We start from the raw sequence: 144179 nt of genomic DNA, 5'->3' as shown, positions 1-144179 counted from the left end.
CGTTAAGTAAGTCATTCAAACGTATGACCATTTCCATGAGAGGTAGTCGTAACTGACTAATTTCTCATGATTTTTGAATAGTTCACTTAGCACTCATTGCATCGGGTGATGCTCACAGGGGTGAAGAAGTGGGATTGAAACTAGTGAAATGTGGAGAACGAATCACATAGCATCAATCATCACTTCCGGGGCTTGCACCCGGTAACCAGGACTTCCCAGGAGGTCACCCATCCCAGAACTCCTCTGGCTCAAGCGCGCTTAACTGTAGAGTTTTTCCCACAATCAAGCCCACTTAGCTTGCTACCCCATTTGCAAAACCTTAGCAAGTATTGTGCCTCATGAACCATTCAAGTAGAGATCCCTTGACTCTTTTTTTGAATTTAAGTATGGGGGATTTACGCAGTGCATTATATTAGATATCATTTTTGGGATTCAACTGCGTTAAGTAAGTCATTCAAACGTATGACCATTTCCATGAGAGGTAGTCGTAACTGACTAATTTCTCATGATTTTTGAATAGTTCACTTAGCACTCATTGCATCGGGTGATGCTCACAGGGGTGAAGAAGTGGGATTGAAACTAGTGAAATGTGGAGAACGAATCACATAGCATCAATCATCACTTCCGGGGCTTGCACCCGATAACCAGGACTTCCCAGGAGGTCACCCATCCCAGAACTCCTCTGGCTCAAGCGCGCTTAACTGTGGAGTTTTTCCCACAATCAAGCCCACTTAGCTTGCTACCCCATTTGCAAAACCTTAGCAAGTATTGTGCCTCATGAACCATTCAAGTAGAGATCCCTTGACTCTTTTTTTGAATTTAAGTATGGGGGATTTACGCAAGTATTGTGCCATCAAATGACCCTATTGTATGAGGTGTTATGGTTGGATTCTCTTTAGTGGTTGAAGATGATGGAGAATCAATGGTACTACTACCAAACTATAAAGTATGAAGGCCATAGAGTACAATAGTACCCTGTGTTTCCTCCCCTGGTGTGAAATCTACCTTGTCTTTGCTTTCTTGGAATAAATCCTGAACTCCTTTGCTAAGACTTCTATGACTGGAGAAGAATCCTCTTCTCTGTGTCTTTTCTCAGTTTTCTCTTTAGGGGTAGGAGTCTCTAAAGCAGTTCTGGACAACACTTGCTCCTCGACCTCCTACAATGTGTTCTCTACCCAATCCTGTTGATTCATATATTTCTCAATTTCTGGTCTTTGGGTATGTACATAAGGGGTTGTCTTCTGCTCCACCCTTAGCTTAGAAATTACCCCAAAGGGGTCATAAGACCATGTGAAGTTGAGGGGAAAATTCATATGTTTTAGAAGGAGGTCTGCTTCCTCTCTTGCTGCTCTATTATTACAGATAAATGGCCCTATCTGTGTTTTGATTCTGAACTGTGACTTCTTCTTGGCTGCCACAAAGTGAATGTTATCTGATTGGATTATTTGCCTGATGTATTCTAAGGAAAATATCCTCATAGGAAGGTATTTTGGTAGTTTATAGGGTGGCAGCTCGGAGCCATAAACCCTGATCTCTGTATAATTTTGGTATAAATACCAATCACCTGTTTTCACCTGCTCACTGAGATGCAACACCTTTTGAATGTCTTCACTAATCCTGGGAATTTGTTGGCTGCTCAGCAAACAAGTTGCTGGATATATGAACTGGTCAATAAAGTCTTTAAACATGTACTCCTGTGAATGATTTCTGATAATTGAAGTCCAAAAGATTATAGACTGAGGCTCACCTTGCTGACTGAGTTTCTGGACTGCAAAAGGAAACTTGTCTATTTGGAAGAAAAGAAACATATGCATGAGAATAGAAGAGTATATGAACATTCCTTTAGTTAGAAACTAAAGGAATTGTTCATGTATGATATCTGCAAGAAAGTGACCATAGTAAAAAATGACTGAATGTCCTTCTTTTGTGGAAAGGATGGATAGAAAGCCTAAAATAGGCTCATCTACCCATTCATCTGAGAAATATCCAAGTAGACAAGACAAGACAGAGATGATCTATCTGGTCCTTTGGGGGAAAATAGAAGAGGGATAAGGGGGGTTTTTCTTAGGCAATTGAGAATCTTCTGGCAGGAAGACTTCAAAAATTCTAGCTCTCTAGGGAAAAGTAAGTTTTTGGTAAATCTCTTTGAGAGCGTCAATTGAGAAGGGGGTGAGGGATTCAGTGTGTGGGATCTACAATATCTAGTTTATACTCTCAGGGGTAATGGTGAAAAGGATTTCACCATTAGGGGATATGACGACTCTTTTTCTTGAGAGATAAGAGGCCTGGCATTTGAGGAAAAACTCTGGGAAATAATAGGATTGAGGAAAAATGAATAGGGGTAATCTAGATTGCCAAAGCCCAATTTCATCTGACTGGTCTAGATGGTTATCTCGAAACCAACAGTGTAATTCAAAGAGGTCGAATTCACACTATGTTTCGGCAATTTTGTAGTCTCTGTCGGCTAAGGGAATGTGGTCTAAATCCACAGAGGGAGAAAGCATAAGGTTTATCACATTGGCATCAGTTTTGGTTTTGGGGGCCATTGTGATAACAGGGTAAAATTGCAGAGGATGACAATGCTAGTTGCTCGGGAAAAATAACTTGCAGGTTATTACTTTGTCAGCAATGGATTGTGGACGAGGGAAAACAAAGATCAAATTAATACTACTAAGAGAATGTGAGAATGAGGAAAGAAAGTGATCGAAGGCGAGTGCAGGGATTTATAAGTTGGCAATGGAGCAGGACCGTTAGATGAAATGACTGTTTAGGGGAGTAATTACTCTGCAACGGAAAGAAGCAGCAATGGGAATTTTGTAATAGTCAGTAGACATGGAGCCGAGTGATAGGTGGAAAAGGGCGTCAGACCGTTGGCAGGAATGGACGTAAGGGTTGAGTGGTTTTTGGAGGGGGGTATGAGCGGTAAGTGGAAAGTGAGGGGGGTTTGAAATAGTGTAAGAGGGACATGTAGCAAAGGGGCCCGATGAGGAAACCACTTTTTTCGGACCTCCCCCCCCCCCTTCACCAATAAAGGGAGACACGGCGGGGGAGTCAAAAAAGCTTTGGAGTCATCCGATGAAAAAATGATGTGATCGGGAGCGGGGAGAACTGCACCATTTAAATAGCAACGGAAAAATGTCTTGCCATGCACATAATTTTTTCAATAAAGTCCAGACTTTGGACAAATAATACCACATATTGGCACTTTTTTAATAAGTTCAATTTTCCTCCCTTAAGCTAACCTAACTAAAACCAATTAGGGTGCCTTTAGGAGTGCAAACCCTTATTTATTTTTGCAATTTAAAGGACTAAAACACCTATTCAAAATGTAAAACTAATCTAACAATTGTATTAATCCAGATTACACTGTTGGATTAATTTCTTCATCTAACTTACCTAACCTAATCTTAGCCAAGATTACACTATTTGGCTAAATTATTCATTCTAATCTAATTGACATAAATTGAAATTTGCTTGAACATGATTAAGTAGTATGTTTCAAACAAGAAAAAGGATTGTGGCATGTTGAACAAGTTGCACACAACCTTATGAATTTATTCTTCAAAAATTATTGTACTATCAGTGGCACTTCAACTAGCATCACTTTCACATTTTTTATGGGGTTATTTTCATCCTTTTTTTCTTTTTCTATTCCATTTTTTATATATATACCCTCTTTTCATTTTTTATTTTTATTTATATATATCTTTTTTTTGGAAATCATTTGCAATATACAATATTATTTACAATTGGAAATACTGAAAGAAAACATTCAATCATCATTTGATCCTATGAATCATAGGACCCTAACAAAGAGAAACCCAACTATCAAGTATACTTAAACAACTTAAGAATTTGGATGGATTAGCCTTTCAAATGTGAAATTTACCATTGTTATATCAGACTTATTATGCAAAAATATCAGTTACCAAAACTTCAAGATTCATGCCAATCTATGATTGCCCAACTTATGCAATTTATTCCTTAGTATGTCAAGCAACTTCTAAGATGAATTTCAAGGCAAATTAGGATGTTTTTACCATTGTTATGAGTTAATTTGCTTGCTGAAATGAAACAGTGAGGAGATAAGGGTTAGGAGATCAAACCCTTAGGCCCTAGGCCTTGAAGTTTACTAGCCCAACTTGTGCAAAATTTTGTTCAATGACTTGATACCTGAAACACAAGCTTTCGGCCAATTTTCTCTGCAAAATACACCCACAATCAGTCTAGAAAAATTTCAGAGATAAGCATATGTCAATTTAGGGTCAAGAGAGGGAAAAAGGCCAAAATGGAATGGAGAAGGCATCAATAGGCATGTGGCTAGGGTAAAAGGCCTTACGATAAGCCCAAATAGGCTATCGTTTGAGATAAGGAGGGCCAAAAAGGCCCTCAAGGGGCTGCGGCCTAGGGTTTTAAGGCCCTTAGGCTTGCGACACCCTTGGGAGGCCTCAAAAGAGGTAGCCGCAAGCCCTTCTAGGGATGTGGTTAAAGGAAAAGAGGGGTCGGAGGGGAGTAGAGTCCAAGAGGAGAGGAAACGAAGGAGGATGAAGGGAGAGAAGACCAAGGAGGGGATGGAGGGCCTGCGACAGGCCTAGGAGGGCCGAAGAGGAGGTTGCAAGACCTTTTGGGCCTGCAACTAGGGAGAAGAAGGGAGGATGCAATCCCTAAGGGTCACAACCATCCTTAGGAAGGTTGAATAGGCTTATGTAGGAGGCTAAAGAGGGGACGATGGGGGCTTGGAGGAGAAAAATGGGGCTAGGAGCTCTTAAAACCTTGAAACCCTTGCTCAATATTTTTATGATTCAGCTCTTTGATTTTCTGAAAATTCTTTCATGGAAACCCTACAAAAAATTCCAAGTGACTAGATCTTAGCCTCAAGGTCCTAGATTGTTGGGTTGTGTTATATTCTTTCCACAACTAGCCCACGTAGTTAACTGGGGGGTTAGAGGGGGGGCAAAGCCCCCCCTTCATTGCACTGATTGCATAGCGGGGGGGGCATTAGGGGTTTGAGTGGTGCAGGTAACCCCAATCACTGCCCCGGAAAATTTTGGTTTTGGAACCTATGTTAGGTTGGGCGGACCCACCTATGGTTTTGTGCATGATTTTCACACATGTTTTTGGACGTGATGGTTTTCGGTCCATGGTATTGGATGCTTCGGCATGTATAAATATGTATTATAGGAAGGCTAAAATCATTGGTCGCGAGAAAGTAAAGTTGAAGTTACAAGGTGGAAGGGTTAGAACACTTCTGGGTGTTCTGCATATTCCTGCATTGGCTAAAATTCTGATTTCTGTAAGCAAGTTGGATGATGCAGGTGTAAAAACAATGTTCGAGAAGGATACCTGCAAGATGGTTCGAGGAGCACTGGTATTGATGCAGGGAGTTCGGATTAGAACTCTCTACAAGCTGCAAGGTAGCACGGTTGTTGATGGGTGCAACAGTTTTGTCGTTCCCGAAAGTGGAGAAAAAAATCTAATGGTCTCTAGAGAGAAGACCACGCTGTGGCATCAAAGGCTTGGACATATTGGAGAGAAGGGCCTTCGAATACTTCATGGTAAAGGTATGGTAGAAGGTATGAGTAATAGCTCTCTGGATTTTCATTTCTGTGAAAATTGTGTATATGGGAAGCAAAATCAGGTGAGTTTCCCCTCTCGTGGTAAAAGGGCGAAACATATATTAGAGCTTGTGCATAGTGATGTGTTTGGACCTGTGAAGGTTCCATCACTAGGTAATTCTGTGTACCATGTATCATTTATAGATGACTTCTCAAGGAATACATGGATATATTTCCTCAAGAAGAAATCTAAAGTCTTCGACAGGTTTAAAGAATTCAAGGCTCTGGTGGAAAAACAGACAAAGAAGAAGATAAAGGTGCCGAGGACAGATAACGGTGGAGAGTTTTGCAGTAAGGAATTTGAAGAATTCTGTAAGAAGTGTGATATAGCATGGCAGAAGACTACTCCATATACACCTCAACAAAATGGAGTTGCAGAAAGAATGAACAAGATGTTGATGGAAAGGGAAAGAAGCATGCTCAGTGGTGTCGGGTTAGGATAGGAATGGGCAGAGGCGGTGGAGACAACATGTTACCTCGTCAACAAATCACCTTCATCAATGTTGGAGGATAAAACTCCACAAGAGGTATGGACTGGTAAGAAACTCTCTCTTTCACATCTGAGGGTATTTGGATGTGATTCATATGTACATGTTCCAAAGGAGAAACGAACCAAGTTGGATAGTAAATATGAAAAGTGCATCTTTACTAGGTTTAAGGATGGTTTAAAGGGTTATAAGCTTTGGAACCTAGTAACAAGGAAGGTTGTGTACAGCGGAGATGTGGTGTTCAGAGAGGTGAAAGATGTTATTAAACATGAAGTCCAACCAAAGGAACCTGAGAAGATAGAGTTTGACCTAAAGGATGAAGAATCAGACTCTACAGCAAAGGAGGAATCAGGAGATGAAGAGCCACAAACTCCGGGTGTGAGAAGATCAGTTCGAGAAAGAAGGCAGCCAGAAAGGTATAGTCCATCTACTTTCTGTTCAAATTTTGCTTTATCTATTACTGATGATGATCCCAGAACTGTGAAGGAAGCAGTAGATTCAGAGAATGGAAAACTCTGGAAAGAGGTTATGGTTGATGAAATGGCATCTTTGCACAAAAATGAGGCTTGGGATCTGGTGGAGTTTCTGGCTGGAAGGAACCCATTGGCAGCAATTGGGTGTTCAAGAAGAAGACAAATACAGAAGGAAAGGTGGAGAAATACAAAGCTTAGTTGGTAGCAAAAGGTTATTCCCAGGTGCCGGGAATTGATTTTGGTGATATTTTTTCTCCTGTTGCCAAGATAACTTCTATTAGATTACTTTTATCTGTTGCTGCTGCTTTTGATTTTGAGGTAGAACAGATGGGTGTGAAGACAACATTTCTTCATGTGGATCTGGAAGAGGAAATCTACATGAAGCAACCTGAAGGCTTTGCAGTGAAGGGTAAGAAAGAACTGGTATGCAAGTTAAAGAAGTCTCTGTATGGGTTAAAACAGTCACCAAGGATGTGGTATCAGAAATTTGATACATTTATACGAGGACTTGGCTTCACCAGAAGCAAAGCAGATCACTGTGTGTATTTTAAATTAATTGGTGACCGTGTTATTTATTTGGTCTTGTATGTGGATGATATGTTGCTGGTTGGAAATGACAAAGAAATTATCCAGGATTTGAAGAATCAATTGTCCTCCAAATTCGACATGAAAGATCTTGGTGCTGCAAACTATATTTTGGGCATGGAAATTAAAAGAGATCAGGCAAAGAGGAAGCTCTGGTTAAACTAGAGGAAGTATGTCGAGACAATACTGTAGAGATTTAATATGCAGGATAGTAAACCGATGAAGGTTCCTATTTCTATAGGTGTAAAGTTATCTGCTGAATAGTGTCCCAAGACACAAGAAGAGGAAGAGGACATGTCCCGTGTTCCATATGCAAGTGCAGTCGGTAGCTTGATGTATGCAATGGTTTGTACTAGCCCAGACATTGCACATGCAGTGGGAGTATTGAGCATGTTTATGCCAAAACCAGGAAAGGAGCATTGGACAACAGTGAAGCGGGTTTTCAGGTATTTGCGTGGCACTAGTGATTATGTTTTGTGCTGCCAAGGAAGACCAGGATTGGAGAGAGTGTTGGATATTCGTGGCTTTGTTGATGCAGACTGGGCTGGAGATCTGGATCAGAGAAGATCTACAAGTGGGTATGTGTTTAACCTATTTGGAGGTGCAGTCAGTCGGATGAGTAAGAAACAATATGTAGTGGCACTATCAACTACAGAGACAGAATACATGGTAGCCACTCATGCAAGCAAGGAAGCAGTTTGGTTGCAGAGATTATGTTCAAGTATGGGGTTAGTACATGGAGCTATAAGGATAGATTGTGATAGCCAAAGTGCAATTTTCTTGGCAAAGAACCCTGCATATCATTCAAAGACAAAGCACATTGATGTTCAGTATCACTTTGTGAGGGATATGATAGAAGACAAAAAGGTGTTGCTGGTAAAGGTGGACACTTTGAAGAATACTATAGTTGCATTGACAAAATCTGTGAGCTCTGAGAAGTTCTCTTGGTGTAGAGAAACAATGGGCATTGCAGGGCTGGATAAATGACTCTTGTGGCCCCCTGTGGAAAGAAAAAAACAAGTGGGAGAATGTTGGGTTGTGTTATATTCTTTCCACGACTAGCCCACGTAGTTAACCAGGGGGTTAGAGGGGGGGGGGGCGGAGCCCCCCCTTCGTTGCGCTGATTGCGTAGCAGGGGGTCATAGGGGGTTTGAGTGGTGCAGGTAACCCCACTCTTTTGGTTTTGGAACCTATGTTACGTTGGGCAGACCCACCTATGGTTTTGTGCATGATTTTCGCACATGTTTTTGGACGCGATGGTTTTCGGTCCATGGTATTGGATGCTTCGGCATGTATAAATATGTATTATAACATTGAAAAGAACATAATGAAAAATCAAGCTGGTAGTCCCGGTTTTGGGATCCAAGGGAGAATCTCTATGTAGATGTGTTTTATGTGTTATGCTCTCGCATTGTTTATTTTATGTGTTTTAGAATTCGTATGCAGGTAATTTCTATACGAGGTTAAAACCTACATAGATCTAGCTCTTCTCCCACTTGATTTCTTGATCCAACCTAGAAAAATGAAAATAACAAACACCCAAACCCCAAATATATACAAAATAGATCTAAAAAACCCCAACTCAAGTTAGAAAAACAATTTACCATTAATATTACAAAAATTATTTTACAAAATATACATGGGTTTTAAAATAGATTTTGAGAAAATATTTTTTTATGATATTTTTTCCTTGAAAGAATGGCTAAAACACTTCAGAAAATTTATGCTCACTATAGCCCTAGTGAAGATTCAATCCACCATATAAAAACTAAGGATCCAAGCAAAATAACCCTTGCCCACATTCTATGAACTTGGAGACCAAGGATTGAGTACCTGCAAACACTATGTATTATCTCAAAATAATAACATAAAACACCACATAGGAAGCCCGTAGTCAATACATACCACAGATCAACGAACAAGAACACCTCAACTTGCACCCCAAAGTCTTTTATTATAGTAGAAAAAATAGTTCCTAGCGGGACAATAGTTTACAAAATGCTTCAGCATCAATTCTAGTCAGAGATTAAGAAGACTAGAGACTCAACTCACTCTCTAATTTATAGATAAATCCTCCAAATGGAAAAATAATGGCTAGTTTATTTGATCCTTGTCAAAATAATTTTGGTCGTTGATAAACACTTCAAGATCTTTTAATCATGGCCCTTTATTTTTTATTTTTGAGGAATTTTCAAATTTATCATTTAATTTCATTTTAATTAGCTCAAAAATAATTATTTTGATCTAATTTCCTCAAAAAATTGACTTTGACTTAACCATCAAGGTCCAAGGGTCCAAATTATCTTAAAAGATATAATATTCCTTTGGTGGAAGACCTTTAAAAATTGACTCTTTTAAGACCCACAAATTTTCCCATTTGGAGAATTTATTTTACTAAGACAATTTAATTTGACTATAATTAATTAAATTTTTTTGCTTAGTATTTAATTTTATTTTTCCAAAAAAAAAATGATTTACATATGAGGGGATTTAATTATTTTTCCAACCCTATGATACATAAGATTTTTTTATTTATAAGGCTCAGAGAGGGAATATACATTTGGCTTAGACCCTCAAGACATGTAACCCATCTGCAACACAATATGATATGGTAAACCAAGCGATTTGTAATAGCATAATTAAGAAAATTAGCTTAAATTATTCTTAAACCATTTTTACATTAGACTCGACTAAAAGCACTAGGACTCACCTAATATTTTGACAATAAATTTCACCCTAGCTTTGGGGTTTAAGCTGGAGGGAAAAAATTCTTCTAATTAGCCATGTCTAAAAACACAAGTAATCGCGAGGTTAAAAAATCTCCGAGGATGGAATTCGTCATCAAATTATAGGCTTACCTAGGTTGTTACATAGACTCAAGGTTTTACTAAGATCATTTACATTACATAAATTGCAGAATAGGATAACAATGACACATGGACATATGATATGTGATCCGATCCTTGTTGAAAAAGTTGGTACTTTCGCTTCCCTAAAACTTTGAAAATTTGAGTGCAACAAGAACCATGACAAATCTACTAAAAAAGCAAGTACATGTGCTCATTAATCACATTAGTAAAATCACTCTTCATTACATATGCAAAATCTAACTAAGTCGGGGACTTCCACATACGACACGACCATAAATTGGCTTAACCAACCCTGTCTTTCAGCCAATCAACCCCATGCCATATTCCAAGCATGAATGTGGGATATCATGGGATAAACCAAGACATAACCAAATAGGGACTCTGGAGGTTAAACGACCTCCACCCTCAAGATACCTTGATCTCACCTAGACCGGCCTCGAGATCACAACACCACACCATGCTTGGATGCCTCAAAATTCCTTCACCAATCCTTGAGGATTTTTCCTATCTCCACCCACCTATCGAGGGCTTATAAGAGAAGACCAATTTTCCTGAGACCACCTCACATTGTTCCAAACACCTTTCCGACAATCTAATGCTCAACCAAGAATGAATCCCATCACACCATGGTTATCCAGGAAATGGAAAGGCAAGGCTAAAACAATTGTAAAACAAGAAAAAACCCATGCTAATGACAACAAATGAACAAATGCATGTGCTTGCATTCACACCTCAGCTAGGAAATCACACATGCAACCTATTACGTGCAAAATCCTCTTGCTGAAGCTACTAATCCAACTTGCTCCTTGCGCTCCCTTTCTTTCCTTTGCATGTCCTTTGCCTTCCTTTGCTTTCCTTTTGTCTTCCTTTGCTTTCTTACTCTTTCCTCTCAGAGCTCTTGCTATCTCTCTCAAACTGATCCAAATCAAAACTGACAAAAAGTTGTGAATTGTTTGTCTGATGCCTTTTTTTCATTGATGCCATTATTTTCTTCATTTTTCCTCAAATTTCCCTTGCATGAAAATTTGTGTCTCTTCATCTCCCTTTTCTCCTATTTTCCTTTATTTCCTATGACTAAATGCCACTTTTTAACTCTGTCTTTGCCAATTTCCATAGCCACTAATAAACCACAAGTGATCCCCACTTTAATGTTTGCCGAGCATTCAACATGTAATACGTACCCCATGACCTTGGTATTATTATTTTTGCTTTTAATATCCTTTATTACATGAAACTTTAACTCGAGGTTGTTACAATCTAATATCTGGTCCAAAGCTCCTGTCATCAACTTGTAACTTGTAACATTTATAATAGTACATGTAATTAATGCTGCTAAAGGAAATCTACAAGAATCTTCTTTAGCAAGCATCAACGTACAACTGTCATGTCTCTATATACTAAGTATCAATAAATACTTTCAATGCCAACTCAATCCACTATCAATTTGTTGGCCACGTCATGTTCAACTAGTCTAGGTTTAAAACAAAAGAAATAAAATCACCAAAGATTTGTCATATCACAAATTTTGTGAAGACTTTGATTCTTTGTCCTTATATAGAGGTTTGAGATAAGTGTAGTGATCTCTTTTAACTTTGTCATTGATTCATATGAAGTGATATACCTCGTGAAGAATATCCCTTTCTTAAACAAGTTGTGTGTTGAATATTGAAATGAAACATGATAAATCAAACAATTTCCTATAGCCTAAGATTGTTTAGAAAGAATGAAATTAGCCTAAAAAATTGATTTATGCCCCAAGAGTCGACCATTCCACAAAAATGTGTTTCTTTAGTGGACCTTGTTTCAATGACTTGTTTAGGATTAGTTGAATACTTGTTCCTATAGATGCACAACACTTTTTTTTATTCAACGCACAAAAAACATATGCACCAACATTTTGCTACAAGTATATTCGATCTCTTCTAACCTTAAGATCGCAAGAGCACAAAAGCACACACATTAAATGCAACGACTAGATTAACAAATTTCAACCCAAACACCAGTGTGATACTAGATCACTCAGCAAATTAGCATACACTATATTTCTACGTAACATATTGATGGGAGACAAACTTAAGCCAAAAAAAAAAAAAAACATTGCCCAAATCTTCATCGCACAAAGTCATTTACTCAAGAAAACCTCAACGAAATTAAAATAAAAAGAATCTTTCTTCAATCTTGACTGGTTGCCTCAGACTATCACAAAGATGATGATTTTGGAGCTCTCATTGGTTTAGAATATATAAAGTTTTCAATGTACCGAGGTTGACCATAAGATCGTGGGATGCGGAAGATGAATTTGTATAAAACCCAAGCCAACCACCAAACAGGACCAATGAAATTATTATTATTTATTTTTAAAATATTGAGGCACAGACATGCCTTGAAACAAGGTTTCAGTTTTGTATTATCACTATGATATGACCAACCTTACCCATTCAATTGGTGTGTATGACATGTCTTAGGGGTTCCGTGGACTTCCTTTGCATTATAAGTGTTTTATGTTGTTGGAGAGTCACATCATGGGTGGGGAATATAATTTTAATATTTTTACGCTAAAAGGCGTTTGCTTTGCTATCTTTGGGTGAGCAAACATTGTTCACCCTGCCCAATCAAAAGCGTCTATTTTCGCCATTACCTCCACTTAAAAGTTAACATATGTCTCAAGCACCCAAGGTTGGTATTAACATCTGAAGCAGTTACAATCCTACCATGTCTAGTACTTCATCATAGTTACCTAGACTAGCGATCTCCTTCACCTACCCACCCTCTAGAGAATGTCGACTCTCGGGGCAGAGTCTCGAAGTGGAGACTTCGGCTTGTAATCTCACTCTCAAAAACTTGCCTCTCTGAATGGGACGCCATTGAATTTGAAGTGGGTGTGGTGGTGTAGTAGTGTCAGGGATGCCCCGTGATCAAACCCTGAAACCAATTTTCCAAGTTGGAGGGCTCGAATAATTCTATTTCTCCTTGCTTTTCCATTATGCCTCGAGGCATTTTGCTCACCTCCTCCATCAGTCGAATGCAAAAACAATGGAAGAGGATGCCAGATCTTTAATTATCAAGGCATTTGGGATGATCGCAACATTTGCAGAGCTGCAAAGGCTGTGTAACCCAAAATTGAAGTTGACATCTTACATGTTGTATCTTGGGATGTGAAAAAGAAGCAAAAGATCAAAGTGGTAAGCACTCTGGCTCATAGCCTCTCAAGGCTAGTGTGTGTTGGAGACCATGGATTGATTATCTCAACTGAAAACTATGCATCTATTATTGGAGTCAACAAGAATTCAATGACAATTACAGTCCAAGGCGGCGCGAGGATGAGGGATGTTATGGAGGAAGATGTGATGTAAGGCCTCACTCTTCCTGCCATGATTTACTGGAACGATGTCTCTGCGGCGAGCATTGTTTCTATGGGAGCCTATGGCAGCGGTCTCATGGGTAGAGAATTTAATATGGAAAGAAGAATTCTAGGAGTCAATTCTTATACAAGATTTAGGCTTAGGTCATGAGCTCTTTCTGAGTAAAAGCTTCAAAACAATGTGTTTAAATGCCCTCCAACAGTTACAGGTATTGAATACACTACAATCTCTATGTCCCTCAGCCCATATGTTTATGATTTTGAATCTTGTTTTGCAGGTGACTGGTTCATATCCCACAGAGTTAGATAAGGGTGCAAGGCATGGTCGTATCCATCTAGCTTACAGGGGTATATAGGATGTGTTTGCAAAGGTTTATAGGGAGAGTGGCTTAAGTGATCTTTACCGTGGAGTAAGAAGGCAATGAGAATTGGTATCTTGGTATCTTTTTCTGGAATGAGCACATACACTTATGATTATTTATGTAAGCCTTTCATTAAGATTACTTGATAGGAAAAACCTTGAAGCTGAAGAATAATTTCAAATCTCTTTGGCTTGGTTTTGTATGCTATAGTAGCAGTATAAGTTATAACTTGTCACCTTAACATTCTTTAATGTATAACATATTTGGCAACGCTTATGTTGGTATTTGAACATTCCTTAACTTTTTAAATGAAATAGGATCATTCCTTATCTTTTGTCAGATTCACTGTAGCTGGATTGTTAAAGATTGGAAAGCAACCAAAAATGGTTTTGTCTCCTGAATGTCTTACATTTTGAATGGATTTTTGAATGCAAGAAGCATCCAAATAAAATTAGATATCAAATTCACTACCAAACATCATGAGTGAACAATGATGGATTCAACCCTATCATTTGTTGTTGTTATACCTTTACCAACCATCATGGTTTCAAGACTTTCAGTTAGTCCTACAGAACATCTCGACTGGTTGAGTTAGTCAATTTTCCAAGTTGTTATGAATGCTAGTAAATATATTTTTTGCAAACTCATTTCATTTCATGATGGTGACTACAAAAAGTGCTAGGAATTGAAGCTCAAATGTATGATTCAATTTATGGGAAACGATTGCATAGATTTTTTGACAGCTAAATTTTCATATTGTTGGATATGATCAAAATGATTTTTAACTGAGTGCAAAATGTGGCTGCAATAGGTCTATAGAAAATTTGTATCAACATAATGTAAATTGTTGCACATAATCCTTCTTTTGTTGCCATTGTTACTGTGTAGAGATGGTTCCTTTCGTGGTTAACAGAAGATGTATGTATGTTTTGGTATGATGTTCTTGAAGTTGATTATAGCTGAGATTTGTTGTTATGTTGAAAATATATTTGTTGAAACATCTTAAAAAAACTCGGGCCTATTATAATAAGAAAGAAATGTGGAAATATATGCAAGTCAAAACATAGATAGTAAAATATTCAAAAATCTGAAATTCATCATGAAATTTGTCATATTTGACAACAAAGAACGACACTAAAATTGTGGTGGAGAAATAAACGAAATTATATTCATATTAAATGAGTTTAAACAACACATAAGATGAAAACTAACTTTATGGAGTCATGGTTGATAATTCAGCCCTAAGAGTCTCCAAGAGCAGTATGAACACTATGCACATGGCCAAGGATTCTGTTTCTCACAGACTGCCTCTCACAAACTACCTCTCTACTATAGGGCTTAAAGCTCTGCTCAAATCTTTTATTCCATTTCTATCTATTTATCTGTTGCATGCTGGTGAAAGATTTTACATCTTAAACTTTTAAAATCAAATTTTTACAGTTCTGCCCATAAGTTCTCTTAGGATTGCCATACATCCTTCAGTTCGTTCTAATCCCTATGCTATCCCTTCTAAACATCAAACTGGGCTTCCCTGACTCATTTTCTTCATCGTTGAGCATGAATGTTATCATTCTCTTCAACTGGGACATGGTAGTTTTTTCATTCCAGCACCGAACGCTGAAATGTCCTTTTTACGACATTATAATTGCTAAACACACATGGGCAACAAGAATAATCTGAAGGATAAAACATGAGAGTGCATTTTTATTAACAAGAGATATACATTTATAGTATATGATTTGACCGTTGGGCTTCACATCCCAAGGTCTCTTGGACTTCCTTTTGTCTATTCGGCTTCCACACTAACCCATTGAGGATTACGTGTCCAACATACCCCCCCTTAATCCAAAGGGTTATGTATGAGTCCAAGAAGAGAGCTATAATACAAAATGTGCAAAAATGAATGGCAGCACTAGGCTGAATGTGCTCTCTAAAATGTTGGTATAAAGGGCGGTGGTTTAAGGATGACCACCAACACTGGAATGCTTAGTGCAATTCCCAGAACTCTTCCAAAACTGGAAAGAAGCTGAAGTCTTCTGCTAGAGGAAATGCTCCTATTGTTTTGAAGAGGGAAACCTTCAACCATGAAAGGGAGGTCTCACCCTGCATAAAAGGGATAAATTCAACCTGAAAAGGGAAGTCTCAACCTGTGATGGTTTAAGGATGACCAACAACTCTGGAATGCTTAATGCAATTCTTAGAACTCTTCCAAAATTGGCAAGAAGCTGAAGTCTTCTGCTAGAGGAAGTGTCCTCAATTTCGTTCCTGGAATTCTTCCGAAGCTGGCAAGATGTTGAAGTCTTCTGCTAGAGGAAGTGTCCCAGATTACCAACTGAAGGCATGCTTAGGGGCATCTTTGTCTCTGGCTACAACTCTGAAACTGGTGTGACAGGTTGTGGCTTAGGCTCGCTTGATGTGACTTTGAAGCTTGTAGATGATCATCATTCCCCCCCATCAGATACAAGGTGAGATGATAGAGAAAACTCAACTGCAAGACTGTTCAATACTCTGGAACAAGTTCTGACATGTGATTGGAATATCTTCTTGGCTGTTGATGCCCATTTCCAAGAAGCGATCCATCCCAGATGAATCTTTGTTTTTGCAGGAGACTTGTTTTTGAAGCATCTGTTTGAAGAATGACTGGTTTTATGACAGTGCTTACATGGATGAAGATCAAAACAATGATCTTTCAAATGGCCAACTCGGTCACAGTGTTGGCATTTCACAATCTGTTGTTGTTGTTGTTGCTGTGGAAGAGGGGCAGAATCTGGAACAGCTGGAGGTGAACTGTCATGAAGAATAGGTGGAGATGAATCATCCTCAAGAAATCCAGCAGTTTGAAATTGAATTGGCTTTGAGTAGTCTGGAATATGAAAGGACAAGTCCTTGTCATATCCAAGACCAGTTCTGTGCTTGTTGTGGACAAGCTGTTCCCAAGGTCTGATGATGGGCTTGGGAAGTGCAAACTGAGTTTTTGCATCTGTATGTACAACTGCTACTTTATTGGGTACTAAATCTAAATGAACTGTAACATTATTGTCTTGCTGTTTATGGGAGTCTGTTTCAATCTTCTAAACAGAAACAGGTTCAGAATGATGATTCCACTGTTGTAATTCTTCCTGTTGTAGTTGAGATTCAAGCTGCAAGAATTCAATCTGTTCTTGTGCATATTGTAGACATGTCTGAATTTCTGAGAGAGAGCCTTTGTTGATTTGTAATGTGTCATCAACAGTAGATTGTATAAGAGTTTTCATGAACTCTAATACTTCAGTAATTGTAGCCATTTTTCTCAACAGAAATGCCCACTAGAAACTTGTTTTAGTATGAGTTGAAGTGAAAATGTACCCTAAATAATCACAATGCTTGCAACAAACAGCAGACAATCTAGTGCATATAATGCTGATATCACCCCAACAATTAAAGCAACCTTCTCATTAGAATCTGTTGAGAAAAACAAATTTGTTTGTTGCACATAAATTTATGCCCAAACTGCACAATAGGAACAAGTAAATTGAACAAGCAGCAACTTTAAATTGAATTGGATCTTTCAAATACTCCTTCACTTTCTCGGCTAGTGGAAAAGAATAGTCAAGTTCAATAGCGACTACTAATACATTCTTGTAACCATTGATGATAGCATGTGGAACCGCTGCAATTGTGGGATTACAAATCGCTAGAGAAAGAGTTGTACATAATCTCATAAACTACAAATTGCTTGCTGTGGTGTGAAATGATGGTCTTCCAGAACTATTCAGACACACACATATGCCCAGTAGTTAATTCATGCATCATATGATACTCTGTCTTCAAAATACAAATACCAAATATAGCCCAAAACAACCAACTCACAGTATATGGAGCCACACTAAAATGACCAATGCACATATATAAACCAACTCAATATTGCAATTTACAAGGGTTTCACAGTATAAATTCACCAACCGCTGATATGACTACCAATTAATCACCAATCGCTGATATGACACATGACTCACTACTCAACGCACATACCAGAAAACAAACTCCTCTTGTGGCAATGATATTAAAAGCTCTCGGTCGCTTTGCCTTCAGTATAAGATGAGAAATGCCACCAAAAATCATTAAAAAGACTTTGATATCCAATGCACCACATAAAATTCAATGCGCCATGGTAGATTCAAACTTCATTGTTAATATAGGTGGACTCTGCAAATTGTTACTTCTCTCCCCTTACAAATAACAAATATTTTCAGCGGGCAGCGATGGGTCCAAAGAACAGTACAAAGGCTTACGAGGAGGTTTTCTTGCAACGCCTAGAAGAGAACAAGTTTGAAATGCCCAAATATTTTTGACTCTACTATTTGTGCTGCATACATGATAGCACTGGCTCTCGCAGGTCGTGGCATCACTATACACACCCCGTAGCATCACCGAAAAATGCAGTGAATCATCAAACAACACATCGTATCACCAATCTATACGGCATTTGGAGGAGCGTAATATGAGCGGACAGGGACGTTCAAAACTTTTTGAATTCCTTTGACAACGTCGTTTTGAATTCCTTTGACAACAACAGATTGGGCAACAACACGAGTAAGTAAGCTTTCGAGTGGTGGAGGCGTTTCTGAGTGTCCAAACACGCGCAGAGTTTCAGCGTTCAAATAAGTATGGGACAACGCATATGGGACAACACTCCACTAAATAGCGCATTCAATTGAGATTTAACATAAAATTCCAACCAGATGCAGTGAACGGTGTTATATAATTTCATTACACAACACGACGATGTGAATCAGGGCAAAGAGCATCACGCGGCGATGTGTCTAATCAGCAGAATTATCCAAACACATTGTTCAACGATATTCACAAGATAGGCAATGGCTTCAACGCATTTTACATGCCAAAAAATTTCAACGCATACAATAATACCAGTGTTATAATGATAGCAGCGTAATCACAAAGGCAACGTAAGTACAATGTAATACCAGCGTTATATAATACCAGCGACCAGAAAGGCAAACACAAAGGCAGCGCTTCCAGCGTACATACAATGTAATGATATCAGCGTTATAATGATACCAGCGTTATATAATACCTGTGATGGCTACCAACATTTCCATTCCAGGTCACATGACACTCTTTTACTTCACTTTCAGAATACCAGTTCTTCCACCAAGCCCTCAAACTTCGAATAAAATTAACCTGTTCGCAACAGCTAAATCCACCAGAGCAGTTTGATGCGCTGTTTCATACAAGGAGAGGAGCGAGCACAGTAGAAAACGACGAGAACAATTTCAGAAACAATATGGCATCGATCCTTCCGATTGGGATCTGTGAACTTCAAAGTCCAGTAAACTGTCAAAGCAAGAGCAGGAGGAAAGGAAAGGACCTCAACATCAGCTCAGGTGGTTGCCCAGCATCATTGCGTCCAGGATGATGGCTAGACTTATATAGTGGGACAGGTTCTGTTGGTATTGAAGCTATCAGTAGAGGTTATGCAGAGGTGCATTTTGTTGAGATGGACCCTTGGGTCGTGGACAAAGTCTGGAAGCCAAATATAAAACACACAGGATTCGAGGAACAGTCAACTATACATATGGTGATGGCACGGGATAAAAGACATTAAGCCTTGTTACAAGAGAAATGGAGACGATATTCCGCCCAATTCTGCAGGTTTTGCAAATACACTGAAGACGTCCCTCTCTCAACACAGCAACATTCCTTCATGCAGGTATGGGAATGTTTTTTTTTTTTTTGAATTTAGGTAGTGGACAGACAAACGTTATGCAGAGATGAGCAGCGCAGAGGAAAATACAAGAATATTAATGAACAACGTCAGGGGCAGCGCAGCGTTACATGCAGGTGATTATAAAAAACGGTCAGCAGCGTTATTATATGTCAGAGCAAAGCAGGAGCAGTGCATAAAAATGGTGCTGGAGAAATGACAGGTTGCAACTAAAATTTAGCTGATAAAATATTCATGAGATGTAGAATTGATGGCAGAAATGATCTGCGCATAAAGGCCATAAAACAAGTGGCTCAAAATAATTATGCAGGGCAGGAATACGCCTGCTCTGATACCATGTTAAACACACATGGGCAACAAGAATAATCTAAAGGATAAAACATGAGAGTGCATTTTTATTAACAAGAGCTATACATTTATAGTACATGGTTTGACCGTTGGGCTTCACATCCCAAAGTCTCTTGGACTTCCTTTTGTCTATTCGGCTTCCACACTAACCCATTGAGGATTACCTTGCGCTGGTATTGTGCACTTGTTGGTTGATCCTTGGGATATGCACTATTTTGTTAAAAAAATGTTATATCATGTTTCATAGATAAAAGTATCCTTTTTTTCTTCTCCCCATCTTAAATACATTGGAAATTTTCCATTGAGATCTATTTTGCATATTTGGGATTTTATAGGGGTTAATATGACTTGAACATATTCTAGTTACATTGAATAACATAACTTAGCCATTGAGACAGATCTTAGATATTTTATAACTATCCTTTAGTTGGCAAAAATATCTACAACCTGTTTGTTTAATATTCCCATGGTGATTAATGCTATTTCTAGGTCAGTGAGTTCATTGTGCTTAATTATTAGGTGCAAGGTGCAACATATGTCTATTGCTTGCAATGGTGTTTTGCCTATTATATTATAGGTTCTTTAGCATTAGCAAAAGAGCATCTTGCTAGCATAACATAGCCATCGAGGAGGACCTTAGATGTCTTCCAACTATCCTTCAGAAAGTGAAAATACCTACAACATGTTTGTTTAATATTGCCATGGTGATTAATGCTCTTGCTAAGTAAGTGCATTCTTTATTATTGCCATGCTAAGTAAGTGGATTCTTGGTGCTTAATTATTAGGTGCAACACATGTCTTTTTCTTGTAGTGGTTTTTTTTCCTATTATATGAAAGGTGTTTCAGCATTAGCAGAAGAGTAGCTTGTTCCAAAGTTATCAAAAAACAACACCGCATTTGTCACGTGTACACTTACAAGTTTAATCTGAATTACATCATTGCCAATGAACTCTCCTAACAAATGTGCCCATTTTGATTGTAGTTCTGAGTCCTAATAAGCTTATAGTTGAGACAATCTTAAGTGGGGATAAAATGCAACGAATCAATTTTTGTGATGCCAATATTAAATATGTTGTGTCCATTGAGAAAGGGTCCCGACTTTAATAATTTGAATCCTATGTAGTTTGGCTGGTGAGGTTAGTATAGATAAATACAGACTATTGTAACACATCTAAGGTAGAAATGTGTTCATTGTTTTTATTTGAAGAGATCTTTTTAGTCAATTTGTTTGATTTTGAAACTTTTGTATCTATCTGTGCTACAATTGTTATTGTCAACCAAGTAGATGTTGTTTGTGTTCTCTCTCTTTGATTGGCACAAAGTGCTTCGAGGTATCTGTTCTTAGGCCTATGAGTCATTTCTTATTCAATGCTAAGACATCTTGCTTCTCTCCCAATACAAAGAATTCATAAAATTTCATTCATTCATTGGAACTTTTGTTATGTGGCTAATACATGCATAGTGCAAATGGTAGACGTGAAATTATGAAGCTACGCTCTACAAAATATGGAATATAGGTTTGTGTTGATATATCTATGTTTAAATTTCCTATTTAGATGATATAGGGAAAATGGGTGTTGCGACTGTGATCGAACACTCACATATGAAGTTTTTTATTAATTTGACTATAAATACATTCAATATCTACTGGTTTAAATGTTTCAATTCCGATTATATAATGTAGCTCAAGCTAGCTAGAGATGCTTGTGAGGCTAGTGTTATATTCAAATGAGCGTCTCTTCCTCAAGTTTCCTTTTTTCCAATTTTCTTTTCTTTGTCATTATTGGCAAGGAGCTCAATTATTTTTTACTTGATCTAGTGTAAGAGGGAGTTCATCTTCTTGAGTGCAAAGGGTTTCCTTTCCTTTATTTTCTCTCTTCATATTTTCCATTGATTGATTCATATCCCACCTTGGTACTTCCTCCATTTCTCAAATGTCATATAGTAAAGCTTAGGATGTGGAGGGAGTGAGAAGGGGAAGAATACCATCATTACTATGCCATTGTTCTAGGACATTTATGTTAATGCAACTTTTTTCTTAAATTTAATCTTATGCTACTATAGAAACTCAAATTTTGATTGCATTTAATTGTCCATATATTTTGCTTGATTATTTCCTTCCAAAATTCCCTACTCCTCGTATCGACGTTCATTTGCACCTCTTGGTGCAATTGCTAGTTCTTAGCATTGGGTGAATTGGCCCATCATAATTTAATTTAATTAAAATACAATTAAACTAATCCATTTTAGGGATTTTAGATCAAAAGTGGGGCGTTGATCTTTAAAGAGGTGTATTTCCTCAATTACGAAGACTTAGGAGATGTACCACATACCATCAGAATCATCATGACGAGAAGAATCAGATGACGCCCATTTTAAATCCAAATACAATGAATTGTTTATCCAAATTCTCATCAGTTGTGGAGCATCTAGGGTTTCCCAATGCTTCCTCGCAATTGGAGATTCAATCAATACAATCCAGACAAGTATTAGAAGCGTTCAACAACCAACGTTGACATCAATGACAACACCATTCAACAAATATTATTCTATTTAAATTTAATTACATGGATAATTGGAATAGGATTTAAAGAATTTTAATTTAATTATCAATAATTATTAGGTAGATAGTAGGGATTTAACCTCCATAGAATATTAAAGAATATTCATAATATTATACACAAATGAAAGATTGAGATTTTCTCCAAAGTAATAACAAACTTATTTAAAAATTAAGAATATCCATATTAAAGTAGGAGCAAGTGTTTTGTTGCTTATTATGGATTTATGTCTATCAACATTTACCAACCATTTAATTTATATGGTTATGCTAGTTTATTAACTAAAAAAAATGTGAAAAAAACATATTATAGTAAATTGTTAATTTACTACTTTTATAGCGAAGTTCAAATTTATGTGTTAATATTAACAAAAATTATTATCAATCATAATATAAGTTCGATTTTTTGATCTTTTATCAATTATTAAATTTAATAATTTTAAAAATAAATACAAAAATAATAATAAATTATGATAAAATAAAAAATAAAAAAATATTAATATTTCAAAATTTTAAACATATTGATTTTACATAAAAGTTGTTAAATCTTATAACACATCAAAATTTTAAATAAGATTATAGTACTAAAATTTACCTTTTTTACAATATTTTGTTTTCTCTTCCCATTTTCATGTTTGAGGTATTAATAATTTATGGATTTAGTATTTTGTGATTCATATTGTATTTAAGAAATTGTTTTTGGTAGAAATTACATTCAAATTATTGGGTTGACAATGTGGTTTATTGTTAAGATAATAATTTTAATCAAAATTTAAATTAAATTAATTGTTATATATATTTATTTAGACTAGCTTTATCTAAAATTCATAAAGCAATAATTCTTAATCGTTATGTTGCCATTATAATATTTATAATGATAATGTAATGGTTAGGACGTGTTGGTGTGGGATTTTTGCGAGGTGCTTTAAAACCTCGTATGGAAGCGATGTTGTAAAACATTATGTAATGTAATGTAAAGTTATGTTGACTAGTCAAATTATTTAAAATAAAATTAAAATTAAAAAATAACAATTAATATGTGATATAGTGAGATGTTGGCTCTACCGACTTCAACAAAATTATTGAGACTTAAACTTTACTAGGCATATAATGAATTTACCATTAGCAATTTATGGGCTCAAGTTCTGAGAACCCATGCTTTTGCCCCTAGTATTTTAATGTGACTTAGCCTATTTAAAGACATGAAGATTCCATTGTAATTTGTCTTTGAGTTGGGTATAATAGATCTATTATTGATAACAACAAAGTTTCTAAGGTAAAATATTTTGTCCAATAAAAAATGCTATTATATATTTATTTTGTATTATTTATTATGTATTTGTTTCTTTATATCTTTTCTAACAAAATGTCCCACATAATTCAAGCAACCATTTTGTTGAGCTGAAGTAATCATTTTCCTAAGGTGATAGCCACGCAGAAAATGGTCTCCTACTAAATTTGGTCTCCACAGTGGAGCTTTTACCCACTCATTTGCTAGTGCGAAAGGATACGCATCTGCGGCTCCCAACCCTACGTTTGAGTGTTAAATCGTGGTTAAATCCCTCGAGAAGGAGTTCTTAGGCATCGTCCAAGTACTGTATGTTAAAGAATGATAACAATCATTGTTATTGATGTAATTAACTAAGTACATTTAGTTTTACGATTCAGACAGTTTTGTAAATATAGGAACTTACAAGACAAATTTGTTCATATTAAAATGGTGATTTCACGAGAGACTGAATGTACATTAGAGAGTCATTTTTGACCTGAAGTAATAAGAATTCTAATCCCTTGCCCCGTGGAGGTTTCCTTGATACACTATTAGGGTTTTACCATGTAAATTCTTTGTGTTTCTTGTTGTGTGATTAGTTTCTATATTTTGTGCATTTCTTTCTTATTTGAATGTTAACGGGCTCAAAGACCAACAAGTGGTATCAGAGCCAAGAACGAGAAGAGCTTGAGTTATGAGAGGTCGGCGTTTTGAACATTGTGATTATTGTACAAGTAGATCGTCGTTCTGAACAATGTGATTAGAGAACAAGCAGCGGATTGAGACCAAAGTAGCTCATATGAGAGTCGACGTAATAGAGCCTTTTTTGCCGCACAAACCTCCAATTGAAGAACCATTTCCTTTTTAATGATCGCCTGTCATCATGCATTAAAGTCTTCAGAGCTGTCATTTTGTTTAGAAACTGCTAGTCGAATTTGAGAGAGAAGAGTCAGTCAAGAAGTGATTGGGAGTTTATGTCCGACCTTGAGCCGCCAACTGAAGATCCTGGAGCCCACAATCAAGCAGTCGATCTTTCCTACCACCGAAAATTTTGAGGGCCGACTGCAAAGGAGTAGTCCAATGAATAAAAGAAAGAGCTAAAGAAAGCTGTCAATCTGCTAGTGAAATCGCTGAATATGTTTTGAGGGTCGACTGCAAAGAAGTAGTCCAATGCATAAAAGAAAGAGCCAAAGAAAGCCATCAATCTACTGCTAAAAAAATGGCTGAAGATATTTTGAGGGTCGAATGCAAAGGAGCAATCCAACGCATAAAAGAAAGAGCCAAAGAAAGCTGCCAAACACAAGAGCAACCGCAATGGATTTCTCTTTTTTTTTTTTTTTTTTTTTTTTTTGAAGCAGCTAGAGGAGTTAGAACTTAACTTTTTTTAGGAAGCGGAGCGAACAGAGCGGGTATTTTTTTTACCTGCTAGAGTTTTTCTTTGCTAAACTGATATCTTTGATGAAGGTTTTTTAAAGATTCCCTGTTGGGTTTCTTCCAAAAAAAAATTGGAAACCGTCTCTGTTTGTGGAAGAAGAATTTGTTTTGGTGGAAATTTGTTGTTAGGGTCTTGTGTGCAGAAGAGAATTAAGTTTTTATTTGGTATTCTTAAAGAAAAGAAAAAAGGGAAACAATTTTTTGGTTAGATTTTTTTAAAACCCTGGTTGAAAAACACAAGAAATTTAATAAAGGAAAACCCTAGCCGAAAATTCCAAAAAATTAAAATTCAAACAAGGCAGAAAGTTTAGAAAGGAAAAACCTTGAGTACTAAAATTTGAAAGAGCCCAGTAGGGAGAAATGGAAAAAATGACTAATGTTAAGTTTGACTTTGAGGAGTTCACTGGTAAGAATAATTTTGCATTGTGGAAACTGAAAGTAAGGGATTTGTTGGTGCAACAAGGGTTGCACAAAGCATTAGATGGGGTTAAAAAGAAACCTGTTGGCATGACAAATTTGGATTGGGAGGACTTGGATGCCCGAGCTCTCAGTACCATTAGGTTGTGCCTGGCAGATGAAGTTCTCTTCAACATTGTTGAAGAAACCTCAGCATTAGGTTTGTGGGTAAAATTGGAAACATTATATATGACCAAATCTTTAACCAACATAATTTATTTGAAGAGGCAACTGTATAGCCTTCGGATGAAGGAGGGTACTAAAATTGCAGAACACTTAATTTTTTTTTAAACACTTATTTGCCAATTGTCAAATATGGAAGTTAAATTTCAAGAAGAAGACAAAGCCATTACCTTATTATATTCCTTGCTCGGGTCTTGGGATCACTTTGTGAATTCTATCAGTTTGAGCACAACTGAATCTTTGGAATTTGATTATGTTGTGGGAGCTCTATTATCTGAAGAAGTACAAAGAAAGTCCAACATTGAAACTTCCACACCAGAAGCCATGGTAGCCAAAGGCCGGTCCAAGGAAAGAGGGGAGAAAGCAAGAAGTTCTTCCAGATCAAAATCAAAAGGCAAGAAGTGTAAAGCCAAATGTTGGTACTGCAACAAAATAGGACACCTCAAGAAAGATTGTTGGAAAAGAAAGGAGTCCATTGAAAACCCAAAGAAGGAAGCAAATCAAGTTGAGTCAGGTATGATTGATGAAGTTTTATCTGTTGAATTAGGTATGGTAGATGAAGCTTTACCAATTTGCAATGTCTCTCAGAATTATGAAAATTGGTTGTTAGATTTTGGTGCTTCTCATCACATGAGTCCGAACATAAATTAATTCACTTCATATGAAGCTGTGAATCGTATTTCTGTATTTATGGGTAATAATATATCTTTTCAGACTGTTGGGATGGGAAATGTCAAAATTAAACTGTATGACGATACAGTTAGAACATTGACTTATGTTAGACATGTACCTTATTTGAGAAAGAATTTGCTTTATTTGGGAGTATTGGACTTAGAAGGTTACAAGTTTACAGGTCAAAATGGAGTGTTGAAAGTTTCAGAGGGCGCTTCGATTGTTATGAAGGCAGAGAAGATCTAAAACCTTTACAGACTCCAAGGAAGTACTCAAGTCAATGAGGCAACGAATGTATCTGAGAAGGCAGAAGAAGATACTTGCTTATGGCATCAACGACTGGGTCACATGAGCGAGAAGGGTCTTCAGGTACTGATGAATCACAAATTGCTTCCTAATTTGAAATCCTTGAGGTTGGATTTTTGTAAACATTGTGTATATGGAAAATAATGTAAACAAAAATTTAAAGCTGGAAGTCATAATAGTAAATAAATTTTGGACTATATTCATTATGATCTTTGGGGACCATCTCCTACTGTATCTTATGGAGGTGCATTATACTTCAGAACATTTATTGATGATTTCTCCAGGAAAGTCTCGGTCTTTATGTTGAAAAGAAAAGATGTTGTATTTAATGGTTATAAACAATTTAAAGCTATGTTGGAAAAGAAAACAGGCAAATCAATTAAATATTTAAGGACTGACAATGGCGGTGAATTTACTTCATTACAATTTGAACAATATTGCAAGGATGAAGGGATTGTTAGACATAAAATTGTTGTCTATACTCAGAAAAATGGCGTTGCTGAACGTATGAATCAGAGTCTTATGGAGAGAGTCAGAAGCATGATCAACAATACTAACCTACAGAAGGAGTTATGGGCAAAAGAAATATCTACTGCTTGTTATCTGGTAAACAGATCACCTTTAATTGCCATTAATTGTAAAATTCCTAAAGAAGTTTGGTCATGTCAGTGTTTTGATTATTCACGTTTAAGGATTTTTAGTTGTGATGTCTATGCTCTTATTCCAAAGAGTTAATGTTCAAAGTTAAACCAAAAAGCAAAATGTTATGTCTTTGTTGGGTATGAATATGCGGTGAAAGGATACAGGTTGTGGAATCCTTCTTCACGAAGAATAGTCATTAGTAGAGATGTAACATTTGATGAATCCTCTCTTTTAAAACTAGATGCTGTAAAATTTGAACAGGAACAAGTATCGCCGATCAACAAATTCGGTTGGAGGCTAAAACTTTTTCAGAAAGTCAAAAGGAAGGAGAGACTTCTGAAGAAAAAGGTGAAGAAGATCCAAATGAAACTATAGAAGTTTAGGAACTAGTTCAACAATCAGTCACTCTAAGGAGGTTTATAAGGGAGAGAAGAACACCCAAAAGGTATGAAGGTTCTACTTCATTTATTGCATTAATTATTGAAGATGGGGAACTGTTTTGTTAGCAGGAAGCAATGGATGATGTAGATAACGAAAAGTGGAAAAGCACTATGGATGAAGAAATGGATTCCTTAGCCAAGAACAAAACCTGGGATCTTGTGGAACTTCTTGAAGGGAGAAGTGTTGTCGGATGCAAATGGGTCTTCAAATTGAAGCGAAATTTTGATGGAAGTATCGAAAGGTATAAGGTGAGGCTAGTAGCAAAAGGGTATTCTTAGGTTGAAGGTATTGACTTTCATGAGATTTTTTCACCAGTTGTAAAACTTGTTTCTATTTGAATTGTGTTAGCACTAACTGCATTACTTGATCTTGAGTTAGAACAGTTAGATGTTAAAACAACTTTTCTTCATGGATCAAGGTCTCAACAGAAGATTAGTTCGCAAGCTCAGGAAATCATTGTATGGCTTGAGGCAATCTCCCGGGCAATGGTACAAGAAGTTTGACTCCTTCATGGTGAGCCAAAACTTTACTAGAAGTGAGTATGATCATTGTATGTACTTTAAAAGTTTCAATGGAATATTCATTTTCTTGGTCTTGTATGTTGACGATATGCTTATTGCGAGCAAAAGGATGGAAGAGATCAACAAGTTTAAGGTTCAACTTTCTAGGACGTTTGATATGAAGGATCTTGGAGTGGAAAAACATATCTTGGGCATGGAGGTACACAAAGACATAAAAAATGGAAAGCTTTGGTTATTACAATAGAATTATGTGGAGAAAGTACTTGAAAAGTTCGGTATGGACAATGTGAACCTTGTTAATGTTCCATTAGCTTCGCATTTTGAGCTTTGTTTGGTTTTGAGTCCTAGAACTAATGAAGAAAAGAAGTATATGTCTCGTGTACCATATGCAAATGGAGTAGGAAACTTAATGTATGCAATGGTATCTACAAGATCTGACATTTCACATGCAGTTGGAGTTGTCAGCAGGTTCATGGCAAATCCAGGAGAAGAACATTGGCGAGCAGTGAAATGGGTGCTTCAGTATTTGAGAGGCACAAGTGACCATTATATCATCTTTAATGGTAGTGAAGGTTCAATTTACGGATATGTGGATGTTGATTATGCAAGTGATTTGGACAAGAGGAGATCTACTACAAGATATGTCTTTACTCTTGCAGGTGGAGCAATTAGCTGGATGTCAAAGCTTCAAGAAACAATTGCTTTGTCTACTACTGAAGCAGAGTATATAGCTGCTTCAGATGCCTGTAAAGAGGCAATCTGGTTGAAAGGTCTACTTGATGAGATTGGAAGGACACAGGAGAAAGTGAATGTATTATGTGACAATCAAAGTGTTATTCATTTGGCTACAAATCCAACTTATCACAACAAGACTAAGCACATTGATGTAAGGTATCATTTTGTAAGACATGTGATTGATGGTGGTAAAGTAGCTCTCAAGAAGGTCCATACACAGGATAATCGTGTAGACATAATCACGAAGCCAATTTTAGTAGAGACGCTGCGATGGTGTTTGGCTTCTCTTGGCTTGTAGAAAAAATTATGAATGGGCATGGGAAAGGGATTAGGAAAATTGTTGGCATGGTGGAGATTGTTAAAGAATGAAAACAATCATTGTTATTAATGTAGTTAACTGAGTAAATTTAGTTTTACGGTTTAGTGATTTTTGTAACTATAGGAAGTTACCGAATGAATTTGTTCATATTAAATTGGTGATTGCTTGAGAGGCTGAATGTACAATGGAGAGTCATTTTTTACTTGGAGTAATAAGAATTCTAATCCCTTGCCCCGTGGAGGTTTCCTTGACACAATGTCAAGGTTTTACCGCATAAATTCTTTGCATTTCTTGTTGTGTGATTCAAATTTCTATATTTTGTGCATTTCTTTCTTATTTGAAAGTTAACGGGCTCAAAGACCAACATTGTAAAGTGCACAACTACCATACGAAATTTTTCGATGCACACTTTTCGATTAATAAATTCTTGGATTTGACATAATGGCCATTGGCCTCCTCTATCTCTGAACCTTAATTTAGGGCAACTTAAATGCTTGCATGCCAAATCTACAAATTTACGGTTTCAATAATTATTCTTTTTAAAACGATTATTGCATAATTTTTATTTGCCATCTAAAGAATGTCAAATTCTAGGCTTGATGGAATCCCTTGTTGTTGCCACCAACAGGCAACACGATAGGCATGAGAAGGACAATTGAGAATACCATAACATGCAACGATAATGGGCAAGAACACGATCAGTAAAAAATCACACAAAATCAATGGTTATAATGTGATTTAGCTGGCATTGCCAAATATAAGATGCAAGAAGAGAATGCTTTACGACTTAACTAACAAATGAATTTGTGCACTCACACAATCAAATTGTGCTTGCAAAATAGAGAAATCTAGGAAACCACATTGCATGAGAGGACTATGCACGAAGGCATGAAATTGTGGTTTGAAATGGAGGAAGCATCAAAGGACTCCTGAATATTGAGAATTTCCAAATGGATAGTCAAACCCTATTTGCACTTTCAAAAGCTCTTAGTTTATATTGATTTTGACCCTTGAATGAAACACAAATCCAATGAAATAGACCCATTACAATCATGCGATCGTTAGGTTTCCATATGTTCAGTTTTATGATTCATATTTAGGTGGGCTCTAATGAGTATTTGGCTTACTGCTTTGTAGGAGAGCAACAAAAATCACTATTTACTTATGTAGAATAGTAGATTTAGAGTTAGTTTATATATTATATTTTGATTATCACCTTAAAAGAAAGTAAAAAAATAATGTTTTTGAGCTCATGTATAGAGTTTAGATGAGAAAATAATGTTATTTAAAAGAGAAGTAGATTATTTATATTTATATTTAAATAATTAAGTAATATGGTTAAAAAAAACCTAAAAACAGTTAAAATATAATACAATTTAGTTGAGCATACTATTTATTTCTTCCTATAAATTAAATATAATTTTAAACATTTAAATAACCTATATATTTAAATGATTAAAATTATATTTAATTTATATGAAGAAATAAATAATATGCTCAACTAAATTGCGGTATATTTTATTTGTTTTTAGTTTTTTTTTTTAAACCATATAGATAAATCTTTCTACCAATGTAAATTAATTTAAATATAAATATAAAATTATTTATTTATTTAACTATTTTTTATAATTAAGGTATTTTATTAAAATATTTTATAATTGAGGTATTTTATTAAAATATTTTAAAAGTAATTTAAAAGCAACCTAAATTTATCTTAAATCTGTGTAAAGAGATTAAATATAAAATTGTGATTTTCATTACTCTCCTACGAAAATCTCTAAAAATGCGATTTTCATTACTCCTCTACAAACCATTAAGCCAAATACTATTAAAGTGTGCCTAAATATGAATTATAAAATTTAACATGAGTAAACCCAACGATCTGACAATTGTAATGGGTTGAGTTCATTAGATTTGTGTTGCATTGAAGGGTCAACATCAAATAGTCTGAGAGCTTGTGAAAGTGGAAATAGGGTGGGAGTATGAGTTTGAAAATTCTCAATATTCAAGAGTCTTCTTATGTTTCCTCTTTCATTTTAATATTATTTTTATTACGATGTTTCCTTTTCCATTTTAATATTATTTTTATTATGAATTTTTTTAGGATACAAAGTATAATGTAATTTGTTTGCTATAAGTTATTTATTCTAAGTTTTGGAAGTATTTAATTTGTCTAAAATGAGATTAAAAAAATTTGGAATCACTATAAACTATTCACTAGTTATCCAAAAACTTCTTAAAAAGCAACTTCCAAAGACTTTCCAAAGAGTGTCCAAAAACTTCTTAAAAAGCAACTTCCAAAGACTTCTCAAAGAGTGCCCAAAAACTTCTCAACCAGCGCCATTCATATATGTATTCAAAAATTCATTTTAAATAACAAAAAATTAAAATTTGACTTTTTCCACATTTAATCCAAAAAGTCTAAAACCTAGCATGTTGACAGAAGTGGCACATGAACAGTTATGGTATCAAATAGCAAAATATTGACCAGAGTAGTTTACGAGAGATGTCATACGTTAATGTGGACAAGGGTTTGAATAAACCACGGTCATAATAAGAATATATGAAATGAAATGATATTTTAACATCCACGAGACTAAAAATAGTGTATGAGACCATTAGATCCTTGTTTTTCACTTTTTGCAATTCAATTCTTTTTTGATTCAACTTGATGATGAGCTGGCCCAAACTTCCAACAATCCCCTCGCTAAAAAGACAATAGAAACTGATGCTAACATGTTCTCATATTTTTTTCTGATTCTTTGAATGCATCACATTCCAAAATTAAATGTTTTTTCGATTCCACAGTCCCAAACGTACAAAATGTACACACTCGTTCTTCTTAAGTTTCTTTAGGCCTTTTCCACCATCCTGCTTCACACTGAAATTGATGTGAGTTGGTCCTTAATTAACCAAAAAGAACTTTTGCCCTCCACGAAATGCTAGCTCCAATGAACTCTTTTTGTTGTAGATCACATGTAGGGTTGAATTCCTCAATGTAATATTTCTTCTTTCTATCAAACTCTTTTCCCCATACTTTTTTATGAAATTTCTCCATAACAAAATCCTTTAGCTCCTTGATATTTGTGGGAGAGGCATTGAGATAGATATTCCATTTTTGCATGCATGTGTAGTTTTGTTTTATCCATATTTTCTTTCTTTCACTCATACTTTCACTGAAGATAACATTAAGCTATCTACCTACTCTCATTTGCTCGATTCTTTTTAAATATCTTATGAACTGCACCATAGCAATTGTCTCATAATATGGTGAACATTTTATTTGATTTAAAAAATAGAGAATTAAAAAAATTATGTGAATGATGTTGTGAAATGTCGAAACGTGGATAGTTTCATCATGGCTAACATATGTAACGCAGGACGCAGCGCTGATTGCAATGCTCGACAAGTGGACTGTAGTGAAGTTTCTTCTTTGGTCTGTTCTGTTTTCATTTTTCCAAATTTGGGGACACTTCTACCACCCTCCATTTAATTAGCGTATCCACACGCCATTTTCTTGGATCATAATAGAGAAGCCATTTCCACTCTAGGCCTTCTCACACAATAGATTCCGAACTCACATAACTGTGAGAAATTGGGCCGCTGCAAAAATCTTTTCACAGCTGTGATTGGCGTTCTTGGCATGGGGTAAAGGGCACATATGACAGGTCTCGAGCTTTGTTAATTCATTTATTTATACTTATCCATGCATTTTCAACTTCATTGGCTTTGATAGCTACGGTAGGGCCTCATTTTAGCTCCATGTAGTAATGTATTTAATGTGTATGCTGCACCTGAAGGTTTAATGCACTAGCTGCTAATTGGAGCACATTTTGTAACAGAAGGCGTAGTAACGGCTTTGAGAGCAAGAGGGCCGCCCCTCTACAGGGTCTGACATCCGGAGATAATTTTTCCTCTGAGCAGGGAAGCATTATCGTTGTCATTTCTCTGAATTTGGTGAGTTTTTCAGTGCTATGGGGATGGGATACTCTGTGAATAATTTTCTCCGTCAGAAAAGGAAGTTTCATTCGCAAATATTAGTAGCGATTCAGTGCTATGGGGATGGGATACTCTGTGAATAATTTTCTCCGTCAGCAATGGATGTTTCTTTCGCAAATATTAGTAGCGATTCTATTGTTTTCTCAATGATAATTATACAAGAGCAGGGGGGTTTGAAATCCCATGTTTAACAGGTCCTTTCACTTCACTTTCATTTCACAGTATCTTAGGTTATTTCCTCCAATTCATATTAAATTTGCTTCCATTGAAATACGGTGGAAGGCTATGTTATCAGAGATGGGACAGGAGCTTTTAAAAAACAACCGAACGGGGTGAAAATATCATTTTCTACCGTCGCTTCCTTTACTAGTGCCCACGAAACTATTTTTCGACAAACAGTATCCCATTTCTCGTTTAAAAAAAAATTACCAGTTTTGTCCGTTTTTAAAATAGAACATAAAGAAATAACCCTAAGCCTATTTATCTTGCATGTCACGAGGTTAAATGTCAATAATGATTTGTTGTCTCCTACACCTGGTTTTGATTCTTGAAATGGACATTTTAGCCCATTGTGACGAGGCTTAAATAGCAGGCGACCCTTGGGATAGAGCTTCTTTGTGTTGTTTGGGACATCTCAATTCTTGCTAAGTCATAAGTTATTGGTATATCTTGCTTGGGGTTGTTGGATATATCCTTGGTGTTATAGTGGCAGCCAATAGGTTTTATCCCAGGTCTCGCCCTACTTACTCCAAAAAGTTACTGATTTACAATCGTTAAAAAGAAACCCTGCAACCAGTAGTATTATGCTAACACAAATGTAATGTGCTTTTTGGGATTATTTGTTTTGATTAAGTGATTAACTTATGACACATGCCAATGCGTAGAAAATACAAGTAATCAATTTTTCATGATTTTGAATACTTCACTTAACATTCATTGCATTAGATGATGCTCACAAGGGTGAAGATGTGGAATTGAAACTAGTGAAATGAATTACATTAATATCAATCATCACATCTAGGATTTTCACTTGGTAACCAAAACTTCTTAGGAGTGCACCCATCCCAAAACTCCTCTAGCTTGAGTGTGCTTAACTGTGGAGTTTTTCCCACAATCAAGCCCACTTAGCTCACTGCCCCATTTGCAAAATTTTAACAAGTATTGTGCCTTATGGGCTCTTTAGTTAAATCTCCCTTGACTCTTTTGTCTTGACTCTTTTGTTATAGTATTGAGAGGTTTCTGCAATTCAAAATATGAGATATCATTTTTGAAATCGTTTGTGTAGAGTATGTCATTAATTCATGACCCATATCCATGAGTATTATTTGCAACATGTATGCAATGGGCTAGCTGTTTTTGGTAAGCACATGGCTCCTCTAATTGTAGCCACAACAATGATTGCTATGGGATATTGGCTTAGTTGGGGGGATACTATCTAGGCCGAAACTACCATTTCCTCTTGGAGTAAGAGTTGAAACTATAATCTAGGCTGAAATTGCCTTTTCCTCCTATAGTAAGAGGTGAAAGTGCTTTAGGTTAGTTGATTGCAACTCGAATGACTGGATCATAAGAGGTATCCTTGGAGAGGCCTTCTATGGCATCCAGTAGGAGTAGAAGTCTGCTCCCTTCTGCTCCCTTACCTCCTCAATGGGTCATTAAAGATGATAGTTTTTGTTATAATAAGGTGATTTGATTGCCTGCTAGTGTTAACATTTTTCACTTGGTTGATGATTATTGTGCACTTTTTTCCTTGCACATAAAAAAACAAAACTATAAGCCTATTTTGAGTGAATATTTCAACCATGTGCTTCCATAAAGATTTCATACTCCCCCGTAAATCACTGGTGTTCTGGTTATTTGCTTTGCCTCCAATTTTTGAATCATAGGATTGTAATGGTCATTTTGTTGAAGATTAACAAGTTTGTTTTGGAGATTGAATGTCAAGTGGTCAATTGAGGAGTTTGACAGAGGAAAGTAGTGAGTTTGTGGCTTAGTTGGTTAGTTGAGGAGATTGATGAAGGGAAATTGCCTAGAATGCTTTGTCCATATTTTGATTTAGTTGTTGGCTTCACACTGCTTGGTTGGTGCTCCGATTCCCTAGTAAGTCTGTGGGCCGTATCCCTAGTTTGAATTGGGTAATTCAATGCGCCCTTTGGAGTGGGAAATATAACTCTAATTCCATAAATATCTTCTCAATTTTTGCCATGGGTGATTCCAAATCTGCAACCTTAGCTAGTCACTTCAAACTATGCAGCATCCGTGTCCTTAATGCCCATTAGCATGCATAAGTTGTTCTTTTGTTAGGGGCTAGTTGTCGAATCTTTGGTAGAGTACTTGAAAGAATAACGAGGGGCTCATTTGAGTCTCTATATAAACTGACATTATGGAGTCTATTGACCAAAGTAGTGGTTTTGTAATTGGCTCAAGCTTAGCAACCTTTCTAGGAAATGAACCTAGTGATCTAGATTTATATTATTTTTATTTGCATTTTGCATAGAATTTGTCAGAAGATCAGAGCATTTGAGATATATCTATTGTTAGAAGAATATATATTACCATAATTCTCTTATTTTGATAAGTTAGCCTCTTTTTTGGGATATATATATATATATATATATATATACAAGTTACTATGTTAATTCACTTGACCAAATTTGTTTATTTTGTTGAAACTAATTCTATCCTTAATTGTCTATTTATTTTCTTCAAACTAATTCTGTCTCTCCTTGTCTTTAGATTACAACATTTAAATGTTTGAATTGTGCTATCTAGAATGGTGGGTTCATTTTTTTTAGCGAGGCAAAATTTCACCTTGATCTACTCTTTTTTTTTTTTTTCAAAATTCCAACAATTTGGTTGTTTTAAAATGGGCCAAAACCTCTATGAGCAAAGTTTCATGGTCAAATTTCCCACCAGTCAGGGGGAACTATAAATTCTAGCACAATTCCTATTAGATTTGGGGACAAATTTCAATGAAAAATAGGTTAAATTTGTTCACTAATTAACCTACTCATACTCAGAATATACAATCTTCCAACCTCCTCTGTTTGTACTTTTGTACATACACTTCTAGATATGAACATTTTTTTTTATATACAATATTTATGTTTCTTATATGAAAAACTTTCTGATTGTGTTCTTCATTTCTCATTTCTAGAAACATTATTGGAAGGGTGTGGTGAGTAAAATAATGCATATCCATTTCAAGGAAGATTTGATATGAACCTCAATGTTTAATAACTTGAGTCTCAATATTTGATAAGTTTGCCGATTTCTATGAGCTCGAGATATACATTGTCCAAATTTGTAATCTTGAGGTGGATATTATAGTTTGATTTAAATGGGATTGTGTTAATGTCTATATGAAATGCAATGAGCTCTCTTAGATTCAATGCATGGTCACATAGACATAAACATGTCCTTTCACTTGACTTCCATTTCACGTCTTGGGATGTTTCCTTTAATCCATATTAAAATTGTTTCCATTGAAAAATGCTAGAAGGATGTGGTGAGTAAAAGAGGACATATCCATTTAAAGCAAGATTTTATATGCACCTCAATCTTTAATATCTTTGAGTCACAATATGCACTGCAATTTTTAATGTCTCGAGTCTAAATTTTTGATATGTTTACACATTTTTGTGAGCTCGAAATATACATTTGTCCAACTTTGTAAACTTGATGTATATATTTTATTTCACAAAAAATGGGATCATGTTAATATCCATATGAAATGCACCCAAAGCACTCTCTAGATTCAATGCACGATCACATGGACATATATAGAGTCTAGACATATAGATTGTTGTTGAGTGATAAAATGTGTCTTTTTAACCCTTATTTACCCTACATTAATTATCAATACAGGTACGATTTTTTATCTCAAGAGTGTACTCAGTCTGAGGTGGTCACTTGATTCAAGAGTAATGTTTTCTAGTTTGCAGTATAGTGTTAAATACAAGAGTAAATGGATGTTGGAAATAGAATCTACTTGTAATTAAAAGAAACTTTAATGCTCTGAAATTTAAATCATTCATTTAGAAAACCATAGCAATTTATTAGTCAAGGATGCAGTGGTGATAACTCTTTCCTCTGTCAACTGATATAAATGAAATCAATCATAAACAGGACCTCCAATCTGAGAACTTAGACAACGATAGTCAATGTTCTTTACAGTTGTAGATCTTTCAATCCACACTAAAGCAAATAATAACAATTCGATTGGAAATGCTTACTAAAACACACTTGCTGCACTATCAATTAAAAGGTGAAAGCAAATCCTTGCAGAAAAGGAACAACAACTAAGTCTGTTGAAAAGATTGAACAACAAAGCTTAATCTACAGAAATGAATCGAACAACACTCTTTACTGAAATGAACCGAACAACAATCTTTAACTGAAATGAACTGAACAACAATCTTCAGATAATAAAGGAACAACAAATCTCATTAAGTGTAAACACACAGTGACTATAAAGTAATAGAATCAGTAATCTTATTCTGGCAGAGTGAACATTAATCGCAGGTATAAAGGAACGACAATCGTGATTATAATTGAACAACAATTAAATGAACAACAGTTGCAGTTGTGAGTGAACAACAGAATCTAGACTAGACAACGCAGTATTGTTTCAAAAGGAACAACACGACATTGAGTTATGAATAACAATCGTGTTATCAACGTAGTCTAATTACGATCTTGATGTAACAGAGTAATTCAGCGAGATGTTTAGAAACAAAAGATTACCGAATAAAGCGAATTAAGGAAATGCAAAGGAAATCAAACCACACACGACTGTAATTGTAAAATAGTGATACAAGAAGCAAGTGGATCCACCAGGGCCGGGCCCTTAGCCACCAGGGAAGCACTGCTGCGTTTACTCCAGGATTAGATAATGGAACAACAACTGAGTTATATATTAATCATATATGGCAGAGTTACAGCTATCGCTCCTCAAAGAGAGTCGATGATCAAAGTTGAAATTACAACAGTAATTTTGAAAAATCAATCCTCCTTTTGTCTTACAATCGCTGCCCCATTTATAATGGGCAGGCGGATACATCAAGGTTATAGATAACTTTTAAAGTAGCAATCCCTCAGGATCAAAAGATCCTGAGGGCTTTGCTTAATCTTCCATCTTCAGTTGTCTTCTTGTCCTCTTGCGCAACCACTCTGTTTTCTTTGTCTTTTCCTGAGCTGCGCGCTCCAGTCTCGTTCTTCTTGTCTGGACACAGTTTCCTAATGGAGGAACAATAGTTGCCTTGCTTTTGTCTTTACCTGCCGAATAGTGATTTTCTATTCCCTTCACTTTCTGTGTAGAAAAAGACAATAATTTGTTATTTTGTATTAATCACAAATCTCCTTAATTCTATCATAATTCTTTAACATATTACCATTTTAGAATGTAAAGGAGTTATGATCCAAAGGAAAAGATAAAGAAATAAATGGCAAATGCATACCTTTTCCATCGCTCAACACACCCCCCTGCTTACCCTTTTTCATGTCCTCATGAAAACCATGTAATTTACATGCAAGGCAGTTAGGGAATAGGCTAGAGAGGGATTTTCATGAAGTGGTCTAAAACCATGATTTGCAGCTAAAACTTCAAAAATGGCTCCTGTCTGCCCCTCAGGCAATTCGTATATAGCCTTATATCCTGCTGCAGGATACCAGATAATGGGGCTTCGAAATCTACAACCTAGCCAAAGTGGACCTTCTCTCAAGATGAGGTTACTATAGGTAACCAGGCGATTGACAACTAATTTAAAATTTTTATAATTGAAGGGTTCTCTGTCCTGGATATTTCGATTGGAAGTCTTCCATCGGAGTTTAGCTGCTGCTATGGCAGGGTCTTTGATGGATAGGAAGTATTCTACCCCTTGCTGGACAACTGCTTTATGAATGGGTCCCAATGTCTGGATCACACCCTTCTTTCTCATTAAGCTTCTATGCTTATCCCACAACTGTAATGGGTTTTCCGATTCACCCCTTACCCAAAGGTCTAACCCGTTTTCTTGTCTCTGAAAGGTGTTATGGGCCTTGAGCCATTTTAACTGGTTAACAGCAAACGAAATGAATGCTTGAAACTGGATATCACCCACAAAAGGACTGGGATTCTTTTCCATTTCCTCCTCCAACACAAAATTATGCAAATAAAATTCACATAGCAATCATTGGACTTTCACTCCATAATGTTTACAGCAGTTTATGAAATCATCAATAGTTTTTAACTCTATAGGTACCCCTGCCTTGACAGCCTTAATTTTTAACTGTAAATACCTTTCTAACAAAAACAAAGCATAATTTTTGGCAGGTGCCCTACAGGCTAGAACATCAGTATATAGAGAACAGAGGGTATCCATTCGGCTTATGACTGAGTTTAGCTTATTTGTTACCTTTTCAACTTTTTCCTCTGCCTTCCGACATTTATCAAAGGCCTCACTCTCTGATGCATTGATGTTCTTAAATTGTTGTTGTAACTTTTGGTATTTCTCCAGAGGAACGGTCTCTTCTGTGAGTTTTCCTATCGTCTACTGAGCCTGTGCTAGATCCTCTTGGAGTTTCACTATCCTAGGATCATTGTCCGTCGAAACACTTTTGGGCTGAAGATCTACCTGGATCTTCTTATTGTGACATCTGGTTCCTACAGTCTGTGTCCCTTTTGTCTGGTCAGTCATGATGCTAGAGGATAGTGCCTCTGTTTGGACATCCTTATTACAGACTGGTGTATCTTCTGTTTGGGCCGCTGCATCTGTAATAGCCGCATGCTGTCCTGAATGGATATGGGCTCCGTTTGAGTCCCCGTGGCCTTTATTTTATGGGGTTTCATTCGGGTGGCTGCATTTCTTGTTCTTGTGGTTCTTTTTGAGATTTTCCCCATTTTTAGGGCCCTTATCTGCTGTCTGAGTTGTTTTATTACATTCAGTACACTTTGCGGTTCCTTTCGTAGCCTCTTGATTTCATTCGTCTTCTTCTTCGAAGGAACAACTGTTTCTTTTCTTGGAACTGGGCTTTGTTTTTCAGGGATTGTACCTTTGCCCTGGCTTATTTCCATATTTTAGGTTTGGAACACTTTTTCAGTGTTCTCGTCCTCTTGATTAGGTTTCTTAGGGGAGGTAACCCTAGTTTGATCTGCTATTTCCCGGGTGGCTTCTGCTTCTACTTCTTCTTCGTTATTCATCTCCTCAGATGCACTCTTGCTGTGAGCAGAGTGTTCCTGTGATTGTGCTTCTTCTTCTTCCTCATCATTCATCTCCTTGGATGCACTCTCACTGTGAGCAGAGTGTTCTTGTGATTGTGCTGCCTCAATATTGAGGTTGAGCGGGCTCTGTGGTTGAATATACTCACCCATATTGGCCAAAATTTGGGCCAATTTGTCTTCCTGCAATGGACTTTGTAGTGGACTTGCACCAGAGCGCTCCGTTTCTTCCTCCAATTCTTCTTCCAATTCTTCTTCCCATTCTTCTTCCACATTTTCCCCTCCTTCGAGTTGTGGGGGTTGCTCATCCTCGGAGTCCAGTATTTCTAAGGGTTGGCTACTGTTATCTTGGAGATTTCCCAACATTCCCCTGCTTTTCCTCAATCTAAGGGACTGTCTGTGTTTCTGCGGTCTAGTTGATGTGCTGGTGGTTCTTTTTCTTTTCGGGGCTGGTAAGGCCAATCCCCTGTCTATTGAAAATACCAATTCTTCCCAACTAGACTGCTGCTGAGCAAGACTATGATTGACTATTAATCGAATTAAACCATGATGACTTACTACCATTTCTGTATGACGTGATTTCCTTATACTCCGAGCGGCGTCATGCAATAAAGAAATTAAATATGCAGGCAAATTTACAGCACATTTCTGTCTTAATACTGCTAATAATTTGAGATGGTGTGGTCTTACCACATCCTTTCTCCCATCGCATGTGATGTAGCTTTGCACTATTCTAGCTAATTCTGCCCATGGTTCTCCTAGGGTTGCAGGCAGGACTCCTTTTCCTTTGATGGTAAGGTTTTGTCCTTTGTCCCGGAAGATGGCTATGGCGTCTCGAAGTCTTACTTTTTTCTTGGTCCATATTGGTCCAACTGCTGGTAGTCCAGATATTTCGGCAATTACCGCCTCTGTTACTGTTATTCGCCTTCCCCTCACCATGGAATAATCTTCCTGCAAATTCTGTAGAAATTCAATGGCCACAGTTTCATGGGACTGTTGTAGCTGTGTAAGGTAATTGATCCATCCTGCTCTTTCCAGAATTGCTCGTGCAGCGTCAGAAATTATCAACACTTGTGGTTCGCTGCGTATTGCTCTACCTCCCATTTTGTTCAAGCTTAGCACACTGTTAATTTTTACAGAGCAAAAACAAACACAGAAATGACAATGGAACAACAAGCTGTGCATATTGGAAAATGTCAATATTGTTAAACTTGCTATTTCCGAGATCTGATGGAGTCGTAGTACCTCCAAATAAGGAATTGACACGTCTGCCAGTGTATTTTGGAGATCAACCGCGCCCCCCTCAAATGTTATAGGTCGTCCTTGACCAATAAATGGAGGAGCGACATACTGAACGACAATCGTACAAAAAAAAAGGAACGACGTATATATTCATGGCATGATTGCAAAAGTAGCGAATTACTGAAATTGAGGCTTATGATGAAAATCGCAAATAGATATAGAAATGCTATGAAATGATGCGAAAAATAGGGGAGAGGACAGCTGACGTAAGTAAAAATGCTTATGCGGTCATTATCCACTTTAACCATTATGATTGATTTATAACCGATATTTCATGTGTAAGAGGTTCGAAAGGGTTATATAACATAATCTCATTTGAAATCAAGATAAAGATATAAGAAAAGGGTTTATAATGACTATTGGTGTATGAAAAGTATGACTTCAATACCACCAGCAGAGCTCTGTTGCCCACAGGTGTTCATAACCTTGACAAAGTTGCTTGTTTCAACCTTGGAACCATAATCCTTTATGTATGCCTAGGAAAGTGCCGTGTGATGTCAGAATGGAGGCCATTTTGCTGGCTTGGTAACCAGATGAATCATAATGCCATTCACTAGGAAGGAGTGAAAGGTGGGCAGGCTGGCTCATGATGAGACCTCTTGTTCCAAGGACTTTTTTATTTTTCTGATATGCCTCTTGGATCATATCCCTGGTGTGGTGGCCATAGTGGGAATGCCACTTCACTGTTTCCTTATGATCATGGTAGGCTGGCGCTTGATGAGACCCTCTATCCTTCATCTGACAAATCATGTTAGTAATCATATAGATATATATTTTTCTCTCTTTTTTTCTTTTTCTTTTCTTTTCTTTTATATAGCACTTTCCTATTTATATACAGAGGATGGCTCAACACTCCTTAAGAGTAGGGATGGTGGAGAAAGTCTGGACATCTCAATAGAGGAAAAATATGCCCTTATTATTATCTAATAATAATAATAATCAAAGAGAATTATGAAGATTAAGGAAGAACCAACATGATAAAAATAATCAATCAAATTAGTTTTAGTGAAAATAAAGACAACAAAGTGATATAAATAGTTGTGTCCTTTCCTCTTTTTTTCTTATCGATACAAAGCAATTTCTCTAAAGATAATGATTTTTCTTTGGTTTGCTGATTTCAGTATCCTCTAGTTTTTGTGTTCTTGCATGAATGTATGCCTGTGCCTTAAAGGGATCATGAACAGTGAACCATCATTCACAAAAATCCTCTAAATGATGTTCTTTAAGAAACACACACAAAAAAATGCACTCAAAAAGTGTTGTTCCTTAAGAGGGACAACAAAAAGAATATCTGCATGCAAAACTGTGGTTCCTTTAAGAGGAACAGCAAACAAAAGAAAAAAATACACTCGAAACTGCTGTTCCTTAAGAGGGACAACAGTTGTTCCTTAAACGGAACAACAAATAAAGCAAGCACGAAATAAAATACGGATCCTTCGAAAATACGGATCATTCGAAATCGAAACTGCTGTTCCTTCGGAAAGAACGACAGAAAGAAAAATGCGAAGGAGGGTTGTTCCTTTAAAAGGAACGGCAAAACAATCTGGCGGAAGTGCGGTTCGTTTAAGAGGAACAGAAAAAGCAATCGGGCAGAAGTGTTGTTCCTTTAAGAGGAACAACAAAAATGCAATCTAGCGGAAATGCTGTTCCTTTGAAAAGGAACAGCAAAATGCGAAAGTGCTGTCCCTTCGGAAAGAAACAACAAAAATGCGGAAATGCTGTTCCTTCGGAAAGGAACAGCAAAAATGCGGAAGTGTGTTCTTTCGGAAAGGAACAACAGAAATTTGGGAGTGCTGTTCCTTCGGAAAGGAACAACAAAAATGCAAAAGTGCCGTTCCTTCGGACATGAACAACAAAAATGTGGAAATGCTGTTCCTTCGGAAAGGAACATCAAAAAATGCAGAAACGTAAAAGTCTGTACAAAAAGTAGTTTATACAAGCAGAAAAGAAAAACTTATGTACAAAGTTTGAGAACAATGGGATTATTTAGTGAACCAATGCCGAGGAAGGATTATTTTCCTCAGCAAGAATTTGCATATCAGAATCTTCCCGTAGCTGCTGGTAAAAGGATTCCCGAGTAAGCGGTTTATGGTATAGTCGCACTCGGTGACCATTTGCTTTAAAGGCATGTCCAGATCCGTCAATAGTAGTTAAAGTAATGGTGCCATTGTCATGCACTTTCTGTATTTCATATGGTCCAAGCCATCGAGTCTGGAGTTTTCCCGGAAAATCCTGAAACCTAGAATCATATAGGAGTGCCCAATCTCCTTCGTGGAAGATTTTCGTTTTGATCAGGGCGTTGTGCCATTTTGCTCTCTGCTGTTGAATTAATGCAGTGCGTTGAAGAGCCAAGAGCCTGATTTCATCTAGCTCGTTAATTTGCTGTAATTTGTTAGTCTGGGCCTCATTTAAATTCAGACCGATCTCTTGTGCTGTTCTTAATGTTCGTATTTCGAACTCTATTAGAAAGATGGGCTCTTTTCCAAGTACTAGCTGATATGGTGAATGGGCGGTGGTATTTCTCCACGTTGTTCGGTATGCCCACAAGGCTTCGGGCAATCTTGACGCCCAGTCGCGTCTGTGCGATGCAACTGTTTTTGGAAGTATTGCCTCTATCACTTTATTAGTGCTCTCCACTTGGCCATTTGCTTGTGGGTGATACCGAATGGTACTTTTGTGCTGAATGTGATAATTTTTTAATGTTGCAGCGATTTTATTACCTACAAACTGCAGTCCTCTGTTCGTAATTATGTCCCTCAAGAGGCCATATCGCACAAATATTTGGAAAAGGAAATGTATTACAGAATCCTCTGTAGCTCTTGGAAGTGCCTCCGCTTCAACCCATTTGGTAACATACTTTGTTGCTACTAGAATATATGTTTTCTGATTTGATGATGGGTTGATTGGACCAAAAAAATCGAGTGCCCAACGCTCAAATGGTTCAATTACTAACTGTGAGTTTAAAGGCATTTTGTCAGACTGTCTAAGGCGTTTTGCTCTTTGGCAACTGTCACAGGCTTGAACAAATTTCCTAGCGTCTTTAAAGATTGTGGGCCAGTAATAGCCTGTTTGCAAAACTTTGTGACCAGTCCTGCGATTTGCGAAATGTCTGCCACATGGTCCGTCATGACAAGCTTTTAGAATGTCAAATATTTTGTCTTCGCGGACGCATCTTCTGATGTGCATATCTGCCCTTGTATGAAATAGGTAGCCCCCAATCCAAGAAAATCGGGTACTTCATTGCGCAATTTGTTTTCGTTCATTGGGGCTTAGATGCTTTGGTAATTTACCTACCGCTAAATAATTTGCAACATTAGCGTACTAGGGTGTCTTGACAGTAACAGCAAACAAATGTTCATCTGGGAATTGATCTTTGGCCGCTGCTGCGTCCGTTGGCTTTAGCATTCGTGAGAGAAAATCAACTACAGGATTCTCTTTCCTAGGTCGATCTTTTATTGTGATGTCAAATTCTTGCAATAAAATCAACCATCTTGTTACTCTACCGTTTGTAACAGGTTTATTTGCTAAGTATTTTATCGTAGAGTGATCTGTATATAAAACAACAGAGTATCCAGTGATGTAATGCCTAAATTTATTTACAGCATGTATTACAGCTAAAAACTCTTTTTCAGTTATGGTATAGTTCAGTTCAGTAGGAGATAAATTCTTGCTAATATAATAAATTGCATATGGCTTTTTATCTTCTTCCTATCCAAGGATTGCTCCAATAGTTGTGTCTGAAGCATTAGATGAAATTTGAAATGGCAGATCCCAATTTGGGCCTCTGAGCACTGGGGCTGTTGACACAAGCTTTTTCAGATCCTCAAAAGCACGGTCGCATTTATCTGTCCAAATAAAATCAACATTCCCTGTCAGTGCGTATAGAGGTGCAGCTATTTGAGAAAAATGTTCTATGAATCTCCTATAATAACCAGAAAATCCTAGAAAACTGCGTACCTCTGTCTGTGTGGTAGGAGTAGGTATTAACAAAATTATTTGAATTTTGGCCAGATCTACCTGTATTCCGGTTGTTGAGATATAATGACCTAGGATGAGTCCCTCGGTCATCATCATATGGCACTTTTCATGGCTCAAGCAGACCCTGGTGGCAATACATCGTTGTAGCACCTTTTCCAATGTTTCTAGTGTTGGCTCAAAATCATCACCATGCGGTGTGAAATCATCCATATATATTTTGAGCCCTTCATTTATTAAATTTGAAAAGATGCTGAGGATGACCCTCTGAAATGTGGCAGGTGCATTGCATAGGCCAAAAGGTAGGACTCTGTAGGCAAATGTTCCCTAAGGACAGGTAAAAGTAGTTTTATCCTGGTCTTCAGGGGCAATCTGAATCTGATTGTACCCACTAAAGCCATCTAGGAAAGAAAATAATTTCTTTCCTGCTAATGAATCTAATACCTGATCAATGAATGGAAGGGGAAAGTGATCTTTTTGAGTTGCTTTGTTCAATTCTCTGTAGTCTACACAAATCCTCCATTTTCCATTCTTCTTTGGCACCACTACTAGTGGAGAGACCCACTTGCTATCGGAGATTGGATAAATAAAGTTTAAAAGTTTTTGTAACTCAGCTTTCACAATATCTTTCAGGTGAGGGTTGAGTCTCCGTTGGGGTTGGCGAACGGGTCTAACATCCTTTTCTGTATAAATGTGGTGCGTACACAGTTGGGGATCAATTCCCTTCATGTCCGGATAATCCCAGGCAAAAGCTTCCTTGTATTTTCTCAGTAGTTGGACCAGCTTTTCTTCTTGTTCAGGAGTCAGGTTTTTGTTAATGTTCAAGGTTTTTCTTGGCTCAATCTCTATAGTTTTGCTGTTTGAAACAGAGGTAGTGGGTATTGATTGATCATAAGTGTCTTTGAGGGGATCTTCTTCTAGTTCATTGTCAAATGCTGCCTCTATCATGTGACATTGTACATGGGATTTGGATTCGGATTGGTTAATGAAGTTGTTAATAATGTCATTCTCTGTTTGGTCTTTAAAATCGAGGGCATTTTCTATGGTTAATGGGGACCTAATGTTTTCTGTGAGATATGATATAGGTTGTTTGTTAGTTTTCATTATTGTTAAACTTGGCTGGGCTGGAGGGTATAGAGCTAGATTCTTGATATTACTCCTTCTAGTTATAGTCATACTGCCTTGCCGACAGCCAATGTAAGCATCAACAGTCGCTAGCCAAGGTCTACCTAAGATTAAAGGGTGTCCATCGAGTTGGTTTTTGGGGTTGATTATCAGAAAGTCGGTAGGGTATTCCCAGGAATCTACAGATACCATGACATCGTGTAGTGTACCTTCTGGCCTGACTACCGATCGGTCAGCCAGTTCCAATAGGGTGGTAGTTGGTTCTACTAATGTAATGCCAAGTTTTTGACAAGTGGTGGTTGTTAAAATATTAATTGCAGCCCCTAAATCAACTAGGGCATTTGAAAAGGTTTGTCCATTGATTTGCACCGTCACTATAGGATTCCCTGGGTCTTCATATTTGACAGGTGCTTCTCTTCCTGATAGTAGATCAGATAGGGTGCCGACTACTTGGACGGTTGGATTAGTTGTTATTCTCCTCTTTGGCTTTTTTATACATAGCTCTTTGATGGTTTTTGCATAGATCGGGATATCTTGGATAGCCTGGAGGAGTGGAATCTTTATACACAAATTTCTTAGTTCTCCCAGAAGATCAAAGTCAGGATGTTCTATTGGGCGCGGTATGATTAGTCATTCTGGGAATGGGGGAGAAGACGTGGTTGCCTGGTTGTGAGTTTGTTGTCTGACCACATCCTCTTCTTGTAGTAGTTGTTCTATAGGTAACGAATTTTCAACTTGAGCATTTTTATCTCCCTCAGTTTCTATTATGCGCCCAGACCTTAATTGAAGGTTGTTGCACTCCCTTACGTCGGTTTCAAGTTCTGGTGTTTCGATTATTTGAACAGATTGAACCGGTCTATTATTAGGGTTCGGGTTGGGTTGGGCTGGGAGTTGCGGTCTTAAGTTGGACTGGGGATTTTGTTGTAGTGTATATGGCGTTGGCAGTGTGGGTTGAGGGAGGGGGATGGTTCCAGCTGGCTGATTCATCAGTCTTTGCCAGTTTGACTGCCAGGCTTGACTCTGCGAAGTGGAAGGGGACCATTGTGTTGGATATGCATTGTTTTGCCAACATGGTGGAGAGTAGGGAAAGTTTGGCTTGTTTGATTTGGCCATGGTGATGAAGGAAATGGTTGTTGTGACCAGCTTGGGAAGGGTGGCTGATTTTGCCACACTGTATTATATTGCTGAGCATGATATTGCGGAGGTTGGAAAGAAGAAGATGGATCGGAGGGCATACCTGGTTGTCGTGGCTGCCATTGACGGCGCTGATTGAGTAGGTACATTGGTTCTAATTCTTCTTCCGCTTCTTTGTACACTGCTTTCAAACCCGGGAGTGAGGGGCAGTTCTCTGTGGAGTGATCTTTTGTACAAATAGCGCAGACTTGAACTACATCCAGTGGGCACTCTTTATGGCTGTGTTTCTTTTTGCATCTAGGGCAGAATATTGCCAGGTTTTGCTCTGCTTCTGCTTGTTTCTGTTTAGCTTGCATAATATCGAGTTGCGTTGTCAGAGTCCCTAATATATCAGTTTTGAAATCCTCTAGTAAATTACCGATTTCTGCGCGGGTTACTCCTCCACCAGAGATCTTGTTGTCCCTTGTGAGCATGTCACGTTCCGCTGGTTTTAGCCTTGTACTGCCTCTTGAACTCCTAATACACAAATCAATAATGTCAGCAAAATTTTCTTGATAGATGTCACCTTTTCCCATAATATTTAGTGTTTCAACCCATTGTTCCTTCATTCCTTTAATTAATGTAGTTTTTAACACATTGTCAGGTAAGGGTAATGATGCATAAGGAGATCTCTGAAGATTATATTGAAAACGTTCAACATACTCTTCTAGTGTCTCATTAGGTCTGGCTACCATCTGAAATATTTCATCCTTTAATTCTCTAGACCTACAATAATCCTGATATTTCTTTAGAAAAACACCTTTCATCTGATCCCAGTCGTTTATAACACCTCCACCTAATCCCATAAACCATTGTAAAGCTGCTCCTTTTAATGTGGAGGGAAATAGTTTTAGCTTTTGGGGATCGGTGGTATAGTCATACCCTCGGCATAATACATTGAATTCAAACAAAAATGCATCTGGGTCTTCCGATGTTAGGCCATGGAATGTAGGGATATGCTGCAGCGGTATGGCTTTCGTAGGTGCATTTACTGCAGTGTCTACAATGGGATATTGCAGTGTGGAGGTCTGAGGTGTTTGCTGACAATCAAATATGTACCAATATCCTTTTGGGATTTCTAGGGAGTTATTCCTAGGCTGACTAAAAGGAGTAGGAATGGTCTTCACAACACTTCCTTGGTCTGGGATGATGAGAGTTCCTTGTTGAACTAATATCTGGGGGGATCTTGGCTCTTCAGGTTCTTCAACTTTGTTCTGGATGATTTTGACAGCACTTCCCTTATCTGGGCTGCTTAGTGGCTGAACTATTCCAAGAGGAGATCTTGGTTCTTCTGTTTCCATTGTTTCTCCTCCTCCTTTGCAGAGATTACTAAGGTTCCCTTCTTGTAAAGATTTTGGGCTAGAATTCTTAATTTCTTGAAAATCTTACTCTTCTGTTTGGCTATGCACCTCAGCAAAGGCTACAGATGGTGATTCTGTGGCCCGAAGGGAGTTAGTAGGTTGTCTAGAAGCAACTTTTCTAGGACCTACTGATGGCTGAGATTCTACTTTTTTAATGATATCGTCTATAAAGGTTGATCGACCAAGGGTCACTGGTCCCTTAGCTTTATCAGGTTTGGGTAGTGGTTTTGGATTCTTTTCAGGCTTTTTCTGCTTAGTCATGCACACAACTCAAATACTTATTTCTACCCAATGTAATCAACAAATTTACAGGAAAGCGGGCGGGGGAGCAGGGCTGTTACATGCTCCATACGCAGGTTCTTACCTTTCGTTTTTAATACCCAATTCTCTCCTAGCAGGTACTTATCAAATGCACACTACTCTTCTTAAAACAAATGGCTACACTCTCCCCGGCAACGGCGCCAAAATGTTGAGTGATAAAAGGTGTCTTTTTAACCTCTATTTACCCTACATTAATTATCAATCCAGGTACAAATTTTTATCTCAAGAGTGTACTCAGTTTGAGGCAGTCATTTGATTCAAGAGTAATGTTTTCTAGTTTGCAGTATAGTGCTAAATACAAGAGTAAATGGATGCTAGAAATAGAATATACTTGTAATTAAAAGAAACCTTAATGCTCTAAAACTTAAATCATTCGTTCAGAAAACTCTAGCAATTTATCAGTCAAGGATGCAGTAGTGATAACTCTTTCCTCTGTCAACTCATATAAATGAAATCAATCTTAAACAAGACCTCCAATCTGAGAACTTAGACAACGATAGTTAATGTTCTTTACAGTTGTAGATCTTTCAATCCACACTAAAGCAAATAATAACAATTCGATTGGAAATGCTTACTAAAACACACTTGCTGCACTATCAATTAAAAGGTGAAAGCAAATTCTTGCAGAAAAGGAACAACAACTAAGTCTGTTGAAAAGATTGAACAACAAAGCTTAATCTACATAAATGAACCGAACATCACTCTTTACCGAAATGAACCGAACAACAATCTTTAACTGAAATGAACTGAACAACAATCTTCAGATAATAACGGAACAAAAAATCTCATTAAGTGTAAACACACAACGACTCTAAAGTAATAGAATCAGTAATCTTATTCTGGCAGAGTGAACATTAATCGCAAGTATAAAGGAACGACAATCGTGATTATAATTGAACAACAATTAAATGAACAACAGTTGCAGTTGTGAGTGAACAACAGAATCTAGACTAGGTAGCGCAATATTGTTTCAAAAGGAACAACACGACATTGAGTGTTGAATAACAATTGTATCATCAACGCAGTCTAATTACGATCTTGATGTAACAGAGTAATTCAACGAGATGTTCAGAAAAAGAAGATTACCAAATAAAGCGAATTAAGGAAATGCAAAGGAAATCAAACCACACACGACTGTAATTGTAAAATAGTGATACAAGAAGCAAGTGGATCCACCAGGGTCGGGCCCTTAGCCACCAGGGAAGCACTGCTGCATTTACTCCAAGATCAGATAATGGAACAACAACTGAGTTATATATTAATCATATATGGCAGAGTTACAGCCATCGCTCCTCAAAGAGTCGATGATCAAAGTTGAAATTACAACAGTGATTCTGAAAAATCAATCCTCTTTTTGTCTTACAATCGCTGCCCCATTTATAATGGGTAGGCGGATACATCAAGGTTATAGATAACTTTTAAAGTAGCGATCCCTTAGGATCAAAAGATCTTGAGGGCTTCACTTAATCTTCCATCTTCAGTTGTCTTCTTGTCCTCTTGCGCAGCCACTCTGTTTTCTCCGTCTTTTCCCGAGTTACACGATCTAGTCTCGTTCTTCTTGTCTGGACACGATTTCCTAACGGAGGAACAACGGTTGCCTTGCTTTTGTCTTTACCTTCCGAATAGTGATTTTCTATTCCCTTCACTTTCTGTATAGAAAAAGACAATAATTAGTTATTTTGTATTAATCACAAATCTCCTTAATTCCATCATAATTCTTTAACATATTACCATTTTAGAATGTAAAGGAGTTATGATCCAAAGGAAAAGATAAAGAAATAAATTGCAAATGCATACCTTTTCCATTGCTCAACAATTGTGTTGAGAAATCTAGGGAAGCTAGATAAGTTGTGATTTCTCTTAACTTTGATAACTGCTTGTGATGTTCTTTTACTTTAACTTGATGTATTTAGAATGAGTTTCTTCTTGTCTTGATTATTATAGTGTTCCTGTCATCAAGCAACTACCAAAATATGAAGATCAATAGAATAAGTGGACACAAGATGTAGGCTGCTAGCTAGGGCCAAAACCTCTCCTTAGAGAGGAAAACCCATAAGAAATTCTTCTCTTCTTATAGAATGTTCAAATGATGAATTCCTAGACCCTTCAGATTCAACACTGAGACCCTTCCAAGACCAAGTCAACCTTTCTTCAACAACTTCCAACAACAAATTTCTGCCCACCAACGATTGCTGCAACTTCAACCTTCCAGAAACTGCTGCAACTTTAACCTTTCAGAAATTGCTGCAACTTTGACCTTCCAGAAACTGCTACAACTTTAACCTTTCAGAAATTGCTGCAACTTTGACCTTCCAGAAACTGCTGCTACTTCGACCTTCCAGAAACTGTTGCAACTTCGACCTTCCAGAAACTGTTGCTACTTCAACATTTTGGAAACTACTGTTGCTTGGACCCCCAGTAACCGCCTCTACCTTGACCCCTAGTAATTGTTGCAACTTCGCATATGTGGGTGGTTAGGGCTTTCTTTTAGTCTCCTCATCTTCTTCGCTTGAGATGCTTTTTCCTTCTAGGCTAGTAGATTATCATATAAGCTTCCTTAGGATTTTGATCCTTCTTGAGAAATATTTTTTTTTGTCCTTGTAGTTGCAAAATCCCTAGCTTCTTCTTCACATGAGTGAGAGAAATAGACACAAAAACTTCTAGATTTCAACTTTACTTCTTGTCTTCTAGATTTCAACTTTACTTGTTATCTTCTAGCTTTTCTTTGACCTTCGCTTGCCTTTTGACTTCTTTCTTCTTGTGATAGAACTTCCTTTTATTTTCTCCTTCAAATGCGGTCGAATGCTTCTTACAAGATGCCCAATAGGGTCTATTACATATGACACCTCTTTTGACTCTATACAATGATGACAAATCCTAGAAGCACATAATGGGTGCTTTGAACAAATTGAATTTGGGTATGAAACCCCGTGCTTTATAAAATGATAATAATATTTTTTCTTTCTCTTTTGCATCAAATACATAAAATCAAGAATACATAAAATATTATGAAGACCGAACCTAGTTACAAATTTCAACACTCCCTCTTAACTAGGGAGGTATTCGTAATACTTGAAGGTACATGGACATTCTCATACTGAAGAGTTATTTAGATTGCTCATAGTTATATACATAAGGGAGTGACTCTTGAGTTTTATCTCCTGATGACTCTTCTTTTTCCATTATTTATTATTTACACTATTTTACATCTGCTCACCCAATCCCCATGATTAGGTTTCAACATTCCCCCCCTTAATCTGAAGGGATGTTGGTGAGTCCAAGTATTGTTCTGAATCTTTCAAGCTTTTCTCTTCCAAGTGCTTTGGTGAAGATGTCTGCAATCTGCTCATTAGTGGAACAATGGCATAGATGGATTGTTTTGGCCTCAACATGATGTCGAATCAGATGGTATTTTTGTATTGATGTGCTTCATTCGATCATGGAACTTTGGGTTCTTGGCCAACTTTATTGCAGAGGTGTTGTCAATCACGGGTGGAGTCGAATGTACTTGTTTTACTTGCAAATCTTCCAAGATTTTCCTGAGCCACACAATTTCTTTTGTTGCCTCAACTGCTGCCACATATTCTGCCTCTGTATTGGAATATGCTGGAATTGATTGTTTGCGTGATCTCCAGGAGACAACTCCTGATCCAGACTCATAGCATAACCATAAGTAGATACCCCAGTTTCTTTGTCTCCATCAAAGTCTGAATCAGAGTATCCAATCAAGCTGAATTCGTCCACCTGTATATACTTGAGTCCAACGTCTTGAGTTCCCTTCAAGTAGTTTAGAACTCTTTTTGCAGTAGACCAATGTCCCTCACAAGACTTTTGCATAAACCTAGAGAGGATTCCAACATCAAACAAAATGTCTGGTTTGGTAGTAGTCAGGTAGTTGAGACTTCCTACAAGCTGTCTATACTTTGTTGCATCCTCAAATTATTTTCCTTCAATGGATGTGAGCTTTAAGTTTTGTTCCATTGGAGTAGTTAGAGGATTGCATTTAGTGATGCCAAACCTGTTCAACAGATCTCCAATGTACTTCTTTTGAGAAAGGAATATTTCTTTTTTATGGATGCAATGTAGCTCTCATTGTTCCCTGTCATCAAAATATCATCTACATATACCACAAGATATACAACTGTTTTGCCAACTTTCTTGACAAACAAGTTGCATCATCAAGATCATAATGTTTGAAATTGAGTTTCAGAAGATGCTCAGTTAATTTTTCATACCAGGCTTGCGGTGCTTGCTTGAGGCCATACAAGGATTTCACAAGTTTGCATACTTTATGTTCATGTCCTTTCACAACAAATCCTTCAGACTGGGACATAAAAACATTCTCTTTTAGATCTCCATTTAAGAAAACAGTTTTTACATCCATTTGATGGACTTTCCAACCGTTCTGAGCTGCTAAGGCAAAGAGTGTTTGGATGGTAGCCAATTTTGCTATGGGGGCAAAAGTCTCCTCATAATCGACCCCTTCATTATGTGCAAAACCTTTTGCCACAAGCCTGCCTTTGTGCTTGTCAAGTGAGCCATTAGCTTTATACTTGTTCTTGTAGACTCACTTGCAGCCAATTGGTTTGGTTCCCAATGGAGGATCAACCAGCTTCCAAGTGCCATTCTTTATCAAGGCATCATACTCCTTTTGCATCGCTTCTTTCCACTCATAATGAGAAGCAATTTCTTTGAAGGAAGTTGGTTCGAAATCTGTAGACAAATTCTATTCACAATCACAAGAAACATTCATATTAACAGGTGAATCAGAGTCATCTACATCAGCTCTATTTTGCCGGGTTGAATTTCTTGTTCTTGTCTTTCCAATCTCATTAGGATGAACACTTTCAAGTGTCTTTGTTAGCCACTTTGGGGGATCTTTTTGAGATGGTCCAGGATGCTTAGTTGATTGAGTTGGGATTGAATCAAGATTGAGTCTTCCAATTCTATCAATCACATCACTCAAAGTATCATCAGTGGTTGGAGTTTCATGTGGGGGGGAGAGTGCTTCAGAAGAAGATCCACAGATTGACCCAGTATAGGAATTCCCCCTTCAAGATGTGGAATCTGATTATCAAATTCTTGAAATGATTTGGCATTTGCGAATCTATCCAAGCGATCAAGTTGCTGCTCAATGTTAGAGAGTGCTTCAGAAGAAGATTCCACAGATTGACCCAATATAGGAATCCCCCCTTCAAGATGTGGAATCTGATTATCAAATTCTTGAAATGATTTGGAATTTGCGAATCTATCCAAGTGATCAAGTTGCTGCTCAAATAACATTGTCAGCTTTGGATGATTCAAGAAATATTACATCTCTAGATACAACAAACTTTTCATTAACTTCATCATAGAGATGGTATGCTTTGGAAGTGTTTGAATACTGTGAAAATTCTATCATTGCAGCCACTGATTTACTTTTCCTACTTATTCCACCATAATTTATTTATGAAATCACTTAAATAAACATTAAAATAAATACTGTTGTAGATATCACACCGTAATACAGAAACACACATATGCACAAGAATCAACACATTGACACAGATATTTTGAACTAATGTCCCCGTAAAAACCCAATGTGGGAAAACCGACACAGCAAGGGAGGATTTTATTATTCAACGATTTTATAGTACAACAGGGTGCCAAATTGGCTTACCCATAGATAGACAAATTCTCCAACACTTCTTCCTCTATGTGGCCTGAAACCCTCTGCGTTAGCCTGTTGAGACTCTGCGCAGCCTCTCCGGCCTTCTGCGTCACTACTGTAGCCTCTGCGTGGATGACGCAGGCCCTGCTGCGCAGTCTTTGCTGCCTCTGCATGGCTCCCTCTGGCCCTGCGTCTGCCTCTTCTACCTCTCTGTGCTGATCTACTGTCTCTCTGTTCCGTACTCGCTACCTCCTGACTGCTCACCAGACCATTGGTTCAATTTATCAGCTAACCCCACTCCAAAAATTGAACTGACTAGTCCCCTCTGTATATTCTCCAAGTGACCCTCAAACCTCCTCTTATACTTTTCTCGTTGACAAATTAACGACCGAGATTAAGTCCCTAATCAATGGCTAAGATTAGATCTGGCTTGATCCATGACTTTTGGACCATTCTAACACGATTTCATATTAATTCACATTAATATTTTATTTTCTCTAAGTTTGGACTTGGGGATTTCATTAAAAATATTAATTGTTTTAATATCTCCCAAACTGTTTAGAATCTACCCAAACCCTTTCTGGGTATTGGAGATCTCATGTGCCGTAGCCTCTCCACGAAGTTCGTGCCTAGAGCACATCTGATGCTACCCCAAATCAACACTCCTTAGCGAGGACTATGCTCTGGCAATACTCCTCACTAAGCATCACCCTGATCATTCGACATTGGTTCTTGTGTTGATGCTATGCCTTCCTGCCCAACATCCTCTGCACTGCTGTATCTTGTACAACTGGCCATGGCTCTGCCACTGCTACTGCCACCGTTGCATCTGTACGACAACTCCCTCTACATCTGTGCTGTTGCTGGTCCTTTCTCCCAACACTGCATCTGCACTGCAACTCCCTCTTCACGCTCATTTCTACTTCTGAAAGGGGTTCTTTACCATCCCCATCTTTTCCCTGAAGTAGTCATATTTTGACTTTCCAAGGGCCTTGGTGAGGATATCTGCCACTTGTTCTCCTGTAGGAGTGTAACTCAACTGTATAGCTCCTTGTTGGACATGTTGTAGATTTTAACCCCGTACAAAAATTACCTGCATACGAATTCTAAAACATAAAATAAACAATGCGAGAGCATAACACATACAACACATATACACAAAGATTTTCCCCTGGATCCCAAAACCGGGACTACCAACTTGATTTTTTCATTATGTTCTTTTCAATGTTACAATACATATTTATACATGTCGAAGCATCCAATACCATGGACCGAAAACCATCGCGTCCAAAACCATGTGCGAAAAACCATGCACAAAACCATAGCTAGGTTCGCCCAACCTAATATAGGGTCCAAAAAATTTTTCCCCGAGGCGTTGCTCTGGACCACGTAGAGGGGGGCTAACCACGTCCCTCAAACCCCCCGTAGGTGACTCCCCCGCTGCGCAATTGGCGCAACGAAGGGGGGGCTCCGTCCCCTCTTTAACCCCCTGGTTAATTAGGGAGGCTAGTTGTGGAAAGAATATAACACAACCCAACATTCTCCCACTTTTTGTTTTCTTTACACAGGGTCCACATGAGAGCCTAGTCATTATCCAGGCCTGAAACATCCATTGTTTCTCTACACCAACAGAACTTCTCAGAGCTCACAGATTTTGTCAATGCATTTGCAGTATTCTTCAAAGTGTCCACTTTTACCAGCAACACTTTTTTATCTTCTATCATATCCCTTACAAAGTGATACTGAACATCAATGTGCTTTGTCTTTGAATGGTAAGCAGGGTTCTTTGCTAAGAAAATTTCACTTTGGCTGTCACAGTGTATCCTTATAGCTCCTTGTACTAACCCATACATGAACACAATCTCTGCAACCAAACTGCTTCCTTGCTTGCATGAGTGGCTGCCATGTATTCTGCCTCTGTAGTTGATAGTGCAACTACAACTTGTTTCTTACTCATCCAACTGACTGCACCTCCAAATAGGTTAAACACATACCCACTTGTAGATCTTCTCTGATCCAGATCTCCAGCCCAGTCTACATCAACAAAGCCACAAATATCCAACACTCTGTCCAATCTTGGTCTTCCTTGATAGCACAAACCATAATCACTAGTGCCATTTAAATACCTGAAAACCCGCTTCACTGCTGTCTAGTGCTCCTTCCTTGGTTTTGACATAAACCTGCTCAATACTCCCACTGCATGTGCAATGTCTGCTCTAGTACAGACCATTGCATACATCAGGCTACCGATTGCATTTGCATATGGAACACGGGAGATGTCCTCTTCCTCTTCTTGTGTCTTGGGACAATGTTCAGCAGATAACTTTACACCAATCGGAATAGGAACCTTCACCGATTTACTATCCTGCATATGAAACCTCTGTAGTATTGTCTCGACATACTTCCTCTGGTTTAACCAGAGCTTCCTCTTTGCCTGATCTCTTTTAATTTCCATGCCCAAAATATAGTTTGTAGCACCAAGATCTTTCATGTCAAATTTGAAGGAGAATTGGGTCTTCAAATCCTGGATAACTTCTTTCTCATTTCCAATCAACAACATATCATCCACGTACAAGACCAGATAAATAACACGGTCACCAATTAATTTAAAATACACACAGTGATCTGCTTTGCTTCTGGTGAAGCCAAGTCCCCGTATAAATGTATCAAATTTCTGATACCACATCCTTGGTGACTGTTTTAACCCATACAGAGACTTCTTTAACTTGCATACCAGTGTTTTCTTACCCTTCACCGCAAAGTCTTCAGGTTGCTTCATGTAGATCTCTTCTTCCAGATCCTTGTGAAGAAATGCTGTCTTCACATCCATCTGTTCTACCTCAAAATCAAAAGCAGCAGCAACAGATAAAAGTAATCTAATAGAAGCTACCTTGGCAACAGGAGAAAAAATATCACCAAAATCAATTCCCGGCATTTGGGAATAACCTTGTGCTACCAATCGAGCTTTGTATTTCTCCACTTTTCCTTCTGCATTTGTCTTCTTCTTGAACACCTATTTGCTGCAATGGGTTTCCTTCCAGCCGACAACTCCACCAAATCCCAAGCCTCATTTTTGTGCAAAGATGCCATTTCATCAACCATGGCCTCTTTCCAGAGTTTTCCATCCTCTGAATCTACTGCTTCCTTCACAGTTCTGGGATCATCATCAGTAACAAATAAAGCAAAATTTGAACAGAAAGCAGATGGACTATACCTTTCTGGTTGTCTTCTTTCTCGAACTGATCTTCTCACACCCGGAGTTTGTGGCTCTTCATCTTTTGATTCCTCCTCTGCTGTAGAGTCTGATTCTTCTTCCTTAAGCTCAAACTCTATCTTCTCAGGTTCCTTTGATGGGATTTCATGTTTAATAACATCTTTCACCTCTTTGAACACCACAGCTCGGCTATACACAACCTTCTTTGTTACTGGGTTCCAAAGCTTATAACCCTTTAAACCATCCTTATACCCAATAAAGATGCACTTTTCAGATTTACTCTCCAACTTAGTTCGTTTCTCCTTTGGAACATGTACATATGCATCATATCCAAATACCCTCAGATGTGGAAGAGAGGGTTTCTTACTAGTCCATACCTCTTGTGGAGTCTTATCCTCCAACGCTGATGAAGGTGATCTGTTCACCAGGTAACAAGCTGTCTCCACTGCTTCTGCCCAGAATTCCTGTCCTAACCCGGCACCACTGAGCATGCTTCTTGCCCTTTCCATCAACTTCTTGTTTATTCTTTCTACAACTCCATTTTGCTCAGGTGTGTATGGAGTAGTCTTCTGCCGTGCTATACCACACTTCTTACAGAATTTTTCAAATTCCTTGCTGCAAAACTCTCCACCGTTATCTGATCTCAACACCTTCATCTTTTTCTTTGTTTGGTTTTCCACCAAAGCCTTAAATTCTTTAAACGTGTCAAAGACTTCAGATTTCTTCTTAAGGAAATATATCCAGTATTCCTTGAGAAGTCATCTATAAATGATACATAGTACACAGACTTACTTAGTGATGGAACCTTCACAGGTCCAAACACATCATTGTGCACAAGCTCTAATATCTGTTTTGCCCTCTTACCACCAGAGGGGAAACTCACTCGATTCTGCTTCCCATATACACAATTTTCATAGAAATCAAAATCCAGAGAGCAATTACTCATACCTTCTACCATACCTTTACCATGAAGTATTCAAAGGCCCTTCTCTTCAATATGTTCAAGCTTTTGATGCCACAGCATGGTTTTCTCTCCAGAGACCACTAGATTTTCTGCTGCACTTTCAGGAACCATAGAACTGTTGCACCCATCACAACAATGCTACCTTGCAGCTTGTATAGAGTTCCAATCCGAACTCAACGCATCAATACTAGTGCTCCTCGAACCATCTTGTAGGTATCCTTCTCGAACACTGTTTTTACACCTGCATCATCCAGCTTGCTTATAGAAATCAGATTTCTGGCCAATGCAGGAATATGCAGAATGCCGGAAGTGTTCTAACCCTTCCACCTTGCAACTTCAACTTTATTTTTCCGCGACCAACGATTCTAGCTTTTCTATCATCCCCTAAAAAGACATCACCATTATCGTATTTCTCATACTCGCAGAACCACTCTTTATGGGGAGTGAAGTGAAAGGATGCACCTGAGTCAATCAACCACGCCTCATGATCTACATGTGTACTTGAAGAAGCCAAGTATACATCCCCATCTTCATTTGAGGTGGTTTTCTCCTCTGCAGAAGGAGTATCATTAGATCCCTTTCTTTTTTCAGGAGCTTTAGATTTACAGTCCTTTTTGTAGTGCCCTTCTTTTCCGCATTTCCATCAAACCACCTTTACTGGTTTTCCTGGAGATTTAGATCTCCCTCTATATTTAGATCTCCCACTTGATGACTTATTTTTGTTTATGTTCTGGGACCGTCCTCGTACAGACAAGGCATCACCATTCTTTCTCTCCATATTTTTCTGTCTCATCTCCTTCGTTAGCAAGGATGAGACTATTTCATCAAACTGCAAGGCAGTTGCATTGCTACCTATTGCAATAACCAGACTATCCCATGAATCTATTAGAGAACACAACAAATTGATGCACTTATCTTCATGTGAAATTTTAACATCAACAGATAATAACCGACTTACCACAGTACTAAATGCGTTCAGATGCTCTGTCACCGAGTCTCCATCTTTCATCTTCAGGTTATACAACTTTTTCCGTCGGAACAGTTTATTCACGAGAGACTTAGATTGGTACAAAGTCCCTACTTGTCCCACAAAGCTTTCGCCGTAGCTTCCCCTAATACATTTAGCAATATTGAATCTGAGACACACAATCGTATTGCGCTCTTTTCCTTCTGATCCAACTTCTTCCATTCTTCATCGGACACTCTCGTTGGTTTAGTACCTGGATCTATCACAATCCACTGATCTTTATCCACCAACAGATCCTCCATCTTGAGTTTCCATAACTCAAAACTCTGACTATTAAATTTCTTGATCTCTATCTTTCCACTGCTCGTCATCTTCTTTCACCACTAGAATTGATCTAGCAGATCTCCCATTGAACAAGGTCTACCACAGGCCCGAGCGAAACCCCTCAGCAACAAAGGCGTCCCCTTGAAGCCAAAACAACTTTGATACCAAATGTAGGTTTTAACCCCGTACATAAATTACCTGCATACGAATTCTAAAACACAGAAAATAAACAATGCGAGAGCATAACACATACAACACATATACACAAAGATTTTCCCCTGTATCCCAAAACCGGGACTGCCAGCTTGATTTTTTCATTATGTTCCTTTCAATGTTACAATACATATTTATACATGTCGAAGCATCCAATACCATGGACCGAAAACCATTGCGTCCAAAACCATGTGCGAAAAACCACGCACAAAACCATAGGTATTTCCGCCCAACCTATTATAGGGTCTAAATTTTTTTTCCCCGGGGCGCTACCCCGGACCACGTAGAGGGGGGCTAACTGCCCCCCCTAAACTCCCCATACAGGGGGGGCTGTCGCCCCCCCCTGCGAACCCCTGTTGTGCAGTTGGCGCAACGAAGGGGGGGCTCCGCCCGCCCTCTAACTAGGGAGGCTAGTCGTGGAAAGATTATAACACAACCCAACACACAATCCTTGACAAAGTGACACCGGATATCAATATGCTTCGACCTATCATGAAACACTGGATTCTCAAAGAGTTTGATGCAACTTTGATTATCGCACATGATCTTGGTCGCCTCCATATTCCTTCTAAATATGTTCACCAATAGTTTTCTAAGCCATATGGCCTCACACGAAGCTGTGCTTGCTGCCATATATTTTGCCTCAGGTGAGCTCAGAGCCATAGAATTTTGTTTCCTATTGCACCAGGAGGTCATTCCTGATCCAATGTTGAAACAATACCCAGAGGTACTTTTCCGATCCACTGAACTTCTTGCCCAATTTGCATCAGTAAATCCACTCAACATGATATCCTTCCCCTTGGTGTACAAGAGCCCATAATCAACTGTTCCCTGTAAATACTTGAGAACGTGTTTGGCTGCTGCCCAATGTTCCCTCTTTGGTTCCACCATGAACTGACTAAGGGTGTTGACAACGTAGCAAATATTTGGCCTGGTATTGACCGGATACATCACGGACCCTATGAGTTGTCGGTATAGGGTGGGATCGACATCCTTGTCTTCTGATGCATTAATCTTCTTCTAGTCAGTGATCATTGGCATAGCAATAGGTCTATATTCTCCCATCCCGAATCTTTTCAGGATTTTTGTAGCATACCTCCCTTGCCCAAGGAAGATTTCTCCTTTCTGCTGCCAAACTTCCAACCCTAGGAAGTAGTGCATTCATCCCAGATCCTTCATATCGAACTTTGTGGCTAGATTCTTCTTGCAGTCCTCAATGAGTCTGGATGATCTTGTCAGAAAGAGATCATCCACATATAATACTAAGATAAGCGACTCGTTCTCTACGACCAGATAGTAGAGATTTAGATCCATGTCACTCTTGACAAACCCCATTTTTTGCAAGTAGCCATCTATTCGACCATACCATGCTTTCGGTGTCTACTTCAGCCCATACAAGGCTTTCTTCAGTCTGCATACATGAGACTTCTTCTCATGAGTTTCAAAGCCCTTTGGTTGTTCAATGTATATCTATTCTTCTATTAACCCGTTCAGAAATGTCGTCTTGACATCCATCTGATGGATCTCCCATCCCATTTGGGCTGCAAGAGATATCACGGTCCTAATAAAAGTGTCAGGGCGAAGGTTTCCTCATAGTCAATCCCTTCCTTTTGAGCATACCCCTTAGCCACAAACTTGGCCTTGTATTTCTCAATACTGTCGTGCACAACATATTTGATCTTGTAGATCCATCTTGAACCTACCACAGGTCTGTCTTGAGGTCTTGACACCACCTCTTAGACATCGTTCACCATTATGGAGTTATACTCCTATACCATCACATCTAGCCAGACCAGCTTTTGAGCTGCCTCCTTGAAACTGGCAGGCTCTCCATCCTGAGCTACTAATGCCTGATATCTGTCTCGCTGTTTTCTCTCCCTCTTATTGTTCCTTGGCTCACCGATGAAGTTCTCTGCATCACGCTGAATCTGACAAAGTTCCCTGCTAGTTCTTCTTCTGCCAGCAGGTGCTTCTGTTCGCTCCTCCTCATCTTGAGAATCTTCCTGACCTGAGGAAGAATTATTCACTTCTGTTGGTTGAAGAGGCATGACCAACGGATCCTCTTTCGACTGCTCCTCGGAAGGCATTTCGCGAGATCTTCTGAAAGCTCTGTCTTCCATGAACTTTACATCTCGTCGTACTACTACCTTCTTGCTCCCTAGAAGATACATTCTGTATGCCTTAGCGTTCTCGCTATATCCCACCAGATATCGCTTTTTCCGCAGTCTGATCCAACTTCTTCCTCCTTTCTTCGGGTATGCGGAAATATGCTAAACTCCCAAATATCCTGAAATGATTGACTTCAGGCGTCTTCCCAGTGAAGACTTTCTTTGGAGTAATCTTGCCCAATGCTCGATGAGGGAGGTCCTGTTCTGAACATACACAGCTGTGTTGCATGCTTCCGCCCATAGGAATTTTGGCATATCTTGATCATACATCATGGTCCTAGCTGCTTCTACAATAGTCTTGTTCTTTCTTTTTGCTACCCCATTTTGCTATGGATTGTAGGGAGCTGTCCACTCTCTTCTAGTGCCCTCCTTAGCGCAATAATCAATGAAGTCCTTATCTACATACTCTCCACCATTATCTGAGCGCAAAACTTTTATTTCTTCCCTTTCAGATTCTCCACCAGAGCCTTGAACTTCTTGAATCGACAGAAAATCTCATCCTTGGTTTTTAGAAAATAAATCCAAGTTTTTCTCAAGTGGTCATCAATGAAGGTAAGGAAATACTCGGCACCACTGAGAGCTTTGACGGACATAGGTTCGTAGATACCTGAGTGTATCAATCCTAGTACACTCTTGGCCCTATGTTTGCTCCTAGGAAATGCTGCCTTGGCATAATTTCCTAGAATGCATCCCCTACATACATCATCTCGTTCCATACTCAGATCTGGAACTCCTGTCACAGTGCTCCTGAGAATTCTCAAAGCTCCATAGTTCAGGTGACCGATCCTACTGTGCCATAGTTCGTTCAAGTCCTTATCTCCATGACTGCCTATTAGTGCCATTGGTGATTCTAGTTGTAATCTATACAACCGATTACTTTTGATCCCAATCTATACTTTCTTTTTCCAGCTCGGGTGTTTGACGTATACCTTTTCCTTGATGAAGTAGACGTCATAGCCCTTGCTTTGTAGTTGTGACACGGAAAGTAAGTTCATCCCCAATCCTAGTACATGTAGCACATTTGTGGCACGAAACCGCTCTCCTGTTTCTGTCTGAAAAACTATGGTACCCTTCCCTAATGGAGTACACTTTGCCTTGTTCCCCATGGTGATCTGAAAGTTCATCTTCTTTTCTCGATATTCTTAGAAACACTCTCTGATTCCCGTCATATGCCATGAGGCTTCACTGTCTATATACCATACTTCTGATGGTGCAACACTAGTCATGCACGCCACTTCCTCTTCCAGCCTGGAAGCCCACATAGAGAAATCGAAATCTCTTTCTCTTGTGCAATCTTTTGAAAATCCGCGTGAGTCCCCTGAGGTGGATGCCTCTGCATCGTGGTCTCGACCCATAACTGATTTTCCCTTTCTGTCTCTGATTACTTGCTCTGATACCATGTGAAAATTCTATCATTGCAGCAACTGATTTACTTTTCCTACTTATTCCACCATAAGTTATTTATAAAATCACTTCAATAAACATTAAAATAAACACTGCTGCAGATATCACACCGTAATACAGAAACACACATATGCACAAGAATCAACACATTGACACAGATATTTGGGACTAATGTCCCTGGAAAGACCCAATGTGGGAAAACTGGCACAGCAAGGGAGAATTTTATTATTCAACTATTTTCTAGTACAACAGGGTGCCAAACTGGCTTACCCACAGATAGACAAATTCTTCAGCACTTCTTCTGAACCCAGCATCAACCCTGTTGGCCTCTACGTGGCCTGAAACCCTCTGCATCAGCCTTTTGAGACTCCGCGCAACCTCTTTGGCCTTCTGCGTCACTCCTGCAGCCTTTGCGTGGATGACGCAGGCCCTGTTGGCTTTGTGCAGTCTCTGCTGCCTCTGCGTGGCTCCCTCTGGCCCCACGTCTACCTCTTTTGCCTCTCTGCGCTGATCTACCGTCTCTCTGTTCTGTACTTGCTGCCGCTTGATTGCTCACTAGACCACTGGTTCAATTTCTCAGCTAACCCTGTTCCAGAAATTGAACTGACTGGTCTCCCTCTGTATATTTTTCAAGTGACCCTCAAGCCTCCTCTTATACTTTTCTCGTTGACAAATCAACGACCGAAATTAAGTCCTTAATCAACGACTAAGATTAGATTTGGCTTGATCCATGACTTTTGGACCATTCTAACACAGTGTCATATTAATTCACATTAATATTTTATTTTCTTTAAGTTTGGATTTAGGGATTACATTAAAAATATTAATTATTTTAATATCTCCCAAATTGTTTAGAATCTGCCCAAACCCTTTCTGGGTATTGGAGATCTCATGTGCTTTAGCCTCTCCACCAAGTTTCATGGCTAGAGCACATCCGATGCTACCCCAAATCAACAAATACTCCAAGAAGATACACTTATGACACCTTGCACCAAGTTTGTTTCTATGTACCTTTGGTATCAAGGCATAATAGGTGGAACCAAAGACTTTGAGATGCTTTATCAAAAGAATGTGGCCATACCACATTTCATAAGGAGTCTTGTTTCTAATAGCATTAGATAGACATTTATTCCTTACATATACAACACATAGAACTGCATCAACGCCAAACATCAATTTTACATTTTTGAAAAACATCATGGAGCACATCATATTTAAGATTGTTCTATTCATTCTTTTAGCTACTCCGTTCTGTTGGGGATTATAAGGCACAATTGTTTGATGTTTGATCCCATGTTGGCGAAGATAGTTTTCAAATTCATTTGACGTGTATTCTTTTCCATTATCAATGCGAATAGAGCCAATATGAGATTGTGCATCATTTTCAATCCATGTATGAAAGTTCTTGAATGTTTGAAAAGCATCAGATTTGTTCTTCAATAAATAAACTCAACACATTCTGGTGTAGTCATCAATAAATGTCATCATATATTTATTTCCATTTGCAGAAGGAATAGGAATTGGACCACATAAATCTGAATGAATGAGTTCAAGTTTTCTATGTGCTCTGGAATGTGAATCATGAAAAAACTGTTTGCTATGCTTTCCTAGAATGCAAGCATCACATTGCTTAAGTTTCTTAGGAATTGTAGGCAAACCAGTAACACCATTTTTCTTCAACAAGCGAAGGCTAGGCTGTCATAGTTCAAGTGTCCAAATCTAGCATGCCATAATAAACAAAATGGAAATGTACCTTCATCATGATGGAAATGTACCTTCATCATAATGAAAATTGTATGAGAAATTTTGTGCACAAGCAGAGGTACCTTGCAGCTTGAGTAGACTTTCTTCTTCTATCCTCGTCATGACAAGTGAGTAATCTAATGCTTTTCTCACCTCAACTTTGCCATCACACATATGAATGGAGTGTCCTTGCTAGCGGATGTGGACCAAGGACAGCAAGTTCCTCCTCAGCGGTGGGAGATATCAAAATATCATGCATAAGAAACTCTGGAAGACAAGGCAATTTAAGCCTGATTGTGCCAAGTCCCGATGGCTTGAGTTTTAATTTTTCTGCAAAGTATATTGCTCCATCAACATTGTCAGTGAATTCTTCAAAAAAATATTTTCTAAAGGTCATGTGGCAAGTTGCTCCTGAATCAAGCAACCAATCATTTTTCCAAGAAGCAAGTGAAACATTAAATAAGTCTTCATTTACTCCAATATTACAATGTGCCACAACATAGTGAGCAGATTCAAGTGCTTTACCTTTCTCTTTGTCATTAGTTTTACCTTTGGGTTGATTTCTTTCCTACTCAATTTTGTCCCAAGGCAACTTGCATGTGGATGCATCATGTGATCCATCTCTATTGCAACGTATGCAATGCAAATCTGAATTTTCTCCTTGAGAGTGTCTGCCCCCCCTGCCTCTGAAATTTCTTCTTCCTCTTCCTCTTCGACCACCTCTTCCTCTGGAAGAATCTTGAGCAAGATTCTTTTCTCTATGTGCAAGACACACAGCCTCTTCAGAAGACTGAGGAGCTGTCTTCTTCCCAAAAGCTTTCTCTCTCTCAGCAAATTTATTCACAAGGGAGTCAAAGGTAATTTCTTTGAGGTTTCCATTTGCTTGCAATGACTCAAGATAATTTGAATAAGTGGGATAAAGTGCCTTGACAAAAGCTATCAGAGGAATGTCAAGTTCAAGATTAGCGACTTTGATATCATGCATAATAGATTTTACTTTTGATGCAAGAGCAAGACGATCATCAGTTTGTAATTCAAGGTTGAACAATTTAATCATCAATTGAACAACTTCAAGCGCAGAGTGTGAGTCATAGAGTTCCTTCAATTTTTGCAAGGCTTCAAAAGCATTTGAAAATGGCGAATCACCACTTCATTTACAGATGCTGCAATCAAGGCATAAGCTTTGCTGTTCTTATTTTCCCAAATGGTGAATTTCTTGTCTGAGGTAGGCTGTTGTGGCTCTCTGTCTCCTTCTCCAACACACACTCCTTTCCACAACTCATTAACAATTAGAGTGTGTTTGATTTTCCATGACCATTCTGGATAGTTCTCCTTCTCGGTGAGAACCACTCCCATAATAGATATCAATGAATGCATTGTAAAATCTGTGTATTGTAAAAAAAAATGTACTTTTGCTGCCAATGTGTTGTAAGAAATAACACTTCCCGCAGTAGTTTTGTAAAAAAAAATAACAAATCTAATATAAATATAGCAGAGGTATTATATGGGGAGGGGCTTATATGAGGGAGGTGGTGGGAGCCACATAGTGATATATAAAACACAGTATTAAAAAGCGGTGGGAGCGAATATGGAATAAACTCGAGTATGGTGGTATGGGGAGATATTGACCTGGACTGTGCAGAGTTGTTGACTAGGGGAGCGGTGTTTATATGTTATGGGTTTGGGCCCCACGGTGGGCGCCTCGACAACGGAGGGTGGTGCAATGGGGAGCCACGGAGGGTGGTGCAACGGGGAGCCATGGAGGGTAGTGCAACGACGGAGTCAAATGAACTTACAGTGGGGAGGCACAGCAAACGGTGGGAACCAAACTGCTCGCAGCGCTAACAAAACAGTGCGCAAGAACTTATGGAGGGGTGGCCGCTGCAAAACTCTCTCGCGCGGGCCTCCAAATACCCCAAGCACCCATTTTCATTGTGGAACTTCCAGCTCTGAGCAGAGCGTATAAGATGTAGCGTGGGGTGTGAGTAAGATGCAGTGTGGGGTGTGAGGGTGCCGACTGTGCAGGAGGGAGTTCGACTGTGCAACGGAGGGTCGAGGGAGCAGCATTTGGATGCTGTGTTTGGGAGCAGGTGGATTGGAAGGAAATCACACCTCCTTGCAGCGTTTCCACAGCAGATTCAAAACCACAACATTCAACGTAACTGGAGTTCTATGGTGGTGTCGATATTCTACCACAATCATTCAATGTTACAACATTCATTCGCCATACAAAAAAATCGACATATACCAAACCTCAATGCTATCAATGCCGTCCACAGCACCACGCTTCCGCTGTGTACCTCTAGGAAATGCACAGTCCACGCTCACCGCACCAAGTTGCCTCAGTAATGCATGAAACCCAACGTTTAACGCACTAGTGCATTCAATAATGCATGAAATTTCGCAGGGATTTGACAAAGATGTCAGTCTGCAAAGGATGTAGAACATAGGCAGAATAGGTAGAATGGGAGTTACAAAGTAGAGAGGGAAGCCAAAAATGGCGTTGGCTCTGATACCATGTCAGGCCAGGAGGTAACTCCTCAAATGAAATCTGTTTATTCATTTAGATTGCTCATAGTTATATACATAAGGGAGTGACTCTTGACTTTGATCTACCGATGACTCTTCCTTTTTCATTATTTATTATTTACACTATTTTACAACTGTTCACCCAATCCCCATGATTAGGTGTCAACACCGTCTCATAAGCTATCTTTTTAGCTTATGTTAGTGCATCTCATCATGTCAACCAACATTTTTATATAGCAATGCCTTGACTAACAACTTTATCTCTCCACTAGATTAGAGCACAATGTCGAGGAGACAATGATTTATAGACATCTCCATCATTGCCTCTCAAGGCACATACCCCGTCTGGATGTTCACAAGGTATGTCCTTTTAAAACCATTCTCTTCTTCGATTTACACTTCCTCAAGGAATCTCCTCTTTGACTTCTCTTTCCTATTGGATGCCCTACCTCATCCTCAAAGAGTATTAGTTTTCAAGACTACCCAATCCTCCATTCTTTCTTCATGATGTGAAGACAAGAATGATGTGTCTATCTCTCCCTCTCAACTAGGAAGGATCTAATCATTACTTTACATAAAAGGAATATACCTAAGCTCCCTCTTAACTATGGATTTGTTTCCAACAACAACTATTTGTTCTTCCGTGGAGATCATGTTACTATCAGTTGCTTGTAGGGCTCCTCTTTTTGCATCATCATGTCATGAATAAATTTCAACTTCTACATCATGGAGCCATCTCCTTTCATAACTTCTTCGTAGGGCTTCGACCATCTTCTACACTGTTGCACTCAGATTGTCAAAGTTTTCGGGAAGCGGAAGTACCAACTTTTTCAACAAGGACCGGATCACATATCAGCAGTCCATGTGTCATGGTCATCCCATTCTACAAGTTATATATTGTAAATGATCTTAGTAAAACCTTGTGTCTATGTAACAACCTAGGTAAGCCTATAATTTGATGATAAATTTCATCCTAAGAGGTTTTTTAATTTCACTGATTACCTGTGTTTTTCGACACGGCTAATCAGAGTAGTTTTTTTCCCTCTAGCTTAAACCCCAAAGCCAGGGTGAAATTTATTGTCAAATTATTAGGTGAGTCCTAGTGTTTTAGTCGAGTCTGATGTAAAAGTGGTTTGGGAATAATTTAAGCTAGTTGACTTAATTATTTTATTACTAGATCATATTGTGTCGTAGATGGGTTATGTGTCTTGAGGGTCTAAGCCAAATGTGTATTCCCTCTTTGAGTCTTGTAAATGAAAAATCTTATGTATTAGAGGGTTGGAAAAATAATTAATCCCCTCATGTGTAAATTAATTAATTTTCTGGCAAAATAAAATTAAATTCTAAGCCAAAAAAACTAATTAATTAGAGTCAAATTAAATTGTCTTAGGAAAATAAATTTTCCAAATGGAAAAATTCGTGGGTTTTAAAAGAGTCAACTTTAAAGGTCCTCCACCAAGGGAATATTATATATTTCAAGAAAATTTGGATCCTCAGACCCTTGGTGGTTAAGTCAGAGTCAAATTTTTGTGGAAATTAGCTCAAAATTAATTAAAAATGAATTAAATGATAAATTCGAAAATTCTTCAAAAATAAAAAATCAAGGGCCAAGATTAAAAGATCTTGAAGTGTTTATCAATGAACAAGATTATTTTGACAAGGATCAAAGAAACTAGCCATTATTTTTCCATTTGAGGATTTATCTATAAATTAGAGAGTCAGTGGAGTCTCTAATCATCTTGATCTTTGGTTAGAATCGCTGCTGAAGCATTTTGTAAATTATTTTTCCGTTTGGAACTATTTTTTCTACTATAATAAAAGACTTTGGGGTGCAACTCGAGGTGTTCTTGTTTGTTGAGCTATGGTATGTATTGACTACAGACTTCCTATGTGGTGCTTTATATCATTATTTTGAGATAATACACAGTGTGTGCACCTCAATCCTTGGTCTCCAGGTTCACAGACTATGGGCAAGGGTTACTTTGATTGGATCTCTAGTTTTTATGTGGTGGATTGAATCTTCGCTTGGGCTATAGTGAGCATTAATTTTTCTGAAGCGTTCTAGCCATTCTTTTAAGGAAAAAATATCATAAAAATATTTTCTCAAAATCTATTTTAAAACCCATGTATATTTTGTAATTTTAATTGTAAATTATTTTTCTAACTTGGGTTGGGGTTTTTAGATTCATTTTGTATATATTTGTAATTTGGGTGTTGTAAATTTTATTTTTGCAGGTTAGATCAAGGAGTCAAGTGGAAGAAGAGCTAGATCTAGGCCCTTGAGGGTAAGATCTAGCCTCTTGGATTTTTTTGCAGGGTTTCCACAGAAGAATTTTCAGAAAATCAAAGAGTTGGAGCATAATTTTTTTTGGAGCAAGAGTTTCAAGATTTTCAGTGTTTCTAGCTTCAGTTTTGCCTTCCTAGGCCTCAGCGTCAACCTTTCTCCCTCCAACGTCTTGGTTTCTAGCCCTCCTAGGGCTAGCTGTGACCCTTAGGGGCTGCAACTTCCCTTCTTTACCCTAGCCACAGGCCCAAAAGGCCTTGCGGCCTCCTCTTTTTCCTCTGCACTGTTGCCTCCTGTACTGCTACCCATGGTTCTGCCACTGCCACTGCTGCATCTGTACGACAACTCCCTCTGCATCTGTGCTGCTGCTGGTCCTTCCTCCTAGAATTGCATCTGCACTGCAACTCCTCTGCATCTGTGCTGCTGCTGGTCCATTTTCCCAACACTGTATCTGCATTGCACCTCCTCTCATCATGTTGCATCGTGCTGCTCATTGCTGCACTGCAACTCAGTTACTGAGAAGTAAGTAACTGATCTCCCAACTGACCTCCTTGTTGGGCTAGAAACACCCACTAATTTTGAAGCTCCCTCTGCCGCTGACAAGTGCTCCCTCTCTCTGACCTCTACGCTGTTGCAACAACTCCCTGCATCGCGCACTGTTGCACACCTCTCTGTGCCTTCCTGCACTGGTGCAACACCCCTGTGCCTCTCACACTGCTGCAGCCTGCTAGCTCTGCGCTGTCTTGGGACTCCTACACTGTAGTTCTCACTGCCGCTCCATCTGCATCTGTCTCTACCCACTCAACTAGTCCTGCTACTCCTCGTCGGGGCTCCTGTAGCAAGGTCTAATCCAAGAGGCTGGGTACCTCAAGGATCCTGCCCCTCATTGCCTATAGTTCGCTTGACTACAGCTCGATGTCTCCCCACTTCTGCTCAAGTGGCGTGTGTGCACTCATGGCACAATCATTGTTTGTCAAAACTTCCTTCTCTGCCCATGCTGGCGCTGCCTTAGTCTCGAAAGACTCTCCCTTACTCTTCTTCCTTGGGCACTAAGTCGCATAATGACCCATCTCCCCACCGTGGAAGCACTTGATCTTGGAGAGATATTTCTTCTTCCGCTTCTCCTGCCTTTCCTCAGATACTAGGGCCACTTCCTCTTCCTCCTGCTGAACTTTGATCCCTTTGCTGCTGCTACCTTTCTTCAATTGCCGTCTGATCTCTTCCTGGCGAAGAGTTGCCCACATCTCGTCCCAAGGTAGGAGAGTCCCTCTGCCCAGGATACTCTAGACAAACACTTCCCAATCTTCTGAGACAGCATTCAGGGCTGTCCTCACCATAAGCTCCTGATCCGGTGTCACTTCTATAGCAATCAACTGGTCTCGGATCTCATTCAGTTCTCCGAAGAAGGTGTCAATTGATTGACCCTTATTCATCTGATACGACCTCATCTGGTTCTTGAGCAACATTCTTCTCTGCACAAAAGTATGCTAGTACAGGTTCTTGAGAGCCTCCCACATCTCCACTGTCGTTTCCTTCTCGGCTATATGTGTTACCACATGATCTTTGACCCCGTCAAGGATAATGCACTTGGCCCTCGCCATTGCCTCTTCATACTTGTCATTATCATTTGGGTCGACTGGGATAGCTATTGTCTTCAAGGCGAAGTTCTTGACACGATTCCTGTCAAGCACTGATAAGATTCTGGCCTTCCAGACTGCGAAGTTCAATGCTCCGTCCAGTCTATCCTAGTCTCTTACCCCGTGTAGTGCCATGATGCTCCTCTACTTCTCTCCTGGAAGTTCTCTGTTCGACTCCTCTGAGCCTCTACTTCCCGTCTGAAAGTTCTCTTTTGGACTCCTTCTGAGTCCTGATTTCCCTCCTGGAAATCCTCTTGCCGCTTGTCGAGATGCCCCCTACTTTGATCATCTTGTGCAACTGCACTACTGATTCGGGTTCCTCGGCTAGAAACCTTGGGTAACAACTCCTCTGGCCCTGCTCTATTAGGTATTGTTCTAACTATAGTACCTCACCAGCTCCACTCTGCAATATTCCTACAGCCTTCTAGACCTCAACAACTGCCTTTCTGTGAACTGCGTCAACCCCTCTCTGCCCCACACTGGCTCTGCGTTACTCCGGATGGGTCTGCGTCAGCCCTGGGATGCCATGTGTCAGCCCTCTGGCCCTCTGCGTTAGCTCGCTGGCCTCTTTGAGGCTTTGCATAGTTCTCAACTTCTTCTGCGTGGCTATGGCTAGCTTTGTGTCACACTTCCTTGGCTTCTGCGTTGCTAGAAACAACTTTTGTCACCTCGGGGCCACTAGTTTCTGCTGCTATTGCTCCGCTCAGCTGATGTCTTTTAGTCCTCCTGTGATCTGCAATCACCCTCTGATACCATTTTGAAGTTTCTAAGTTTACTTAGTTTAGAAATCCTTCATGCACTTTTTCTTATTTATTAATACCTACTTGTTATTTTTCTTTAACAAGTTATTTACAAAGTAAATACTGAAAATAAACACCAGTGCACGCTCAACATATTACAGCTCAGCAACTTAAAGAAACAAGAACAAACACACCACATGACACCATTATTTTTGGACCAATGTCCTCGGAAAAACTCAATGTGGGAAAAGCGGTGCAACTATCTAAGGGTTTTATTATTAAGCAATATCAGAGTACAACTTGGGTGCTGAAACTGGCCAACCCAACAAAGAATTTCCTTAGCAGCTATACCTCACAGTTTGAGAGAAATCTCCTGGCTGAAACCCCGGAAAACCCTTGCGGCAGCTCCTTAGCACAACACTGCTCTTGCAACCCCATTGTCTGCCCAATCTGGATTGCGTCAGCCCCTCTTTGTCTCACGCTAGCCCTGCATCAGCCTTTCTAGGTGCTCTGCGCAACACTTGGCTGCCTCTACGTGGCCGTGCGTGAGCCCTTATTGGCTCTGCGTCACCCTCCTTCGCTGCTGCACTGCTCTCCCGACACAATCTCTGCCTTCTCTGTTTCTTTGTACTCAATGCCCCTCAGTGGCTCTCTCGATCACTGATTCTATCTCTCTTAGCAAACCCCGCTCTAGAAAATAGAATGACTGATCATCTGGTGTGCTGTCCAAGTGACCCTCAAGCCTCCTCTTATACTTTTCCTGTTGACATCTCAACAGCCGAGATTAAGTCCCTAATCAACGGCTAAGATTAGATCTAGCTTGATCCATGTCTTTTGGACCACTCTAACACAGATTCATATTAATACACATTAATATTTTATTTTCCCTAAGTTTAGACTTAGGGACTCCATTAAAATATTAATTATTTTAATATCTTCTGATCTGTTTAGAATCTGCCCAAACCCTTTTTGGGTATTGGAGATCTCATGTGCCCCAACCTCCCCACTAAATTTCGTGGCTAGAGCACATCCGATGCTACCCCAAATCAACATGTAGAGGCTGAAGGAGGCAAAGACAGGCTCACGCAGAGGCCAAGAGAGCTAACGCAGTTGGCTGAGGGAGCTAGTTTGCTGGTGTCGGGACTGTGCAGAGCCTAGTAGCTCTCACATTCAGGTTGCTGGGGTTTAGGAGGCTGTGGGTAAGTTGCAGAGTGGAGCTGGGGGGGTACTGTAGTCAGAACAGTACCTAACAGGGCAAGGCCAAGGAGGAGGGAGTTGCTATCGAGGGTTTCTAGCCGAGAAATCTGGATCAATGGTGCAGTTGCATAGACGATTAGAGTAGGGGGCATCTCAACATCGGCAGAAGGGTTTCCAGGAGGGAAATCAAGGCTCAGAGGGAGTCACATCGAGAACTTCCAGGGGGAAAGTAGAAGAGCAACATGGCACTACACGGAGTAAGAGACTAGGACAGATTGGACGGAGCCTCAAACTTCGCAGTCTGTAAGGCCATAATCTTATCCGTACTTGATAGAAGTCGTGTCAAGCACTTCGCCTTGAGGACGATAACGATCCCAGTTGACCCAGTTGATAACAACAAGTACGAGGAGGCAATGGCGAGGGCCAAGAGCATCATCCTTAACGGGGTCAAGGACCATGTAGTACCACACATTGCCGAGAAGGAAACGACAAATGAGATGTGGGAGGCCCTAAACAAATTGTACCATCATACTTCTATGCAGAGAAGGATGTTACTAGAAAATCAGTTGCAGTCATACCAGATGAAGAAGGGAGAACCGATCGACACCTTCTTTGGTCGACTGAATGAGATCTGGGATTAGCTGACTTCCATAGGGGCCACGCCGGATCAGGAATTGATAGTGAGAACAACCCTAAACGCAGTCTCAGAAGACTAGGAGGTATTTGTCTAGAGTATACTAGGCAGAGTGACCCTTCCACACTGGGAGGAAATGTGGGCAGCTCTTCGCTAAGAGAGATTAACAAGCTAAGAAAGGTGGGAAGCAGCGGCAAGGGGATCAAAGTCAAGGAGGAGGAGGATGTTGCCCTAACATCTGAGGGAAAGCAAGAGAAACATAAGAAGAAGGACCTCTCCAAGGTTAAATGCTTCCACTGTGGGAGCTGGGTCAGTATGCGACCTAGTGTCCAAGGAAGAAGAGTAAGGGAGAGGCCTCCGAGACTAAGGCTGCGCCAGCAAGGGCAGAGAAAGAAGTGGACACAGATGATGACTGTGCCATGAGCACACACATGCCACTTGAGCAGAAGTGGGGAGACATCGAGCTGTAGTTAGACAGACTACAAGCGATGAGGGGCAGGATCCTCGAGGTACCCAGCCTCTTGGATTAGACCATGCTACGGGAGCCCCAAAGAGGAGTAGTAGGACTGGCAGATGTGGGTAGAGACGGATGCAGATGAAGCGGCAGAGAGCTACAATGGAGAATTCCAAGGACAGCGCAAGGCTAGCAGGCTGCAACAGTGTGAGAGTCGCGGGAGTGTTGCACTAGTGCATGATGGCACAGAGAGGTGTGCAACGATGCGAGATGCAGGGAGTTGTTGCAGTAGTGCAGAGGTCAGGAAGGGAGCACTTGTTAGCGGCAGGGAGAGCTTCAACATTAGGAGTACTCTAGCCTGACAGAGAGGTCAGAGTTGGGAGATAAATTACTTACTTCTCAGTAATTGAGTTGCAATGCAACAGCTAGCAGTGGTAGTGCTATGGGTAGCACGATGCAGCATGATGAGAGGCGATGCAGTGCAGACGCAGCAGTGGCAGTAGCAGGGCCATGGGCAGCAACACGGATGCAGAGGGAGCTGCAGTACGGATGCGACAGTGGCAGTTGCACGGCCATGGGTAGCAGTACAAGATGAAACAGTGTAGAGGATGTTGGGCAGCAGGCCTAGCATTAGCACAAGGACCGATGCTGGATGATCAGGGTAATACTCAGTGAGGAGTATTGCTAGAGCACAATGCTCGCTAAGAGGGAGTGTTGATTTGGGGTAGCATCGGATGTGTTCTAGCCACGAAAATTGGTGGAGAGGCTAAGGCACATGAGATCTCCAATACCCAGAAGGGTTTAGGCAGATTCTAAACAGTTAGGGAGATATTAAAATAATTAATATTTTTAATGGAGTCCCTAAGTCTAAACTTAGGGAAATGAAAATATTAATGTGAATTAATATAAAACTGTGTTAGAATGGACCAAAAGACATGGATCAAGCCAGATCTAATCTTAGCCGTTGATTAGGGACTTAATCTCGGCTGTTGATATGTAACGAGAAAAGTATAAGAGGAGGCTTGAGGGTCACTTGGAGAGGACACCAAAGTGATTAGTCATTCTATTCTCTAGAGCGGGGTTTGCTAAGAGAGATAGAATCAGTGATCAGTTGCAGCAAGGGGCAGTGAGTACGAGGCAGAGAGGCAGGGACAGTGCCGAGAGACTAGTGCAGAAGCAGAGAGAGGCAGACACAGAGCCAGAGGGAGCCATGCAGAGGTAGTAGAGACTGCGTAGAGCTAGAAGGGCCCGCATCATCCATGCGGAGGCTGTAGGAGTGACGCAGAGAGCCAGAGAGGCTGCGCAGAGCCTCAGTAGGCTGACGCAGAGGCCAGCAGGGCTGACGCTAAGCTTCAAAGTGTGCTGGAGAGAGATTTCGTGGAGCAGGCTTTCCGAATACCTGTTTTCAGAGAGAGGTTGCTGCCATATTTTTATCTCTGTCGGGTTAGCCAGTTTGGCACCTAGTGTACTAAAAAAAGAGCTGCTTAATAATAAAACCCTCAAATCGCTGCTCCGATTTTTTTGCATTGGGTTTTTCCAGGGACATTAGTCCAAAAATAACGGTGTCATTTGTGTGCTTGTTTCTGTTTCCTTCAATTGATGATTTGTAATGTGTTGAGCATGCACTTGTATTTATTTTTAGTATTTACATTGCAAATAACTTGTTAATTAACAGAACAAGTAGGTAGGAATAAATTAGTAAAGTGCATGGAGGATTTCTAACTGTTAGACTTAGAAACTTCAACAATTCGTTGAATATCTGGGCATATATAAGCCCTCATACACTTACACGAAATGCAAGACTGTGGTGTTATGGCCTGCGACCTAAGACATAGTCTTCAGGCAGCATATTCATTTTGCAATGTTCCTGCAATAATACCACATCGGGTCTGATGGTATGCTCCTTTAACTCGGTCCCCTTTCAAGAAGAAACCAACCTTATACAGTCCCAAACCATATCACTTCATGCTGAAAACTAGCTGTGATTAGGGCATATGAGGGCATCTCTAAACAACAGATTAGAGTTCCCTTTTGGGCTGCGGATTTGGATCACTTAGAACAGTGAATTACCTTGCCTCGTGTCACACCAAAATGAAGTCACCTTTGACTGTGTATGGCAGCATCTATTGACTGCGGCTAGCTGAAGATAGGAGCATCTTGAACTGTAGATCAGGGCTGCCTAATTACTGCGTATAGGGCTACTGAAGTGCCTTCACAACTGCATCTAAAACTCCCTTTTAGACCTGCAGGTGATAGTCTTCTAGGACAACGGATTAGTGTCATTACTGGACCTGTGTTAAGGGCTTTAGAACAACAGCATAAGACACTTGTTTGGACTGCGGCTAGGGCTTGTTAAGGGCCTCCCCTTGCTGCATACAAACCCTTAATGACTGCGGCCTAGGACAACGTATTAGGGCTAATGCTTTGCTGTAGTTAGATCTCCTTTAGGGCTGAGATTAGGGTGCCTTCTTGCCTGCGTTAAAGCCTCTCCTAGGACTGTGTAGGAGAGCCTCCTTTAGGGCAGTGTAGGTGCTTCTCCTTAATGAGAGAATCCTCTTCCAAGACAACGTCCATAGGCCCTGCATCTAGAAGTCTGATGACAGTAATTTAGGGCAACGTATAGGTCTCTTTTAGACAATGTCTAGGTCTTTTCCTTCATGACTGCATTAAGCCTTTTCCATGACAACGTTAAGGTCATCTCCATGACAACGTTAAGGGTTCTTCCATGGCTGCGTTAAGGCTTCTTCATTAGGGCAGCGTGAAGCATCAAAACTGGTAGCTTGTTGACTTAAATGTTAAAAATACACGAGAGGTGTTTTAATAATAATTTATTAATATATAAAATTATATAAGTGATGTAGAATGTTACAATGAGGACCCGCATATATACCTAAGCAGGTGTCCTTTCGTGACTGGGCATGTCTTTTAGACATGCCTTTTCACTTAACTAATGACTATTTAACATAATCCTCATTTCGTTATTTATTTATATTTATTTATGTTTATTTTTATTTTATCGAATTTTATGTTCGTAACATTGCCCCTTCCTTCAGAAGCTTTGTCCTCAAAGCTTATTGTTGGCAATTTCCTTCATCTTAGCCCTGAACAAATTCTTCACCTTGCGTTTTATCATCCTGGGATATGTAACTTGACGTCACTGGTAGCTCAGCTTGTATAATTCGTTTTTTTTTTTAATATATATATATATATTGACTTTTCTTTTTAAAATAATATATATATATATATATATATTTTTTTTAAAATATATATATATATATATATATATTTTTAAATATATATATATATATATTTTAATAATTTTTTTATAGCCCTATTTTTTTAAATTAATTATATATATATATATATATTATGTAACTATTATGGTTTAACGTGCAACTTATATCCGTATAGGCATCTGAGCGTTACGACGTATCGGATTTGATCGTATGTAATCACGTTGGTTGGATATGGATGACACAACGGTTCGTATGTAATCACGTTGACTGGACATGGATGACACAATGGTCCACTCGAAGTGACATAGTGGACGAGGTCGGGGTTGTCACGAGGGCGTGGACGGGGCGTTGACATAGATGACCAATGCTGGACGAAGGCGCGGAGAACAACGAGGAAGTGTGTAGACAGCGGGAGCTGAACACTGAAGCGGACCAGTACGGGCGCATGTGGAGTGGAAACCGAGAGCACGAGAATGAACACAGTGGGGGTGGTGATTGATGCAGTGCAGGGTAGCAGAGGTAGTTGGGCTGGAACAAGGGGTGGACGTGGCTGCGATCCGCTGCAGGAAATGATCGAACACGCTAGACAAGGGAAGGTCACGGTAACAGGAGTGTCTAGCATGGGGACAACACATGTAATAGGTTCAACGAATTTTTGGTGTAAGGGACGACATCGGGGAGCTCGGGACAGTTTGACGGTGGGGGCAGTGTAAAACCGGTGGCATGTCATGGCTCCATTGTGTACCATTAGCAGCTCTAGTAGCCATGCCAACCATGCACAACTCTGCAGCTTTATAGAAAAATGAATGTATTTTCTTTTGCAAATCAAATTCTCGAAAAGGATAATTTCTTTCAAAAATATTGTTGGGAAGCTTCTGTAAAGTATTTTGTAGATTAAAATGAAATGTGGTTCCATTTGAGCGGCAGGGAGCAAGGGACCAAACTATTGCTGCATTGCATAGTGAAACAGTTAACACATTCATCAGAGCTAAGTCCCATTCCTGTTTTATCCTATCCTTCCGATGGTTTAATTCCCACCAAGCACTACAACAATTATTTGTGGCTTGCTCCAAAAACATTTTATGAAGGAAGGCTGGATTCGCAATCATTCGTCCAATAAATGCCCTTGAAACAGCTTGAGGTAAAGCCCGTGAAACAAACTTGGCCACAGTTGGCCTTGCATTCATTGATAAATACCTGACCATCTGAGCTGAGCTTATCAACCCCATTTCAAAAGCTTGAAGAAGTCCAGCTGACAAGTCACTCATGGTCCTGTACCACTCTTGCATGACAACCTCTACATTATTTCTATCAAAAACCTCTTGGAAAACTACCATTGTTTGTGCTACAACAGATTCACTACCATCTATAACGACTACACTTGCTATTGTTTCAGACGCTAGGGGAGCTTCATTGCTTGGGGTAAATTGTTTTACCTCCCTTGTTGGTTCTGGAACATCAGAAGCAATGGGCAAAGAGGAATCTTGGTTAATGCCAACATCTGTAGGAATTATGGGTTCGAGCACTGTACTATCACTGGGAAAGGCATTATCAGAAATAGCAGAAATAGTTGGATCTTTTTCCATGAAACTCTCTCCTACCTCCAATCTCGGTTCAACATTCTGTGACTTGGTATGTAAATACATTGAACCAGACTCTGAAACAGTTGAAACTGCAGAGGTTTCCACCTCTACATTTGGAAATGTGGAAGAAATATCCCTTTCGGTGATCTCATCTACAGATGTTGAAACTCCTGATATCCTTAAGGAGGGAGTATCCACAACATTAACCATGCTTCTTGATGACTTCTTTGGCAATAGTATCTTTTCACATTTTGTGGGATTGCTAAATGAACCACAAGGATGGGTAGCAGAATCAGGATCTGGCAATGAAGAATGCAGAACTGTTTCTATAGCTAGCTCAGAATTAGCCCCTCCATCAACAACTTTAACTGTCTTCTGTAGGGCTTCCACTAAAGGAGCTGTTGAGGTAGATAATGAAGTCTGACTCAAAAATAACTCCTCCGCCTGCCTGTGAGAACCAGTAAGTTTAGATTCCTCTGCAACCACCTCTCCTTTATCAGGATTAGCCATTTTCACTTCCCTTTTATTATCAGAATCAGAATCAGTAATCTTCACATCTTCAAAAACCTGTTTTTTCTCAAGAGCCACCGATGGCAGATTTTCATTGACATCTTCTTTCAACAAGGATAAATCTAATATCCTTTCATTGTCAATATCTACAACAGCCTGCTCTTGCTCCGGGGTCACGGATGACAGTTTTTCATTGACAACATCTTCTTTGGGCATGGCTGAATCTTCTGGCTTTTCTTTCTCAATATCTACAATAGCCTGCTCTTTCTCCAGAATCACAGATGGCAGTTTTTCATTGACAACATCTTCTTCATTATTATGATATTGTACATCTCCTTGTTTCTCAAGATAATCCTCATCTTGATTTATATCAACTTCATCGGAATCATTATCTTGATCATTTTCTGCAACATCTTCATTTTCCTTATCATCATTCTGGTCAAAATCTTCTTCTCCTGCTTCACCTTGTTTCGTTTCTTCACCATCGCTATCATCTTCCTCTGCATAACTTTTCTTTAGACATGTTGTAACTTCTACACATGATTTTTCTAATCGTTGAAATGCTTCTTGAATTTTACTACACTGCTCGATCAATCAGGACGTGAACGCAATGGCACATTGTGCGGTGAACAACGTTCAAAGACCCGCATGATTATATTGTGTGCCATAGCTTTGATACCACTGAAGCATCAAAATTGATAGCTTGTTGACTTAAATGTTAAAAATACACGAGAGGTATTTTAATAATAATTTATTAATATATAAAATTGTACAAGTGATGTAGAATGTTACAATGAGGACCCACATATTGATATATACCTAAGCAGGTGTCCTTTCGTGACTGGGCATGTCTTTTAGACATGCCTTTTCACTTAACTAATGACTATTTAACATAATCCTCATTTCGTTATTTATTTATATTTATTTATGTTTATTTTTATTTTATCAAATTTTATGTTCGTAACACAGGGTAGAGCCTTCTCTTCCATGACTGCATCTAGATTTAGGGCATCTCCTCTAGGGCAGCGTTAGACCTTCTCCCAAGGACAACATATTCTCTTAGAGACTCCTCCTTCCACCAACACCCAAACAAGTGGAGAGGAAGAGATCACAAGGGATGAGTGACCAAATGACTAGAATACCACCTCTATTTATAATAAAACTTGAGGACAAGTGGGGGCAATTTGGTTGCTCGCCGACTTTGACGAATTGTCACATAACACAAATAAATTCATATCTCCATGAATACATGTCGGAATCGGATGATCTTTAGATCAATCCTACACCTCTCGATAAGAGGAATCCAAGAAAAATATCAGCTACCATAAATAAGTAGACCCACATGGAGTTTGTCCCTAGTTGCCAAATTTAACAATAAACAACAAAAGGGAAGGTGACGTCAACGCTAATTAGGAGGGTATTAACCAGTGTTGCAAACATCTCGATAACATCTCAATTTTATCTCGAAATCACGATTTTTTGGCTTAGTCAATGTTTGTTGATTTTTACCGATATTTTGATGGTATCTTATTTTGCCATTGTTTGGCAATTTTTACCAATATTTCCCGATTTTTACTAGTTTTTGGTTTTCTGGACCCTTGCCAATTTTATCCCGATGTCGATGTTCGCAACATTGGTGTTAACCATGCACCATGTTAAATTTTTCCTTTAAACAATTTATAGATGCATTTCTTAATTTATGAGTCCCATTCATCCACACAAAATTCACTTTAATGCATAAATCAACCCTATAAACCCTATCGGCTACCCTAGATGTCTAGGAGAGAGAAAAGAAGGATGAAATTTAAGAACTTTTCTAGGAAGGGCATTTACTTTCAAGACCCTAACTATTTTTCTTGTGAGGGGAGAAATTAAATATAGGGGCTGCACATTAAGAGTTACCCTATAGGCATTTAAGAGAACAATTTTACATGCAATAATGTAGCAAGATTCCAATAATAATCAAGCATTTAATCATGGAACAAAAGCAACCCTACTTCATACATTCAACATGCAACATATCAATGATAAGATATTAAACTTACAAGATTCTCCACAAAAGGTACTTCTTTCAATCTCATAATAACATCTCCATGCAAAAATCAAATCCTCAAGAAAGTCGCTGTTGTGAAGGCAAATCCCCTCTGCGGACAGAGGTGATCCCTCTAGCCCAATGAGTGGGTCTAGCAACAAACCAAACAATCTAATACTCACTTTCCTAGCTTATGCTTGACAAATGCAATAAGAAAGAGGAACCTACCTCATTCTGATGCTAATCGCTCATTCTTCAGAGATGGCTTTGAATCTTTCACTCCAGGCCTCGCTCCTAAGTCGTTCTTCACATCCGAAAACTTGCAAGGAAGATCAAAGTACTATACAAGACACAAGATCATATATAACATATATATATATATATATATATATATATATCAAGCATTAACTACTTAACAGATCAAGGAACATTAAGCTAATTGCATAAATATTTACACAATTATGGAAAGTGAACATTAGATGTATATATTAAGAAACTGAAAAGGGAAGCATACAACCTATGCCTTGATGTTGAGGCCTTCCTTTGGGTGGATGTCCAAGTCCAAGCAAAGACTCTTCAAGCACTCCTTCTCCAAGCTAGAATGGGAAGCATGTAAGCATAATCTCAGCATAGAGATGCAGCAATCAATGACCAACCATTTAGGAATGGAAGGGGGTGAATTTATAGGAAGTTAGAGGGAGTTAGGGATCCATAAATGTAATATTCCTAATTAGCCATGGCTAATTGGAATATTCGATTTTGCCCAATTTTTGCCTTCTATAGTTATTTATAAATAAAAAAAGTGAGGACGAGGAACATAACTCACTTTAAGAATAAAAAGTCACTTCCTAGTAGCACAACGTTGTGACTTAAGGAGGAGCCAAGGGGGCCAAAGGGAGACACAGAAATGGGACCCACGCAGACACATGGAGGGACTGCGCAGGAGGGAAGAACACATGGCAAGAGGAGAATTACGTAGGAGGAGGTGAGCCTAGTGATTGTGAGAGGCAGAGGCTATAAAATAGAGAGAAGCCCCCTCATTTTGGATCATTTAGTTATGTGCATTTTGAGCTAGTCATTTCGACTTCTGAGCACGCTAGCTGTTTAGCTGGTCTGCAACGCTGTTTAGTGCATTGAGTGTCTCCGTTCGGAGATCTCACCCTTAGCCCCGGGGGACTTCGAGTGCCTGCTCGGGCTAGGTATTTTCATCGGTATTTTTGCAATAGTTTTATCAGCAGTTTCATCAGCATTTTGGAGGACTACGCAACACTTGGAGAGGGACGCAGTTCTTTTTGGTTGTAGTGCTGGATTGGGGTTTTGCAGGTGGAGTTATGCTGGGAGATTGAGCAGGGGTCCAGCTCTTATCTCATTGGAGGATTTTTGGCAGGGTTTCAGGCAGTGTTTCAGGCAGAGTTTAGAGGGGTTTTCTTTAGTGGCAGCGCAGGGCATTGAGGAACTGCGCAGAACCCCAAGAGGGTGTTTTTCGGGGGTCGGCCATTCCAAGAAAGCTTTCTGGGTTTTTCTGGGTTTCTTGAGTAGAGCCCGAATCTAGAGTTTCAGCTTTTTCCGAGGAGGGGAGCAGCCCCAAATCATCATTTGTTTTCTAGCAGCAGCAGCAGCATCCACGCAGAGAGGCCATTCTTGTCATTCTGAGAGTATTTCTTCACTTGCCTTGTGCAAGTTGAGGTGCCATTTGTCTAATCACCTCTTGTACTCATTTTATTGCTCAGTATAATAAAATGGCTTAGCATTTCTCATTGCATTTCTTGTGTATCTGCTTATATTTCTGGTTTACATTATTATATGTTGTTCCACTGTTATTTTATCACTTCTGGGTTATTATATCATTTGCACATATTTGGTTGGAGTTTTCGCTGGGGTTTGAGGAATATTCTGGGTTAGGAATATTACAGTGGTATCAGAGCATAGATCTGGCTCAGCCTGTGGAGCTAGCAATCTATGACACCAGGGGAAAAACCCTACATTTGTTACAGAGGTAGGAGGTACAGAGACACTGGACGTAGGTTGGAGAATACCTACGGGGAGGGAGATTGTGTTCCTGTGGTGGACGCAGAACAGGTGGAGCCTGTGGTAGACGCAGAATAGAGAGAGCCAGTAGTGGACGCAGAACAGATGGTCGACGAGGACGGGAAGAGATTTGCGGATATGCTCCTCAAATCAGTGCAGGATCTGTCGAGGCAGATTGAGGTGATGGGGCAAAGATTCACGGCAGTAGAGGCCAGACAGCGTGAGAGCCCACGAGTTTTTTAGATTGGTGAGGGATCAGGTGCATCCCATCACTTGCCAGAGCAGCGTGATACTGCGCAGCAGGTGGCCTCACATGCCCCTACACGCTCTACCATGCCCACTTTCTTAGGAGCAGACACGGGGGCCGTAGCCCAGCAGGAGGCAGAGCCCAAACATATGGGCGATTATTTTGTAGAGTACCAGGCCTATGGGCAGGAGTTCAGGGAAGCCCTCTCATTCAGAGATTTTGTTAAGCTCCAGCGGGATAACAAACCCTGCGACCATCACAGAGGGTACCGGCATTACCATGATGGCGACACCCACCATGCAACGAGTAGATTCCACTTGCCTACGTTTGATGGCTCATCAAACAATTCGACAAAGTCTTGGGTGGAGAAGCTGGACATTTATTTCCAGCTTAACCAGATGTCGGAGGCAGAGGCCATCAAGGTGGCAACATTGCATTTGGATGGCGAGGCCCAGGATTGGTGGTTTCATGGGATGGTTACACTGGGGCACTCCACAGTGACGACGTATGTCGAGTTTACCAGGAAACTGATGGAGCGATTTGATTGGAGGGATCCAGAGCAACATTTCGTTGAGCTGACGAGGCTCAAACAGACAGGGAGCCCAGAGACCTACATTGCAGATTTCTTGAGGGTCTCCGTGATGGTGCCAGACCTATCCACGGCACGAAGGATCTATATGTATGTTGAGGGGTTAGCAGAGCCACTTCGGGGTCTAGTCAAATCCGCTAGACCGACCACCCTTCAGGATGCTATCAGCAGGACCCGGGACCTACAGGATGTCTTACCCAGGACCCGAACACCTTACCCCTAGAGACAGACTTTCCAGTCTAAGGGGAAGGATGTGAGGATTCCACCTCCAAAGGGGAATCCAGGACGAGTGCAGATTGACGATGATGTCAAGAGGGAGCTGAAGAAGAAGCGGTTGTGCTTCACATGTCAGGAGCCATGGGCACCAGGGCATAGATGTGCTACTGGCAAGGCACATTTTATTGAGGCCTTCTCCGAGAGCAGTGGAGAAGAGGATGACGAGGGGGATGTGGAGGCAGGAGATAGCCATGCCATACAGGGACCTTTGCCACCTCCACCACCAGCATCAGGTAGTGCATCTTTTGCACCCACCAGAGGGGCCCTTGCAGCATTACGAGGAGTTCCCAAGTATCTGACGCTACGCGTACGAGGGACAATATGTGGCTAGCGCGTATCAGTTTTGGTTGACAGTGGGGCAACCCACAACTTCATCGATGCACAGATGGTTGAGCGGAGAGGTATTCAGACAGAGAGCTTCGATGGGTTTTCAGTATTGGTCCTAGGAGATCAGACCATGACGTGTGCTCGTTATGTCCCAGAGCTTTCAGTGACGATGGGCACCTACACATTGACTGACCACTTTTTCGTGGTCAATATTCCAGACACCAACATGATACTGGGTGTTCAGTGGCTTATTACTTTAGGGAAGGTCACGACGTACTGGAATACCCTAGAGATGGAGTGGGATGATGAGAAGACAGGGAGGCATGAGAAGATACGGGGACAACACACATATCCGCCTCAGACTGTGTCGGCTCATCGGATGGAGGCAGTCTTCCGGAAGGGAGACAGAGTGGGCAGTGGAGCTGCGTGCATCAGAGGCGGGGACTACAGGGCAGACGGTACATCTAGAGATCCAGTCCATCCTTGATCGGTATGCCATAGTGTTTGGAGAGATTCCACCAGGACAGCCACCGGATCGGGGGTTTGAGCACACTATCGAGCTTGAGTAGGGCATCCAGGCAGTGATCACCACCCCCTATAGGCATCCCAAGGCCTATCGGGACGAGATAGAGCGGGCCATTTAGGAGTTGCTAGCTCTTGGGCACATTCGACCGAGCATGAGTCCTTTTGCTTCTTCTGTGGTGTTGGTGAAGAAGAAGGACGGTACATTGAGGATGTGCATTGACTACAGGACCCTGAACAAGAGGATACTGAAGAACAGGTACCCCATACCCAGGATCGATGAGTTGATGGATGAGTTGAGAGGAGCACGGTTCTTCTCAAAGATTGATTTGAGATCAGGGTACCATCAGATTTGCGTGAGGGAGCAGGACATTCCCAAGACCGCCTGCAGATGTCATTATGGGCACTTTGAGTTTTTGGTGATGCCCTTTGGGCTAACCAACGCCCCAGCTACATTCCAGCCTTGCATGAATCACATCTTCCATAGTCACCTGAGGAAGTTTGTGTTGGTGTTCTTTGATGATATACTCATTTACAGCAGGACGTGGGAGGAGCATCTCCAGCATGTTGAGATAGTATTACGCATCTTGGAGGAGCAACAGTTTTATGCCAAGCTCTCCAAATGTGAGTTCGGGTTGACGAAGATGTTATACTTGGGACACATCATTGGAGTGGACGGAGTGAGGGTCCACGAGGAGAAGATTAGGGTCATCAGAGATTGGCTGGAGCTGAGAAACGTGACGGAACTTCGAGGATTCATTGGCATTTGTACTTACTACTGGAAGTTCGTCAAGGGTTTCTCATAGCTTGCTGCACCCCTGACAGATTTGACGAGGAAGGGGGCATTCAGTTGGTCGGACACAACACAGCGAGCCTTTGACAGGCTCAAGGAGGTTATGAGCAGCTGCCCAGTGCTTGCATTGCCAGATTTTATGCAGCCATTTGTTTTGGAGTGTGATGTGTCAGGAGAGGGGATCGGCGCAGTATTGATGCAGGGAGGTCACCCTATAGCCTTCGAGAGTCGGAAACTCCTTCCGCACGAGAGGTTGTATTCTATATATGACAAGGAGATGCTGGCCATCATGCATGCATTGGCTAAGTACCGGCAGTATCTGGTGGGTAACAGGTTCAGGGTGAGGACTGATCACAACAACCTCAAGTTCTTTTTGGAGCAGAAGCAGCTACAGGAGAGGCAGCAGAAGTGGATCAGCAAGATCCAAGCATATGACTTTGACATTGAGTATGTCAAGGGTAAGAACAACGTGGTAGCAGACGTCCTTTCACGTAGACCACCCACGTTGTCTCTTATGAGCTTGGATACAGACTGGAGGGCTTGACTCTTAGTAGAGTACTCCAAAGACAGGTTTGCATCTGAGATTCTGGACAGACAGGTGGCAGATGATAGGTTCAGGGTGATCGATGAGATCATCTATTACAGGGATCAGATCTTCTTGACTGAGGGGTCTCAGTTCAAGAAGAAGATACTCCAGGCATCACTTGATTCACCATTGGTAGGCCATTAGGGGTTTACCAAAACCTACAGGGCCATTAGAGAGAGGTTCTCCTGGAAGGGCCTCAAGGAGGACATACTCCGGCATATTAGGGAGTGCGATGTTTTCCAGCAGAGCAAGGGAGAGATGAGCCATCCTGCGGGTTTATTGCAACCGCTACCCATTCCAGAGGGGAAATGTGAGAGAATTTCGATGGACTTCATCCCAGGATTTCCCACGGTACAGGGCAAGGATTGTATCTTTGTCGTCGTTGACCGACTGACAAAGTACGTGCATTTCTTTACCATATCCGCACACTACACAGTAGCACAGGTAGCCAAGCTGTTCTTCAGGGAGATCTTTAGGCTACATGGTATTCCTAAGACCATCGTCAGTGATAGGGACAACCGTTTTATGGGCGGATTTTGGCAGGAGCTTTTCCGGTTGGTGGGGACAGAGTTGACACCGAGTACCAGTTATCACCCACAGACGGATGGGCAGACAAAGATAGTTAACAAGTGGCTAGAGGGCTACTTGCGTAACTATGTCAGTGGGCAACAACGAGCATGGTTGAGGTGGCTGCATCTAGGGGAGTATTGCTACAATACTTCACATCACATGTCCATTGGTATGTCACCATTCTATGCTTTATATGGGTATCATCCTTTGTCTTTTGCTGATGTGATATTTGGTGATAGCAAGGCTTCCAGAGCCAAGATATGGATCCAAGAGAGTTAGGATATTCTCTGAGCTCTCAAGGATAACATGGCTACGACACAGAACCAACAGAAGCTGTATGCCGACAGGGGTCGGGTGGAGAGACAGTTCGAGGTAGGGGACATGGTCTACCTATGGTTACAGCCATACCGACAATTGTCACTAAAACAGAAGGGGGCTGAGAAGCTTAAGCCCCGCTTTTATGGGCCGTACAGGGTGATACGCAGGGGTTGGACAGGTTGCATATGAGTTGGAGCTACCCCAAGGCGGCGAGATTCATAACGTTTTCCATGTATCATGCCTGAAAAAGGCATTGGGGCAACAGGTGACAGTGACAGAGGACCTACCACCCATGGACGACGAGGGGCATTTGGTATTGCAGCCAGAAGCTATCATCGATACCAGGGAGAGGCAGTTGCGGAGCAAGACAGTCCGGGAATTCTTGGTGAGGTGGAAGATTTTGCCGGATGAGGATGCCACTTGGGAGAGTGAGAAGATCTTGCAGCATCCATCACTTCAGTTGCTTGAGGACAAGCAACATTTTGCCGGGGGAGACTGTAATATTCCTAATTAGCCATCGCTAATTGGAATATTCGATTTTGCCCAATTTTTTCCTTCTATAGTTATTTATAAATAAAAAAAGTGAGGACGGGGGACATAACTCACTTTAAGAATAAAAAGTCACTTCCTAGTAGCACAACGTTGTGACTTAAGGAGGAGCGAAGGGGGCCAAAGGGGGACATAGAAATGGGGCCCACGCAGACACATGGAGGGACTGTGCAGGAGGGAAGAACACATGGCAAGAGGAGAATCACGCAGGAGGAGGTGAGCCTAGGGATTGTGAGAGGCAGGGGCTATAAAATAGAGAGGAGCCCCCTCATTTTGGATCATTCAGTTATGTACATTTTGAGCTAGTCGTTTCTACTTCTGAACACGCTGGCTGTTTAGCTGGTCTACATCACTGTTTAGTGCATTGAGTGTCTCCGTTTGGAGACCTCACCCTTAGCCTCGAGAGACTTCGAGTTCCTGCTTGGGCAAGGTATTTCCATCGGTATTTCAGCAGTAGTTTTATCAGCATTTCAGCAGCAGTTTCATTAGCATTTTGGAGGACTGCACAACACTTGGAGAGGGACGTAGTTCTTTTTGGTTGTAGTACTGGATTGGGGTTTTGCAGGTAGAGTTATGTTGGGAGATTGAGTAGGGGTCCAGCTCTTGTCTCATTGGAGGATTTTTGGTAGGGTTTTAGGCAGTGTTTCAGGCAGAGTTTAGAGGGATTTTCTTCAGTGGCAGTGTAGGGCATTGAGGAACTGCGCAGAACCCCAAGAGGGTGTTTTTCGGGGGTCAGCCATTCCAGGAAAGCTTTTTGGGTTTCTTGAGTAGACTCTGAATCCAGAATTTCAACTTTTTCCGAGGAAGAGGAGCAGCCCCAAATCATCATTTGTTTTCTAGCAGTAGCAACAACACAGCAGCAGCATCCCACGCAGAGAGGCCATTCTTGTCATTCTGAGAGTATTTCTTCACTTGCCTTGTGCAAGTCGAGGTACCATCTGTCTAATCATCTCTTGTACTCATTTTATTGCTCACTTAAATAAAATGGCTTAGCATTTCTCGCTGCATTTCTTGTGTATCTGCTTATATTTCCGGTTTACATTATTATATGTTCTTCCACTGTTATTTTATCACTTCTGGGTTATTATATCATTTGCACATATTTGGTTGGAGTTTTTGCTGGCAGTTGAGGAATATTCTTGGTTAGGAATATTACAATAAAAGAGGGAGGAAGGTCCACATCTCAAGGGGAAAGTCCATGATGATAAGATCAAAATGCCCAAAGGAGAGAGCTCGACCATATCAACAACAACCAATATCCAACTCGTTGTTCCCGAAGGTTCTAGTGAGCGAAGCTTCTCCTCCAGTTTGGGAAACGCTGCCAGAAGGAGGCCAGTGCGAGTTTTCCTATGAAAGCCTGCGCTAGAAGCGCGAGTGTCTAACTGAGCAACCTGCCATCAACACGGGCAAGTAGTGGAGCAAAACGCGTTGATGCCAAAAATTAGGTTTTAAGGCAACTTTCTCCAGAATGATTTTAGGGCAACTTTCCTTTGATTCTTCAGGGAGGTTTTGGTCTGTATATCATGATGGATATTCTGCATAGTAGTCAATGTTTTGGCACTCCGGGATATGGCACAGGAAGTGAACAGGAGACATGACAAAATACTGTGTAACAGATGCCCCCTAAAGCATGAAGGTATAATAGGGAGTGATGGCTGAGGTGCTTTACAAGTCAGTGCAAGGACGAGAACAACACCGTCAGGAGACCTGCAAATCAAGCATATACATATACATATCTAACATCTCTGATGATCATGCCTAACAATACAGGAATAGGCATCTAATGATACATGAATCTGCGGTATGGACGCAACCATCTGAATAAGAGGGATCATGTGTAAGGATCCTCGGTATGGTCGCAGCCATCCGAATAAAAAGGATCATAAATATGGACCCACGGTATGGTCGCAACCATCCGAATAGGAAGGATCATGAATACAGACCCACGGTATGGTTGCAACCATCCGTCTAGCAGAAACATGTATACAATCATGAATGACTCATAACTCCACGCAACCTGGATTCTATCAGACAAAATCCAGGGTCTTGCGCTCCGTCTCGACCCGATCAATGTACGAATTCTAACATGTGAATAGATGTGTCGAAGTCGAACATGATAGAAAACCACCTAATTACTAGTCAATGATGTAAACTGTTAACATGCACGAGAGAAACCACCAATAATGACAATGGATCTCAAGGTACAATTAGCATAATCCACAAATGTGAATAATGGAATTGAAGTCGAACACCCATGAAGTCATTTGATCGAAGGTCAATGATGTAAACTTGTTGTCGAATGCGAAGAACTTGCCATTAAGGCATGCAAGATCTAAGGTACTGGAAGGGAGTTTCTAGATCATCTTCTTGGATAATGAGTTGAAGGAGGGCCATAATGAATTCCACATCATCGACACGAAACAAAGGATGTAGTAGAGTAAATAAGTAAGATTCAGGATTGTAGCAGAAAGTCAGATAGTGTACAGGCGGTAAAGAACTGCAGATAGGATTTCTCTTGAACATATCATCAACACGATGTAGGAATTTACAGGGTAAGTTCCTCAGATAGAACACCAAAGGACACCGCTCACAAACATATCACAGATCAATACACTAGTATTCTTGACGTGGTTAAAACCTTCAAAGAGGGAAACAGTTCACGGCCTGAGCCAACGCGGCCACTTTAGGCAATTTGTTAATAAAAGAAAGAAAATTTACATAAGCTTCTCTCATGAACGATCACCCTACAAATGACCCTCCATGCTCTTTAAATAGAGATCATGGACCAATCTGGTGTTAAGCCACGGATCAAGTGTCGGTAATACCGAGGAGAGAATGAACCATCGGACCACTTCATGTCTAGAACATATCGTGATTGTCGGATTGTAGGTTACAAAAGTACATAGTAAAGAAACACGCTTTACCTAACGCTACACTAGACCAAGTTATACTTAACTATTTCATATGTGTCGGAATATCCTAACATCCCCCCTTAAGAACAACTTGGTATAGGATTGAAGGATGTACAAATATGACACAATAGGAGAAGGAAGGAGGCATTAAAGTCTATCCCCCCTTAGTGACAACTTCCTGAACTCCAACCATAAATCGAAGTTTAGTAAACTTCGCCTATGTGAGAGCCTTTGTAAAGTTGTCTGCAACTTGATCATCGGTTGAACAATATTTCACTTCAAGAACATGGTCATGAATTAGATTTTTGATGAAGTGCATGTGTAGTTCAATGTGTTTGCCGCGCTGATGTTGGACTTGATCTTTACATAGTTGAATGGCACTTTGATTATCACACCAAAGTGTAGTCCGATGTTGCTACTGAAAGCCAAACTCTGATAGGATCTGACAAAGCCATAGGGCTTCCTTACTAGCTTCTACGACACCACAATACTTAGCTTCTGCTAAAGAAAGAGAAATGGCACTTTGTTTCTTGCAAGCCCATGTAATAGGTCCAGAACCAAGAGTGATGACATAACTTGCAGTAGACTTCTGATCATCAGGGTCACCAGCCCAATTGGAATCAATGAAAACCGACCAATAGAGGAGATGCTTATGCACTATAATGAATCCCAAACTGAACTGTACCTCGAACATAATGAAGTATTCTTTTAGCTGCTTTCCAATGACTTTCATGTGGGTTTTAAATAAACCGAGCAATAAGGCCAACAAAAAAGGAAAGGTCAGGACGGGTACGAGTCAGATACAAAAGTTTTCCTACAAGCTGACGGTATAAGGTAGCATCAACTTCAGGGAAAGTACAAGTGACTGAAAGTTTGGCTCCAGACAGAAAGGGAGAAGGGGCTGGCTTACAGTCTTCCATGTGAAAGTGGTGTAGAAGATCACAACCATACTTGTATTGGGAAAGGGAAATACCTTCCTTGGATTGCAAGACTTTGAAGACCAAGAAAATAATGCAAGTGTCCTAAGTCTGTCATTTCAAACTGCTTTCTAAGGCTGGACTTCACATGGTTTATAAGGTTGGGATCACTACCAATAAAGATAAGATCATCAACATAAAGAACAAGAATGATAAGTGACTTACCCACTTTCTTGGTGTAGACAGTATTGTCAGAATGACACCTAGAAAAGCCCGTATCTAAAAGAAAGCTATCCATTTTGGCATACCAAGCCCGAGGGGCTTGCTTGAGACCATAAAAGGGATTTCTTAAGTCGACATACAAGGTTGGAGTCTGTTTGTATAAAGCCAGAAGATTGTTCCATATAGATTTCTTCATGCAAGTCCCCATGCAAAAAGGTAGATTTAACATCCATCTGATGGACTTCCCATTTGAAAGAGGCAGCAAGGGAAAGAACAAGGCATATAGAGTTCATTTTGGCAACAGGGGAGAAGGTTTTAGTATAGTCAATGCCTTCAACTTGTGAAAAACCCTTAGCAACAAGATGAGCTTTATGTTTATCAACTTTTCCATCTGGTCCATACTTGGTTCTGTAAACCCATTTGCATCTACCAAGTTTCTGTCCCTTTGGAAGAGGAACAAGATCCCATGTATCATTTGCCAATAATGAACGATATTCTTCATTCATAGTTGCGTTCCAATCTGGATGGCTTGAAGCTTTTGCAAAGGTGTCAGGATCATAATTCGCTGGAGCTTGAGCCAGTGAAGAAGAGGCTCTATCAAATTGAGAATGAGTGCGGTGATGATTTGTAGGATCACCTGCAAGAGCACCTGCTGTATCTCGAGTAGTGCGGACCCATTTTGGAAGCTGAGGAGCTGAAGGAGGATCCTGGGAAGGTGGGGGAGGATTTTGATCCTCGCTGTCATCATTTGAAGAAGAAATATTTTCAGAAGTAGAAGGCATAGAGAGAGGTGGCACATCCGCCGAACAAGGCTCGTAGGTCGATATATTTTCAGCAAACTTTACATCTCTTCTAATGATAACATTTTTGGATTTAGGTGAAAGAAGTCTATATCCTTTGACATCTTCAGATTATCCAACAAAAATACATTTTTCACTCTTAGGTTCTAAAGCTTTATGTTTCTCATTTAGAATATGGGCCCATGCTTCACTTCCAAAAACACGAAAGTGACTGACAGCTGGTTTAATTGAGCTCCATGCTTCTTCTGGAGTGATATTCTTTAAAACCTTAGTAGGAGTGTGATTTACTATGTATTTTGCACAGTTAATTGCTTCTGCCCAAAAATTAAGACCAAGTCCTTTAGATTGAAGCATACAATTAGCCATTTCCTTTAAGGTGCGATTCTTCTTTTCAGCTACACCATTTTGTTGTGGAAGCCTTAAAGGCCAAAAACATGTTAAATACGTCACTCTTGAGTTTTAATTAGTATACCTGAGTGTGTCTGGAGAAATCATCAATGAAAGTTAAGAAATACTTGTAGCCAGAGAATGAAACAACTAGAAGTGGACCACATAAATCACTATGCACACGCTGTAAAGGGGATGAGGCGTGCGAAGAGGCACGTTTTTCAAAACTATCTCGATGATGTTTTCCGAGTACACATTTGGAACAAACACCATCTCTACAAGATACCATAGGAAGACTTGTCACCATATTTTCTTTACATAGATTTTGAAGGGAGCGATAGTTTAAGTGACCAAATGGCTCATGCCAAAGTTTGCTCACTTCATCATTATGAGCAACAAATACCGAGGGAAGAGTTGATGACCCAAAGTTGTTAAACTTATACAACCTTGTAGAATCGTCAACATTGCCAGTAGCTAAAATCTGTTTAGGATCTCTTAGGTCCTTAATTACAACATCGTGAGGTGAAAATTCAATGGATTTACCTTCACCTAAATGAGTTATTTGATATACAGATAGAAGGTTGTAGGATAAGGTCGGAACACATAATACATCATTAAATTGGCCATTGTCTAGATGAACAGTTCTAGTCCCTACAACACTAAGAGATCTATCATCACCAACATATATATTTTTGGTGTTACAATCCTTTAAAGAAGAAAACATGGCTTTGTTTTTGGCCATGTGATAAGAAGCTCCAGAATCAATGAGCCACTCATGAGAATGAGAAGAAGAAGATACATTTAGTGCATAACCAGACCGAGATGCTTGACAACCACATGCAGAAAGTGCTATTCTTGAATATGAAGTTGAAGTTGAAGAGTGCTCCAAATGGATGTTATGCTTCTTCATTGCTGCTTCCAAGGCTTTCGTCTTCTTAAAACATTTGGATTTTAAGTGGCCATCTCGATTACAAAAGTTGCAATCTCTATCAGTCTTCTTCCCTTTGTTTTTATTTGCCTTATCATTTTGTTGAATTGATTTTTCATTTTGAGATTGAAATTGCTTAGGACCCTAGTTTGGTTTAGGACCATTCTTTTTAGGATACTGCTTCTTGGGATTCTTTGAATTTGGTTTTTGCTGGGCGGCTAAGGCTTTCTTAGAAGAGTTTCCAAGATTAAGAAGACCTTGTTCTCTTATTAAAGAATCACAAAAGGCATCAAAAGAGGGGGACTTGTAGTCTTGTCCTTGAGAAATAAATGCTTCTCTTGTAGAATGGAAGGTGGAAACAAACACAGAGTAAGCTGGTCCCAACTTAGTAAGAATGGAATAGATAAAGCTACCATCTTCTTTCTTAACCTCAACACCTTCCAAGAGAAGTCTAAGGGTCTTGAACTTGGACAAAAATTCTTCAATGGAAGAAAAATTATTGGGGTCCAACGTAAGCAACTCATTTTCGAGTTAATGGGCTCTAATTTCATTTTTAATTCCAAAAACTTTAGTGAGCTATTTCATTGCTTCATTAGGGGTGTCAAGTTCTGTGATATGGAATCTAAGGTCTGGAGAAATAGACATCCCTATCAACCCACGTGCTTGATCTTGCCTATTTTTCCATTTGGCTGCCTTATCTTCATCTTTAGGTTTAGTTTCTTGGCTTGAGGCTATTCTGTAAAGACCTTTATTTCTAAGTAAATCTACAACTTAGGACCACCATTGGAAGTAGTTGGTGCTGTTAAGAATAACTTGGCATGGACTTTCCATTTTAACAGAAACTGAAACTGTATATGCTGAAACTAAGTGTTCCAATGGAAAGATCTTGAAAAATTAGGCCGATTAAAAAAAAACGGCTCTGAAAACGACTTTCGGATGAAGAAGTTATGGCCTTTTGAAGAAAAGTTGTTGAAGATGCTGACGAAGTGCATGAATGTATGGAAGTAAATGATAATGTTATATTTAAAAAAAAATCCCCCCCTTTCCAAATCCAATCTAATTAGCTCACTTTAAAAAAAATATTTTAGGTGACCCACTTTTATAAATAAGTGAAAGTCACTTTTACAATGGTACTTTATGAGCTACCCACTAAATTGTAACTTAAATAAAAGATAAAGAGACTTTAGAATTATAAGTGACTCACTTTTTATAATGGGTGAGAACGCTTTTACATAAAGTAACTTTAAAACATAAGTTACCTGTGCTTTTTGAAAAAGTAATTCAACAAAAAGGACTTGAATTCAAGACCTCTATTTTCATAAAGTAACTTTGGACCAAGTGAGCTAGTTTAAAAGGTTAGTAAGTTTTGGAAAAGAGGAAGAGGGGGTTTTTTTTTAGTCACTGAAGCTTTGGGATGCGTGCTTACTTGAAAAAACTCTTTTTGCCTACAAAACAAAAAACCACACACCCAACGCGGACATACAAAAAAAAAACCTTATGGCTTGAAGTTAGCTTTCGCCAGAAATTAAATACTTTCCTCAATGTTTCTGATTTTCCGAGATCACACTAAGGCGCGGTGGCAAAGAGCACATGCATGAGAAAAATCCTTCCTTTCTGTTTCTGATTTGCCCAGATCGCACAGCGCCGTAGGGCAAAGAGCATACGCAGAAATGAAAGGTATAGATCCGGCAATAAAAAAAACAGAGCTAAATAAACCGAAATAAACAGAGAGATGAATAACTAAAACTGCAAATAAAGACTGTATACCTCCAAATCTTAAAAATGACTTAGCTAGGGCTACCAGAAACCTTTCCGCGTGAAACGAAAGGGGTTCCTCACTGGAACAGATGATCCTAACACAATAGAGTAGTCCTCTAGGCCCGAAAGCAGTAAAAAACAGTAGATCTAGGAAACGACAGTCACATACACTTGTACCGACTTCAGATTTGGATCACCAACGGATGCGGCTCTCAAATAGCTCTGATACCATGTAGGAATTTATAGGGTAAGTTCCTCAGATAGAACACCAAAGGACACTGCTCACAAATAGATCACAAATCAGTACACCAATATTCTTGACGTGGTTAAAACCCTCAAAGAGCGAAACAGTCCACGGCCTGAGCCAACGCGACCACTTCAGGCAATTTATTAATAAAAAAAAGAAAATTTACATAAGCTTCTCTCATGAACGGTCACCCTACAAATGACCCTCCATGCTCTTTAAATAGAGATCATGGACCAATCGGGTGTTAAGCCACAGATCAAGTGTCGGTAATACCGAGGAGGGAATGAATCGTCGGATCACTTCATGCCTAGAACATATCGTGACTATCGGATTGTAAGTTACAAAAGTGCATAGTAAAGAAACACACTTTACCTAACTCTACACTAGACCAAGTTATACTTAACTATTTCCTATGTGTTGGAATATCCTAACACTCGACTCCAGAGTTTGGCAGCATTGGACTAAACATAGGATCAAAAGTCATGATGACGGAATGGTATGATCAGATGAGAGGCAAAATGGATTTCCTAAACTTGACATGAATAACAGATGAGTGTCATGTTCAAGAGCGACATGCTACCTTTACAAGATACAAAAGATGGACACTTCCACTTTTTCCCCCACCGTTTCTGGCGAGTACTCCATATATTTTTTATTGCAAGCTTGAAGGGGATAGCATATGCTTGTCATATAGGTTCACCCTTTGGATGAATCCATCCTAGTAAGTTTTACAAGCCCTAGGAAGGAGGAACTCGGTCTTGTCATGGTGACAATTCCTGCGTCATTTAATTTTTACGAGTCCAATGGAGGTGAAACTCGACATCTTTTTCATGTTTAGAGAGTTTGAAAAAGAAGCGGAAAAGAAAACTCCAAAGGTCCCTTTTCGTAAATCGTCTCTTGAACTCGAAAAGGTAGAAAACAATATTCAAGAGAACCTCCTAGCCATGTTCAACTAAGGTGTTCATTTTTTGTACAATAGTCTATCTTAGTGCAGAAAATGGTTAAACTTATAATGAGTAGACTTCATTTCATTTACTTTTACGAGTTCGAAACGACAAGTACTTGGCAATCTTTTCATTTTTCAAGAGTTAGAAAAGAGCTTAAGGATGACTCCACCTGGAGGAACGAGTGGTATAAAAGGATAGCAACTAGTTCTGATCATGATGGAACTGCTCAAAACATGTAAAGGTCAAGAGGTTAGCTAATAAGACCATTCATCGCAGATGTTTCTCAGGCAAGGGTAAAACAACCAAGTGAAAGCGTATGATCGGCCAAAGAGATGGTGACGATGGAATGAAAATACCAAGTCTCATCTAGCAAAATAGGCTAATAAAAACAACAATCACGAGAGGTAAAATGGGAATGGTTTCATTTTTACACAAGTTTGAAACAAAGACAAACCATGTTTCAGATAAGTTTGCATGCCCCAAGATATTGACTCAATTCGAGGTACATGCCCCCCCAAGCTTCATTTCATTCACCTAAGTAGACTACTGGTTACTAACGGCTGGATGGAATGAAGTTTCACTTACGAGATCAAGTGAAAGACTCGATTGGGATTTTACGAGATCTAATCAAAGACTCGAATTGGAAGGGGATTTGTTTCATTTTTTAACGAGCTTGACACAGGAAAAGAACCATGCTCATGACATTTTGTTTCATTTTTTATCGAGCTTGACACAAGTAAAGGAACTCTGCTCCACAACACCTATTTCATTTTTTAACGAGGTTGACATAGTAAAAGAATTGTCTTCATGACACTTATTTCATTTTTTAACGAGGTTTACATAGTAAAAGAACTATCCTCATGGTGACCTATTTCATTTTTTAACGAGGTTGACATAGTAAAATAACTATCCTCATAACCTTGATCATGGACTATAAGAGACCATGGCTTCCATGAGGTTCTCATCAGATGGGAGAACAACACTTTGGAAGGGATACATTTCCAGGGATACAAATAAGAAATCGGGCTCTAATGCCCCCAGTACATGATGTACTACATCACCTACAAGATCATCATTAGATGTGGGCATGGAACAGGTGGCCACATAATTAACCTGTGGCGAGGGTGATACCGCTATTGACATAGATTGTCATTGATGTCAATATGGCAATATTCGAGGAGCCAAGAGGAGAAAACAGAGCCATCAGATGAGCAAACAGAGCTATTGGAGGAGCAAAGAGCAGCAGAGCCATTGAGGAAGCAATCAGAGCTATCAGAGCCATCAGAGGATGCAGACAGAGCCATCGGAGCAAGAATGCCAAAGAATACACTATCGGGAGCAATATATGCCACAAAAGGGTTATATGCATGCATTAACACTATCGAAGGCCAAAACTCACATATATATATGCATTTACACTATCGAAGGCGGAAGACTTGGTTGTATTGCAAATACACTATCGGAGGCAGAAATCATAGGTGTATTGGAAATTATTATAGGCGGAAGTTTTAACGCTATCGGGTCCATAGAACCCATATAGCATCACCCTTGTGTATTTACTTGTTTATCGCCGAATGCCATTTACATAGAGAAATCACGCTAAACACTTAGTGGATTCAGGAAAGCGGACTTGAAATTTTATGCATGGGAGTGTTGAGTCTTATTGGGTCTGGCACATATTATCACATCGCTATAAGTGAGTGGTCTACGTTAAGGTCTAGACCTGAACCTTTGCGATTTGCGATTGCCAACATATATCGCATCAGCACTTCGGGAGCGGGAGTTATAAAGTGTTAAGCGGCCCATTGCAATCGCCGATAGTGATTAGCAATATTGCATCGGACCTCCGCCAAGGGCAAGCGCCGATTGTGATGAATGTTGCGGACCCGATGCAACATTACAATTGACTTAATGCTATATCGCATCCACCATGTCGGAAGTGACCATTGCAAGTTATAAAGGGATGGCACGATATGCTGCGACTGCCGATTGCGATTTCACTGCGGACCCGATGCAGGTATAGATGAGGGTGCAATAAATTTGAAGTCCGCCCTTTAACGTTTTCACTGGTTTTTTCTCATATTTCTTGTGTATTTGAATATTTGCCTTGCGCGGGGTTTGAAGGCAAAAATGCATTAAGAAATGCTCCCGATAGTTCAGGAGGCTGAACTAAAGCCGATTGTAATTGTGATTGGGACGTGGCATGTCCATTAAACAAAACTGTCTCTGTGTATGCCTATTATCATTGAAAAAACAGGGCTCTGTTACAGTTTTAACATATAGCGACCGAAAAGCCAAGAAGCCGAATGGAAAGCCAGCGCAGAGGAAACCGAAAAGCCAAATCAATGGAGAAGAGGGAAGCCAAAGGACAAACCAGTGCAGAGGAAGCTGAAGCAAGCGTGGAAGAAGCTGAAGAGTCAGTGGAAAGCGAAAACGAACAGTTAGAGGCATCAGGAATGCATAAAAACAGAAAAAACAAGGAGAAGGATGTGTGCGAATAATCAGAGTGAGAGGAAGCCGAAGTTCAGGTAGAGGCAGCAGAGGCAGGAGAAGCAGGAGAACAGGAGTGAAGCAGAAGCTCAGCAGGCTTGGAGCAGAGAACTATAGCAAAACAGTTTCTATCAGGTTAGGGTTGGAGCCTGTTAGCCCTGAGGTGCAGTGCTGCTATTTTGAAGGCTAAAGGAAGGAAATGGTCTACTCTGTGGTCGGGGAGAAGTTCTCATATGGTCCATCACTTCACTTTTCTCACTCACCCACTCTTATCGACGTTCATTCATGTCCTAACCCAACACTCACAACACAACTTACTTTTGCCTTGGCCCTATGTGAATCAATCCATTTTTTCCCTCATGCACTAATGCACAACAGCCCCGAAAACCTTACCTTTCCACCCATATGCGTCCCTTTACACATTTCTTGAGGTCATCCCGTACCTTCGCGTTCCCCCATTGTCGATCTTCCCACTAATCGGACGGTCCGCACCTCACCCGACCAACGTTACATGCTCAATCAATCATCATTGTTAGATCATTTCCGCCAGATCTAACGGTTATCGCGCATATCGCTTGGGCAACAAGCGAGAGGGATACCCGCCTGATAAAAGTGGTTTCCTCTCTCTCCTCCGCTGCTACGTGGCGCCCGATGAATGGAATCGGGCGAACTTCGACCTTTACCGCCCGATGGAAACCATTTCCGCTTGGGTAAAATCGCTCCCGGGCGTTATCTTTCGAGCACCTCCTCCGCCTGATAGCCATTCGATCTACCCATCCGAGATCTGACGGCTTGGACTTATTCCGCTCCCTCTACGACTTCAAGCCTTTGGCAATTGATCTCCTCCGTCCATTCCTCCCGATCCAACGGCCCTCGTTCACGATCACCTTAGTTCGTCCTCTGCCACCCGACCAACATCCTGACCGTCGATCCATCCCATCCAACGGCCCATGTGCCCCCGTACCCCACTTCCCATCAGTCACCCGGGGAGGAAAGTTGTTGGCTTTGTCAGTGTTATGACAGTCAGACAGTTAAATTGAAATATCTGAATACATGGCCGAAAGGGGCAAAAACAACAGCACGATGCAGCCAAACCAACAGAGATGGTCATGGAACGTCGTTGGCACGAGCGAGCCACCTGACAGCGCGGCGAAATCACCAGAATTTGGTTACTTTGTTAGGAAAAGAGACCTTTGTGCTCATGTTTGTCTAGTTATGGCATCAAGTAGTTAGAAGAAAGAGGGGATAGATTAAGACATCTCGAGCCTCAGAAAAATAAGGGTTCAACTTTTGGAGACTGTAGATACTCTGTTCCTTCCAGCGTCTCATCTTCATTCTAGTAATACAAGCTTCTTTTGTTGTTACATGTTCAATTGACATCTTCTCCTCTGTTCTAAGCTTGCACTTGAATAGGTTATGAAGAGAGAATAACTCCAAAGAAGAATGTGGATTCAAATCATGGATACTATAGCAAATACAAACCAGTATTCCATCAAAGGCCCATCTCAAATCCAAAGAATGAAGCGGGAGTAATTCCAAGGAAGCAAATTGACTCAAACCGTGGCTACTACAACAGATACAAAACTATCTTTCTTGGACATTGTTTTCATTGTAAAAACTTTGGTCATCAAGCTAGACATTGCATGGCTCGCAAGAGTCAAACACCAAAGCTAAAGGATCAAATAATCAAACCATATGGCCCTAAAAGGCAGGGACAAATCAAAACCTTCAATTCGTTTGATCCCTTGACCAAATTTGATCTGATTTGCTCATTATGCTACAATAATGGACACTATGAACAAAATTGCCCACTCAAAAGAGGAAAAACAAGTAGTGAGAATCCCAACATGGATAAATGTGGCCTGGCTCTATATGCTCAAAATAATGAAAATCATTGGTTTGTGGATAGTGGGTGCTCCAGACACATGACAGGGGACAAAAGGAAGTTTGTCTCATTGAGCAAAAAGGAAGGAAATGTGTCCTTTGGAAGTGGATCTGCCAGAATTGCGGGAAAAGGAACTGTTACTCTTATCAATGGAAAAGGAAAAGCTCAAGATGCTCTGCTAGTAGACGGGCTCAAACACAACCTCCTGAGTGTCAGCCAAATCTGTGATCAAGGACATGATGTTGTCTTTAGCAGTAAAGACTGTGAAATAAGGAACTCTTCTTCAGGGGAACTTGTGGCGAAAGGGGTTAGAACACCAGACAACATTTACATTCTAGACAAGATTCAAGAAAATAAATGCTACCTGAGTCAGATAGATGAAAGTTGGTTGTGGCACAAGCGGCTTGGACATACAAGCTTCGAAAATCTGATCAATATCAGCAAGATTAAAGCTGTACGAGACATCCCAAGGCTATTCAAACCAAATCAAGGAGTATGTGGTCCATGTCAAAATGGAAAGCAAACCAGAACCAACCACAAGACCAAGGAGCTCTCTACATTAAAGCATTTGGAGATCATCCATGCTGATTTATGTGGACCAACTAGAAATCAGGCACTCCAAGGAGAAAGGTACTTTGTTTTATTTGTTGATGACTATACTAGAATGATGTGGATATATTTTATAAAATATAAATTTGAAACATTTGAGTGTTTGAAGAATTTAAAAGCACTTGTAGAAAATGAAAAGGACTCAATTTAAGTGCCTCAGAATAGATAGAGGGGGAGAATTCACATCAAAAAAATTTAATGAGTTCTGTAATATACATGGAATTAAAAGAGAATTTTCTACTGCCAGAACACCCTAGGAAAATGGGGTAGTTCAGTGTTGCGGGGGAGTGCCTCCCCCCCCGATCCCGCTCCCAATCCACGCTCCGGGCAGGAGCGACTCGAGAGCGGGTCGGGAGCGCGCTCCCGAAAAGGGAGCGATTTCAGAAGTTTTGGGAGCGATTTCGGGAGTGCGCTCCCTAAATTTTTTTCGCTCCCTGCTTTTTCGGGAGCGTTTTGCCTTTTTTGCAATTTTTTTTGAAGTAATGTTCGAAATGCAATTTTTTTTGAAATAAACAAATAATTTTTGAGTGGGGTAGCTTAATGATCAAGTCTAGGCCCTAGTATTGATATGCTATTTATGGTAATGTTAAATTCTTAAAGTAAAAGTGACATTCTCCTTAATCTTCATTTTCATCATTTTAATTAAATTTTTAACATTACCATGAAATGACTCAGGATGTTTGAGAGTGGTTTCGGCCTCATTGGATTTCATATGGAGAAAGTAGAATTTTAGATTTCATTCAAAATCCAACAGACTTATCAGTTTTTCAGGATTTCAGGATTGGGGGATTGCAATGTTTCCATTGAATTTTGTCATGCATTAGGTATGGAACTCGTATTTAATCAAGAGCACCAATCCCTCTAAGTACCTTGATGTTAGTGACACTGGTTGTCGAACTCCTCTATCATGACCCTCCAAAAAATGTACGCATCACTCAAACAAAATCTTGACTTGACATGCTATGCTTGTTCTATCTTATGTTAATGCTTAGAGGGTGATATTAATGACAAAGATCCCTATACAGATACAGAGGTAATGACAAAGATACCTCTGGATATTAATGCTTAGAGGGTGATATTCATGACAAAGATCCTGATTTTCCAACAAGACTAAAAAATTAGACATCTCTCGTGGTGGCAAGAGGCCCAAGCATAAGAAATAGATAAAAGATTTACTTCTCTTTTCTAGTTTCTAGTAGCTTTTATAACTATTGACTCTTTCATATCTATTATGATATTTTTTTAAACAATATATGACAATTTAAGTTTGAAGTTGGTAGTTATAACTCATTAGTAATGAATTATGAATATGATGCTTCATGAAAGTTGAAAGTTGTTTCATTTCATTTCATGTTAGATATTATTTGTTGTAATGGTTACACTTAGCTTACAAGTACAACTTTGGTGATCAATGATGATAAATGTTATATATTGAATTTTGAAGGCTGAAACTTTAAGATTGATGAATCATGAGACTCAATATGTTGTATGTTACTAACTTGTGGATGTGGTTGATGAAGATTATAACTTCTAGACTAAGTCACCTGACACGGGGATTTAGGATTTGTAGGATTCGGGATTCGTGGTGTCGGATTCGGACACGTTGACCCCACGAAACAGGACACGTAGGATTCGTTATATATTATTTTATTAAAATATATATATATATATATATATATATATATAGATATATATTAAAAATTAGATATTTCTTACACAAATTTTAATTAATGATACAAATTTATTGATTTCAAATATAGATCTTCATCTATAGCTATTAGCATGCATAGTACATACAAAATTCAAATACATGTCAATCTATTATCTATTTCTTATGCTTGGCCCTCTTGCCACCACGAGAAATGTATAATTTTTTCAGTCTTGTTGGAAAATCGGGATCTTTGTCATTACCTCTGTATCTGTATAGGGATCTTTGTCATTAATATCACCCTTCAAGCATTAACATAAGATAGAACAAGCATAACATGTCAAGTCAAGATTTTGTTTGAGTGATGCATACATTTTTAGGAGGGTCATGATACAGGAGTTCGACAACCAATGTCACTAACATCAAGATACATAGAGGGATTGGTGCTCTTGATTAAATACGAGTTCCATACCCTAATACATGACAAAATTCAATGGAAACATTGCAATCCCCCAATCCTAAAATCCTGAAAAACTGATAAGTCTGCTGGATTTTGAATGAAATCTAAAATTCTACTTTCTCCATATGAAATCCAATGAGGCTAGAACCACTCTCAAACATCCTGAGTCATTTCATGGTAATGTTAAAAATTTAAGTAAAAGGATGATGAAAATGAAGATTAATCATCCTTTTACTTTAAGAATTTAACATTACCATGAATAGCATATCAATACTAGGGCCTAGACTTGATCATTAAGCTGCCAAAACGCTTGTCAAATGAAAATATGCGTGGCTGTAATGACCAAATGCGGCCTTTTCATACCCGTGCAGGTCACTTTTGCCACCTAACGAGTCCTGGAAAACAGGACACACTGCCAAAATCGTGACACGCAGTCGGATTCAACGTGTCAAAATAGGACACGACGTGTCATGGTTTTTGGACACGAATCTCGAGAGAATCGTGTTGGACACGATGGATTCGAGATTCGTGGGGCCTATAGGACGAATCCGGTTATCTAGCTTCTAGATGATAGTTGTTATATGGTTCAATCTATGTTTTTTTATATCTAATTCATTATTCTACATGTTTTTGTTGACATATATGTATCAAAATATAAAAAATATAAAATATATATATATATATATATATATATATATATATATATATATATTATATAAAAAACGCTCCGGGATTCGCTCCCAAACTGGGAGCTTCTGAAAATGTTGCTCTCGCTCCCCGCTTTCGCTCCCGCTCCCAAGTAACACTGGGGTAGTTGAAAGAAGAAACCGGACAGTTTAAGAAATGGCAAGAACAATGTGATTAGCAGCAAACTTGCAGCCAAATTATGGAGAGAAGCAGCCGGGACAGCTGTCTATACCTTGAATCGTACTCAATTAAGACCAAATTGTGAAAAGACTCCTTATGAATTATGGAAAGGAAGACCTGCTTCATTAAAATACTTCAAGATCTTTGGAAGCAAGTGCTTCATAAAAATCAGTGATGGCTCACAAGGAAAGTTTGATTCTCGGGTTGATGAAGGGATATTCCTTGAATACTCTACACAGAGCAAAGCCTACGAGTGCTACAATTTTCAACTAAGGAAAATAGTGGAAAGCACTGATGTAAAGATTGATGAAGACCTTCCAGAAAAAGAAATTGAAGAACATGAAGATGATTCTCTCATTGAAGAAGAAGAACCTGAAGAAGAAGAAATAGATCAGGAAGAAGAAGAAGAGGAAAAAGAACCACCTCATACCCCTTCAAAGATGAAGTTTCTCTAGAAATATCATTCAGAAGAACAGATTATTGGCAATAGAGATGAAGGGATGCAAACGCGAAGAAGGATGATAATTACACCAAAGAGAAACGCTATTGCTCTTTTATCCATGATAGAATCAGAAACATTTGCACAAACAAGGATCCTCATTGGGTAAAAGCCATGGAAGAAGAAATGTCCCAAATTGAGAAGAACGAGACATGGGAGCTGGTACCTCGTCCAAAGGACAAAAACATAATAGGAACCAAGTGGGTATTCAAAAATAAAATGAATGAAGATGGACAAGTTATTAGAAACAAGGCAAGGCTTGTCTGCAAAGGCTATTCACAAATTGAAGGAATTGACTTTGAAGAGACATTTGCACCAGTAGCTCGTATGGAAGCTATCAGGATGTTCTTGGCATTTGCTTGCTCAAAAGGATTCAAAATCTATCAAATGGACGTAAAATCAGCATTTCTGAATGGGGAACTCAAGGAAGAAGTCTACATGGAGCAACCAGAAGGGTTTGATCTAATGGAAGGAAAAGACTTAGTTTGTAAGCTGAAAAAGGCATTATATGGGTTGAAACAAGATCAGAGCTTGCTATGCAAGATTGGATCACTATCTACACCAACAAGGCTTCAAGAAGGGAGTGGCAGGAAGTAATCTCTACATAAAAACAGATGAAGGTAAGTTACTAGTCACACTTGTTTATGTTGATGATCTGATTTTTGCTAGCAATAATGATGAAATGAGCCATGAATTTTCTCAAAACATGTTAAGAGAATTCGAGATGTCAATGATAGGAAAGTTATCTCACTTCGTTGGACTACAAGTATCTCAAACTAGAGCATGATTGTTTATATCTCAAGCCAAATATCTTAAAGACATGCTTAAAAGATATGGAATGGAAGAGTGTGCTCCCATGAGCACACCTATGACCAAAAATTGCAAATTGAGCAAAAATGATGACTCCCCTCCAGTAGATGCAACTCATTACAGGTCAATAATTGGAGCCCTTCTATACTTAACTGCTACAAGACTTGACATAATGCACGCAGTAGGAATGGCGGGAAGATTTCAATTTGCTCCTAAACAATCCCATTTGTTAGCTGTAAAAAGAATTCTCAGATATCTGAAAGGAACTTCTGATTTCGGTCTTTGGTACCCTAAGAGCTCAACACTGATCGGAAAAGTACCAGTGGAAATGCATTCTTCTTGGGAGATTGTTTAGTATCTTGGCTCAGCAAAAATAAACATCCATATCATTATCCACAGCCGAAGTCGAGTATATAGCTACAGCAGAGTGTTGTACTCAAATACTATGGATGAAGGAAGCTTTAAAAGATGTCAATGTAGGTGCAGATCAACCAATTACCATCTATTGTGGTAACACAAGTGCTATCAGTCTCAGCAAAAATCCAATGATGCACTCAAAGACCAAACATATACCAATCAAGTATCATTTCCTTCGTGAACAAGTAGCTGAACAAAACATCATCTTGGAATATATCAATACTAAGGAGCAGATCGCTGATATTTTCACAAAACCTCTTCCTCGAGAAGCATTTGAACATCTTTGTCAAAAGATGGGGGTTATTTCTTTAGCATCACTCAAGTTCATTCACATTGATGTTGCAGGACAGGGGAGCAGTTCGACAGGTGGAGTCCGTATGCATTCCTTTGCCATTGATGTCAAAGGGGGAGAGAAAAAGAATATTGCCCTCAATAACAAAGGGGGAGATTGTTGACATAGATTTTCATTGATGCCAATATGGAAATATTCGAGGAGCCAAGAGGAGCAAACAGAGCCATCAGAGGAGCAAACAGAGCTATCGGAGGAGCAAAGAGCAGACAAAGCCATTGAGCAAGCAATTAGAGCTATCGAAGCCATCAGAGGACGCAGACAGAGCTATCAGAGCAAGAATGCCAAAGAATACATTATCGGGAACAATATATGCCACAAAAGGGTTATGTTGAAATTTGGTACCGGAGGACAGGTGGTTCCCTAAGGCTTTGATCTTTGGCCTAGGGAAAAGTGTCCAAAAGAATTTAATTTTTCTCCTAAAGTAACTTTATAATTTTTATAAAGTTAAATCTAATTTGAAAGTGACTTTAAGTGATAAAGTTACTAAGTCTAATTTTAAAGTGACTTTTATAAAGTCAATGAAAAATTAGAAAGGAAAAGTGACTTTGGAAATAAATGACTAAGTGGGTCTTTATTAAAGTGGGGTGAATTAAAAAATAGAAAGTGAGATTTAAATGAGCATTTAATCTCAGCCATTGATCTAAATCTATTTCAGCCATTGGATTTAGGGATCACCCAAAAGTCATTTAGGGTTGGGTTAAGGGAGGAAAATGAGGAAAAGATTATTCATTCTTTCATGAGTAGATTGGGAGAAGGAGAGCAAGAGAGCAAAGGAGATTTCTGGACAAGGAGGAGAAAGAGGCAGTAGATTGGGAGAAGGAGAGCAAGAGAGCAAAGGAGATTTCTGGACAAGGAGGAGAAAGAGGCAGCAGTTTGGCACACATACCAAGGCAGCACTTCAGCAAATTCGTACAGCTCAAAGAACAAGCAGAAAAAGGCAGATTTAGTGAGCAAAACAGTGAAAAAATTGATTTTCAGCACGAATATCGAGGAGGCGATTTTCTGCGCGAATTTCGAGGTCTGTCCGTACAAGTCCGTACGGCTGTCCGTACAGTCCGTACAGTCCGTACATCCGTACGGTCCGTACAGCTCGTACAACCATTTTCCAGATTGTCTGTTAGCTGAAAAACAGATAAGTTTGCTTGCTGGAAAAATTTCTGTTTTGCTGATTTTTGCTGAAAAATTTTCTCTCTGTAAAAGGCATTTTCCAGAAATAAAGAAGAGCTCTCAAACTGGTTTTCCCCAAGAGTTGTAGGGGGTTTTTCCAGGGTCAAGTTGACCAAAAATCACTGAGTTTAAATGTGTTTTAATGGCTGTTTTTAATTGCTGATTTTTATTTCTGCAATTTCCAGCACTCTGAAAAATTTCCAGAATTTGTGTTTTCAGCAATATTTATTTTTTCAGTCTGTTAAATGTATGGCTATGGGAATGGGCATTTAACTACATGGGAGAAATAAGGTGAAACTGAAAACCGGGGTGGGAAAACAGAAAATTTTACAGGTTATATGCATGCATTAACGCTATTGGAGGCCAAAACTCATCTTTATATATATATATATATATATATATATATGCATTTACACTATCGGAGGCGGAAATCATTGGTGTATTGGAAATTATTAGAGGCGGAAATCATTGGTGTATTGGAAATTATTAGAGGCGGAAGTCTTAATGCTATCGGGTCTGTAGAACCCATATAGCATCACCCTTGTGTATTTACTTGTTTATCGCCGAATGCCATTTACACAGAGAAATCACGCTAAACACTTAGCGGATTCGGGAAAGCGGACTTGAAATTTTATGCACGGGAGTGTTGAGTCTTATTGGGTCCGGCACATATTATCGCATCGCTATAAGTGAGTGGTCTACGTTAAGGTCTAGACCTGAACCTTTGTGATTTGCGATTGCCGACATATATTGCATCGGCACTTCGGGAGTGGGAGTTATAAAGTGTTAAGTGGCCCATTGCAATCGCCGATAGCGATTAGCGATATCGCATCGGACCTCCGCCAAGGGCAAGCGCCGATTGCGATGAATGTTGCGGACCCGATGCAACATTACAATTGACTTAATGCTATATCGCGTCCGCCATGTCGGAAGTGACCATTGCAAGTTATAAAGGGATGGCGCGATATGCTGCGACTGCCGATTGCGATTTCACTGCGGACCCGATGCAGGTATAGATGAGGGTGCAATAAATTTGAAGTCCGCCCTTTAACGTTTTCACCGGTTTTTTCTCATATTTCCTGTGTATTTGAATATTTGCCTTGCGTGGGGTTTGAAGGCAAAAATGCATTAAGAAATGCTCCCGATAGTTCAGGAGGCTGAACTAAAGCTGATTGCGATTGCGATTGGGACGTGGCATGTCCGTTAAACAAAACTGTCTCTGTGTATGCCTATTATCATTGAAAAAACAAGGCTCTGTTACAGTTTTAACATACAACGACCGAAAAGCTAGGAAGCTGAATGGAAAGCCAACGCAGAGGAAACCGAAAAGCCAAATCAATGGAGAAGAGGGAAGCCAAAGGACAAGCTAGCGCAGAGGAAACCAAAAAGCCAAATCAATGGAGAAGAGGGAAGCCAAAGGACAAGCCAGCGCAGAGGAAGCTGAAGCAAGCGTGGAAGAAGCTGAAGAGTCAGTGGAAAGCGAAAACGAACAGTTAGAGGCATCAGGAATACATAAAAACAGAAAAAACAAGAAGGGTGTGTGTGAATAATCAGAGTGAGAGGAAGCCGAAGTTCAGGCAGAGGCAGGAGAGGTAGGAGAAGCAGGAGAACAGGAGTGAAGCAGAAGCTCAACAGGCTTGGAGCAGAGAACTATAGCAAAACAGTTTCTACCAGGTTAGGGTTGGAGCCCACGGGGTTGGAGCCTCAGAACTGAAAGGATTGGAATCCTTGGGAGTTGGTGCTCCTAAGTGCAGAACTATTGCCTTAGCAAAACAGAGTTGGTGCTCTGGAGGTTGGAGCCTCACAAAAGTCCAAGTTGGTGCTTGGCAATTGATTGCAACCATTTATATATTGTATTTGTTTCATTGCACTATTTGTGTTAATAAAAGCATTTATTCCAGCTATCTATTTCTGTGTTCCATATATATGTTTTGGTGATAAAAAGAACAATTAAAAAGAAATATTGATTCACCCCCCCTCTCAGTATTTCCAACAACCGCTTGCATATAAGCACCATTTAGGGATGATGGTTGATTGGGGGTTGATTAAGGACCAATGAATGTAAGTTGATCAATGATCACAATTCTTCTTTCATGCGGGAAACACATCACATGAAAGAGAGAAGAGAGAAGAGCTCCCATGACATAAACATAGTCACGACCAAGGAGTAGATTAAAATCTAAAGGGCCTTGGACAACCATCACGTTTATATAGACAATCTTTCCTCCTGAAGTAATAGGCAACTTAGGAAGGATCCTTAACGGTTGATTGGTTCCTCTGTTAAAACTTAAAAGCTAACAGATTTTGGGTGAGAGGGACAAGCTGCGGAGAACCTAAAGCTTGCTCAGCAGTTGAGGACATAATACTAACAGATGCGCCCTCGTCTATGATTGTGCTAGGTACGACCATATGGTAAGCCTGTACTGTAATCTGGAAAGGCACATAAGACAAAAGACGATATCCTGCCAGTCGACTCCAATCAAAAGAAGTGACTAAACTACTTGGAGGGGGTGTCGTAGGAATGTGAGAGCTACCCTCTTGCGCTATGGGAACAGGAGAACTGCTCTCATGCACCTCGGGAACGAGAGGATTTACCTCCAGTTCATTCGAAACTGAAGAAACCAGAAGAACTTGAGCAGTATGAGGTTCACTCTCTATCGGAAATGTACGGCTAATTGAAGGTGAGCCAAGTCTACCGTTTTCTCAACCAATGGTTGGTCGAGAAAGGACGTACGAGACTCACTTTCAGAGAGGGGGCAACCAAGCAACCATTGCTACGGATGTAGCTGATGTAGAAAAATCTTCCAACCAGTCTTGGAAAATAAAATTCCCTTGCATGTTATGTAAGGGTGACCACTCATTCTAGGTGGAGTCATCTTTAAGCTCTTTTCTGACTCTCGAAAAATGAAAAGATTGCCAAGTACTTGTCGTTTCGAACTCGTAAAAGTAAATGAAATGACGTCTACTTAGTATAAGTTTAACCCTTTCCCGGACTGAGATAGACTATTGTACGAAAAAGGAACACCTTAGTCGAACATGGCTAGGAGGTTCTCTTGAATATTGTTTTCTACCTTTTCGGGTTCAAGAGACGATTTACGAAAGGGGACCTTTGGAGTTTTCTTTTCCTCTTATTTTTACCTTTTGAGGCTTTGTCTGTTGCAATAGTCTAAACGACATTAACCTCAGAGGTTTTACCAGGATTGGAAGAGGGTTTCGAAGGAGGATTGGATGCAATATTCGAAATGGATTTTTGCTTCGAAGAAGATTTATTGGAAGTTTGAGACACTGATCCAATAATACCATCGACAAGTGGTACGTCCGGAGATTTAGAAGATGTTGGATCTGTAGATGGCCTCAGAGCATCAGGTAAGAGATCATATAACGTGCTAGATTGGGAATACACCAAATCTAAATATTGGGCATGGGCAATGGCTTGATCTTCAGTAACACAACCTCCCATTGCTATGTTTGCAACAATTTTGTTGACGAATGATTTGGTAAAACATTTAGTGAACAACGCATAAGGTATATCAAACTTGATAAGGCGACGCTGATGTCTCCATTCGTGGATATGATCGGAGATGTGAGTAGAAGTATTCTATTTCAGAGACGTAAGCAGATGGGTACCAGTTTCATAATGAACTGGTATTTGGAAATGAGTAAGGAAGGCCATTGCCAAAGAATTGAAGTCTTGATAGGCACCTCGAGGTAACTTGATGTACCATTTCGCGACAACACCTGTCAAGGTTCATTGAAAAAGACGTAGACGAACAGAGTCTTCAACCCAGGAATTGGATGAACACCATAAGTGGTAAGTCATTACGTGTGCTTGGGGTCTTCTCTAGATTTTCTTTTGAACTTTGTGCAATTGCCAGGAATCTTAGTGGGAACTGGAGGCCAATAAGGCGAATAAAGTATTGGATCATTAGTGAGCCTCGACACATTCGATAGTTCCAACGTTGCTAGAAATGGCAATTGCGGGTTGAAAGGCATGGAAGGCCTTTGATAAGGCCTAGCTTGCGGATTCCATCCTTGCTGGTATGGGTTTTGCCCCCAAAGTGGCGAATTTTGACCATAAGGAGCTTGATATTGCCCCCACTGAGGGGTACCTTGACCATAAGGTGGATTCTGCCCCCACAAAGGTGGGTTTTGACCAGCGTAAGGTTGATATTGACTTGCCATAGGCCATTGAGAACCATAAGGTGGATAAACAGTTTGCGCGACATATGGATTATAAGGTTGCTGTTGCAACTGTTGGCCCTGCTATTGCAGGGGTTGACCTTGTGGCTGCAAGGGTTGACCTTGTTGATATAAAGGTTGGTTTTGCTGCTGCAAGGGCTGTCCTTGCTGCTGCAATGGTTGTTGGTAAGGCCCTTGCTATACATAAGGTCCTTGTTGAACGAAAGGTTGCTGCTATACATAAGGCTGCTGTTGGTAAGTTCCTTGCGGAACCTGTTGAGTTCTAGTTTGGTACTAATAAGTTCCAGCTTGACCAGCTGCCCCAAATGAGGGATTTGAACCAGGCTGCATCTGGGGGCCTGCCTGTTGAGTAAAGGGTGGATTCTGAGGCTGTTGAGAGCCATACGAAGGGTATGGTTGCTGGTAGGGTATCTGAGTCGAAAAGGGTTGTTGATATGGGATCTGGCCTGATCCAGATGGAATTGATGATCCACTAGGATAAGGTACACTACCAACATTTTGACTAGCTCCGGTAGCGTGAGTTTGAGGCACACTCACATAAGGTCCACCTGAAATAGGAGGTACATAAGGCGGAGGTGGTTGTTGCTCCCAGGTAGTGGAATAGGTGGTGGCACATATTGTCCACTTAATGGAGGACCTTGGGAACTTATAGGGACATTGATTGCCCCAATCGTGATTGTCGGTTGTACAGGAACTGACGAAACTGCAGTTGGTACAGGAATTTGGGAGGCCACATTTGAAACAAATGGACTTGAAGTAGGCATGGCGCCCGATGACCAAATGGGATTGTGATATAGTGAAGACGCACTTGGAGTACTTGAAACCAATTGAGCCAATGACGTATAACTAGGTGGAAATATAGGCCCACTGCTTTCAGGGGGTGGTGGAGGTGCAACACTTCCCACAAATGGATAACCTTAAGGTGGAAAGTCATATTCAGAATCATTATCAACACCAGGAGTATGAGTAGTTGAGACTTTTGGATGGCCTTGAGAAGAGGTTGGAAACTCACCTTCTGAAGCCATGGGTGGAAACAATTGGCGAGGAGGAATCCGAGATGGACGTGGAGATAACTCCAAAGGAACACCAGGTTGGTCGTATGGACTATAAGGTTGTTGAGGAGATATAACCAATGGATCAAAAAGTAGATTCAGAGGGAATAAAACAAACCTCTGTGGACTCTCAGGAGTTTCTGGATCAGATTCTTGAGATGATGATGAGTCTCGAGGTGGAGGATGAGAAGCAAGGGGTTGGATGCTTGGGATAATTCCAAGTTCAAGACCTTGGGCTTCAAGTGACTGTGAGAAATCAGGATGAACTCCTTGTGATGACCCTTCAATATCAGATGATGAAGGGGAAATGTAAGGTGAACCCGGTGGTTCAGCCATGATGACCTTTTCTCAAAAACAATAAAAGGGGTGGTTGATTTGAGCTTACAATTTGAAATTTACTTTGACTTATTCAATGAGTTTTATTTTATCACTTTTTCGGACTCGTAAAAAATAAACAAAAAAACGATCCCCAGTGGAGTCACCATTTTGTTGTGAAGGCAAATATCCTTTGTGGACAGAGGCGATCCCTCTCGCTTAATAAGTGGGTCTAGCAACAAACCAAACAATCTAATACTCACTTTCCTAGCTTATGCTTGACAAATGCAATAAGAAAGAGGAACCTACCTCATTCTGATGCTAATCGCTCATTCTTCAGAGATGGCTTTGAATCTTTCGCTCCAGGCCTCGCTCCTAAGTCGTTCTTCACGTCTGGAAACCTGCAAGGAATATCAAAGTACTATACAAGACACGAGAGCATATATAACATATATCAAGCATTAAATACTTAACAGATCAAGGAACATTAAGCTAATTGCATAAATATTTACACAATTATGGAAAGTGAACATCAAATGTATATATTAATAAACTGAAAAGGGAAGCATACAACCTGTGCCTTGATGTTGAGGCCTTCCTTTGGGTTGATGTTCAAGTCCAAGCAAAGACTGTTGAAGCACTCCTTCTCCAAGCTAGAATGGGAAGCATGTAAGCATAATCTCAGCATAGGGATGCAATAATCAATGACCAACCATTTAGGAATGGAGGGGGTGAATTTATAGGAAGGTAGAGGGAGTTAGGGATCCACAAAAGAGGGAAGAAGGTCCACATCTCAAGGGGAAAGTCCATGATGATAAGATCAAGAGGTCCAAATGAGAGAGCTCGACCATATCAACAACAACCAATATCCATCTCGTTGTTCTCGAAGGTTCTAGTGAGCAAAGCTTCTCCTCCAGTTTGGGAAAACCTGCTAGAAGGAGGCCAGCGCGAGCTTTCCTATGAAAACTTGTGTTGGCAACGCGAATGTCTAACTAAGCAACCTGCCATCAGCACGGGCAGGTAGTGGAGAAAAATGCGTTGATGCCAAAAATTAGGTTTTAAGGCAATTTTCTCCAGAATGATTTCAGGGCAGCTTTCCTTTGATTCTTCAGGGAGGTTTTGGTCTGTATATCATGATGGATATTCTACATAGTAGTCAATGTTTTAGCACTTCGGGATATAGCACGGGAAGTGAACGAGAGACATGAAAAAATACTATGTAACAGTTGCATCGCTAAAAGATCACATCTTGTGCATAGTAGCAAAAAAGACTAGCTCATATATTCTTAGAGAAAACGAAAACGAGTGGAGGAGTCTCTGTTTATATGAGAGCTATCTCACTCATTTTTATAAAAATTACAAGTAAAGCCCTAATTACAAGTTTATTTTAATTGTTCCACAAGATAGATGTTACAAGCCAACCTCATAGCTCAAAAACATAACAAAAGATGCCATAAATGCCCACACATGTAGGACCTCCTCAACTATGATGTCATCCTCCAAATGAGCTTGAAATGCCACAACTGTCATGTGGGCTAATGAGTGCTCCATACTCCAAGATGTAGCTCCCAGATCATGGGCATGCCTCCAAAGTGCCTCCATACCAATATGTCATCTACATGGTGCCTAATGTCACCCCCTAAAGGGAAAGAGGGGTGACGTGGCACTCTCCAACTCAAGCATTGGGGCTAATAAGTAATGTGCAAGCCTTCCCCTTCCATCTCAAGGATAACCATCATCATCTGGGTTATCGAGCAAGCAACCCCCATCAAATAGTGCCAAGGCTAGCTTGGGAGCATCTTGGGTCCATTGGGCACATCATCGACATATCCAACACCAAGCTTCATGGGCTCAACTTTTTAGCATTTGTGGGTACCTTGAAGTGTCAAGCATCATGTGGGGTCCTCAAGTAGCCCAACGCTCTGCTTTGGATAGACAACATTGCATTGACAAGGTCACATCCTCTCTTTGGAATGGGTAAAATGAGCTCTGCAATGCTATTGAGAAAAGTGTTACCGATCTTTTTAGTAGGGTTGCTAAGGCCCCAACAACCTTGCTAGATGGGCACACACAGGGTAAGGACCCACAATCACCTCAGTCCAATCCCCCACTCTTTAGGCCCAACACCCCGTAAACAACCAAGGGAGGAGTCCCAAAATACCCCCCAACAACTCCGGTCTATGTTTAGTGCCTTATGAAGTCAATGGAGTGGAGTTATTTTTGATCTGTCAGCTGACCTACATAAAAACATCTCTACAAACAGATTTCCAACAACAAATGTTAGTAGCGAAAATAACTCAAAATTATGTTATGGTTTTGGTATACTAAATTTATCCTAACCAAATATGTAATTATGTGTTAGTTCAGATGCATGGTTAAGGAGTTATAACTGAAAATAACTTCTTGTTTGTGTGATAGACTATAAAATTTGCATAAAGTATAGGGACTATTTTATCTTTATTAGCCAATCCACAATGTCAAAAGTTAAAACACCTCTAGAGAGTTACCACAAAGTGCGTGATGGCTAGAGAGCGATTATGGAGGCTTTCAAGCCTCTATTAAATTGTGACTTGATTCATATTTTTGGGTTATGTTTATGTTGTTTCTTTGTAGACAGTTTTAGGCTCGGGAACTGTGCCCAAGTAAGTAAAGGAATGTCCAATGAATTCAATAGATTATGAGCAAGCTCAAGCTCAATAAAAGTACAGAGATATTTACAATAATAGAAACATCAAGTTTCTATGTAGAATAAGGAAACAATCAGTTTCATCTAAGAAACTGCTAAAAGAATAAAAAATAGTAACAGCTAAAAGAATGAGCATTAAATACTAAATAGGAATATTCTAATACCCTCCCTTAATGCTCAATCTATTTACAACACCAATAGACCCTCTGAATTTGACAAATTTATCAGGACCAAGAGGCTTGGTGAAGATGTCAGCGGGCTGCTCTGTTGTGGGAACATATTGCAACTGAACTGAGCCGTCTTCAACAAGCTGGCGAATGTAGTGGCAATGAGTTTCGACATGCTTTGTTCTTTCATGAAAGACCAGATTTTTGGCAAGTTTGAGAACTCCCTGATTATCACAAAACAAAGAAGTAGGCCCAGTCTGGGAAACATGCATATCTGCAAGCATACGTCGAAGCCAAACTGCCTCACAGGATGCCTTAACTGCTCCCCGATACTCTGCTTCTGTTGAGGAGAGAGCCACTCCCTGTTGCTTCTTACTAGTCCAAGTAACAGCACCGGATCCTAGACTAAACACATACCCAGCTGTAGATTTACGGTCATCAACCGAACCGGCCCAGTCAGAATCAGTGTAACCACTGAGTATAGGATTGGAACTGCGAGTATATAGGAGGCCATAATCAGAAGTACCACGCACATATCGTAGCACACACTTTGCTGCTATCCAATGATCAGCTTTAGGAGATGACATAAATCGAGAAATATAGCTGACTGCAAAACTGATGTCAGGTCTGGTGGCAGTAAGATAGATGAGACTGCCCACTAGTTGCCTGAATAAAGTTTCATCCACAAGGGGAGAGGATGACTGTGTTGAAAGTTTGAGCCCTGGTTCCATAGGAGTCGTGGCAGGTTTGCAATCCTGCATTCTGAACCTGTCCACAAGATTTTTGGCATACTTGGACTGAGAGAGAAAAATATGATTTTCAGTCTGCCAAACTTCAACCCCTAGAGAGTAATGAAGAAGTCCCAAGTCTGTCATCTCAAAAGTTCTGCATAAATCTTGTTTGATCCCATGGATCAAATGTGCAGAGCTGCCAGTAATGATGAGGTAATCCACATAGACAACCACAAGCAAGATATCATCACCAGTATGCTTGATATACATGTTTGCATCAGATGGGCTCCGCTGAAAACCCTGATCTGTCAGGTACTGATCAATTTTCATGTACCAAGCCCGAGGAGCTTGCTTCAATCCATAGATTGCTTTAGCTAATCGACACACTTTCTGTTCTTGACCAGCAACCTTGAAGCTTGGAGGCTGCGTCATGTAGACTTCTTCTTGGAGATCACCATTTAAGAAAGCACTCTTTACATCCATCTGATGAACTTTCCAATTGAACTGAGCTGCTAGGGCAAGAGCAAGCCTTATGGTACTCATCTTGGCTGTAGGAGCAAAAGTCTCTTCATAGTCGATGCCTTCCTTCTGTGAGAACCCTCGAGCCACAAGACGAGCTTTATACTTGTCTATGGTTCCATCAGCTTTGTATTTTACTTTATACACCCATTTGCAGCCTATGGGCTTTTTTTCGGCTGGAAGATCAGAAAGTGTCCAGGTGTGATTCTTTTGAAGACTCTGGAATTCGGCTTCCATAGCCTGTTCCCACTCAGATGTACCCTTAGCCTCTGAATAGGTTTGAGACTCAAAGATACTGTGAAGGTTAGCCATAAGAGCAAAATTGACTGTAGATTGTTGTTTGTTCTTATGTCTAGAAGTTCTACCTTCAAGAAGCTCATTATCTCGGAGATCACCAATGGTTTTAGCCCACCATTTAGGCCGAAGAGTAGAGGAACCAATATCAGGAGGAGGTGGAGAGGTCTCAAGAGCAATAGGGGCAGCAAGAGGAGGGTTATTTTCTGGAGGAAGCTCAGATAGAGTATTATCAAATACTGATGCTACATGATCCCTCCCATCAGGTGGACCGACCGGAAGGAGAACACTGTGAGGCTGATCCTCAGAATACTGCTCAGAGGAAGAAGACTGAAAGAAACCTTTGTCTTCATCAAATACTACATCCCGACTGAAGCTAAGACGACCGGTGGCTATATCTATCAGTCTATAGGCCTTGTGATGATCACTGTAACCTGTCATCATGAGTTTCTGGCTTTTGGAATCCAACTTAGAGCGCTTAGCAGGTGGAATCCAAACGTATGCAACTGAGCCAAATACTTTGAGGTGACTGATCTTAGGCTTACGGCCAGACCAAACCTCTTCAGGGGTCTTCCCTTTAACAGCCTGAGTAGGTGATTGGTTAAGAAGATAAACAACAGTAAATACTGCTTCAGCCCAGAATTTGTTTGGAACACTCCTGTGTTGTAACATGGAACGAGCCATTTCAACAACCATGCAGTTGCGACGCTCGACAACACTGTTCCGCTGAGGAGTGTAGGGAGTGGTTAACTGACGTTTGATGCCATGAATATCACAAAAGTTGGCAAAAGCTGAAGAACAAAATTCCCCCCCATTGTCGGTCCTAAGGGTCATGATGTTACAGCCAGACTCTTTTTCAACTATGGTTTTAAACTTCTGAAAAGTACTAAGTGCATCAGATTTATTTTTGAGAAAATACACCCACATCTTTCTACTGAAATCATCAACAATAAGTAAAAAATATTTGCAAGCAGTGATAGAAGCTGTATTCATAGGACCACAAATATCAGCATGAAGTAACTGGAGTACCTTAGATGCGCGCCAAGATTCTCCATCCTTGAATGAAGACCGATGTTGCTTTCCCGCTTGACAGGCGCTGCATACCCCCAACTGCTGAGTCTGTATATCAGGTAATCCTGACACAAGTCCTTCTCGAGAGAGCTGAGAGAGATACTGCATATGTAGATGCCCATATCGCTGATGCCATAGAGTGCTGATGGGAGAGACACGTGCTGCTAGAGCCACTTCTGGAGAGTCACCAGTGTCAAGTAGTCTGAATAGACCATGGTCTTCTAGGCCAACAGCAACTGTTAGACTAGTCTCCCTATCAATGATGGAGCACTTGTGTGCACTGAACACTATATCAAGCTGAGGAGAATTCCTCATAATCTGGCTGACAGACAGCAGATTAATTTCCATACCAGGAACATAGTATACATTCAGAAAGATGAGTGTGCGTCCACCAGACTGGATTTGAACTGTACCTCTGCCATTTACTGTGTACTTTTCACCTCCGCCAAATACCACGGAATCACTGAAAGGTGAAAAGTCAATAAACCAGTCACGCCTGTGAGAGAAATGGCGTGATGCACCAGAGTCAATGTACCAGGCAGAGGAAGGAACATGATCTGAAGACCTTTTAGCCATAAAGGCGTAAAAGGCAGAATCTGTCTGCTCGGAATGTTCTGCAACATTTGCTGTCTGATGGGGCCCTCCCTGTTTCTTCTGTTCAGAAGCAATCCTCTGTCGGCAATCTTTCTTCATGTGACCGAACCTGTGACAGTAATTACACTGCACACTTTTCTTCCTAGTAGGATCAAAAGGCTGAGAAGAGCCTTTCTGCTGAAAGTACTGAGAGGACTGATATTTTGCAGCAAATGCATTTTCCGAGGACACTGATGAAGCACCACTGCCAAACTGCTGTTTCCACCGATCCTGTTGCAGGAGTTTGGTGCATAAGTCTGGAAACTTCAGATCAACATTTGTGGTGGTAATGTTGAGTGTTTCTATGAAGTGTTCATAAGATTTTGGTAGACTTTTCAAAGTAATGACTACCATATCTTCTTCCTCCATGGTCCGACCAATGGCTTCGAGCTAATCTCGAATGTCTTTAATTTTGTTGAGATGTTCCTGTAGAGACATATGTTCATCCATCATGATGGAGAACAACTGATTTTTGAGAAAAAAAGCTCTGCTTTTGTCAGATGTCTCGTGCAGTTCTTTCAACTGTTCCCAGATCTCGGCAGCTAACTTGCCAGAAGGAATCTGTGGTAACTGATCATCAGTGACAGAGAGCTTGAGAAGCATAACAGCCTCTCGATTTCGATCATCAAATTTATCTTGATCGGTACCAGCTGTACCGGGACGAAGCTCTTTGCCCAAAATGAGCTGATCAAGACGCCTGTATTAAAATATGGTCAACATTCTTTGTTTCCAAATGTTATAGTTGCTGCCATTAAAGCGTTGATTTCCTTCTAACATCAGATTGGTGAGTGTGGCCATTTGCACGTTTCTCAAGACACAAAATACAGCAAAAAAAAACTCTGGCACGGATTTCAATGAAGATGTCGGCTGTACTGGACAAAATTTGGACAGGTGCTGGAAACTAGAAAACTGACTGCAATAACCCACGGATCAGAAAACTTGCTTAACACGTACAGTGCTGTGTTAACATCGGGATGACCAAAAAAATGTTGAACCGACAGCTGAAGAGGGTTGACTGTACGAGCCAACACTTGATGCTGGAGAGATAGATATTGAATCACGGCTCAGAACCTGCAGGTTAAATATATCGATGGTGCAATATTAAAGAGGGAGCCGCCCGCAACACGCACACCATAAAACGAGCCACATCCCAAAAGTGGCAACACGCACACCATAAAACGAGCCACGTCCCAAAAAAAACGCTGATAATAAACCGATCCCGCTGATAACGTCGCGTTCACTGTATACAAGACAGCCTTCCTTTATTCCCGACGCCGAGGAAATTTCAAGACAGTCAACTGGGATCAAGAATCAAACTCTACAGAACTCGTAGATTTGTTGCAAAGGAAAAATCAACAGCGGTTTCACGGAAAAAATTCGAGGCACAGACGATTTTGCGTATTCTGCGTATTCACTATTCGGCTTCAACGATTTGTCATGCACCGGTTTTGGACGCGTCGGGAATTGAGCACCCCAGTCAGAAATACCCTGGGAATTCACTGTTTTGAACAGTAGAGTTTACATAAAACTGCCTTCGTTCTGATCGGAAGCTTAAGAACAAGCTTAGAAGCCTCGCGAATTTAATTGCGGAGGAGCTGTAAATATATTTCTCAATACCTGCCACGATCCCGCTTTGGTCTCGATCCCGTCAGATTCTGCGGATTTTCTCGATGCCACGGATTGGCCACCGCCGCTGCATGAAACCCTTATGAATGAACGCAGTGGCCTCAAGCCGATATTTGGGCCCGAGATCCCACTAGATCCGATCTAAAACGCCCGCAGAACAGTTCTGGAGAATCGGAAAAACCTGATAAATAGCAAGGGGAATTTGAATATGACTGCACGTCCTGTCCTTAAATTCTGTGGAGATCTTGCTGCATGAGAACACGACAGAGACGCAGGAGAAGAATCCAATTCTGTATCGAGATAGACGACTGTAAGCTTTTATCACAATGAGCAAAGCCGAGGCTAAGACTCAGTGAAGGCTACCTGGCTTACAGAGGGCTCGACCTTAGAAAGGGATGAAAGAAAGACCTCGAGAAATTAGAATGCAGAGAGAATAACTGTTCAAGAAGTCTCTTTTTCTGGCTCTGATACCATAAAGGAATGTCCAATGAATTCAATAGATTATGAGCAAGCTCAAGCTCAATAAAAGTACAGAGATATTTACAATAATAGAAACATCAAGTTTCTATGTAGAATAAGGAAACAATCAGTTTCATCTAAGAAACTGCTAAAAGAATAAAAAATAGCAACAGCTAAAAGAATGAGCATTAAATACTAAATAGGAATATTCTAATAGTAAGGATTTATTTGAATGGATGATAGATGAATCAAATCATTCACAAGTACATATATCGGTATCTTAAAGATTTCAGTACTAACAACATGTAAATCTTTAAATGTTTATGATAGATGAAATAGAAGATATCTGATAATTAAATATCCTTCCTGAATATTTATATTATCAAATAAAGAAGAGGCGTATAGAAAGATTTCTATAGCTAACACTTATACATTTGAGAGATGACAAAAGGCAATAATTTAATGATGTAGAGGTACTAATTTAAACAAACTGTTTAATTAGCTAATCTCAGTGATGATAATAACTTTGCAGGGGCTATCAAGGAGGTCAAAACTCAACCTAGCCTTACCCAGTACTTCTATTTTACCTCAAATATATGAAGAATAACAAAAATGATTACACAAAGGAGACTCACATGAACACAAATGCTGCTAGAAACTGAAGCCAGAAGCCTTTGATTATCTTCAAGATTTCCAAAATACAATAATGTCTCTGGTTCTATCAAAGTATCAACCCCTTCTACTTTGAATTACAATGTATTTATAGAGTGTAATTAAAAAAAAACTTATCTGTTACAATCTTTTACAATAAAATAAAGTTTATCCAAACCATCCAAATTGATTTGGATAATTCTAATCAATACAACTCAAAATAGAAATTTTGGCACTGTTTTAGTGGAGTTTGCACACTATTCGAGCATCTAGTCTCTAACTACTACTTTTAAATCTGATTCCGTTGATTCTGCTCCTGCTGCTTTGCCCAAAACCTGCCTTTAAATCTGCTTTTTGTTCATTCAATAAGTTCGTGGAACTTATCCAACTTATCATCATCTGGATATGAAAATTTTATTACTTTCCTGAATGTTTCATCTACTTCAGTGTATTTTTCAAATGTAGGCTTGTTTACAAAGAGATGGTGAATTTCATATGAAATGAATAAATCATTTTCTAACCCTTGGAGAAAAGTTTTACCACCAACATTTCCTTTTACTTTAGCAAATTTGGAGTTGTCTATTGCTATGTCGTGAAGTTTCTTTTGATAATTTTCCTGCTGGATCAATTGGCCATGAGAATCTCTTAGTGATGGAAGTCCTTTTTGCTGCAAAACATAAAACTTTTTATGAAACCTCTTGATCTAAACTTCTAGGTTATGACACTTGTTTTCTAGCTGTAGCATTAAATTTCTCTTTGTCAATACTTTTCTGACTTCAAGGACTGCATCCGTCTTGTTTTCAATACCCATTTCTTCAAGTTCTTCTTTTGTTTTTGAATACAAAACTTTGATAATTTTTGTTGCTTCTCTAGGCTTGTTGTCCAGTTCCTCTTTGATCTCGACAATCGTTGCTTTTGCCTTTTGTACCAGCTGCTCCTTTTCAAAAATGATTTCTATTGATGTCCAAATATCTGAATAGCTGAATTTATGTCTACCCAAATCTTCTCTTTAGCTTCTGCCAGATTCTGTGCACTAACTGACTCATCCATATACTTTTCAAGTTGTCTAGTGAGCCTGAAATTCTTTTGTACTTTTGCAAGATATGCATTATCTGCCTTGATTTTATTATTTTCTTCCCTCTAAAATGATGCCTTCAGTTTCTCAATTTCAATGTTTAGTGATAGATCTCCCATAGCCTTGGATATCTATTCAGTTGAGTCTTGGCTGGTTGACCCTATTTCTGCTGTAGAAATCCCTGCAATTACTTGCTGCTCTTTTTCCTTCAAAAGATCTCCCATGTTTGCTTCCATTTTCTGAATTTGGATCTTCTGCTCTACAATCATACACAACATATTATCCGTTTCCTTCTCTAATTGCCTTGCTTCCTGAGCTTGAGGATGCTCTGTTGTAGGCAATTTCAGTTGTTTTCTTAATGCTTGAATGCCTGCGTTTCTGTTCTTAATTATTTTTTGAGCAACATTGACATCATTAGGATCTAATCCTAATTTGATTACAAGATCTAAAGCTTTTATTCTTGTATCCTTTTCTAAAGATGACATCTTTTCTAATTTAAGCTGAGAATGAACATTATTTAAAGATGACTGCAGCTTTGAAGTTGCCATGGCAGAACTTGTCAAGGAAGACTAGATCATCTCACCATTCTATTTATGTAGATCAATTTGATCTATGGGATGAATCTGTTTTGTGTCAAAAGAGAACATTGAAGTTTTGTAATCTTCTGTTGTTCTTGGACTTGGGACATTTGGCTCAAGAAATGCCAATTGAAATTGTCCTCTGTTAGGGTCTAATGTAGACAATAATCTAGTTTGAGTAGTAGAGGTCTGTTTCCAAAACTCCGAATAGGTAGCAGTCTTTAACATTTCATTCTTCTTCTTCATTTCTCTGAACCTAGCAAAAATACTTTGTTGATCAGTAGAAGGGGAAGTAGATGGATCAAGAATTGTTTCTTCAGTTTGCTGCAGAGAAAACACAGGCTTGCTTGATAACAAAATTGTAGTAGACATTGTTAGCCACCACCTGTGGGTGGTGTATATAGGAGAAATTTTTCTCCTAGATGGTCCTCAACCAGTAGCCAACAACCCCTTGCAGCCACCAGATAGCTCAATGTGCCATTATCTTTGCCGCCTGAGCCAGCCATGTGGTCCCTCGTCCACTTGGTATGATTGTATGTTTGAAGGTGGGGCTCCTGACCACGAAGGTATGACTTTTCATTTCTATAGCTAAGTAAATTTCCTTACTTGTCATGGGCACTTTTGGGCATGGATTGGTGGGGGGATTCAGCGGAAAGTGTGGGCTAGGTCTTTATTCTTGCCTCCATTGCCCGATTCTATGGTTAACCTTGTATCGTAGCCCCATGGGATCTCTTTTACTGGCCACTAGCTTTAGGGTTGGCAGTGTTGCACTACTCAGGAAATCTTGACTTTGGTTGCGTGGTTCCGCTTCCTAACACTACATATGTCACCTCTTCAACTAATTTTAGCCCCATTCATCTCTTTTCCCATTCAGGTCCAAATGTGTCCACTAGGTCCACATAGGGTTAGCCTCCCCCTCCCCTTGTCCACACCTTGGGTCTGGCCTAGAACGATGTCCTAGAGGTTGATGCAGCTAAAAAGAAAAGAAATAACATAATTTGACCACTCTCAATAGGAAATGTACCACAAAATGAAAAATATGGTCGGGACATACAAATTTAGCATGTGGGAAAAAGCGAAACATGAGCTCTACCCCTTATCAATGGCCATGACCCTGGTTCCTATGGGCCCTAGATGAGCCCCCCTCCATCATTAAGGAAACCATGATTGTTCCAACCATTGGTGGGCGATGAGCTGCCCCACCTTAAGGGGGTATCCACTACTATATACTACACATCATGCTCTCATTCCATGGCCATGACCTTGGTTCCTATGGGCCCTAGATGAGCCCCCCTCCATCATTAAGAAACCGATGATTGTTCCAACCCCTGGTGGGCGATGAGCCGCCCCACCTTAAGGGGTTATCCACTGCTATATACTGCACAACATGCTCTCATCCCCTGGAGCCCCGAGAAGTCATGAAGAAAATCAATCAAAGGCAAAATGCATATGAAGAAGGGTGGAAAAACAAAGGTCGGGGTAACTCATGTACCACGATTTTCTTCCTCATACACTCACATGCCTAGTTGTGGGCTTCCCCTATTATTGCTATCCTTGCATCATGACATGTGGTCTTCCCTGATCCCCAGTCCATCCTGATTTCCTTGATTGCCACTCCATTCCATTATTATCATTTTCCACTTACCACTTTAAGGATGTACCACAGACATGTCACCCCCTTTAAAGGTTGAAACGACCTAATAGGGTCCTTGATTAACCACCCTATTGAGCTTGGAGACACTTGTACATGCCAAAGCCCACTATGGAAGGGCATGCCACCATGAAGTGCCCCATTGATTCCTTGACTTGTAAGCTCTTTTACTTGATTATTCTGATGATTTGTTGTATTGGAGGACAAGGGGACGCATTCGATTTTATGTAGGATTGTAGGTGCATCTCCATTTGGGGCTTGGTCTCCCAATACGGGGTCCTAGCCCTCCAAAGGGCCACATTGACACTTGTAGGGTGAGTGTTGAGAGCCATGGGCCTCCACCATAGCAGAGAGTACTTCATGGATCCGCAACCCCACTCATTGATTGATCATGTTCCACCTTTTTGGATGAGTATGATGCACTTGGTTCACCATGCCCAGCCGACTCCACACATGCACCGTACACTTGGCAGATGTTCGAGGGTCCAAAGGATGTCTCCTGCTACAGAGGGAGGGCTTATGTCATCATCCTAGCCCTTACAGATGGTATATAGGCATTTTTCGATCCAATTGGAGACCCATGAGGATATCCTTGTGCCCCCACACCCACTTAGGAGCACCACAGGTTCTTGCTTGGAAAACAAGGGGCCAACCCTCTGTCCACTATGTTCGGAGTCCAGTTCTTCGTCATGGTACCCCTTGGACTTCATTAGGCCTCCTCCAGTGAACATGTTAAGTCCTTATTTTGTGGAACCATATCCCATGTTTTGTAAACACCTATGTATATGAGCTTGAAAGTATCTACTTCTATCATGTGTTGCTGCTTAACAACAATAATAGCACTCAGTTATTCCTTGGATGTATGTATTTGAGCTCGGAACTATCTCCTGCTGTCATGTGTTGCTGGTTAATGACAATAATTGGCCTCAGTTATTTGATGGACACACAATCTTCGCGTAAGAAGAATATAAATAGAAGTGAGCTGCATTTGAACCCCTTGTTCTAGCCATCAAAAGTTAGCAGTGACATTCTCATTACATACCTCATAAATATAGGATTTGCACCACTTAGATTGTTTGGATCAATGAGATCTGGCTGGACATCAGACAGATCACTACAGGAAATGCCGAAAGATGTTGAACATGCTTCCAATTGTATGAAAGAAGGACCATCACAGGAAGGCATCCCATCTTTTCAAGAGTTAATAACTAAGTGAGTTTCACATCATCAAAGTATCAATATCCCTGCCTTTCACTGGACCATCCAATCTTGCTGCTCTTGCACCGTTTAAGTGCCCTGTGCAAACCAAGTTTCAAAAACTAAGCCTAGAGTAGATCCATTAACTAGGACAACAAATGAAGCTGATGACATGCAATCCATAATCTAGTTCCCAATTTGCACTCAAAGCCCTATGTGAATCAAAATAACTCTCAGGTATAGATAGTTAGATCTACCCTAAGTCACCTGACACGGGGATTCGGGACACGTAGGATTCGGGATTCGTGGTGTCGGATTCGGGATACGCTGACCCCCCGGAACAGGACACGTTATATATTATTTTATTAAAATATATATATATATATATATATATATATTTAAAAATATATATATATATATATATATATATATATATATATATATTAAAAATTAGATATTATCATATTTCTTACACAAATTTTAATTAATGATGCAAATTTATTGATTTCAAACATAGATCTTCATCTATAGCTATTAGCATGCATAGTACATACAAAATTCAAATAAATGTCAGTGGTACTGGTCACATAAATGATAAATCTATTAAAAATTTAAATCATGATTCATAATTCATAACTGAAAGACAACTTACAACTACAAGATAGTAAGATAAACACACTGACAACTGTAGTTTTCTCATTAAGTCATCAAATCAAAATGTGTTACATAGGTAGTGTTGGTGCAATGCCAATGGCAAATAGAAATAGAAAATATAAAACAACTACAGGTATACAAGCCTCAAGACATCAATCAGCATCAGAATCAGCATCACTGTCCCCATCATCATGGTCCCCACTGCTCTCCTCTACATCCTCCTCCTCCCCTGTATCCATAGTCGGCTTTGCATTTGTTGGTATGGAGGCTGACCCCTCTAAGTCATCAAATCTAACAGGCTCTAGCACTGGATCATTGAGATCCATGTTGGCCAATGCCAACTCAACAATGGTGTCCAGACCCATATCATCAGGAACAACGTTACTTGGGAGCAGGAGCGAAAGCGGGGAGCGGGAGCGAAAACGGGAGCGGGAGCGACATATTCAGAAGCTCTTGGTTTGGTGCTCTTGATTAAATACGAGTTCCATACCCTAATACATGACAAAATTCAATGGAAACATTGCAATCCCCCAATCCTAAAATCCTGAAAAACTGATAAGTCTGCTGGATTTTGAATGAAATCTAAAATTCTACTTTCTCCATATGAAATCCAATGAGGCCGGAACCACTCTCAAACATCCTGAGTCATTTCATGGTAATGTTAAAAATTTAAGTAAAAGGATGAAAATGAAGATTAAGGAGAATGTCACTTTTACTTTAAGAATTTAACATTACCATGAATAGCATATCAATACTAGGGCCTAGACTTGATTATGAAGCTGCCAAAATGCTCTACTCCTTGCTGCAACAACACATATCACTTACCAAATGAAAATATTAATGAGCAAACACGCCCTTTTCATACCCGCGCTGAGCTTAGCGAGTCCTGGAAACCAGACACGTGTCCTAAAATCGCGACACGCCCTCGGACACGACGTGTCCTGTGATTTGGACACGAATCCGGACCGAATCGTGTCGGATTCGCCGGATTCGGGATTCGCAGGGGGTTTAGGACGAATCCGGTTTCCTAGGATCTACCATATGCCTTTGATAAGTTTGTCCTCATAACCATAGCTTTCAAGTTTCAACTTTTGAGTTTTTATAGAGTGTAAGCCTCCATGAGCCATCTATTACTTCATGGATTTGTAGGCCATCCAAAACACCAAATTGTTTTGTGGAAATGGACTTTGAGAAAATCTTCTTCGTCCTTATAGCTATGATTTTAGTTATAATATTACATATGAATTCTGAAGGGGAGTAGTCTTGAAATCCTCAAATGATGCGGAATTATCCTTTTTTGGGATTAGGGATAAGAATGTTGAATTGAAAGCCCCCAAAATCTTCCTTGATTTCCTAGAGTTCTCCGAATCTCGACTACTGTAAAAAATTCTTCTAACATATCATAAAAACCTATGAAGAATTCTATAGTTCAGTCATCTTTCCCTGGACTCTTGTCCTTTTGAAAAGAAGCTAGCACATATTTCATTTCATCCTTTCACTTCTTTAATTAATGAGACATTTTCCTCCTACACAACAAAATTGGGAAGCAGGGAGTAATCTTCATAATCTGTGGTATATTTACTATGCCCTGTTCTTTATATAAACCCACTAAAATAAGTAGCTCCTATTCCTAGCTATCTCCTTAAAGACCTAGTATTGGATCCATCTTCTTTCTGTAATCCTCTATGGTATAAATATTTTTCCAATGATCACAAGGTTTTGAAAGTATTTGGCATATTCATCACCATTGGCACCCATAAAGCCCTACTCTTAAGTCTCCATTGAGCTTCTTTTACTTCTAGTAACATCCTCTTAGTTCTCTCCTTTTTTGTTAAATTGTTCCTTGCATCTTCATCAAATTCCTGTCGAAATTTTGTGCATAAATGGCTGCAATTTGTTCTTCGACGAAAACTAGAGCCCGATTATCCTCTCTTCTCTTAACATGTGCCTAATTTGACACTGCTTTCGTAACTCTTTTTGAGGTTTGATTATAGTTGTAGACTAGCAGATTATGTTAATGAGGCATCATAACCTAACCGTTAAGCCTTCTCCACTAAATTCTTGAAAACCTCATCTTCAAGCCACTTAGAATTTAATTTAAATGGATTTGGAGGCTTACTAAACCTTCTTTGTGGAGTAGAATTAATGATTCTTAGTCACTTCCCACCTTAACTGAGGTCCTTATCCTTGTAGAATATTCATAATTGCTTATGACACTAGATATCTATCAAGCCTTTTGGCTAGCTGTTCCTCTCGTACCCTTAACTTCCACCAAGTAGGAGTACACTTAATAGGGCCAACATCCATCAATTCTACTTGGAATATGAATTTATTCTATATTCCAAGTCTTTTGGAGTAATTAATTTCTTAGGGAAAGGTTGTAGTAATCACGAGAGTAGACCAATCAACCATGCTACGTATCGGTACCATTCAAACCAGAAACAACAAACTGATGTTCCATATAATAGTGATGTAACCTCAATCCAGTCTTATGCTAACAAGTCATTACAAAATTCCAGTGATCAAAATACTATACAGAAGATTAATCTCGGATGGTTTGATCCCTTCTCAGTGCGACAATTTTGTTTGTCACTAAGAAGATCATATCGGCTTGTATCGACGAGGATGACTATTCCGAGAGAGAGACGTTCGAAGCCGAAAAAGAGATCAAGCCTTTTTTCATCGACAAGCTTTGAGGACAAAGCTCTTTGAGGAAGGAGGCAATGTAACGAATAAAATATATATAAATAATGTAAAATAATATAAATGATAATAAGCATAAATAATTATTAGTTAAGTAGTAATTAGGTTGAAGAGGCATGTCTAATTGAGACATGACTCTTCATGAAGAGACACTTGCCTGATATATAAGTAAGCCTCTCGTTCTCATTTGTAAATGATTTTTATTCTTATTCACACATTTAATATATAATATTTGTATCCTCATGGATAAATTCATATTCCAAGTCTTATGAGCAAACCTCTAGAGTTCCCTAATTAGTCCTATTAGAAATGCCCAGTCCTTTAATTTCTTAGGGAAATCTTCCCTAATCTTGTTACCCTTTTTGCTTGCCTCTTGAAGCATTATAATGTCAGGCTTATGTAGGTCCATTAACCTTTCCTGGAAAGTTTTTTGGAGGGCTTACCCAACCATTGGATATCAAGGGATGTGATTATTATTGGATGAATTGTCCAAGGACTTATGTTGCTCAAAGGGCCCCTTAAGGGTTTTTTGTTTCCCCTTAAAGCAATGGAAAAATGAGATTTTCTATCCCTTACTATTTGATAACCCTTCTCCCCTATTTCTTCGCTGAAGCTTCCTATGACCCCATCATTTGCTTCACAATAGGACCTCTTTTTGGGTTGGAGATGGTATCTACAACCCTCAATATCTAGGGTAAAATTTCCTTTAGTTATTAAACTAGGTTTATTCCCAGGTCTTATCAATTCTTCCCTCGGTTCCATACTAAAGATTGACTCCCTTGACGTAGGTTGAAATCCATCTCAAGGAAAACTGAAAGAAGTTTCCAAAACCTCTTCTTCACCTCGAGTTGAGATATCCATGTCCATTTTTCTTTCCATTGAATCCTTGGTTCCATGTATCCCTCCTCCTCCTAAGAGGCCTCTCTAATAGACTTTTGGGCCTTTTCATCACTGCCATTCATCATTTGAACTTCCTTATCCTTGTGTTGTCCAATGCCATAGTTAGATTTCCTTCTCCATTCTTTTTGACGAAATTTTAGAAAGTAATTGCTCATGAAATATCCATAAATGTGACAATTTGAACACTTAAAGGGAATATTTGCATAGTCTAGTGATTGGATATATGTTTGGCTTCCAATTTCAATTTCAGCTCCAACTCCACTAAGATATGTGCAGTTGTATGAGAGGTCTCTGTCTTAAAATGCTCTTCAAATTCTAGAAGTGTCCCAATATTATTCCCCATCTCCTTGAGAACATCGACAGACTCGATTTCTAAAGTTATGCTCAGTAACTTGAGACACACTGGATATAGAGAGGCCACCATTGACCTAGGATCAAACTTCCACATCCATTTATCTAGAGGTAAAGACATCAAACCCTAGAACCACCTTAGCCCATTATCAGCGCAACATCATTTATTGATTGGAAATGGAATACCAACCATTGTATAATGACCATGCACATACCCTTAACAAAGGTCGTCAGACATGTTATATTCACAATGCAAGGTATGATTCAGATATGTGCCTTCCATAAAAACAGTCAGTTAATGTTTTATTGGACATCTTGATAACTTGGTCCGCTTTAGCTTTAAGAGGTTTACACACTTTCAACCTTTTTTACCCACCTTGCAGCCAAACCCCTATCCTCAACTTTGTTTTGAACCATTTCATCGACACCGTGTGCCTTGGCATCCATTGGTCTTTGCTCCTTTTGAATCAATAGTTCAACACTAGTATATTCTACCACTAAGTTAACACTAGTCTACTCCATTTCTACCTCCCTTTGTACCCCAGAAATTGAGGCACCCTTTCATTTCACTTTCATATTTTGTGGAGAAAGACTATGTCGATCTTACACATCATGATCACTACAACCTTTCCAATGTGTTGGAGCCACCTTATAATCTGTCTTGATGTCAGAAGGTTATAAAGGCACTTTTAATGTTGATTTTAATCCATCGTCCCGACTATCACATCTTCTAAAGCCCTTTGCTTGAACCCTAACCAGGGAAGTAAGTTTGTACTAATTGTAAACCACTTAGACCTAGACTCGTCTTTAAGCTTGAAGGTACCATTCCCCAAAGAATGTATGTGCTTGAACATCCACAAAGAATCCTCATCCTCCATGACTTTGCTAAGTCCTAGCTCCGAACCCAAGTCTTGGTAGCTGTGCTTGGTATAACCTGGATTATGTTAATTTTTTTACTGCAAAAGGAAATTATCTCAAAGGATATTAAAATCATTGAATGCTATCATTCGAAGGGGCTTCATGTGGAGGAACCTGTTCAACATTTAGATAATTGTAACACCATCTTGTTATTCTTGAATGTCTCCATATATATATATATATAAACCCCAGATCATTAGAAGTTTGCACATTGCTTTTTGATCCCTTGGTGCTCAATATATCTAGGGTTTAGATGAATCTATGCTAGTTGATAATTTATATATGAATATGACATTTAATTTCTTTATTCTTTGGCAGCTATAATCATAGGTGAACAAATATGGAGAGTACATCTGAAGAGGTTCCCTTGTCTCAAATCTCATTGTGTGCAATCCCTTTCAATGGGCACCAACTTCCCTTTAATGATCAACAACTATTGGATTTCTACGAGCATGCTCTTGCTAGAGCTTTCCAACAAGTAAGAATGATATTGATTGTTGGACTTACTTAACGAAGTGACCAAATCATGTTGTTGAGGTCTATATTTTTGAAGAATGAATGATGTATAGGTTGAGGAGTTGAAGAGAATTAGAAGGTCAAGAAAAGTTGGAACCTGGAAGGGCTCGTGCATGTGCTTTGGTTCTTCTGCCTCATCAAGATTAACATCTATGTCTGTTCGCAAATCTAGTGATGTCTTCAAGAAGAGTGGAGGCAGCCATGGAAGACGACCATCAAGAATGGTGTGCATTAATCTCTTTTCTTTCATGCTTATATTTTTCTCCAATGAACTTTCATAAACCTTATTACTCATTTTAAATTGCATTACTGTATACAGACCTCCATCCAAATTGGTGCTTCAAAGGAAGAACCATTGACTTCAGATGGACTGATGCTGGCTGTTGATAAGTTTCTCACCGCTGAATTCCGTAGGTAGCGAGAATGTATTAGGTTACCATTTGTATATGGTTGAAGAGCTGTATAAAGATGTTTTTCATAGATGATTAAATATTGTTTGAGGAATCTATAAATCGAGAAGAGAGAGATTTTCCAAAGGGGAATGATTTGAGAGAAGTGAAATCCCAGGGCTTCGTAATAAGACCAAAATCTAACCCCAGAGGGAATTGTTGCTCTTGTAGTTGTAGTTATGCCTTCCAATTCTTTTTATTTTTTGTGTAAATCAAGGTTTTTTGGTAAGTTAATTTGTCTCGGTTTTTCATGTGGATCTTTTTCCTTCCCTTGAAAAGATTTGGAGTTGAACTTGGAGTAGGAGGTGTAACCCTTGGGTTGGTTTTCCGCTGTTCTGTTGTAATGATGAAGAATCAGAGACTGTTATAACCACGCATGCTTTACTTCTGAGGTTTTGCTTTATGACAGATTTGGCTATTCATCGTACATGGTTCATTTAGATTACTTATGGTTAAATGTAAAATATGGTTCTGTTTTGAGCATTTTCATTTTTGCATAGGCTTAATGGTTTGGTTGATCTAATCAGCACTAATAAATCTTTTATGTTATTGACTTGTTGATCTTCTCCACCTTCACTTCAAAGCCTCTGTATATATTCAATACTCTATAACCCAACAGGGCAGGCACCATTCTTGTGAATTTGATATAATCAGCTGTGATTCAGCACAAATGAATCTTTTATCTGATTAACTTGTTAATCTTCTCCACCTTCACTTTGAGGCCAGTATTTAGGGATACCTCCTGTTGAGCTGAAAAATCACCAGCTCAGAAGTGGGAGGAACTGCTGTGGTGACAGTAGGCGGCAATCCTGAATTCCACCAGGCTTGCCTTAATGGTGTTGGAGGCTTAATATTTCAAATGCAGGTTTGGGAGGTAACAAGACTCATTAATTTTGACTCTTGACGCTTGGCAGCTATTAACAGTTAATATATAATGTCCATAATTGTTAATTGAACATCTCACATATGATTTTTCCTTTTCCCAATTTCAATTTTAGACACTTGCAATGTTGTTTCCAAATATCAGTTTTGCAACACTGTTTTGTAGGCCCAAGTGTTATTACTTCTTAGGTTCCAACTTTGAGTAGGTCTGGATGTTTCAGTGGAACAGGGCTTCAAATTCCACCCATCCTTTCTAAATTTGCCCCAAAGCCAGAGGGTCTATCACAAACAAATTTTCTAAAGTTAACAGACAACTAGCCCATTTTTTGTCTCTAGCTGTCTCAATTATATTGCTAATGATAATCAGCTAAGCTGCATTATCACTAAGAGCCCTTATCAACCACTTAGCTGCTAGTCCTATCTCTTGAGAGCTGTAGTCATAGGACTCCAATTTGGGAATGACTCAGCAAAGTTGAAGAGCAAAAGTATGACAGCGACTTAGAAAAAGTTGGAAAAAACTCAACATAAAACTAAATAAAGAAAAATTGGTGATAAATACTAAAACTTTTACAAAAGATTGTGAGATTCTTCATTTCATAAAAAGTCTACGTCATAGACATCAAAATAAACATGAAAGCATGTAGATCATTATTATTAAATAATCAAATTTGAAATTTTCTGTGTTACATATATTTCAAATAGTTTAAACTTTACTATATAACAGAATCTAAATTTGTATGCATAGAGTACAACCTCTAAATACCATGGATGATGGACCATTGCACAAATAATAAACAATTGCCAGAAAAAATGAGCTGCCAATATCCACTCCCAGTGCCAATTGGTAACTGCAGTCACTTATGCAGCGCTGTATAGTGTAGTTGTGCTCAATGCTGTGTTCCCTTGAATGCTGGCTTTGTTGGCTCCAGAAACTGACAATGGAGATAATATAATTTCTCTAAATATTGCAACCATTCAAGGAAATGATTCTAAAAGAAATGCTAACTGGATTTTAGGCAGGTTTTCTTTGACATTATTGAGTACAGACTAGCCCCGTCTTTGATAGGAGATTTCACATTATTCTTTGCGAGTGAGAAAAGTTGAAGTTATCCTCACTCTTGATCAGTTGTCAGAGATTTCTGAATGGAGTTAGAGGGCAAGAGAAGATGATCTGCAGTTTCCTCAACTTTACATTTGACACATTGACTAGGGTATATGGTGACATGGAATGATGCATAAGGTGTTCATGCTTTCTGTACAGTGGTATCTCTTCCATTCTCATTTTTACAAGTTGATTTTATTAAGTTTGTGTAGATGTTCTCAAGTATGTCATGGAATTGTCAGTTCAACTTTAACTCTTAACTGCTGTTAATGAGGGATGGGTGCTTGCAGCAGTAGCACTAACTCTGCTTTTGCCAAAACATATCAGCGGTATCTGCATTTAAATTGCAGAAAAGTTTTCATCTATGCATTGTGTCAATATATGTTTTAGAAACTATTGTTAATATTACTGCATGTACATAAAAAGGGGGCAGACCTAACCTTGGAGGCAGTTAACAGATCATAATTTGAGACAGATGGATTTTAGGCATTTTTGAAATGAACAAGTATCTGTATTCTTTATTGCTCTTGGATGCATTGTCTTGATGTCACATACATATTGCAATACTTAGTACCATTGACTGTTTTTAGCAATGTTATGGGATTCAGCTATCTTAGCCCCTTACCCAGATCTGATTCATCAAGGAATTGGGGAATTGGGGTTTCGAATTGGATTCGAGCAGATTTGGTAAATTTTTGAAAGGATCCATTTCCAGTTTTAAAGTTTGGATCCTGAAATAGGATTTGTTTTTAAAATTAAAGGAAACAATTTCCCATTGGAGGAAGCAATTCCTAAGGGTCGGGAACCGGTTCCTCCAATGGAAACCAATTCCAATCTCCATGTTGGAACTCAAGTAAAATCCCCCAAAAGAAATGAAAAAATTAGCGGGAAACGGCATGGGAAAGCTTCTAGAGGAACCCACCCATTGCATGAGAGGCCAATGCTCTATAAAAGTTAACTAACTTTTGTCATCTGATCTTTCACTTGCAGTGTTTGGGGGTTTCCATTGTGTAGTGATCGAAGGTTTGAAGTTTCCATTCTGCAAGCAGCTCTGAGCACTGGCTTCGAATGGACAGCTAAGTTCTTCATTGTTTTAGATTTTTAATTAGAGTCTTGACTCTAGAGTTCTTCATTGTTTGCTGTTGTGTATGCTTGTGAGCACACACAACAATATTCTTTGCTGTGTATGCTTGTTAGCATACACAACAATGATACTTTGCTATGTATGTTTGTGAGCATACATAGCAAAAACCCTCATAAATTAAACTTCATAGTCAACATTGAAATCTTTGAAGGCTCATAAAAAGTTCTGTTATCAACTAGTCACTGTGCAATGCACAGCTGTAGCAGGTATTTCATTGTTTCATCAACACTAGCAATGGATTCAATTAGTTCAGTTTGGACATGGAGTTCATGGTGGAGGGAGTGGAAGCAATGACCATCCTGAAAATAAACAGCAACAACAAACATTCCCTGTTGATTCTCCATTGTGCAAGCATGTGACCAAGATTGAGAAGAAAGAAAAGGACGGTGATGCCAGCTGCCTGTGGAATTGCAACAAGTGCAATATAGAGTCATACATGAGGGTTATGGCCTTTTTTTTTGGTTTGAAGGTAATGGAGTTCATCATTGTAATAAAACCACCCGAAAGGATGTAGATGGATTTCAAGTAGATCAAGATGCTGCAGATTTAGCCAAGGCAGAAAGGAGTTGCAAACAACCGCCACTCCCAAAAAAGGGAAATGTAGTTCCCTTAATTGTTGAAGAAGCTTGCAAGAGACAAACCCTTGGAACCTTGGCTAAAATGTTTGACATGGGAGGGAGGGATAAGATGGACATTAGAGTTGCAAAAGCCATATTTGCATGTGGAATACCCTTCAATGTGGTGTGGCCTCCATACTGGCAAGACATGCTCAGGGAAGTTAATGAGGCCTCTAGGGATTACAAGGGGCTAAGGGGTCAAACATTGAGAAAGGGTGCACTGCCCTTCTACGGAAAGAGAAATTGGTTGTGGAGAAAGTGTAGGAATGGGTTTGTTCCAGTTCCAGTGGCAATGGTGTCTCTGACTCTCTATTAACTCTGATGGTTTGACTGATACCGCTGATAGGCCATTGGTAAAAATTATTGTAATGTCTTCTTTAGGTCCATACTTCTTGAGAGAAATAGATGCTTTAGGGGAGAAGAAGAACACTAAATGAATTTCTGGAAGTTTTTCAAAAGCAATTGATATTGTGGGGCCTTCAAATGTTTTGCAAGTCATCATAGATAATGCATGTTCATGCAAAGTAGCTTGGGCAATTATTGAGGCACTGTATGACCATATGTTTTGGACATCCTTTGTAGTGCATAGTTTAATTCTTGCTTTTAAAGCCATTGTTGTTGAAGTTGAATGGATGAAAAAAGTATGTGAAGAAGCAAGAGAAGTTTAGCTTTTTATCACTAACCACCAACATGCACAAGCTAGGTATAAGGAATTTTCGAAACTTCAACAGCTAAAGGTTGGAGAAGCCAGATTTGCATCACATTATATATTTATTAGGCAGTTAGTAGACATGAGGGAGACTTTGTCCTCCATGGTTGTTAATATATAGTGGCAAACATGGAAATAAAGCAACACTGAAAAAGCAATGTAGGTTAGGGGAAACAAAGCAACACTGTAAAAGCAATGTAGGTTAGGGTACCATTGTTGATCAGGTTGGGTGGTTTCAAACTGAGTTTTTTGTTTCCATAATACAGCTTGTTACCTCCCAGGTTCTCACTCAAATGTAAAAGCCCCGACCAGACATGAGACCCTATGAGTGACATAGATAGGCTACCCACTGTCACTTCAGTAGCTCTATTTCTAGCTTTAGGTTGGCTCTCCTTTAGCTCAAGGGGGGAATCCCTAAGGGAATATAAATCCAAACCCTAAGGCAATCTAAGTCCAAATAAATGGTGATGGAAGACGATGCTTGAGGATTTGGAATAAATCTGTTTCTAGGGTTTAGTTGTACTATTGATTTTCCTGATTTAAACATGTAACTTTCAGCATACTGAAAGCTAATAGCAAATCTGTGATCAAATATGGAGCTGGAAATTACAGATTTGCAAACAGAATTTTAAGTGTAATTAAATTTGGGTAAATGGGGTCTGAAATGAATGTTTTTCTGCTATAAACTTTCAGGTTGTAAAAAAGAAAATAAAAGATGGTTTTTATATGCTTTTTGGGTGGTTGAAAGGGGAGGATTGGTGTCTATTTTCCAGATTGGCTATATGGGGTTAGATGGGCTCCTGAGAGGCTACTAAACACAATTTTAGGGTTTATAACAGCATGAAATAGCTTGCTATGACAGCCCTAAGGTGGATGGAAATTCCTACTAGAAATGCAAGAGGAAAGGGCCTAAAAATGTCCACTTTTAAGTTACTATCAATGTATTACTTGTTAGAAAATCAGAAAGGCAAAAAGATTTTCTTATTCTTGATAATTACTTGTGATTTTCTTGATTTGTTATTATGTTTCTTTATCTCTTCTTTCTTTTACTTCATCAAGCAATTACCAAATCAATAACACATAAAACAATGGACACCAGATGTAGGCTCAGAGCCAGGGCAAAACCCCTCTCTAGGGGAAAACCCAGTGCGTAATTCTTCCTTCAATAGTTTTCCAGAGATATTCCAAGACTCTTGACCTTGACACAAACTTTCCTCCACACCAAGTTAGCCTTCTTCCTTACTTGTAGATGATCCTTCTTGACCTAGTAGCTGCAATAACAGCGACAACACTTTCTTCGACCTTGCCTTAGAGACTTCGATCTTCACTGAAAGACTTCGATCTTTTCTCAAAAACTTCGATCTTGGCCCAATACAACTTCTTGAGGTGGCAACATCACACGACAACTGGCTACGACATCAACAAGAGAACTTCGATTTTCCAACCTAGGTCACGAGAGAGAGAGATAGTTGTGCCAAAGGTTCGTTTTTTCCTTTCTCCTTCTCCTAGATCAAACTTGCACTCCCTTCTCCTCCTCCTTCTATTTTGCACTTCTTCCGACTTCGAGAGAGATTGAACTTGCTTGTGAGAGAGAGTGCTTCAAATGGAATTCAAATGGCTTCATTTATAGCTCTTAGGTGAGGTCGAATAGCCTCCTTTGAGGCTGACTTGTTGTGGAGACAACATAATTCATATTTGGCTCAATACTTAACCTTTTTACTTTATTCAAAAGCCCAAGAAGGGTCTCTTTAAGAGTGCAATGACTCTATTGACTCAGAATAAATCCTAAAGTCCTCAATGGGGATTTTGACCTAAAACATGATGACCTAAGCATGAAACCATGCTTTAATAAGTCATAATAATAAAAATAAAAATTGTTTTCTTTATTCTTTTGACAAGTACATTACATGATGACTCAAATACATTAATGAAGATCAAACCTAGTTACATTTTCCAACACTCCCTCTTAACTAGGGATGTATTCATCATATACAAGTACAAGGAAGATCTCAACTATATGAACCATGAAGAACTTTAGGCACCACAATGCCATGGACTAGATTCCTGACCAGGGCAATCTATCCATTGGTCTCTCAACAGTTTAGGCACCGCAATGCCATGGACTAGATTCTTGACCAGGGCAATCTATCCAAGTGGGACTAAGATGGACTCAAGCTTTCAACCTCTCTAGGTACCATCAGGCTTACTTACTAACCATCAACCCAAGGATCCAGGTGTGTATCCAAAAACATAGCTCTATAATCAACACCACCTTTCCAACTTTGGGACCTAGACATCAACACAAAGTGTTGGCCAAATGTCCTCCCAGGCAATGCTTCACTCACAAAGCCTCTCCTTGATCCAATAGATCAAGGACAACAAATCTCTCCCGATCAAACTGATCGGTAACCAACATGCTATCAAAACCTTCGAGAGATTTAAACACAACCCCAATCAATAATATATTTTCACATATTCATAAATAAACACAAACCTTTGGGGTTTTCCTGATGTTGCTTCTCAACACAGTAGGCCTATCAACCGATTTTTTCAACTTCACATACAACAACATATCCTTCAAACTTCATTCTCCAATCAAAACTATGCTATGCCCTCCCTCTTAACCAGGGAGCTTCCCAGGCTCCCTCTTAATCTAGGGAGATTTACTTCTTTACTTCGACATCAGAGAATCTTTTGTTGCTTCCTGTAGTAACCCATCATTAATATAGAGAGCACGAGAATATTAGCATGCATACGATGCATGCATATGATAGCTACATATGCATGTATCGCATGCACTGCACTAGTAACTATATTCTAAATTACCTAAAATATTAAATATCCTGACACTCCTTCAAATAGAAAAGTCGCATTCACCCATCAGCACATATTACTTAATGCCTCATGATTAATGAGCGATTACCAATGATTTTAAGTTTAAAAGTATAAAGTAAAAGGGTTATAAAGACAATAGATGTAAAGAATTATGTAAATTCTTAAAAATCAGGTTATATAATTATCTATCTCAGAATTTTAATAAAGTATGTCAATAAATTATTAAAGGGATAAATTAAATCAAAGTAAAGTTCCTATGTATGAACTTAGGACATTTTAATTAAACAAATAAAATTTTAATCAAAGTAAAATCACACATGTCAATATATCCTTAAAAGAAAGATACGACTCAGCATGTTGAGGAGGTGTCGCTGAGAAAGGAAGCGGTGGGCTCGTAGGTGGAGAGAGAGCAACCACCGCTAATGACCAGTACATAAGGAGATGGCGAGGAGGAGTTTCGGGGGGGCTGGGTGTTCTTTGCCTTTGGATGGTGGAGATTGTATTTGCTGTAAGTGGAAAAACTGATCCGGGTGCTGTTGGAGGAGGAAGGAGAGGAAATTTATACATACTGCTTATAATTCGGAACTATGGAGCCTTGCTTGTTTTGAAGTTTCTGGGCACGGGGGAACAGTATGCATCGGTTGAAAAGCATACTGGATTGAGTATCTAGGTATACTCGGTTTGGCTGGGTGGTTTTGGTCATTCGGTAACGATAGCGCTGGAGAAGTTCTGAAGCATCCTCATCGCAACATCCATAGCAGACCAGGTAAGTACTTCATCAAATCAATTAATACAGTTTCACAGTTTCAGTAATCTTTACAGTTTCAGTAATGACTCTTTAACTTAGTACGGCCACTACATATGGTATCAGAGCCCGTCGTTCAAACCCTGCGACCTCACAGGCCCTACGCTTGTGTAAATTTTGTGGTTAAATTCTGCTGGGTAACAGTAAGATTCACTTCACACAAAACCCGCGAGAGGGTACTCGGATTTTAGTTTTCAGTGAAAACAATTTCCAATATTTCAATAAAATTATCGTGAACCTGTCTCTCACCATTCAACAG

General features: G+C 39.7%; 1 protein-coding gene across 3 annotated transcripts; it reads left to right on the top strand.

Moving 5' to 3' along the window:
• Positions 1-32722: 32722 nt before the first annotated feature.
• Positions 32723-136242, top strand: LOC149163285 (uncharacterized). 3 transcript variants are annotated; one of them, XM_089430704.1, is made up of 5 exons: positions 32723-33034; positions 33212-33323; positions 135180-135339; positions 135431-135601; positions 135697-136242. In XM_089430704.1, the coding sequence occupies exons 3-5, from the start codon at positions 135202-135204 to the stop codon at positions 135793-135795; spliced, it is 408 nt and encodes a 135-aa protein (XP_089286830.1). In that variant the 5' UTR covers positions 32723-33034; positions 33212-33323; positions 135180-135201; the 3' UTR covers positions 135796-136242. The 3 variants fall into 3 exon arrangements, with proteins under 3 accessions (XP_089286830.1, XP_089286828.1, XP_089286829.1); XM_089430702.1 differs by having other exon boundaries at positions 33209-33323; XM_089430703.1 differs by having other exon boundaries at positions 33167-33323.
• Positions 136243-144179: the final 7937 nt, after the last annotated feature.

The sequence above is a fragment of the Pinus tabuliformis genome, chromosome 5_1 (assembly GCF_031772625.1).
Source record: "Pinus tabuliformis cultivar Carrire ecotype Pingquan chromosome 5_1, CPIR1, whole genome shotgun sequence".
NCBI classification, from domain to species: domain Eukaryota; kingdom Viridiplantae; phylum Streptophyta; class Pinopsida; order Pinales; family Pinaceae; genus Pinus; species Pinus tabuliformis.
Note: the sequence above shows the minus strand (reverse complement) of the source record. Positions and strands in the feature narration are given on the sequence as shown.

Excerpts from the sequence above, each read along its gene's own strand:
- LOC149163285 (XM_089430704.1), top strand. The coding sequence starts at position 135,202 with ATGGAGAGTACATCTGAAGAGGTTCCCTTGTCTCAAATCTCATTGTGT. Across the intron at positions 135,340-135,430 it reads TTGCTAGAGCTTTCCAACAA|GTTGAGGAGTTGAAGAGAAT; the intron begins GTAAGAATGATA and ends AATGATGTATAG. Across the intron at positions 135,602-135,696 it reads GAAGACGACCATCAAGAATG|ACCTCCATCCAAATTGGTGC; the intron begins GTGTGCATTAAT and ends TACTGTATACAG.